At 41.0% G+C, this 144179-nt stretch overlaps 1 protein-coding gene across 4 annotated transcripts; it reads right to left on the reverse strand.

Annotated features, from left to right (window-relative positions):
* Positions 1-380: 380 nt before the first annotated feature.
* On the reverse strand, positions 381-102720 carry DAPK1 (death associated protein kinase 1). Of its 4 annotated transcripts, none has more exons than XM_074856088.1 (26): positions 102692-102720; positions 102070-102237; positions 49547-49768; positions 39683-39821; positions 37623-37752; positions 37292-37340; positions 37128-37151; positions 36558-36710; positions 36368-36413; positions 34693-34782; positions 33322-33414; positions 31628-31747; positions 30375-30473; positions 29492-29590; positions 28254-28352; positions 26544-26741; positions 25337-25534; positions 21910-22008; positions 16762-16839; positions 13764-13986; positions 11219-11407; positions 9251-9448; positions 6398-6536; positions 5114-5234; positions 3409-3597; positions 381-2790 (listed from the first exon to the last, which is right to left on the reverse strand). In XM_074856088.1, the coding sequence occupies exons 2-26, from the start codon at positions 102129-102131 to the stop codon at positions 1558-1560; spliced, it is 4290 nt and encodes a 1429-aa protein (XP_074712189.1). In that variant the 5' UTR covers positions 102132-102237; positions 102692-102720; the 3' UTR covers positions 381-1557. The 4 variants fall into 4 exon arrangements, with proteins under 4 accessions (XP_074712189.1, XP_074712187.1, XP_074712188.1 ...); XM_074856086.1 differs by having other exon boundaries at positions 37128-37154; XM_074856087.1 differs by lacking the exon at positions 102692-102720 and having other exon boundaries at positions 37128-37154; positions 102070-102247.
* Positions 102721-144179: the final 41459 nt, after the last annotated feature.

Raw genomic sequence — 144179 nt, forward strand, 5'->3', positions numbered from 1 at the left:
AGGGATCCTTAACGTAAAGAACACAGCACAGGCCCTAAAAGCAGTGTTCTCCCCCTTTGCAACACAGCATAATCTGGAGGATTCCTGATGACAGACTTGCATCTGCTGTTTTGGTTTCCATTGTGAAAAAACACAAAGGAAAAGCTATGCAGCAAACTGGCTAGCCATTTATCGACATGAATGCAAATCCCTCTGCTGCAGAGGAATCACCTCTGCAGTAAACAAATAAATAAATATTCCTCTAGCATACTGAGAAATCCCCCTGAAGTGAAACAGGAGGTTCCCAGAACTTCTGAAGCCAGGCACTGCTTCTCAAGGATTGTGACTGTAAGGAAAAAAGAAATTTTGGTCCCTTTCAGCTACAGAATATGAACAACAAGGACGCAACAAGCAACAGTTTATTTGTAAAAAAATCCTTCAAAATTTTACTACATTGCGAGATTAAGGAAAAAATAGTATTAATATATGTACATACAATATATATAAACAAACACACATCGCACCATTAAAGTTACATGCTTTTAGAACAGAGAATGGGTCATAATCCCTCATATCAATTTAAAAGTTATCACTGCAAGAAACCTTGCTTCCTTTTTGTTTTTATCCCCATGAAAGTTTTCAAGTACAGGAAGTAAGTAATGCAGGATCTAATATAGAAAACCTGTTATACACAAATTACAACTGACAACTATACAATATTATTCTGCAGTATCCAACACTTGTGTTTTTTGAACTCTGTAATGATATGAACTTTTACCTGAGGTGCATGGAAATAATGAAGCATGATAATTGGCAAGTTTAAGAGATTTTCACATTATGATTTGACTGTAATTGATGCTGATTAGGTATCACATGTCTATACCCATAGTACTGGCACAAGAATGCTCTGCGTGAGTCATCACCAATGTTTTAGAAGTGCAGGAAAAATTAAAAGGCAAGCACCACTTGCAATGATAAGCATGCAGACAATTTAAGTGAAACAGAGGTAGCATGTTCTTGTAACTCCAGCAGGGTCATTCAAATCAACTGCACCCTCCCTTCAGCAAAAGGCACTCGCTTTTTCAGCTATAAACAATGTGGTTTTAAATTCAGTCAGATTGACCACAAATGGTGGATTTCTTTCCTTACAAATAAAAAAAAAATGTTAAGCACAGGACGTGATGAAAAGAAAAAAAAAAAAAAGGATGTAAGAAACACACATTTCAGGTAATATGTGCTATTCTTCTCTCCCTACCTTTTATGGGAAGAACAAAAATATTTTATAAAACAGTTGCAGTATGTAATCCAAAAGTTAAAACTTTCCAGTTAAATGGCAGTATTAAGCAGCACATTATGTATCAGGAATAATTTTAAACCACCAGAAGTACATAAGCCTTTTTAATAAAGAGCAACAATTCACAGTTAGAAGTAGGAAGTTTATGCACAAAAAGGTGGTGCTGGAGAAGAATAAAGATCCTTTGACACAAAACCTCATAAATGAAAATGCACAGAAACTCTTGCACTGTATCTTTTATCCTTCCTGCAGTTTGAAAAGATGTCTATGCGAAACATCTGCTCTTACCGTGACACTACAGAGCTAATCGAGTTATAAGATGTGCCACTGTTGCAACTGGAAGCATAAGCCTCTTGACCATTAGCATCTAAATTTATTTTGAACACAGAAGATGCCTTTAGTAAAAAGTCTGCTGCATCTCTGCGACCTAATTCCCTCAGCTTAGACATCAGAATACCTACAGTGCTCTCAGGAGCATTACTCCACTCCTGCAGAAGGGCATGGACTGGGCTCGAAAGAAAGTCATTTTGTGTTCCATTATTTGTATTGTACTTTGCAACAAGATCAGGGAGGCCCAGATTCATGGCCAGAAGGCACCAATCTTTGCCCATAGGATCAGGTGGATCCAAAAGTCGACTTAGTTTTCTCCTGGTAAGTAGATTCAGATCAGAAACATGAATATCCATTCCTAGGCTTCCCTGGGAGTAGACATCAAGACATCCAAAACACAGTATACTGCTAAAGCTCTCTTTATAACCCCCCATAGTGTTAGTCAGTGATGTCTCCTTTTGACTCTGTGCACGGAAAAAGTCTCTAGGCTGGTAGACCATTACTGGTTCATGATGTTCCCTCAGCTGCTGAGGACTAAGGTAGTATTTCCCAGTCAGAAGGCCCGGTAAGGTTGTGGTCATTAAGTTATCAATGGTACTGCATACAGAATCCAGAAGTAAACAGCATCTGATCTTCTCTGTTTCCAGTCCTCTAACTTGAACCTCTATACCCTGACCATGGTTGACCAGCAGCACTAAAAGCTCAGCTCCACGATTCATAATCTTTGATCCGTTTACCCACAGACGTATATCAGCATCTCCCTCTGTGCTTTGCTGATGAATCCACCTGCAGAGATTCACCTGAACTTTATGAAAAATTCCACAAGGAAATGGGGTAAGATGTTCCACAGGAACGATTCTAACACCACCATAAATCAGCACCTCATCTTCCTCATCTGTCCAAGACCTGTGGAGATTGTCAGTCTTTATGAGAGCAGGAATATCCACCATTGCTCCACTGCTAAGGTCCCTTGCACAAATATCCATGGCATCCAAAATCTGTATCAGTTCTTCCACATCACTATCTGTCACCAGACGCTGGATGTCCTCTATAGTGTACCGACCTCTATAGTGATGGAGGGCTTTTGGGTTCTCCACTGACAGAATTTTTCCAAGGACATTTGAACAGAGCCAGCGAGGATCCAGAAGCACAACATCTTGGACAGTTTCACTCTGCATAATGTTAATCTGTTTATAAATATAAAAGTTACTATTTACATCTTGTGAAATACAAGATGATACCCCATGTTCTCTCCTTCCTAACTTACTGACCCAGTTATTTAATTAACACTGCTGGCAGGATAAAAACAAACAGTGCATTTTAATTTCTTGCAAGTATTCAGAACAAAGAGCAGATCTTGTTCTTGATTTCCACTAGCAGCAAAGCCATTAGAGCCCAACAGCTGTAAAGCCTAGCCATGCCCTGCAAGCTATTTATGCAAAGGTGTTATCCTACAATTCAATCCTACAATTCAATTTCTAATGGACACACATAAATTTCCCATATGCAGTGAACACATTAGGCACTACCTCATTTAAATTGATAGCATACTTACCCTTTCTGGATATTTTATATTCTTATAACTATAGCAATAAACTGTAGTTCTTCCTGTCTCAAAGAAATAATGTTGAATGAAATAGGAGCCACAAGACAATAATGATAAAAACCATTATTAACCAGTCTCTACTTATGATGTCTGAAGAGGGAGGAGAAAAAACAGACATGTGCTTAAATCTCATTAAACAATATTCTATCAGAGCAGTACCTTGCTAATAGGGAGATGCAATTTAGATAGAAACACTTACTTCTCCTATGCTGTGCAACTGCTGTGCAATATGCCGTAGGTCATCTTCACTTGCTAGGGGGTTAAGCTGTTCCTGTACATCGTACACAAACTGCTGCAAGGACATCAGCTGGTTGGGTCCATTCATTTTTCTCCATGAAGGCAGTGTGGAGATTATTTTTTCACACAGATGAGTCATAGGTGGGCAAGTCTTACAAAAGCACAGAAAATACCCATTTGTAATTCTACTCTGCTGAGAACACAGTACTATTACTGTTAGTCTTGGGTTGGTTTGTTTGTTTGTTTTTTTAAAATGGAGGTTACAAGGTCTAACGCATTCATGATGTATATTCACATCTAAAGAGTTCCCCTTGTGATGGACCCTTACTCTTCCACCTGGCATTCGCTTGCCGTAAGAGATACCTTTTCTTAATAAAGTGAATTCCAGAAACAACTTTTTTTCTGAAATAAGCAAACTTTCCAAACATCACCATTGTTACAAAGGGAACCCTGACATGTGGAACAAAGCTTGGTTTATATAGTCCTGCCCAGTCAAATGTGCTGACCACCTGACACAGTGACTTCAAAATGTATCAATTGCCTTCATAAGTCTAGAAGTTAATCTTTATTTCAGAAATTGTCAACATTAAAATCTGTACTCATCAGTATCTGTACAGGATCAATTTACTTCAACAGGTGAGACAGCAGGGTACCAGATAAGAAGATGGTACTTTTATCTACTGCTTGTCTTGGACATCACTGATGCCTTCAACCTACAGTCTCAAGCCACAGCATGCACTTATGCAGCAAAGCCCTCCAGATTTCAAGCTAGTGACCACAGCTACGATGAAGTTTTGTCAGAGAAGAAAAGCTTATATTAAGATATCATTGGGAACATAAAATAGGCTGAATTTTGCATAAAACTGAACCGATTTCCTTGGTCTACATAATGAACTCAGTAATACATTCACTTTTAATTCATTTTTTAACAAATACCTATCAGAACTAGCTGCAGAAAGTCTTACTGGCGTGTCACACAAGAGGGCCTTTGATATGAAGAAATTTAAATCCATTTAGCACAGGCTACCTAACTTGAACTTGGTCACCCTCAGTACAGAAGTCTCTGTGGATTGCTTCATGGTGGTAACATCAAACCATGGTTATTTTACCTTTAGTCTCACATACATATACAACTCCGAGCGCATCCTTTTCAGTAAAAACGTGCGCTAAAAAGTTAATGTATATTCAGTTCACACATTTATATTGGGAATTATCTTTCTAACAGCTGAAGAAACTGTTCTACTCAGGTGTTTTGTTTGTTTTTTTACAAAAAACTTATTTGCCTGAAGTATATCCTGTTTCTCTAATACTACGCTGAAAAAAAAAGAAAGATTAAAAACAAAAAAAAAAAAAGAAGGGCCAATGCTGGAATACAATCACTGTCAATTCAAAATACAAAACTATAACTCTGAACTGAAAATCTTGTCTCATGTCAAGAGAGATCATTTTGGTGACCTGTACAAAACACCTACAATTCTGAAAATGCTTACTGAATCTCTGATGTCAGGAGTTTGTTTATCACCATGTCTGTCATGCATGCTGCTAAAAAAATGGAACAGCACTTGTTGCTTTAATTTTTATAATGTAAGTACTAAGTTTTCAGTAAATTATTACAGAAGATTTTCACATTTTGGCTGGCCCAACCCAGACCATTAGACATTACTTACAGAAATTATCTGGTTTCTTATATCTTGCAAGTGATTTCGGAGAAGCTTCATATCTTTAGACCCAGATGCTCCAGCATCCAAGACAAATAACTTGTCTGAAATGTGCAGATCATTTCCAAATCTAAAAGAGAAGAAGTGAGCCATTATTTACTTAGTTCCAAATCCAGTATTATTTCTTAATCCAGTTGTACTTCAGTCTTAAATTACAAATTATTTTTCTTCAAGGAATCATGAAAAAGTTTTAAGTCCTGATTATGCTAATATTCTTTATAAGCATAGACAGCATAGCTGCTCTCTATTTTCTTGAAAATAAACAGAGATATTGAGAGAAATTTGTTGTATTTCCTACAAAAGGAGGGTGAAGATGTGTAAGAAAATTACAATTCCATCACAGGACTTGTAATTACAAAACCTTTGACAGCATGTACCTGTTTTCCTAGCTCTGGACTAATTTGCATTTAAAATGATTCCAACACCGAAGATTACACACAGGTATTTTCTGTTGGTTTATTTCAATTGATTAAGATACTGCCCTGCCACTACTGTGCTGGAATTCCTATATCTGTTTCTTGTACAGTCCAGGCAAGTGTCTATGCTCACAGGTATGGATGGTTGCTCATACCATATGCTACCCACTTATATGCTCACTGTGAATATAAATTATTGTTACTTTATACAATACTATGTTCCTGAAAAATTCCCTATTTACACCTACAATTAGCATGCTCTCCAAACATTTGCTGAAGAAGGCTAGAAGTTTCCCTAACTTCTAGTCACCTCCTGGATGACCTTGTCACCTGTATGACTCCACAATATCCAGCTCTTCACAAACAGTGTAGGGAGTACCTGTGTTTTTCCTACCCATCCTAAATCAATTCAGAGCAAAGAGTGGCTCTCCTGTAAAGCTTCCTCTTTTGCACCCAGAGTTTGTAGCTGAGAACTGCCCACTTTGCTAAGACTGTTGCAAGACCTGAGCACCAAGATGTTAGACACATGGCAGCCGTGGGCCTCTGGATGTATGCCAGTGTTTACAGGGTGAGACTTCCTAAGCCTCAATTAATTTTTGCACCACTTGGCTCACTTTAGCTCACTTAAGGCAGCTTACTCACTGTAATACTGGTAAATGTTTCAATAGCATAAGCTTCCTGAATGTACTGAAAATATCATAGTACCATAAAGCTTAAGCCACATAAAAATCTTTTACATATTCCTATGCATTTCAGTAATTTATCTTTACCATTGACATGTTTAAACACACAAAATATAAATACAGTCCCCACTTACCTGTTCCTGATTTCTCTCAATAACGACATGTCTTTGTCATACCAAAACTCTCCCCCAACAGGCCGAGGAAGATTTACTATGTCAGCATGTGTGGCGACCAAAACAACACACAGGGGACTTTTCAGCTTTCCACCAAATGCTAAAAGAGAAACAAGAGCACTCCCTCACTGTAAGACATGCCTATGGAGATGGCTTTCTTACTGCGCGGTGAATGTAGCAATACATTTTACATTCTTCACACCAATTACTTTGGCAGTGGATTTACCAACTCTAAGCGTAGCCATACTGTGCTTACACCACTGGTGCTTTGGCTATTATCTGTCTATAGGATTATCTATATAATGCCCAATTTGAATAGCTAGACTCTTTGAGTAACACCAGATACACTATTACATGACTTTATTGTTTTAACAAAAACATTAATCAATAACACTAATGATATATCTATTAACTACAAACTATGATAGCAGGAGGAAAAACAAAAAGAACAGCTTCTTGAAAGGGTTTCTCATAATCTTTTGATGGTCGTTAATACTACAGGTGCAGAGCAGAGCATTATAAGTAGAATACAAAATGTCTACAACATTCATATGCTGGTATGAATGCTATTTTGCAGTACTTACACAAACAATGACCTCTCACTTAGGTGAGAGTTAAGTAGGAAAGCCTGGCAGAAACCATGAAAAAGAATGAGAAAGAAAGATACAAATGGCATCAATGAGGTGACAGTACAGAACAGAATTTTCAGTCTTTTCTCAAACTGATCTTCCAAAAAAGAGGAGACATCATTAGACTCTTTTTTAAAATGACAGTACATGCAATCCTGCTGTTTTAGTCTGAAAAAACTTCACATGGGAGAAATATGCTTATATCATTGCTCAGTTTTTATCAACTAAGAGCTACGGAATCTTGATTCATTCATACATAGCCACATTTTTTCAAATCTCTGCATAGCACTTCAAGGGAAGTATCTTCTAACAGTAAATATTTTTTTCTTTTTTTTTTTTTTTGGCAGCTGAAGGACTTAAACAAAGTAACTGGCAAGTAATTCCAAAAGTTTAAGTTTTCTGCTAACATCAGTTACTACATAGAATCACAGAATCATTCAGGTTGGAAAAGACCCTTGGGATCATCAAGTCCAACCATCAGCCCTACTCTACAAAGTTCTCCCCTACACCATATCCACCAACATCTCATCCAAACGACCCTTAAACACATCCAGGGATGGTGACTCCACGACCTCCCTGGGCAGCCTATTCCACTGTCTGACCACTCTGTCTGTGAAAATTTTTCTCCTAATGTCCAGTCTAAACCTCCCCTGTTGCAGTTTAAAGCCATTCCCTCTTGTTCTGTCACTAATTACCTGTGAGAAGAGACCAGCACCAACCTCTCTACGATGTCCTTTCAGGTAGGTGTAGAGAGTGATGAGGTCTCCCCTCAGCCTTCTTCTCCTCAAACTAAACAGTCCCAGCTCCTTTAATCGCTCCTCATAGGATAATAGGATACATACTACTTTAGAGATTTGTAACAGTACAAAAATGCATGGGTACCCTTATTGAGCTGACCAGTATAAACACTGATTTAAGCAAAGTATCTGAATAATGCTGACAATTAGATCAGCAAAAAGAAATTATTAACTCAAATTCTAACTTGGTCAAACCAAGAACAAAGTTTCCTCGCTAGACTGAAGAGCTGTGAAAAGCTTTCAGCAATTCCAAATTAACTGTATTTTCAGCTTTGATAATTTTCTGCAAATTTCTGAGCTTTTACAGTAATTTCATGTCAGTTAGATCCAAATGCTCGTATTGTTAACCTTGTGATTTGATCTAAAATGGAATATGAAAGACATGCAGATGCCTGAACCTAAAACTGAAGGTTTGACTTGGCTCATCATTATCTGGCTGAGATAATGCATATAGAATCAAGCAGAACACAAAAAGAGAGGGGAAATACTCTTTGCACTACATAAGTATTTGATATGTTTGTCTAGTGAGTCCGTAGCAGCATTATAAGTGTCTGTGAGTGCTGAGTTAGATCCATTGGCTGGAATAACATTTCAGTCCATAGAACCAAGAGACATGTCAGAGCTTGGTTTGTCCACTAAATTGTCACAGTCTGCAGACTAATGCTCACAAACAACTTACATGGTACATATACCTATATCTACAGACCTTTTAAGAGAAAAATTATTTAAACTAATTTGCCTGCCTGCCAAGTAACTTTCAGTTCATTAGAAAGCTTGAATACTAAGTAAGCTTACTTAAAACCTGTGCAAAGTCTGAGAATATGTGAAGTGAAATTTACTAGAAATACTGGTTTCTGTACACCCTGATGCACCAAAACATTTAACATATTTGAAGTCCAAATATAACTCTAGTTAAAGCTGCACATACTGAGTGGTAACATCACTCCACAATGTTGTTCTGTTCTGTTCCTACTGACAAAGACTAATTTATGCTGGAAACACTGTTAATTGGGGCTAGATATAAGTAGAATTTAAGCAAAGTGTCTAAAACTGGTTTTACATGGTACCAACCCTTTGAAACACTTTTCCACGCAGCTTATCTGACATAAAACTTCATCTGCCATTTACAGATGTAAATCCCAGCCACAAGCAGCTGCACCGAACCTCATGACTCTTTTTAGTTAGACTAGGTGGTGTGTACAACTCTAGGCTTGTTCCACAGATAAAATTCCCTTTCTCTAAGAAACCCTGTGTAAGGTTTGTTTGAATACATGGGGATGAAGACACGTAACACCACTCAACATGGAAGATGTACAAAGTTGCAGAGAAACACAAGAAGCTTTATCCTACAGTCCCCTAATATTTAATTAACAGGCAAAAGAGCATACCTATTGGCTCCTCAACTGGGACTAAGGATTTCAGGAAACTGAGCCAAAAGGTCACTTGGTTTAATTGGATTTCATAAGGCTCCTCAAGACTAAAAAGCACTACGTGAATTGCAGTGGGATCATTTGCAGCAAAATAATCGTAACAGCAGAAATATACAGGATTCCCAGAGAATTCCCAGATACTGAAGTCACCAACTCCTGAAAAACAGACAAACAGATGAAGAGATCACACTTTGTCAGTAAGCATGAGGCATCTTTCAGCCATGGAAAGACAAACAAGAGTTAACCTGATTTAAACTTTTACAAAGATAAACTGTATGCACATGAAAAAGCAAGACTGGAAATGCAACCATGAACAAAGGAAACAGGTTTCAGTCAGTCTGAGAGGCTGAGAAGTTGAGTCCTCATAATCTGTTCCTCTCTCACATTCACTTCTCTAGGACATTCAGCTGGATGTCACATGGAAGCACCTGTGTGTCAAATGCATGCAGCCTGACACATTAAAGTGGCCTTTGTCTGGCACAACAGCAATGGATCTTGTATTTCCCTTGTAAAACAAGAATAATGGCTCCCATTCTTTTCCTGCTCACTGCAAAAAGCTCAACATTTTTATTAACTTCTCCTCTTAACATGCCACTACTGGTATTAAAAACAGCTGAACAACATTCTCAAAGAAGCCACTCTGCTTTACAGAACTGTACTATTTGCATCACATTGCTAAGTCAGGACTGAAGAATCACCATGTTAAGGATCTCAACGGCACCGTGCTTCTTTTTGCCATCTTCTTTAGCTTCAGGTGAGAGAAGTATTAGTTTGTTGTACTGTATGGCACTTCCCAGAGGCACCATCTGATTAGGGTTAAGTCCACCACACCTGTACCGCCTCTATTTAAATAAATGCTGATTAAGATGCACCTCAAACTTCTCGAAGCAGCCAGAAACCTCAAATTGCTGTTTGAGTACAGCTATTCAGAGTTCACCCATGTATGTACTTTCATTCTTTATCAAGACAGCACAGAGAAAAGAAACCCCTTCTGACAGTCTGCTGCACAACTCTGTTTCACTGCAGAATTTGACTCGCTTTCAGATTACACTGAAAGAGGAAATTAGCCTGGACAAAGAACAAGCTTTAGTTACATGGCAAACTCTTGAGCATCTAGGACAAGCGTTTTGTCACTGCACGTGTTAGTGTACATATACTGCATTCATAAATAGGTTTTTCTCTCCAAAGTAGAATCTTGATTAATCCTAACTCAGCATCAAAATGGCAGCTGCTAAGGCATGCAGAACATTTTCCTTATGAAGAAGAGATCCTACGGTGAGAGATCTTACCACCTATGTAACGATTAGTATGGCTGGTGGTGTACATGCACCATTTGTATGGTCTTCACAGTCAGAAGCCATATATGTACTTTTGACAACTTCTCTGACTGACCCCTCTAACTACTAACTGGTTTCAATTGCAGAGCAGTTTATTTCCTTTCAAAAAACCATTAAATCAGAAGCTCCACCCACCATGTTTGGTGAGCTCCAGGGCTCATCAAACATGCTCCAGCCCTGTCATGGGGTGAGAAGGTCCTTCATACAGCTGGGAACCACGTGAATGGTGAGGACACTTGGGTCTGTGGGACCAGATTAAATCTGATAAAATCCCCAAAGGACATAAGAGTGTGGGTGAAGGAACCTTCACACTAGTAGCTGGTTTGCCAATCCACTCCTATTATACCAAATCCCTTCTTCCTCTGGCCCACGCCACTTATTCACCTCAAAAACATTTCTGTGATACTATAAGGATCTGACACAGTGATTACTATGTGTATTACAGGTACAGAACTTCATGCATATTTACTTTCTCAACCACAGTCACTACCATACGAAGTCAGATTTTTTTGTTTGTTTTTATTTTTAAAAACAAGTAACATGGCATTGTCCCGCAGCATTAAGCACACCAGCCCAGGGTTCTGCTTACCGTGCAAGCAGGCATTCTGAATGTCAATGGCCTTGGTGGACTGGTCATCAGCAGAGAAGTGAGAGTGATGAGCAGGTGTAACAAAAGCTTCTAATACCCCTTTGGTCAGGCCTGGCTCAAACATCATACTACGGCTTCTCACACTGACATTCTCACAACCAGGATAAAGATTCGTAATGCTTACTGAAACTGGGTCAGGGAAAGGAAAATGAGATTACAAACCATGTGAAAATCACAACCAGAAAACTTCAAAATAAGTATGCAAGGCATAAAAGCTGATTAAAAAACCAAAATGCTCTTCAAAGAAAGGAAATGACTACCAAGCTGTGAGCATAGACAACTACATCTTTATTCTGAATGATGAAAAGGAAAATATTAGAATGATCCTATATAGCACTTACTGCACTTCAGCAGATATACCACTGTGTAGGAAGCATAGAAAAAACCTGCATGATTTAGGAATGGAAGGTTTCAATAGTTGAAGTTCTTCTACACTGCAAAGACATACTCCTTTTTTAGCCAAGGGCTACAATTTCATGGCATGGACTATTTTTATTGGTTTGGAAATGCTACACATTCATATAGTTGATTCCTGTCAGTAAGGATGAAAATACCACTGTGTAACAACTGTTTCTGGGTAGGTGGGGTTGAAAAGCAGGCCCTTGACCAAAATTATTTTCCTAATAAGCAATTTGTTTAGTTTATGCTTAATTCAGATTCCCTAAGAGTAAGTGAGAAACATAAGGGTTTTTTAATTGACTTGCACCATCTAGTGGGAAAAGTAAAGATTTCTTTCTTCCACTAGGTGCTGAGTTCTAATATTTGGGTTTTAATATAGAAAGAAACTACCTGTCAGCTGTAAAACTATACTTTCATGTTTGGTGTTCTAATGTAATATTTAAGTATTTTGGCTGTTGTAAATAAATACTAGTGAATTCACACACTTATTTTTACAGATTGTAAGCAAACCTAAGCACATGATGAAGTACAGACCAAATTGTGGTTTAAATTTTTATCTCATTATGTCACTCAACTCGTAACATTATTTTCACATTACATACTGATTTTCATCCAAAAAGAACAGATACTGAAATAAGGAAAAACTAAAACTCCAAAAATTAAACCAATGCCATAGTAGCTTTGTTTGCATAGAACTGCACACGTTTCAAGTGTGCATAGCACTGTGCAACTTTCTGGCTTTGTATCTAGGTAAGCTATTTTCAAGTACATGCTTCAAATTCACCATTATTTCTATAATAAATTGCCAATGTGACTGGCAGGCTTGTCTGATTTTATGATGGTGTGAGCACACCTATCCTCTGGTTCTGGTACCAACCAACATAAAAAAAAATTTGTCTTCAGTTAAAACCTTCCTGCACTGCCTCTAGGAACTGATACTCCTTGAGTGATTTATCTCCCCTTGTATAACACAGTAAATTAAGATAAATAAATCAAGAACTTCTGATTGATTAATTTAATCAAGTTCTTTGTTGTCATAGATGTGAGTCCCTTGTGTTAAGTAAACAGCAAATGCAGTAACAACCTCTGTGCCAGGTATCTTGTCCTGTTAAGCCACTCTGAGTACCTTATAGGTTCCTCAGGTGACTAGAGAGAAAGTAGAGATGAAAGCTACTACTAGTGCTATTCTAATATTACTTTAAAATTAATGAAACATAAACTACTTTTCTAAATATCCATCTAAACTTGAGCTCCTCAAAGTGCCTTCTTAGCTTGTATAAACTGTGCGGCCTCTCAAGTGTTAGAAAACGGACCTGGACAAATAGTTCACTACTCTGTCCAGTGTCCTTCTGCCACAACTGTGGGTTCTTCCAAAGCTGGGCACATGCTGAAGTGTAAACCTAGCCAGTTCCTCCACATCCTGCAGCTCTTCCCAACTTCACACAAGCCAACTGGTGCTACATGGGCAGAGTTTCCCTATTATTTGCACACATTTACTTCAGTTTAGAAAACCTCCATTTTCACCTTGTTCGGAGACAATTCTAGACACCTCTAACTGGCCTAATCCATTCCTGTATGTTACAGAAAAGCACTCTAAGGCATCAGAGGCAGTTCTGAACCATCTGTTATTACTTAAAGATCACATAAAGATACAGCAACATCTTTCAATTTTGCAGAGAGTTTATTGAAACTAATCAAACAAAAAGGCTGACAAAACATAACCCCCCAAAATCACAACCGTGGAATCTGGTCCTGACGCTGGCATTCATAGCCTAGGACTTTTTGTGAAAAATAAATGTCAGCGTTCACAAGTCCTCTCCTCCACTCTCCAAGTTCACTTATACAGCATGGGAGAAAACAAAAACTTAACCACTCCTGCACCCTCCACACCTGCTGCTCCTCTTCGCTCTTACTTTAGGTACGAGCCTGTGCACAAAGAAGTCAATGTCATCTCCACTTTGCTTTGGCTTCTTACACGCTTAGCCTGTCCTGTCTTTTGCAGTGCAGACAACAGCTCTTTCTTAAGAGCTACAGACTTAAGAGGAAAATGTTTTCTCATTCAAACATTACAGTTCTGAAGCCATACCTGAAGGTTTGGAAGACAAAGGAGATGGGGGGAATCTGGCTGAGTTTGCGGAGGAGAGTCTAGGCCTACGCCTTCGGAAAAAGCTTCGTATCAGGCCACACTTTAGGGACTCCACAAGTGTTGTTTTCCCAGCACCAGAGTGTCCAAACAACTTCAGTTTGATCCGGGGCTGTGGATTTTGCATGTGTCGCAGCTGCTGGATAAAAAGCCCCCGGTATGTATCCTAAAATTCAACATAAAGAAGAAATCAGAGCTTGTGGCAGGGAACTTCTGCCTCCCAACAAACTCAAAACACAGCATTTAGGTAACGCTTTCTTGCCAGGTTGGTGTTCATCTGCATCAGTTCCTCTATTTGCTTCATAGTGCAAGTGATCAGTTAATGGCAGAAGGGCAGGACAGATAGACAAGGCACAGCTGACTGCTTGCTCTCAAGAGTCACCTTGAGGCTCCCATGAAAATCACACATGACTTGAGGTTCAACATCAGTGAATGGGAGCATTTTGACATCTGATGGAGAGGACAAAGGAAGAAAAACTATTCTCTTTCAGTACCCATTCTCCTCACCTGTCAGTCTCAGTAGGATAACCAATATCCATGATCTTATATAATAGACATGCAGCATTGAAGAATTTTGCAGTGACAGCTATCAACTGAGCAATCCAAAAACTCAATGTGAACTTCCCCTCTTTACATTAACTTTTTCTGTACTTCTCATATCTGGGAGAATTCTCTTCCCTCTCCGAGAATTCTCCTCTTCCCTCTCCCTCCTCCCCTCACCCAGTTCTGTTTATTTCCACTTCAGTTCTTTTCACAGTAAATACTGCTTTTCCCAGACCACTCTTACCTCTCCTCTCCTCACACTTATTATTCTTTACCTTAAAAGACCCTCTTACATACTATTCACCTTCCATTTTTTTACCCCTCTACTGCAAGTGTACATCCTCCAGACTGGTTTCCCTTTTTAATCCCAAGCCACAATATATCTGGTTCCCTACTCAGTTCTCCTCTCACAGTTTACCCTCTGTGTGCATTCATTGTCTCTTCCACAGCTGCAATCTCATCCTCCTACACAGGCCTTCCTCAAATCCAATCACATCTCCTACAGAAGACCTTTCCACTTTGAGCTTCCCCATTACTCCTCTGTATCTTGTCTTGTAGTATGTGAGGATACTACTTCTGTTCCTGCCAAAGACAGAGTTGGGAATGAACAAATCAAATCTGTCTTTTATTTTTGCCCAGCAAGAGGCAATCAGACATGGATGTTCTATTTCCCACACAAGCAGAGCTTGAAAAATCAATTCAACGAGGGGATGCAGTGCAGGACAGCAAACTAATCAAGTGTCTCTCACCACATAAAGACCTGTTTCAAGAAAACACAGAGACAGCCGAAAGGTGGAAGGGCAAAGGAACTAGCTTCATCTTTCCTTCCTTCATTCCCCCATTTGGAGCTGAGAGAAAGGCTCTGTTGTTCTGCATTTGCACTGTTTTAATGTGTGGGATGAGTCATTAAACAAGCACCTACAGCCCCCCCCAAATTATAAGCATGCAGCAATTAAGATGAGAAATTTGACAGAAATAGGAGTGCATATAATTTAGTTCCTTCCTCGCTAAAAGGCATTTATTAAATAAGTTAGTCACAATGCAAATACTGCACCCCCTCATGGCTAATACTGAATCCTCTCCAAGAGCCACTATGGCATTCTATAGGTTCTCCATGTGTGTGCTCTTAGGGACAAAACCCTCCACAAGCACTGAAAATAAAGCAAGTGTCACGTATGATCTGTACTAGATAGTATTGACCTTTTTGAGTAGTACTAGAATATTTTCATTGTTTTCATGTAATTTATTAATTTCAATTGATCATATTCTCTGATCAAGTATATAATTATCATACATTTTCCCCATATATATAGGCGGGCCTTCAATAACTAAGTATACGCTGCTATCAAGAAGATAGAGCTACTAACATCTGTTTCAGAAGAGAGTTATCTGACCTTCTCTCTTTTGTTCTAGGTCAACTTGTATTAGTTCTATATTTACATCATGACTAAATCACAAATTTATCCACCGGCATGCAGACACAGGCAAGGGTTTGGTATGGGGATATAACCATGCAGAATGGATCCTGTTATGACAAAAGCTTACAAAAGCTATTACTGCAAAGGAAACCTGAATTTTGGCACTTTCTGACCTCTTCACTGATATATTTTATAATCCTAGCAAGTATAGACTTACTGGCAGGACTAAAGGACATGATTCTACTTTCACCTTGGCAATGCCTGGTACACACCATCTTCTGTTGCTACTCTGAAATGGTCATTTATTTCAGTTTTCCACAGATCCATCAGCGTAATTAAAACAGGATTGTTTTAATTTGTCTGGGTCTTGCCTGTAATCGCCAGGCAAGTGGTCCCTGAATCTTCACAGCATGAGTGATGCTGCCTATCCAGAATAATCAATGTGGATCAGATGTGTCAGACTTACTGCCTTACAACAAGCCCAGATCAACTTTGTGTTTAGTTGTCTGGGATTCTGAAATTGCAGAAAATTGCAGAATTAAAAGAAGACATTGAGAACATACGCAGCTATTCCAAACCCCTGATACTTCATAACCCTAATCTAGCTAAACTGGTAACAGTGGGGAAATAAGTCCTCTTGTTGGATGTGCTAATCCTTAATAGCTTATTTTCCAGTTTCTTCTGAACACCTTAGATGCGTTGCTAGGCACTGTCAGAGACAGGGTAAGACAGATCAGCGGTGCAGACTAGCGTAGCCATTTTTTTTAACATGTACATACTAGCTTTAACTGGGAGCATACTTTCAAATTAAAAATATGAAAAAAAAGAAAAAAAAAAGAGACACCATTCCAGTAAGGATTTTTGCAACAGGTTTTCAGAATGGCTTTGATGAATATCTTATCATATGATTTCCCATGGTAAGACTTTTCTTGGTATCTTATAAACATGAGAACCTCAGTTAAAATTCATGCATTCCTGACCTTTTTAAGTCTTGCAAGCAGACTGGCTACATGTTCATGCTGCTCTGCTCTGGCGAGATCTTCTGCTGTTTTCCCATCCTGTTAAAACAAAAATTATTAGCAGCAGTTCCTTCCTTTTGCTCACAATAAAAAAAAAAAAAAACCATATCACATGCAACATAGCTCAGCTGCTCAAGGCAGTAACAGAACTGCTGTCAGATGCAAATGAAATAGGGAGAAGAAAGAAAAAAAACAACAACCAGGAACAACTACTAACACCAGAATCCCTGTATCTTTAAATTGTCAAAAAAATATGGTACTATGCAGAACAATGGCATTTCTTTCACAAATTGGTATCTGGATGCCACTGTAGCAAGATACTTTGAATTCCACATCTGAGAGTGATGCCAATACTCCCCATCTGAATTCCTCTTCTCACAAATTAGAGGATGATAGCCATTTCTAGATATTACAGACCTAGAAGTTTAAACAGTTCACAAAGAGGGGACACATGAGCATATTTTTACTCACATGAATAGCAGGTGAATTTTATTAATGGATAAAGAATGACAGTGGCATATCAATCACTGGAGGTTTCCAGAAAGCAAGAACATTGTAAGGGATGTGGTTTAAATTGAATCAACAAATTTGAAAGGAGAAGCAAAGCTGCCTCCAGCATTCTGGTCTTGCCATTTAACTACCCATGTTTCACAGGTCAGCAGTTTAGTATTAAAAAAGCTGAAATAAAAATTGCTCACTACTTTCACTCTTACAACTACATTAATGTTATTGTATTGTTTTAAATTTTGGTAACAGGTAACTAACTAATCCATCAGCACTTTCTCTCTCAGGTAAGAGCTTTCAATTATTAAGAAGTAGTACTGGAAAACTAAGATCTCCTTCCTGAGTTTCTATCTTTGGTTTTAGTAGTTTTTAATGTAAAACCTGCATTGTCTTTAGTTCCTGAGCTTACTGTAATTATTATCCCTACATATGAAATAAGTATCTTTGACAACTGAGTGCCCACCTACAACAACCATTTTCACGTTTCCATAAAAGTTATTACATAGTCCAGAACTTCAGATAATTCAGACAGAACAGGAACAGAACGTAACAAGAAACAGCCAAAATTGTAGTTGATGGTGTGAACTGACTAAATCTGAAGCAGTATCTTACCCTTAAATTCCTTCCATAGTTGACATTTAACCGCAACTTTAGTAAAGAAACATCTGAATGTATTTTTAAAAATTCATTTTCCTTAGAGAAATGTATCAAAGGGAGGAACGTCTATGCTGACCCTACCCTCAAAATCCCAGTTAATCCTGCGTCCCTGCTTTAGGAGAGGAAAAGTGATATAGTGGCAGGGTAGCTAGTCTGCCATCAGAACTGCTTCAGTACTTCTAGTGCTTCACAAGTTTCCAGTCTTGGGCACATCCAGGGGAATCCAAAACCTTCAAATAAAGGGGAAACCTTGATCCCCTTCCTGAGAATCCCTGTGGTAACAGGATGTGGCCTTCACCAACCTGAAATGCGAATTCTATCTGGATCCCCAAACCTTTGGCCTTCTCTTAAGTCCAAAGCTGGACTGCTACAGCCTGACCCTGCATTCTTGCAGAGCACAGTATGTTCCTGTTGCAACTTAAGATTGGGGATGGCCTGGCAAACTCCAGCACCAAGCACATATGCAGTGACAGATTCCTGCACGGGCATTGTCCCTTTGAATCAAGAGCAGGTCCCACACTTCTCGATGGGTATGCCACAACTGCCCTGGCATTGCTTGGGTAACTTGACACCCTTGCCTGCTGTCTCTCATTACTCCATGGGGGTTTGTTTTGACTTCAGGCCTTGCTTTGGCTAAACAGCTATACTCTGACATATAGTTTATTTAGCTCAGTCACAGCTATTTGGGCACAAAAACAAAGGAAATAACCACCTGGTGAGTACTTAGCAAGGATTGCGGATCGCAGTGGCTCGGCGAGAGCCTGATCAGTGAGCATGGTTATAATGGGATGGAGGTGACTGCTCTCAAAACTGGAAAAATGGCAACAGAAATGGTTCAAATTGCTAAAAGTCTGAGCAGATGTGTACACAGAGCAAGCCTACCTGTTAACAGTCTGATACAGCTGCCTGATCTTGGTTCAGACTGCTGTGAAGGAAAAAGACCAGAAAAGAAGTCCCATCAAGGGCTTTTGCGCTACCGTTTGCTCAGGCATTGCTCTTAGGCTGAGGCTTTTGCCCTTGGCCCTCACCTAAGTAACACTGCAGTTATATGCCTCTGTATCCCACTGACCCAGCTTGTAACTTCCAGGTTTCCCCTTGAATCTATCTCTTCACTATGGACTTGCCAAGCAATCACTGAACCCTTGGTTGACCATGGTCAACGAGCCCAATTCCTAACCTTGACTTAACCTCAGACCTGCCTCATTGTCCGGCAACCTGGACTCTTTGCTAAAGCTGGTTGCCATCACTGGACCTGCGCTGCTTGCCTTGCTTGCGTACTGTGGGACTGGGCCCTTGCTGGTGAGGACACTGTCCCTACTTGCCTTGTTCTTTACTCTTGGCTCCCAGCTCACCTTCACTTATGGAGCAACACCTTAACAAGAGCGTTGCCTGAGAAGCACCCTTTTTGAAGTCCATGTTCTTCAGATCACACAGTAAACAAGACAGGCACAAAGGCCTGTAGAATAGGTGAACGGTACCCCAGATCATTGGCAAGAAGCACCAAGCATAGCAGAAAGAACTCTAGGTCCAATTTACCCCAGTAAAGCCTTTTGAGATGTTTACACTGACAGATGCTAGCAGTTCAGTTCACGTGTCTGTTGAAAATCCAGACTCGGATCTGGAAGCTCAATTTATTAACAGGTGGAAAAAGCATTTGCTTCTGTGAAAAAGAAATTAACAGAACAAAGTTCCCTTTTTTTGCCAAAATTGTGAACAAAATGAGGCATTCTCTGAATGTCCACTGCAGGATGAACTGTAGAGCACAACAGAATTAGAAAACACAAGCAAAATAGCAAACAGCTTTCAGTAAGTTATTTTCCTATTCATGTTTTATTGAACATTACAGGGTATTTATATACTGGAATAGAAATGCATAAGGAAAGCTGGCATCTGAGAAGGGCTTGGTTACAGAATGCATGAAAGCATATTTCACACCTGGTGCTATATATTTCATCACAATTGCTGACTGGCTCCTCTGTGCAAACCAGACATCTATGCCTGCCAGAGCTGGTCCTGAGTTTAACTGGCCATTTGCAAGCATCACCATACAAAATTTTTAAGTTATCTGACAATTTTAAACTTTGTGCAATTTTAGAAACTTCTGTGAGAAGCCAAGAACATGGTGCCAGCTAGTGTGTGAGCACAATTGAATTTTTTTGGCCAATATTCAACCATTGGAAATACTGTATACTCCAGGAGCATAAGGTTTCCTAAGGTCACTTAACATTCATGCCATCAAATTAAAAATCACACTAGTCCTAAAATGGGCTTTAGCCTGGAGGAGGCAGGGAAGTCATACTACAACCTAGTTACTTAGCAGTGCTAAAAAAGTTAACTCCTCAGAAGTGGCATTCTGAGAGAAGAAAAAGATAATTAATTCTACTGCACTGGCTTGGAAACAGCTGTTAATAAGACTTTTCAGAACAGAACATCCACCTAGCAAATTAATGCAAACTCAAATGCTATTAAAATCACCACACATATTTCCTCCCTTCCTGTTATCCTTTGCCCTTCTCTCTGCCACAACACTGCTGGAATAATGGATAGTTATATGCATATTCAGTCTGCTTCTCCTGCCAGATTTAGTATCAGCATGATTTCACTGTTATCACCTCCAAACTGATCAAAACTAAAGAGATAAAAAGTACGTTTATCTTGGAAGGACAGGGTCTACCCAGACAATTATACCAACACAGCCATCATGACATAAATGAAGTGATACAGCTCAAGAATTCCCCCATCACCTTCTTGTTATCTTATCTCTGCATTCTGCAGTAGTGAAAATAAAATGAAAAAAGGACAAAAACAAGTGACAAAGGAAAATCTGTAAACCACCCCACAAAATCCAGTGCATCACATGCCATTATTATGGATTAATAGGGGACATGCCCATCTACAATCTAGTATTTTAGATGTTAAACTTGTTTAAACAACAATTCCAAGCTCATTTGCATTCTCCTGCCACATAAGACACACAGTCAGAGGAAAAAGCCACAGTGCTAAATGTGCAGGAAAACAACGAAAACAATTGTATTTTCTACTGAATGGGTAAAGCAAATGAAACAGAAGTTTAATCCCTTTTCCCTCCATTCAGCTGTCTCAGGTATACTTTGTTAGGAGAATAACTTTGAGAAACATGGACTCAAAATCTAATCACAACATGATTTCAGCATACAGAACAATAGTTATTTCTGAGCAGAATGCATTGTTTAGGGTGAATGGCAATGTAAACTGATCCAATGGATCTGAAAATAAATCACGGTTAGGTTGTTCAAAACACGGTAATGGTTATGTATGATGCCTATAATGTATCATGGGCGTATGAGGTGTGCATGATGAAGGACACTTCATTCCTGCTGTGGCTATGTCAGCTAGGAGGATGTTTCTCACCTTAGCGAGAATGAAAAATACCTTCAGTGGTGCTAACTGGAAGCAGTGGTGCTGACTGATCTGACATAAATGATTTGTTTTACAAGGATACTTGCACGCTAGTTCATTCATCAATGCACCCACACATCTCCCACCATGAAAATAAAACTTTTTAATCCCCCGAAAGCAAGAAAAACATTCAAGACAAATACATTTGTACTGTAACTGTATGTGATGTGAAATGATGTACATCTTAATGACAGTGGTCCACTGTGCTTACAGAAAACACAATGCTAACAAGTAATTCTTAGGTAAAGAAGTTCTTAGGTGTAAATGACATGGTAGCTATACTGTACCTTAATCAGTTTCAAAATCAGTTATAAGTATGGAACAAGTTGATAAAAAAGAATGCTTTTCAAGCTGTGGACATACAACAGCCTAACTTTTTTTTTTTTTTCTAGTTTCAAAATGTAATTATATTAGACCATTGTACTTTTATCATCCCCCTCCAAGAGATGAATTTGTTTCCTACTATCCAACACAGAAGCAAGAAGCATAACAGTACCTCTCAATACTTACAGAGGTTAAAGCTTCTACACTGGCACCAGTAAGACACAGGAACCGGACAACATCAAGAATGCCATTGTTTGCTGCCAGATGTAAAGGTGTTCTCCCATACTAACACAGGGAAAAAAGTGTCATTATGTCAGTCAAAGAACTTCACTCCAAATTTTATGACTAATAATTAAACATATTGTACAATTGTAAATACTGAAACACAGCAAAGGTCTTGCAAAAACTAAGAAAAAGTACTTTTGACTACAGCTTAAGCATAACTGCTTAAAGCTCAATTAAAAACAAAGGCTAGACTGACTACTTTAAAAACAGGAAACAATTTTATACCTAATCCACAACTCTCCACAACTGTGGAGGAATGATTTAGAGTTTTTTGGTTATATTTGAGAATGTCTTTCTAATTCCTGATAAATTTAATCTCATTTTGCTTAATTAAATATTATCCTGTTAAGCAACACTAAGTCCTTAACCTTTAAAGCTCTGGATTCTATTTCAATCCAAGTGTTACTGAGGATTATGTATCTGCAGTCTCCTACTTCAACACAAAGGAATAAAAGGGATGAATGCAAGAAGTCAGCCTGAAGGAATCTGTGCTTTCAGTGACAGAGGGAAAGTACTGTAAGCATTGCTTCCCCAGTTTTTGCTTTTTCCTGTGAATCTCTCCACTGGCAACAGGTCCTCATGACATCCACTTCTGGGCTTTCATGTTCAGAACTACTGTTGCACCTTATCACTACCATGTCTTTTCTGCTTGTAACTCCTTTTACTATTAACTTCATGTATTTTCATGCTTTCAAATACTGTTCTTCCCTGTCTCAACCCTACACTCAGAAACAATCTCACAAAATTACTTCCCAAAAAGTATTTGAAACCAAAGCTAACTTTCTGACAAATGGAAACAGAAAAGATACACAGCTCCTCAAAACCCTACACCTCAACTCAAATAGAACCATGGCTTGTATCAGAAAGAGTGTGTCCAGCAGGACTAGGGAAGTGATTTTCCCCCTGTACTCGGCACTGGTGAGGCCGCACCTTGCATACTGTGTTCAGTTTTGGGCCCCTCACTACAAGAAAGACATTGAGGTGCTGGAGTGCATCCAAAGAAGAGCCATGAAGCTGGTGAAGGGTCTAGAGCACAAGTCCTGTGAGGAGTGGCTGAGGGAACTGGGGTTTTTTAGCCTGGAGAAAAGGAGGCTGAGGTGAGACCTCATTGCTCTCTACAACTACCTGAAAGGAGGTTGTAGCGAGGTGGGTGTTGGTCTCTTCTCCCAGGTAACAAGCAACAGGACAAGAAGAAATGGCCTCAAGTTGTGCTGGGAGAGGATTAGACTGGATATTAGGAAGGTTCCTTCACTGTAAGGGTTGTCAAGCATTGGAACAGGCTGCCCAGGGAAATGGTAAAGTCACCATCCCTGGAGGTGTAGATGTGGTAGATGTGTAGATGTGGCACTTAGAGACATGGTTTAGTGGTGGACTTGACAGTGTTAGGTTTACAGCCGGACTCAATCTTTGACTCTGTGATTCTAAATAAATGTGTATGATGTTCTACTGCAGTCTGTGGAAGAAACAAATGCTACCTTCCATCAGTATTAGGTATATGTGGGACAATGCCAGATGTGAGGACCAAGGATAAATGGTTATGTTAATGTACTCCCATTACAGGGCTGCCGAAGAGGACCAGTAGAAATAGATTTTCTATTTGATAAGACCCAAACTCACCCTTTCAAATAACAATCACTCTAAAATTCACTCTAGCATACATGACTCTAGGAAAGTAACAGGACACAAACCGTAACAACAGCTTCTGTAGCCCTGATCCCGCCCCCACTGAACACTTGAAGACTGATTATTTTTTCCACAGCATGCTTAGTCAGGCCACTGATCCCAGCTCAGCATTCTTCACTATGAAAGGAGGTGCTAATCCAGCCTTGTGCTACATTAACTCACCTTCCCCAAAATGTGTTCTCAGCTGTGGATCTGGATTTAATTGTCTAGTCAATCAGGCTTAAACTCAGAGGCAAGACCAGGGAGCTCATTATTTTAAGTTTTTTCACTTGGCAGCTGATGATTTTAATTACAGAAACCAGAAGTGATTGCACTGGACAACCCCCAAGCCAAAAGCCCCACAATTTTCTTTAGCTGGCTAATACAGAAAGGGTCAGTGCTTTGGTAATAAATGTGAGCGTTAACTAGCAAAATGTTATTCCAGAACATGTACTTTTCCAGAAAAATAAAGAAGCTACGACACCTGCATCAAACAAATTGCAGATAGCAACATAAAGATTCCTATGAGTAACTTTTAAACTTTATAGCATATATAAAATTTAAATAGGGCAGAGAAAGACATGCATAGCTAAATATCAAGCCCTTAAAGCCCCGCAGCCTGTCTGTAGAGTCCAATGGTTCTAACCTATTCAAACTAACCAACGGGAAGTTTCCTGAAAACAGCTTACTTTTCTCTTAAAAGATCTCTAGGAACAAAGCCAGAATGTTAAACCTGTAAAGCATTGCATTGAGTTATCCCATACACAGCAGCACTAGCACAACAGAATAAGCAAACAAGGCACTAGTATCTCAAAGTTTAGGGAAAGGCTATTAGACGTTCTTTTTGGAAGGTGCTTACAACAATTATGGACAGTTCACATTTTTAACTGTGAGTAATCCAGCCATATGCACTGGAATCAACATTTTCAGGGTTATAAAGTTCACCAAGTGTTTCTACAATTGTTTGTGAAACAACGAGCAATAAAAAAGCTCCCAAAAAGCACCTTACTCAGACTGCTGACTTCATTTAACATTTCAATTCTGAGACTTCCTGACCTTGCCAGTGACAACTCGTTTAATATATAAATTAATGCTGTTCTGTTCTAAGATAAATGTTTGATTAGTATTTATTTTAATAAATCAACTCAATGCAGAAAAACATAAAAAAACAGCCAATATGACACTCATTTTTCTAACCAGGAATAGAATCTACAGTTAAATCCCTTGTTAGATGACAGTGCATGTAGTTTGGAAGAATTCAAAGCATGTACTAGTCTTCTATTCTGTATATAAATTACTATTATTAAATCACATCAAGGCCAGCAGCAATGCATTTCATCTGCTCTTCAGGGCCTAGATATAATCTGCACAAAGCAAAGCTATACAGCTAGGAAAGGTTGGCATATACTTCAACTTTAGAGTTGAGTGGAAAAATACACTGTGGTAATTCACCTGGGCTCTGTCTTCATGGGTCTTTAATCATCTATTCAACAGAAACAAACAGGTAAATTTGCAAGGTGAGTCATTTAATGCTTTGCATTTGGCCACTTTAAGAGATAAAAAACTAAAAGGAAAAATATTTTCCGTATCAGAGAACTGGAAAAGGTCATCTAATGCAATGGGTGAGCTATTAAAAAAGGTAGTTCATTATCCATATTCCATTTACCTTATTAGTGACATCCATACTACAGCTTGCTTCACAGAGTGCCATCACAATAGGAACATTCCCATCTTTGCAGGCCACGTGCAAGGGAGTGTTGCCATGTCTGTCTTGGAAATCTACAAAACATCCTTGGCTGATGAGAGTTTTAACTACGTCTATTTGACATCTTCTCACAGCAAGATGTAGGGCTATATGACCATCCTGAAATCACAAGTGAGGTCGTAACTGAGATTTAATAATGCTAAAAATCAAAGCATTTTGCAGAGTCACAATAATTTCATGTAACTGGGGGCATCTCCTTGCCCCTCTTTTTGAGGGTGGAGGCAGCGAGACACACAGTACCTGTCAGAACAAAAGCTATGGAATGAAAGCAAATTTCTATTAAGCCACTGGACATTGCAGTGGAATGGATGAAACGCAAATACAAATTCTCTACTGACAACTTCCCTAGGAGGTGGGAGTGACCAACTGTAACAACCAGCTGAATATTGTAAACCACTCTAGTGTTTACTGACATAAGTCAGTGATGCAAAAGTCATGCAATCTGCTTAGTGATCAGTAACTTTACAGACAGAGCTTTCTTTGTGGAACAACTTAAGAGACAATGTGACTGGAAAAAATCAATTTAATTCTTTCAGAAGCAAAAGCATTTTTCTGAAATTGCTTTAATAGTTATTTTGTAACTATCAGCAATAAAGGTAGCTAAAAAGGACAAGCACACCAAAAGTACAAGCATTGAAATGCAAAATTTGTTTGTTGGAATTACACCATGAAAGACAAAAAACGATTCTGCATCAAATAGTTATATTTTTAAACAGTTGGAATTTAGCTTCCTGGAAATAGGTGTGATTTATCCAACCTGTAGGAATCAAAGGCAAACAGTAAATCCATCTTTTCTCCTTGTAAGTTAATAGTTTGTTGCCAATTACAGAACTCAGTGTTCCTGCCATTTTTCATAGAGTATTACTCATAAGGTGATAACTGATACAGTGATAATGAATCAGCAAAAACCCAATCATGGAAAAATAATCAGTGGGCAACTTTAAAGGCTACTGCAGTCATCAACAGTCTCTGTGTGAACTGCTCAGAAAACCCACATCATGGAAACAATGCTGGCTTACAGTATTCAAATGAAGCAATTCAGAGAGACAGCTCTGTGATACCTGTGATCTCTGGACTTAATTCCTGACCAAAAGCAACTCAAACTAACCTTGTCTGTTGCATGAAGGTCAGCCCCGTGTTCTGCCAAGCATTCCACAATATCATGGTAACCCCTAGCAGATGCTGTCAGGAGTGGAGTCTCCCCTTCTCTGTTTTTAATGTTCACATTGCAACCTGCTTCACAGAGTGCTTTAGCAACAGAGTAGTAGCCGTGCCAAGCAGCACAATGTAGTGGTGTTTCTTCTTCCTATTAACATGGAAAATAAAAAAACCCAGAGCTGAACCAAATGCCAGGAAGAACAATTCCCCAGCTTAATTCAGAAAGAGAGAAAGATGACACAAAAGAAGAAAGACAGTCTACTAAGTAAGCCCTATAAAAAAATGCTGTAATTTCTAATGCTGACATTCTCAAAGCAAGAATAACTCTTGCTGACATACCAAGTGATTATGGTAACGCACCCGATTTTCATCATTACCTGGATTCTAAGAACCCATATTTCTCACCATAAAACTATCTGCTAACACCTTGCATGTCAGCAATCTTAGTTTAGATGTGCTCCTGAAGCTAACTATCTTGGTTCTCTCACTTGAAAACTGATCCTCATTCATAAACAACTTCTACATCCTGTGTGCTGAGGGACTAATACAGTGTTTAAAACAGATCGCTTCACCAAGGAGATGCAAATCCCACTAGACTTGTGGTTTGAGGAAGATCACTCTGCTTACCATGTTCAAAAAGCACATCCTTATGATTTAGGAGTGTAGGCAGTGACTTTAGGTATTTAGAAACACAAGTTCTTTAAACGTGCATCACAACAAGCGTTTGAAACTGCAGACATTTTGAGTTCAGTTGTGACAAGTTCTAATTCGCTTTTTGCTTGAACCCTGGAAGCTTCAAAATATTCACCTTCAATCTCCTTGTACTTCCTAACAGTTACATGGAATATCATTAAGAAGCTCAAATGTTTTACAAAAATATGGTATTGAAAGTAGTCCACTAAAAAGCAGGGAGGATTACAACCCACCAAAAAAGTCATTCTATGAAATTCTAAGAAATGGGATATCCTTTATGCACCTGGCAAATATCAATGAGGAGACAACTAATGAAGACAATAGTAGACGACTTGGACTGCATTCAAGATTTCTGTGAAAATCTGAGGAAACAGTCGAGCAGCACGTCCTCTGGTCCCTTGACCTGCTGCTGCTTAAACAATATAAAGGTAGCCCTAGAGGATGCAGCACTTGGGGAGGCTTGTGGAACTCCTACACACAGTTAAATTTGGGTCAAACGGATGTTTTCTATTAAGCCTTTTCTTTCATGTTTTCTCAAAATATTTCAGAGCTTTAAACAATCCCTCCTGAGCCCTCCTCTCATTTTCAAAAATGAGTGCTTGACACTTCAGCAAAGTCCCATGATGGCTAAAAACAAGATGAAGTCAAGGCAAAAACTAATAAAAGCTTTAGCTGAAATCACAGAGCACACACTACTAGCCACACCTTTGTGATGTTGAGTTTCTCTGTCTTTAAGCTTTCAAGAGAACCTGTGTTTTGTAAGAGTGGTTGATTCATCCACACTGTATTTTGCATAGTCTTAATCTATTAAGAGGTATTGAAACCTCTGTAATTGTTTTGGGGTTTTTTGGTTGGTTTTTTTTTCAAATGCAAACATACCAGAGGCTGCAAGATAAGACTAAGAGTTTTGACCAGTCACACTAAAGCCTTATTTGTTGAAGAAAAACAGACAGTGTCCATGACTCACCTTGTCTTGAAAGTTTGGATTGGATCCAATGCTACAGAGAAACTCAACCACATCCACATGCCCGTACCGAGCTGCAACATGGAGAGCGGTCTCCCCAGACTGCAATTAAAGAAGGACATGCCAGTGTAATTTCATACGTCACCCCTGGATATATACTGCTGTGTACAGCCTGAATGCCTGTATGCTGCACGGAGTATTCCTCCCTCCCTGTAACCCAGCGGCACAGCTGTGGTCAGCAGAGATCTGCTTACAAACTGTAGTGGTATGTGACAGATACACCACCACCTGATAGGTTATTTCTTCAAAGGCCTTCCTTTGTCAGAACTAATTTTCCTACTTAGTCTGTTTCAGGTCACAGCCACAATGGGATTTCTGAGCAATATGAAGAGGCAGCTGCATATGCAATTGGTGTTGAAACAGAAATCCTACTTCTATTCATATTATTTCCATATGCCCCTCCCTCCACCCTGTATATACAAATGTAAGGAGCTGGCCTAATATGTTGGTATATCCAGGCGTATTTTGGTCATTACATGTAATTATTTGCAACCTTTTGTTGAAATTATATGAAAAAGAAATGGTATTTTTATTAAGAGAGTAACCTTTCCTAGTATCCTTATCAGGAGTTGAACACTAATTTTGCTAATGTGCCTTGCCTTGCACTAGTTTCCTCAACAAAGCAAACTGTGTTTCACAAGTATAACTGCCTCTATACTGGAGCTTTGGCTAGTATAAAAACATCACTATAATATAGGATTTTAACAGGAACTAGTTTCTAGGGCAAATGTTGCTCAAATAACACTGCTGGAGACAAGGTAAGTGCTCATCAGCTATAAACTCTTAGGCTTCATTATATTCCACTTAGTAACAGTCAAATTTACTTGTCAGGCAAAAGTGATTTTCAATCAAGAGGAATGAAAAACAGAGTCACAATTCTACCCTAAGTTTCAATGCAAAATCTTGTCTTCAAGCAAAAATTTAGATTTTGTACTCACCACATTTAACATGCACGCTTGGTTAACATTTGTCAGGAAAATAATCAGTACATCCAGCTACTTTAAAGCTGTGTTATCATAGCCCTATATGTCATCTTATAAAACCACAGTAAAAAAGCCAGTCACATTCTTGGAATTATGGCACAGTCGAAAAATCATTCCAGCTGGAAGACTTCTCTCTTTGCTAAAGTTATTAAAAAAAAAGGATCACTGCATGAAAAAGGAAAAGAACTTTTTTCTTACCTTATCCTTAACATCCAAAGGACATTTATTATGATTGAGAAATTTCAGTGTTTCTACATGACCATGTCGAGAAGCCCAATAGATTGCATTAGATCCAGCCTGTCAAAAATACTTCATTACAGATGTTACCGATCAATTTATAAGCCTAATTTTAGATCTTCAGCTGAGGTATACATGCAGTTAGATGTACACAGATATACTGAACAGCTATTCAAGCTTATATGAACATACTTTTTTTAAAAAAATTTCGAAGTGGTTCAACAATGACCACAAAAACCCCTCTGTGCAAGGACAATTAACAGGATCACTAACTGTTTGAAAGGATAATCCTCTTCCCCCTTGTAAGGGAGTTTTTTTTTGAAAAAAAAGTAATGAGAAAAACCTTTCTGCTGCGTACTTTACCATCTATTATATAGAGAAACAGACAGTGCTTCAAGTTTGCTTTAAATTTACCCCAGATTGTTACAACACATTTTGAGAAAAAGCTTGTTGCAAAGCATACCCTCTGTTACATACAAGTTCTAGTTGCACTATTCCTCAATGCTAAAATGTGCATTTATCATTCCATATTAAATAAAGTTCACCATTGAGTTGTAGGGCAATCACTAACTTGAACTAATTGGGGCAATTCTGTAAGCATGAACTACATTTTAAGATCAGTATCATTCAAATTACTTCAACTAATAAAGTGACCAAAATCAGAGGATGTGCACTAGTAATAAAAGATGTTACTGAAGATTTGCTTTTATCTTTTTGCTGTGGAAGAGAGAAAACAGGCTCTACAACCCAGACTTTTTCATTTCCAATACAACTTGGTCTGAACTGCTTGTCCTCTGCTATACTAAAAATCTTACACAAAACAGTGACAAAGCAGAACCCTGACCTTATCTTGAACATCAATACGGGATCCACGCTTTAAAAGCAACTGAAGCATCTGAATGTTTCCACAGCCAGCAGCAATCAGTAGTGGAGGTGTTCCATGCTAACAGTGAGACAGAAGCAAGAACAATATATTTAATTTTTGAAGGATTAAGGAAAGAGTGGAATAGAAGGCAGCCACTGAATGGCATCTCTGGGTTTCCAGATTCAAATTAAGTCTTCAGGGAATGCTGTATAGAAAATAATTTGTCCCTTTGTCCAAAGAAATTTATTCACAACCATCTTCCATATTTTTGTGATGAATTCACATCTACTAAATGATACACTACATACTAAAGGCATGCTTTTCAAATTAGGAATATTAGTATTAAATCCTCATCAGCCCAGTTTGGCAAGGATGTTCCCCTTTGCAAATTCTTTATATCTACATTTTAAGCCAGATTTCCCAAGTGTTTGTCACACCACCTCAAAGACACAAGCCTCCAGGAACATACGGGAAAGTTAAATGGGACCAAACCATTAAAACAAAAAATACAGTGATTTCTTGAAAGGTTCAAGGCCCCATCACAGTAAAATAACAGACACTTTACTTCTATAGTGCTCTTCATGAATATTTCTTGAAGTACTTTATAATGAAGGTCAGTATAACATTCAAAAAAGTGAAAATTAGAGCAGAGATGATTTATCCAAGGTTAAACAGCAGAGCCAGCAACAGAACTTTTGTCTCTTGGTCTCAATTCCAATACTCCTGTTAGTACGGCAACAGCACACTGAAATACTGCAGTAGGAAAGTAATTTCATTTCTGAAAATGAATGACATCATTTAACATTATGTTCAAATAACTAGTTTCTGCAGTATGGGACTTCTGTTTTTAACAGTGTTTTGCAAAGTCAGTTTTGGCAGTCTGGTTATTCCTACGTATTCTGCCATCTTCATCTGCCACAAAAAAAACAACTGCAAAGAAAACCAAAGACTGATATCTTGATATATCACAGCTCTTGACAATAGGTTTCATTAATACTTTCTCTCTCAAAGGCCTAGGCTAAAATAAACCAACACATTTTTGGCTCCATTTTCAGGTAGTTTGAGAAGACTGAACACAGAACACATTAAAATCTCTCCTAAAGAAAGCAGAATTATTTCCCATCCACTTGTCTTTTCATTTCAGGTGTTACATTTCTATTTTACAACCATGTTGCTCTATTCAACAGGGTGATAGCTAGTCCCCCACACACCTCATCACAGACCCACACTACCTTGTTGGGTTGATTGACATCGTAATTTGTCAGAGATCCCAGAAGGTGCTGTAATCCAGGAACATTGTCATCATTGATGGCATGAATAATAGCTTTCATCACAAAAGAATCTTCCTCATCCTTGTAATTAAATGAGAAAGAAGAAAAATTGTAAGCTTCAAGGAAAAGAAATCCCTCTCAACAGCTGCCACAACATCTAAAAAAAAGATTAAAAAGTAAAATTTTCAAAGTCTTTTAGAGCTTCAGCTGCAAGTTGTAATCCTTTGTGAAGCATATGGCTAACATGTACACGTTATTTGAAAACCCACACCAAAAAACCCCCACACATTTTCTAGTACAATATGCTTTCCTCTTCTTCATACATGAACTCATTACTCAGATCCCAAATACACTTCTTTTATTAGGTACTCTCTTTTTCCTCCTAGGACTTTCAATAGATGCAATACTTGCATGAAATGAAACTAATTTCAGGCATATATGTGAACATTAAAAAACCCAAGAAGTACACAAATACAAACTGGAGTATTATGTTTCAGCCATCTAGGAATATGACACAAGAGAGGTACTCTGGACGAAGCTTTCATCTATACAAACGGACAAGTTAAAAATCTAGAACATAAGTAATGAGCCTAGATAACTCTACAGGTATAACTTTATTTTTCTCCCATGCACTAAAATGTCAAAGAACTGAAATTCACTGAGCGCAATATTTGGATCACTCTTAACTCCTCTCTCCTGAGGTTTCAGATTTTTTAGAACACTAACATTAGGCTACAATCCTTCCTGCTGCAACACAGGTGTGAAATGCTGAGCCAGTGTTAAAAAGCATACTGATGGCTGAGGTGGGGGAGGCAGGGAAAGAAGGGCAACACTGAGCAAACAAAGAGCTTGGAAGCAGAAAGGCAGGAGGAGGAAGAGTGGAAACAAGAGGGCAGAGTTGCACAGGAGAGACACAGGGAAGATAGTAAGGATAAAGAGGACTTTGCAGAATTTTTTGAAGCTTGATCCTATTTACGCACAGAAAAGATGAGGTTACCCAGCTATAAACATATTAACATACATACTTTGCTGATCACAGGGAATTTGTGAAGTGTGTAGTAAAACCTGGAGAGTAAGCTAAACAAGAATGCTTTTGGATTTACAAGCATTTGTAATTACAACAAAGCATACAGCAATTGCTCCTGACTAAACCTAGTAGACATATGTAATACCACAAACTGAATACTGGCCCACTTTAAAATTTCCTCCTTACATAACTGCTTGTTGTGATACTGTTGTCTAGCACTCACTGGATCTAAGAGGGTCTCAATGATTTTGAATATTCTGTTAAAAAAAATGCAGTATTATTTTACTCTACACAGTGTCATGAAAAATTCAGATGCAACTTTTTCAAATAATTGCTACAGTACAAAAAATCCTTCTGAATCAAACTTCAAAACCAAGATAGATGAATTTCTGGCATAGCTACCAGCCTCACCACAGTAATTAATAAATTAAATTTCAAGGTTTGTGTCATGCAGAAGATCAGGCTATGGATAACTGACATCTGTAGCCTTAGAATCTATTTCTTCCTACATACAAGATTAATTAATTATGCGCATTTTCAATAGCCCAGCATTTCTGTTAAAGTAATGTCACAAAATGTTAACATTTCAGATGTAGAAAGCATTCTAAGCATATAAGAACATACTTACCAGAGTATCATCACTCCTAGCGACACTCATGTTACTTCTGGACAAGAAAGATCTTGATAATCTTTGGCACAAGGATATTAAGCGCACTGATTGCTTTTTAAAAATAAAAAGAAAAAAGCTATATGTAAAAAAAATCAAAACAGAATACTTGTGATAAGATGCTATTGCAGAGATTTTAAAGGAATACTGTTGCATTAGCAAAACAAACTGGAGTTTGACTTCAACACCCCCATCTCTTTTTTACATTGCATTTGAACCGTCAATTTCCTCTTTTGACATTTATAATCCAAATAAGCTATTCATACGCACTAAGCAAAGCTACACAATATTTTTGGATTGTTACAATTTCACCAAGCTGTGAAATACAAAACAAAACAGATTTGTATTACATCCTCCTGTTCACATTGAAAACATTTAAATGTACATATTTTAAAGTATGTACACACAGAAAACCCGACTGTTAATTAGCTGACAGCATTCCTTTAAATGCCATATTACAAAACAGTTTAAGATATTCCTAGACCCACCATTTCATTCTAGGGCATCAGGCTAGTACTTAAATTTTCTAAATACCATAGATGTTCACCTATCACAGAGATCAAACTGCAGCAAAAAAAATTGTACTGCAGAGCTGGATATTTTGTGCTTTTGGTCCATAGCTTAGCAAAATAATCTTATTTCTTGGCCTCTGTGACAACAAATAAAACTCCTTTTCTAATAATAGTGACCTCTGTTGTCTTATGTTTCATCTCTTCTCATGATAAACAGATACAACAGTCCTGCCCTTGCTTAGTATCAGTGTGGATTCCCCAATGCGCATGCAGAAGGTGGGTAACTGTCTTGATGAACTGCTCCTTGCACAGATCAACGCTTTCAGCTAATACCTTACCCCACTTCTGGAAAGATGAAGAGATGCCAACCTTCTAAACAGGTTGACAGTCTCAGACCAAAAACCCTTTGCAAAAGAGACTAGTTTTTTCTTCCTACTCTGTTGAGTGTTGGCAGAACTACTAGCATAATTAATTCTGTGAGGCCTGTTTAAGGATGTTTGATTTACAGGGATTACTGTCACGAAAACACGCACCTACACTTAGAAGTGCCCTTCTCTGAAAACATTACCGAGACAGACGATGACAGCATACAGCTAGATGCATAAAACAATCCACACACAAGCATTTGCATGTAGATCACTAACAAAGAAGTCTTCTCCCATACCACCATACTCAAGCACCTAATTTATTCCAAATGACAGAGGAATGGGTGTCTTCTTCCTTATTCTCCACTCTTAAAAGCACTGATGTGTCCCTGGAGCAGGTAATGCTACTGCATTTGTATGTCGTCAACATTTTGAAGATTTACTGAATGACTTACTTTCCATTTTCGTCGTGCTGCAAACTTTTTGAATTTCTCCATATTCACTGCAGATGCTTTTCTACTAAGTGCTTGCTGGGTGTCTTTAGGCTATGCGCAGAAGGAAAATAAAGGTGTTGTAAAATATTCCACAATTACACCCAGAACTTTCATAAAGTACCTTCCTGTAAGACACTGTCCTTCAGTGATGACTTCCACTTATACGATAATGATATTGTAATAATAAAGCAATTGTAAGCACATCATTTTAACATCCACAGCCTAGTGGGGCATGCAGATGGAATTTCTTGAGAAAATGCCCTAAAGGAAATCCAGATCTAAGTGTATTTCATGCAATACTAAAATTTGTTTTTTCATTTTAAACAAAAAAAGCCAACAGCCAACGGAAAGATCAGTTTTATCCTTCCACCTTCCTCTGACAGAAGTATTGGATATCATCTCCTACATAAGTCTTGTCTCCTGGGAAGATTTCCTGGCTGACTTTGAATGCAGTTAAACTTTGTACCAGTCTCAGTGTAATCAGCTGGATACTTCCGGGACCCAAAAAAATCATATCCCACCTGCTTGTGCAGCAAGCTCTAAGGCTGCACCTTCTGAACTTTCTCACAGGTTAATACTAAGCAACAGTTACCAGTGGAGTATACCAAATTTTGCATTATATGATCCCATACTTGAAGTCACTTTTATGGAGAAATGAAGGTAAATGTAGTGATGGGAAGGGGGAAAAGAGGATATGACCAGTGGGGTGGGGGGAGAATGCCCAGAAAGTTAAGATATAAAGGAACGTTAACAGGGTACAAAACAACATGTGCAGATCTTGGTCCCTGAGAGACAAACTTGGACAACGCTTGCTTCAGCAGTTTGAAAAATCATTTCAACAATCCAACATATTTCAACTGTTTAAGATTACCCCAACAAAAAGTCAGAAAAGCACAGTCAAATCTGTATTTGGTGTACTGGTGTAGAAATGTCTGCCCTAGGATGCTAAACTATGAACTGAAGCAGCTGTGGCACAGATGAATATTCTGCTAACAGGTTCTCTGGGAAGTGGAAGGGGGTGAAATACCCACTGTGCATCCCCAAGACCTCGGAAATCAATGGCACTCAAGAGGTTTACTACTCAGATCAGAATGTGATACGGAATTTAAAAAATTAAGTGGCAAGTATTACTACACGCATTAAGAAGAATGATAGGTCCCCTTTTCTCCCTCTCAATCTAGCAGCACCACAACAGCTTGATCCAAATCAAACACGGTGGAACACTGCAAGAAGAAGTGGACCACCACCCCACATCGACTGCTTTCTTCAGTCTAAAGAGGAAGGACAGAATAGAGATGACTCTTTTTTGCCCGATCTAAATAAGATTACAAAATGAAAAATGTGAAAGAAAATTGGACTGGATTCAGAGAATGTATCTTTGCCAGCACAATGCTCCCTGAAGACTAGCTTCTCTGCCTGAGCATGACTTTAATCTCAATAGTGGGCTACTTCGCTACTGATAACTTACACAGCAGATATGTTAATGGAAGTCCACATTCTGTACGTGTTAGTTTTCAGTAAGTCATATTAAAAAATTATGCCCATTTTCCTTGTTAAGGAACTTGAAAAGTGAAAAGGAAGTATGAAATGAATAATGATTAAAAACAGGACAACAGAGAATGAATTACATGCTAACCTTGATCCAAGGATGCAGCAAACTATCTTCAATAGTCATTCTCTTCCTTTAATAGAATAAGACAGAACTGTTTCAGATAGTAAAAAATGCATACTGCTATATGTTTATTAAACTAACATCTCAGAATACCATGTAATTTGAAATACTAGAGACAGGGTGCAACAGTGCATACACAAGAGGAACAGCTCACTTTGGATCCTTGACTAGAAGTCTTCGTATGAAATCTTTAGCTAGGGCACTGGTATTACTGAAGAACTCTTCTTCAAATTCGTAATTCACAGCAGACACATTTGCTAATGTTTCCTGTTTGGTTTCTCCAAGAAATGGTGATGCACCACTTAAACTGCAAGAAAGAGAACACTCCTCTCATGACATGCTGTAACATCGTTGTTTCAATCCTCTGAGATCAAACAACAGCAGAAAGTGAACATTTTTCTTTTGTGGCTTAAGACTGCAAATGTGCTTTTGAAAAGATGCGATCTAGGAGGGCAAAAATCTTTGCTGTAATTTCAGAGAATATTGATTAAGATAGAGCTGCTGTGGAAAATGACCTACAGATGACAGCCTCTCATGCTATCTCAATGCTGATTAATGGCCAGTCTTTCAGTAATTATACTATTGAGTTTATGATCATTCAATTTGAATTATGATGTGCAATCAAAATGGTTTGACTTGTACAGACACCACCAAAAACCCAGAGGACAGAATCAGAATTAAAAAACAGCATTTGCAAGAACCACCCATAGATTTTGGTACTTACAGAATATAAGTTATTACACCAATGCTCCTAGAGTGAAGGGGGAGGGGAGGGATGAAGGAGAGGAGAGAGAAACAGATGGAGGGAGAGAGAGGAGAGAAAAAAAAAAGGTTAGAACATAAGAATAATCATGAGAGATTTATTTCAAGTAAGATCCAATAACTTACCACATATCTGCTTCAAGACCAAGAGGCTCATAATTTACTATTTCAGGAGCTAAAGGAAAAAGCAGGAAGATCAGTACCTAGTCAAAGAATACATCTATGTCACTCTGAGCCTATACATGGCAGAGATAATAAACTAAGATGCTGATAGATAACAACACCTTAATGCGAGTCTAAGTTGGAACTGAATGCTACAAATTACTTATTTAAATTTCAAAATGCCATGAATTACACACAAATTACATAATCTGTAACTCAGCCAAACCAGGCTAAGCCACAGATATTGTTTCACAGACTGAGAAAGAATAGTTTGAAGAAATAACTGTTTTCTCACCAACAAACTCTGGCGTTCCGAAGATATTTTTGAATTCATTTCCAAAGTCAATTTTGTGTGCTAAACCAAAGTCAATAATCTTGATTCGAGGCTTTGGTACATTCCTGTCCAACAACATTATGTTTTCAGGCTTTGAGAAGGAGGAAGGGGAGAGAAAGACAGATCATACACAGGTACAAAATGTCTGACACACACCTGCATTCTTCAGCATTGAACACTTCTCTTTACCTCCCTCAGCCTCTTGAATTGTGCCTTCAGTGGAAAAATCCCATCTTTTCCTATTACAATCTAACATACACTACAAATTAACTACAGAAAATTAGCATTTAATGTTGATGACAGAGTGCTACGATTTCCACAGGGCCAAGATTTTACCTCTTGTAGACGCAACACAGTTGCAGTTTCCATGTGGACTGACACTAAGTGAAACACACTGTCTTCAGTAAAGAAGCCCCTACACTACAGCCATCTGAGCACTGCTGGGAGCTTGCAAGAAACAAAGCCCTATAAACTACTATTTTGGCTTGGTTAACATTACTCCCTGAAAGAGGTTTCTTTCACACTGCACAAGCAATCAGGAAGATATATCTTGTTGCCTTTAGACCTCCAAGAAAAACTTTTGGAGTGGTCCAGTTCCCAGATTTTAATGTTCAACATATAAGTTACGAAAAAGGATAACGAGCAGGTTCTCATGTGTTTTCTAGCTGCATTTTAAAATATGGGCTTTGAATTATTTTACAACAAAGACTTGCAAAGCCAGAACAAAGTTGGAAGATAAAATGTCAAGATTATCATCAAAGGACCCTGCTTCTACACTGTATCACTTTAACTAGCATACAGAACCAGCTACTTAGTCTCCATATCCTGTCACCTCCACAAGCTGGCATGCTCTGAAGAGTTCCTGGAGCTACATCCATCCTGCTCACATTGTTAAGGACTTTTGGAGTCATTAAGGACAGCTCTTCATCATAATCCTTCTTTTACCTCTCTTCCCCAATTACAGGGGCTGATATGCACAAATGTAATTTTATTCCTTCCCTTCGTACATTTCTATTTCATACTTTTAATTTCTGCATTCTTTAATCCTTGCTGTACACTTTAATTCACATATTCTTAGTATCTGGTGTAAGGATACTTTGTTTTATTACAAGCACACAGGCAAAAATTCACATTTCATATTGTAAGAAACGTATTTCTTACTAGATTCACATTTTTTTTCCTCATGCTGACTGTCATACAAAGGCCAAATACATTACTGTAAGTAATGAAGATGAGACTGAAAAAGGTATGCTTACCCTTAAAATCATTCTCTTCCCTACCTCATCCCCAGAACACAGCACCCCTTTCAGAACTGCACTGCAATCTAATAACTGTGCCTCCTTTTGCTATTATAGACATAGCTGCCGACTTCAGCAGACTTAGAGAACGTTCAACTGCCTACCTCTGGAAAAAAAAAATCTTACAGAGGAAAACATTCTGAAATTGAAACATTAAAAAAGCAGTAACTAGTTTAGGTACAAAAGCTCTCTTTTCATTACCAAAAGGATGCAATTAACAGTTTTTCTAAAAAGAAACAAAAATGCCCCAAAAGCAAAAAAAGGAGGAAATTATCTGCTCTGTCTGCTCCACAAGATTCTTTATACTTAACTCTGTACTGTTTCAATTTAGTACCCATAAATAATGTTCATGTGAACATAAAATGTATACAACAGAAAAAACAAAGTTGGAAAAAAGGCATCCTGGTCAGAATGTTTCATCCAGTTCCCATACGCATTCCATAAAATCATAATCATCATTTTTATTTCAAGATTGCTTCCTCAGAATGGTTTAATTTCATTGGAAGTTGCCATCTTCCATGAAGAATCTTATATTGAAAACAGATGGGAACTATTTACAGTTCAGTAATTTCTTTTCAATGGCTGAGCTTTCCCTTGTCTACATAAGCTAGCAAAACAAAACTACGGTCAAGATCTGCACGATGGCAGATTTGTGGCTGGTGTTACAAAGGACTTTAACAGATGTTGCTTACAGTTGTTGTTGTTTTTATCTGTTCAACACACCTTAAGATCAAAGTGGGCAATTTGCAGAGAGTGGAGATACTGAACACCATTAAGTATCTGTTTGAGAAATTCTGTGGCTTCCTCCTCCGTGAGAGATTCTTTCTCAGCTAAGAAGTCGAAGAGCTCTCCACCTGCAACACTTGGAGAGCAGAAGCAGAGTTATTGACAAGTTTGTGTTAACCAACAGGTTCCTTTCAGCATCGCTATTCTCAAACCAGCCTTGAAAAGGGTCCAGATGCTTTAAAGGTTGTCAGTATCAAAAAAGATGAAAATTACTTTATTCAATACCTGAAATAGTTAGCAACTACCCTTCTTCATCCTGAAAACAACACAGTAAAGAGAGTCTTATTTACAAACAAAAAAAAAAGTTTAAAAAACACAGTTGGATTTATCTAAATTTAAATGAAATAAAACCCACCTACTCTCTGTATGCACATTTAAAGCACTAAAATTAAGTGTGAAGTAAGTATACGGAAAACATACGAATGTAACAGGACATCTAGAAAATAAGACATGAATTGGTTTATACTACCAGTAAAACATCACTTTTCCACCACACCCCCCCACTGAAAAATACAAAATTTAAAACTTACTTTGAAATAGTTACTGGTAGCTGTCCTGCCATACAACTCTGAAAGTATAATCTATTCTTTGATATCTTGTATTACATTCAGCATATGTGTTTTATTTGTACTATAACATCACCACATCTTTCCTACAAGGGAAAGACACTACTGCTCTTAAGACTATTTCCAGCTAGTGTTTTAGCTGCACTGGCAGAAAGAAGAGACATAAGAAGTGAGGGGAATACATAAGCACATCCAGATTTTTGTATCTGAGCAAAAGGAATAAACTGAAGATGACCCTCTTCTCAGCTCAGTCAGCAGTCTGGCAGTAGTGATGATAACTGTCAACAGAAAAAGAGATACTGAAGTGAATGGGAAACATGAACTACAACTACTCTTAAAAAAATAACCAATGTCCTTTTTAGTTTAAGGACATATACTGAGATGACTGTCTGTGCTGGTTTTGGCTGGGATAGAAATAATTTTCTTCACAGTCGCTAGAATGGAGCTATGTTCTGGATTTGTGCTGAAAACAGTGTTGATAACACAGGGGTGTTTTGTTAATGCTGAGCAGTGCTTGCACAGAGTCAAGGCCTGTTCTGCTCGTCTCACCACCCCACCAGCGAGTAGGCTGGGGGTGCACAAGAAGCTGGGAGGGGACACAGGTGGACAGCTGACCCCAGCTGACCCAAGGGATATCCCAGCCCATATGACATCATGCTCAGCATATAAAGTTGGGGGAAGAAGGAGGAAGTGGGGAGACATTCAGAGTGATGGTGTTTGTCTTCCCAAGTAACCGTTACGTGTGATGGAGCCCTGCTTTCCTGGAGATGGCTGAACACCTGCCTGCCAGTGGGAAGTGGTGAATGAATTCCTTGTTTTGCTTTGCTTGCATGTGCAGCTTTTGCTTTACTTATTAAACTGTCTTTATCTCAACCCCTGAGTTCTCATTTTTACCCTTCTGATTTTCCCCCACCAGGGGAAGGAATGAGCAAGTGGTTATGTGGTGCTTAGTTGCCAGCTGAGGTTAAATCACAACACTGTGCACTGTCGCAAATTGTTTTTCCTGCTTATAAAAGAAGCATTATTAACTAAAAATTTCTTAGAGACCGCAAAGATGGTCATATTATCCCCTATATTTTGCATTGTATTAAGAAAATTCAGAAAGTACGCCCTAATTTATGTTGCCTTTCTGTAGGGAAAAAGAATCTGTTTATGATTTAAACTTCTGATTATGAAAAATAATGGGATTAACATATAACAATAGCTAAACAGTCTGAGCAAATTTCTGGAAATACATTTGACTTCTTTATCAAGTCTACTTTTCAAGAGACTTAATCTGCATTATTGTAATGCAAATTGCATGAAAAGTGTATTTTAATGAGTTCTTGGAGCTTTCACTGAGCTGCCTAGACAATAATGAGAGTATTGTTTTGGGTATTTGTGTTGTAATATTTTCTGCATGAAAGCAATTATTGAAACTAAGTGCCATTAAATAGAAGAACTACAGACTGGAAGAGAGGTCCTTTCAATAATCTTTTTCTGTTGCGTAGACATTAAAATGGAATTCCTAAAGGTTAAATACAGTTCATTATTTTGCAGAGACTGGTCAGAAACATCTTACAAATAGATACACTGCATATTCTCTTACTCTTTGCTTCTGACTGAAAAAACAGCAACAGGTTTTCGGTCTAAGGTTTCAGCAGAGGTACCTCTGCAGCACTTTTTGATGATGAACAGAAACCTGGATGGTGACACAGTGCTGGCATTACTCTTCAGTTCCACGTACTGGGCTAAGGGACTTAGACATCACATGGAACTTATTTCCACGTGGATGTTTGCTGCAGTTGCTGGGAGGCTGTTAACCGGAGCACAGCCATGCCACACTGAGCAGGCAGACTCACTGTGGCTACTTCCCCAGCTGTTGGCAGCTGTGTCAGCAGTCACAGCACAAAACCCAGCACCTTTATGCACAAAGCACAGTTTGGCACTGGGCTAACCATCACACAGTCATCTGGTCTGCTCTTCATGTAGATCACTCACCCTGTGAAATAGTGAAACCGCCTGCTGATGCTTAAAGCATTCATCGGCCATCACAAATGCAACAGCAGTGCTCAGAGCATGCATTTTAGGCAATGCCAACTTGCAACACTGCTGCTCGCTATGCAGTCTAAAACAGACTGTGACAATGTCACACAGGTATGGGTATGCTTTATGGCTGTTACAGCTCGCTCTTATTCCTGTTGGCATTTTAAAGATACACAGTCTCTGTGAAACTTACTAGTCATCTATGCACAGCAGCATTGATTACACACATTCCTTTTAGATCCAAAAGAAGGACTTAATTTGCAAAGTTTAGTTATTTTTGAGATATCTAACAAAGAAACATAACTATTTGTGTAAAATGGCAAAAGCCTCATCTTCAGCTTATCTGCTATCATTCCATTTTGCGCAATTTCATACCCTCAAAGTTTAGACTGCATGAAATTACAATTTGATGTACATGCGTTTTTATGCATCTCAAATATGTCACATTTGTGAAGAGTTAATTGCATGATATTGCCTATAGCTTTTCTCTAACACTACTGAGTACTATCCTCCTGTCTTTGCCCCAGGTTAGCTGTAGTGACATTTCTTTTATGATTATATCATAGGCCTTATAATAGTGTGTAATAAACCGTTACCTGTACTTCACAGGTAATACACTTAGTGCTTGCAAATCTTGAAACTGAGGTCCAGAGAAGCTAACAGGTTAAAAAAATTTACTTTTTCTTTCTTAAAATTGGAATTTAATTATTAAAAGTGATAGATTTTTCCAAAGTGGTGTGTGCTTCTTCAGATGCTTAAATACTGTCACTCTAAGTGACTTGGCAGCCCTTGCTTAAGGAGTAGGTGAGTGAAGAGGGACTGGATGTAACACACTCAGAGCTTTGTTCCAGAAGCAGCTGTACCTCTGGTCTACAGGATTTTAGTGTGCCCCTTCATGTTACGCACCTCACCCTTAATGCCTAGGATGAGCTCCCACGTGGGTTCACCTCAAAGAGCAGGCCACTGCAACTTCTGTTGGTAACTCCTCAGCTGCAAGGGGAGAGCTCAGTACCCTGTGATCTCTCTTTAGGCGCTGCTATCGCTGGCAAGCACAGTGCCCAGCCACCTTCTCCTGCTGCTTACTTTTACTGTCGCAGACATAAGGCATGAGAAAAATGGGGTTTTATAGCAACGATGAGTAAAATGTTAAACCAACACACACAAGATGACCTGGAAGCTCAGAGAAACCTTGCTTCCAGGAAAGGTCCCTCTCCTTCAAGCGGCCTCCAGGGGCCCTTCCTGTATGTGAAAAGCTGCAACCCATGTCCCCACGAGAGCTCAGTAACTCAGGTCGTGTTTTTTAGCTCTTCACACTTGCCCGAAGGCTGCTTATTCCCTACCTTCCTGCTGACTCTGGCAGGCCTGATATTAAGCTGTACCACCACAGGTATACAGAAAACCATGCTATCGCTGCAAGGCAATTACTTCAAGGATTAATACAGGTCCACACTTCCACAATTAATTCACTGGATTACCGTACCCCCAGGTCTATCAGCAGAGTCTTCTTTCACAGATTTCATAACCAGCTTATACATCTAGAAACACTAGATAATCCTGATTGTGCTTCCAGATATCACAGATGAAAAAATGGGTTAGAACAAGCCAGTAAAGATATTGGCTACGTAAGCTATTGCAGTTTTCACAAACCTCCTAAAATCCTGCTGGGTTTTCAAGGCTAGCCCTGTGCATCATCCAGGATAACACAGTCTCACAGTAAATAAACACTGAACTTTTTACTATTCCATAGTCACCTTCAGAGACGAAGCCACAAGCCAAGCAGAAAGTCCCATTTCACCAATGTATCTGTGCATATCCCATCTCACACACTCAGAGGCAGTCTTAATCTAAATGAGAAGGGGCAGACAACTCCATACATCGGCCCCTATGACAGATCTTTTTGAATGTCATCTTCTCCCAGGAAGTACACTGCTTCCACCTCCATTACAGTGCCCCAGCCTTGTTTTTAAGTGAGCTTCGGGGTTTCTGGAAACACCCTGTTGAAATTTGGCTGAAACCAGGTCATTATGTGGGTTTCCAGAGCCATGCAAACGCACTCCCTGCCTGCCCTCGGGGCTCTGCAGAGGGGCCCAGGCAGCCAGTGTCTAACAGACTGCTGCCAACCACTGGCTAGATAAAGATTGCTTCCTGAAGGGAGAAAAGGCAACAGGTTCACCAAGCACTAGTGCTTCTTCCTGTAGACCACTTTGGAATATCTGTACTTAGTATCCTCTGGAAGCACGGAGCTTCTCTCCATTCAATTTCTCTGTTTGCTGGTAGGAATTATGAGACCACTTTCTGAGTGGTTCACCTGTGCGGTCACACAACTCTGATCTCCAAAGTGCTAGCAAGTTACTGATGGGCAACAATTTATACCCCTTCAGATTAACAGAGGAACTTGAGTACAGTCAAGTCACAGCTAAATTCCTTTACAGCTGCAAAGCCTCTATGTTCACCTTGACATACTGTTTTCCTTTAAAGCATTAATTCTTTAGTGTTCCTATATAAAACCTTTCTGTTTACCTTTAAACTGAGTTACAATTTTGTAGTCATAATAGGTTGTTCAATATCTTGCTCAATAAAATAAGAATTTGTGATTGATGGACATCACATCTTAATCCTAAAGGACACATTATATTACTGACCACATTGTTAACACAGAAAGCCATAAGGGCTGAGTAAATCTATTTTCACTGCTATAACATGACTATATTTTACATTGTTTTCAAGTAGCAGATCATACGTTTTTACAAATATTTTGTATTTTCACTAAGAGCAAAGCCAGTATGTGTTGCTTCCCTTTCTTCTCACCTGTCTACATGCCCTCTGTGCACCTATCTGTGGGCCTGCAATTCATGATTTTGAAGTCAAAAGGTGGCACAACACCAACAAGTTAGCATTGCAGAGCTTGTTTACCTGCTGTTATATTCCAGTAAGCACCAAAGATTCAATCCTCCTCTCAAAATTCCGTACAAGGCCACTCCAGAACAAGTTTCTTATGACTTGCAGGGAAAATTAACAAAAACCTCAGAGCTATTTCTGTCAAAAGACAACTGAAAATTAAAGAAGCTCTGTGCAGACTTCAAGCTTCTCCAAAAGCCAAGCTATTATAAATTAAAAAGTTAAATTAACTCCCCATAAAATAGAGGAATAAGATTGGAGAGGAATTTAAAGAGTTCATTGTTATTTACCTCTTATTCAATGAGAAACTCATGAGATCATCAGAATTTTTATACATGGATCTATTATCCTCTCCTTGCTCTGTTCTGTTTTGGTAAATATTATGAAGGTAGCACTGAAGTGGCAACTCTGTGAGACACTGAGATGCAAAGGACTAAATTTTAAAGAAAGTATACAGGAACTAGCTTTTAAAAGAAGTATAAAACTTAGTGTTTAATGGACAATCATGTGTAAGTTAATGTCATTCCTCTCCTTCTGAGCTGAGACTTTCAACGCTTTATTCTTATTATTTTTAAAAAATTTTAAAACCAGATATTCACTCAGAACTATACTACCAGAGCTAATGGTCTTAAATTAAGATTTTAATTTCAGAAATGAAGATATATTTTTTGCAGAGAAAAGCATGAATACCTAACTCCATCCATAATTCCCAGTGAAAAGAGTCAGCTATTGCCATCAAGCTATTTTAAAAGGCAAGACCATCTGCATTACTTTTGAGCATTCTAAGGAGCTACTATATAATTTAGGATAAGGGTATTTATACTTTGCAGTTCCACTGCGAAACTATAGCCAAGGCTCTACAAAGCACAGTGAGTCTATTTTGCACGTCTGCAGTCTAAATTAAAACATAATAAAATAGAAGGAAAAACAAGAGAAGAGACAGATCATGCATCTAAGACCAGCAAAACGGGAACTAAGTAGGTGCAAAACATGCTTGAGGAAAGAAAACAATTACCACTGAACAGAGGCCTTTGTGTTTTCTAGTCTGAAGTCTGATAAAATGATGGCTTCAGCAGAGCTCACTGAAAATAGCTCAGTACTGCTAACATAGATTAGTTGCTGTAGCTGGATAGAAAAAAATTCTAATTCAATCATTTGTGTGGTGGGAGAAAAAAGAAAACTATTACAGTTTTAAGTTAGATAAGGAAGAGGCAGTGTCCTCCAGTTCATATGTAACATGCATAGCATTCCTTGCAAGATGATAAGAGTCCAGAGAGTGGGAATTTCAAATGTTATTTCCAAATCAAGGAGACACCTGCTATTAAGTAAGATCTAGAAATATGAAAGTATGCCTGATTTCTCTAAATATACCAAAAGACTGTAATAAATTAAGGCTCTTCAAGGATCTCATGCTTGTGTGACTGCTGAATCTTTTATGGAAACATTTGATTTTAAAAGTTTCAGAAATTACATGTTTTGTAACTTTCTTTTTTTGGAGGTCAGTTTCCTGACATAAGGTAGTTGAGAGAAAAACCTTCAAATACCTATGTGGATAAATTTTTGATATGCAGCTCTGTTCTGCATTCAGTGTTGTGAGGACCTTACCACTTCACTAATTAACTAACCACCCACATATTTCTGCACACAAATCACCATCTTGAATACTTTGCTGATGTAGTATTTGCTGCGAGTGAATGAAGTGAAAACTTCTACAGTCAGTCACTCAACTCTGAAAAACGGCTGATTGATACCGCAAAAAAATGTTTAGGAGGCTGCACGCAATACTGCAAACCTCTTGCTGAACCAGGAGATAAAAATCAATAGTGAACAGGAAACAGATGCTGTTGCCCTGAGACTGTGAATGTTAACATTTAGCAGCCACCAAAAGGGCAGCTGCGGTGGTTTGACATCTGTGGGCTGCAGCTTCTACCAAGAACAGAAACCAAAGATACTTTTCCTCACCCCAACTCGCATTACTACGCTTGCTTACTAATAAAAATCAGTGTTTCTTCTCAATTTTTGTTTTGTTATGAATTTCTCATACATAGCTGGAATGTTGATTTTTAGTTTCTCTCTAAATTCTAGAAAAATTAAGTTACACAAAATCCTGTCTGTATGTAGTATACTGTCTCATCTTGCAGTAATAAAGGAACGTAAGTCCCAGGAAAAATGCTATGTTCTAACCAGAAGGTAAAATGGCCACTTAGGATGGATTCTGAGGACAGCAAAACAGGTTATTTAATGAGCTTTCAGCTTTATTTGTATTTGTTTGAAATTGTTCTGTAAGAACAAGGAATGTCAGTGAAGTAGGTCCCTAGGCAAAATGGAGTATTAGAACATTAGACGAAAGGGATTACATATTCAAGTGTCTAAGCATGCTATTAAAATGACCATCTTTTGCCTTTTCAATAGCTTTACATAATAACATGGTGATTTTGAGAATTACAAAACCTTACAGCAATTAGCATATTCAGTTTACAAAGGGATTGTCATCTTTTCCTCTTCAACCCTCTAACTAAATAAATGCAATACCTTTTTTATACCCCAAATAACACTGCTTCAACTTGAAAGACTCACGTAGTTTAGAAAAGTGGGAAAAAAAAAATCTCTAACTGAAACTATATAGGGATTAACTAGGCAAAACAATTAACTAAACTGTAATGCAAACAGTTTGCTGAGCTGCACAATACCAAGCTTACAAAATATTAACACACATTATCTGCTTCTATTATTCAGTGAATGTTAGTGGGTACACAGACACACACAGCAACCTTGCTGCCAAAAAAGTTCCCCTATCCCATGTAGAAGGAGGGGGTAGAATGGCCTCATTCCTCCGACACTGTCCATGATTACTGAGTTTTCCTCAGAGCTTTCAAGTTGAGACATTGGCCTGATTTCATCTAGACAGATTACAGAGCAGAAAGCACTGCAGAAATAGGAATACACTGATAGTAAGGTTATAGACAGAAAGAATGTGAGAGCTAGTATAAAGTGGGGAGAGGAAGAAGCATCACACTAATTTTGCTGTGTATTCACAATACATTTAAAGAGTTCTGAACAAAAAACAGGAGTAGTAGATATTCTGACAGGAATATAATGAAGTTTTACTTCATACAGGATGTTAACTTAGCTTTTTAAAAAAATACTTGCTTACATTATCCAAAGTTGACAAACATGCAAGTGTATACTTCTGGAACTAAAAAAACCAACCCAGGCTACAAGTATTACACTAAAGCAACACATGCTGGACTAGAAGTGTAAAAGCACGTTCTAACATAACAAAGCACTATCATGCATGTATATACCATAGAAAAGATGAAACTCCAAAAGCTTCTTCCCAGTTTTCTTTTTAAATCTATACTGTAAATCTACACGTTACTGAAAGCATGCAACACTTAAAATATCCTTATAAGGCAAGGGGAAATATCATTTACCAAAGCTAGTAAACAGGAAGACATAATCCTACGTAAGAAAAACCACACCAACAGCCAAGGAAAAAACACAAGTGCTGCCCAAGATTCTGGTAAGAAAATTATTTGCTTGCATGAAATACTTATTCTAAAGCACGTTTAACTGATACAGAGCAAGTATGAAAATAATACAGTGTCAGGCATGCAAACTGTGTAAAGACATGCATGTCCCACCAAGCAGACACTGCCTAACTGTAACACGAGTAATGCTAACTTCTAAACTTGCAGTCTTTGAGGAACTTGAAGCCAGACTTGAAACAATGCAGAAGTATTCTCTGCTGACATATTTATATCAATCCATTAGCAATAACCTTGGATGAAAAATGAGAACTAAAACAAGGATATGAAAGTTCAGTTTACATTTCAACAGGACAGAACTGGGAAAATTCTATTCTCTGTTATGCAGGTTGAAAAAAAAAAAAGAAAAAGCATTCACTGATGCTCCTTTACACCAATATAAAACACAGTAAAATCTGCTAAACTAACCTGCACTCAGAATCTCTATTTCCCTCTGCTCTTAACTTTAAATCAATTTATTTAGCTCCACGCTATTCTTCTAGATCCATAAGGTGATTAAAATAACAAGCAGAAAAAATTCATAGATATGCTGGATTTTTTTTAATCTTTGTAGTGCATTTACAGTGAAAAATATGGATAGAAATCAAGAAGCTAAACTCTGACTTAAAAATAAAAATTTCTCATGCTATTATCTAGTTTCCTTTTGGGATGGTAAGGAACATCCATTAGATCACTATCATTCTCAGAGAAAGTGTCTGGTTTTTTAAAACAAAGAAATTAACAAAGATTCTGTTACTCCTCCCCAGGTCTCTAGAGCTACTTACAGTTCCAGAATAAGAATGACATCTGTTTTGTTCTCATAAACATCATGCAGCGTGATCACATTAGGATGTCGAATCTCTTTTAGTATGCCAACTTCTCTCTCGATGTCTTCGCGGCTCACTCCGCGCCGGCTGGATTTCGTTCTCCGTTTCTTGATAAATTTTGCTGCAAACTGCTGACCAGTGCTCTTCTCACGGCATTTTTTCACTACAGCAAACTGTCCACTAAAAAAAAGAAAAAAAAGAGGGAAAGAATGAAGATGAGTGGTTCAAGGAAGTTTAGAGTAGCCTTGATTTACTATGGTGGGGGAAAACAACTGTACCTCTGAATTACCAACTCGACTACAGCACATTACTGCTTTTTAGGCAATCTAGAATAATGCCTGAAAAAACCCATAGAGGGGGCAGAAAAGGTAAGTCAAGGTATTCTTACATTACACAAACGTACATACAGACACATTTCAGCATACCCATAAGTAAAAGAGAATATCTGTGTAGACCACTGGATTTTTGACAAATATGTGCATCAGAGATTACTGGGGAAAAGTAATGGTTTCTGGATTTCCCCTTCCATATGCATGTTATTTTTTTTTGTTCTGCAAGAGGAACAAAAACCTGTGATTGTGTTACAAATCAGAGGAAACTCCAGGAAGCTGCTGACTCCTGCTATCACTGACATATAAACCTGTTGGGGCTAGATGTACATACTGGTTCAGATCAGAAGTCTCCAGGAATCTAATGCGCAGTTAAAGCATGAACAGGATTTCTAATATCACTGTTTTCCTTTTAAGTTTTCTCAATCTCTGGCTGAGGATTCTGTAACAATCCTGGTTTTGGTTTATTTCACCATACAAAGAATTCACATAACTACAGAATGATAGCAAGGCAAAAATTTTCTGAAGTTAGCCTACTCTGAAAAAGTGGTGTCCCCTAAAGTAGACTTAAAACAGCAGTTAAATCAATGCTATGCCTAGTAGGCTTGACTATCTACAGAGTGATGTAACATGCAAGCACGTATAATTCCACCCTGTACCTGGAAGAGGAACTAACCTGTGTTAGTGCTTAATTAATTAAAACTGACAGAGATCTCTAGGAAGACACATCACCCACAAAAAGGGCATCATGTAATGACAAAGTGCCAAGTGAAAATCACTCAAAACTACACATCTCATGCATGAACTCAGTGCACAACACTACTTTATTATTGGAGAACAAGCATGCGCCAAATATGTCGACAAAGTAATTAAGCAATTAAGGAATGCATGACAGAAAATAGAAGATGGTAACTGATCAGCACAGTGTTATGCAATAAATGAAGATATTAACATGCTGTAAGGAAAAAAAAAAATCACACTCATTACTTTTTGAATTTAGAGGGCTGATCAGCCAAGAGTAAGTTATGCTGCTGGGTCACCACTGCCATCAATACTTTGCTGTCCCCATGCAGAACCCTAAGTGACAAATCATCTTGAACTGGGATATGCAGTTGGGCAAGGCTAAATAACTGTCACCTGCAGAAGACAGGGCAGAGATGGATCCTCTCCTATGAACTCCTAGAAACGGGCTCTAGAGTAGCCACCACCAGCTGGGCAGCCTTTGCATGCAGCCATGGGGGGTGAGAAAAGTAAACTCTGAGAGAAGCAGTCAGTCAACAGTCTTAAGTTTGAGGTTTGGTTTTACTTCAACGTTATGATCACCATTCAAGTTTCATTCTTCATTATTTCAAGAAAGTATTTTATGAACTGGTGAGATAACTTAATGCTGCATAAAAAAAATTCTTGCCTTAAATTCCCACCCACATCCACACCACCCCCAATTTTGTACAAAGTTGTGAATGGCCAGGTTCAACAGACAGGGTCCAACACATTATTGCTACAAACTGCAGTGGACAGAGCAGTGCTTTAGACCACACCACATCCTCTTCCCCATTACACATAGGCTGGAAGACCTGCTTCACTTGCCTAGACTCAGTCAGCTAGTGCTATCTGAGATGCTCTTGGACACCTAAGACGTTCATGTGGGGCTGGCCCATAACACACAGGACCTCTGGAAGATGTGTCATTTTAAACTGGCAGCAGAGGGCTAGACAAGGTACATTAACACTTTCTGCTTGCTTCAGTTCAACTCCACAACAACTCTTCCTGCAACAGCAGCTCTGGGTTTGATCTCCAAGGTTTGAGCAATTTTGCACTGTGGGACAGCCAGCCAGAGTGGAGTGTGCACTTAGCTATTCGCACTGCTGCCAAGAAGTAGAGAGTCTACTGGCCCATGCTTACAGCAGGGAAAAGCAGTGATTCTCTCACTCTCTCCCCCCACAACATGCACGTCTCACCAGAGATATTCAGCTTTATTTAAAAAACAATTGGCTTTTCAGAAAGTTCACAGTTCCAGCAAAACTACAAAGTCGGGCAGTAGAGAGATGTAGGTATTACCACAACTCTGAACAGCTACTCAAGCTCACGGACCAGAAGGAAGTAAAAAGCCATTGCTTTTTGACCACGTGGCTGGCTGTCAATCTAGCAATCTAAACTGCCTGATAGAGGAAGGAAAAGTATTTCTGCTTATGATTCATCCATAGCCTTGAATGCTACAGGGCTAACCACTTCCTTATCAATGCTCACCTTGTAGGTTTGGCAAAAGCTATTGCTTCATTTTAAAACAAAGTCCAAAAAAGCCCACAACACAAACCAAACAAATGCAACAACAACAAAATCCAAAAGACTAAAACCCAAAATTACTGCTAACATCAGCTCTGGAGAGGTTGGGACTGAAAAGTAAATCTGAAGTATACAGACATAAAATATACTTTGTTATCCAAGAAGACTTAATTATAAAAGTTGACTGGGATTAAGAGTTACCTAAAATAAAAAACCATCCTGCAAGTCTTTTTAAACATGCACCACCAGTGGACCTGTAAGCTGAAAAAATTATTTTTCTACAGTATTATTCATATTTGAATTATACCACTCCCTAAAGCCATTTTATGCTTCCAATGCCTTTAAGGCTAAGCCTATTTAATCTTATTTTGGCAATGGGTCAACTGTGACATTACCGCATGAGCTGTACTGACCTACTGATACAAAGGGGACCAGGTAAGACCAGCAGAGCTCCTCTCTCCTCCTCTTCTGAGCTATGCAGCTTTAGTTTTTCAGTCTTTTACCTTTTTCTCCAGCTACGACCACCTGTTTGAAGGATGCCCTGATCTATCACAATTCAATATAAAAGCGTTATCAAAAGACCAATATATTGTTTAAAACCACATGACTTTATAGATTGGTCCTGTCCATGGTTTATTCGGATGGCAGGCTCTTTGACACTGCTCAAGACTGCAAGAAAGTTACCAACGGGTATCTAGATTAGTAACCTTATTATTGTTGCTGTTGTGGTATTCAGCACATAACCCCACAATTAGTTGTTATTAAATGCTGCACATGCAGATCCACTTAAGCTGCAATCAAAGGGGCTCTTTTATGTCTGGGATCCCTAAACCACACCATTTTACAACTCTCTCTGAACTCCTCTTTTAAAAGCAGAGAAGAGGTGTAAATCAAAGGGCATTTATTGGGCTTTAACCTGTAAAACTGCAGCAACAAGCTGTTGTAAGTCAGCTCTGTATGGGCTAACACATCTATATGCAGTAATATTCTCCCATAGATGCTACAGTTTCAGATCCAGCATTCATTCACACAGTGCCTTCAAAGCCAGAAAAGCCCTTTAGTTTTTCAAATTCCCTTGCTTTTGTAGGTTTGATTTAAAATGGGTAGGGTCAAAAATTAACTGCCATTTTAGGAAACAATTACACTGAAAAAAATACAGAAGAAAATCACAAAGGCACACTTTATAAAGTATCTGACAGTTTTTTTTCCACATAGCAGAACCAGGTTAAATAGTGAAGCAGGATGACAGCTTGACATGAGAACAAATACTTCTGCTAATAACAGTAATTTATTTTGTGATCTTGTAATTCTTATGCAACCAGTAGTTAATTACTATCCTAAATCCACTCTTTTTGGGACACTTGGCATGGTATTTCCACATCCAGTGATTTTTCAGACTCGCTTCAGAACACGTACTTATCCCATTGTCTAATCATTACATTTCTCCATCTTTTTTACATCATAAGACAGACGCCCAGTGCCCTTTACAATACATACATATATATATATGCAAAAGTTATACATAGAGGTGATGAAGTCACCAATAAAGCACCTATACTTCACTCTTTATTGGTCCTGGCTTAGCAGGATCACAGAACAACTACTCATTAGCATGGATAGTTTTAACTAGAGACAGACATTTTAGAATAAAAGAGAAAAAACAAAAAAGTCCCTACATTTCTTCCAGAAGGATGATCACAGGGGTGACAGACACCCTGTATTCCTACCCACTACCAGCTCTTCTGCAAGGATTGAAACTCTTGCCTCAAGAACCCTCTGAAAGAGGTCCAAGCTGGGCACAGGGATCCTACAGTAACCCTGATGGACCAATTTTCTAGTATTTATTGCCACAGTAGGGCAAGCATGGGGGACTTCTCCATGCTATCTTCTGAGGACTGCATTCAAATGACAAAGATTAATGGAAGCAGGGGATAGGAATAAGGGAAAGGCATTATGTTGACATCAGAGCAGTAAGATGCCTTGGTACATTTCTGACACTTCGGCACTTTTCTTTTGATTTTACAAAAATTGGTATTCACTAGTCAACTCTGAAAATTCAATGTATTAAGATCCAACTGGTTTTACTATTTGTTTGACTGCCTTTTTAAAATTATACTAATCAAACAGCAAGAGGCTTACATAATACTATTAGATTAGCCCATTAAATGAACTGAAACTGAACTACAGAGCCATTTGTCTTCCCCAGTGAAAGTTACTAGCAGACTGTGGACACCCCTGTCTTTCTTTAGAGATCTGTATCAGGGCAGGCCAACTGAGCAGGTGATTTCCACCCCCAGCAGTGTCTCAGCATCAGTCAGCTCCATCAGTCACCACTGGCACCCACATACCACTGTCTGTCATCAAGGGCATCTGAGCTGCTTCTGCTAATAAGGTTAACTCTCACAAAACTTCCCAGTGAGGCAGCAGTACCTAGCTGAGTCTTTTCCAAAGGAAAGGAAGACTTATCCACAAACTGTGAAGGATTATAGCTACATTTAGTCCCCTCTCCACCTTCTAATCAAGCAAAACAACATTTTCAGTTCAGCTGCAATGTCAAATTGGAGGCAATCACTTTCCCCTCCTTCCTCTCTCCCTCTCTGTAGTCATGCAAAAGATGATAAACTTTATAAGGCACTTGAGAGCCTCTCTTGGGTGTATAAGGCTTACAGTACCTCAGCTGAGAGTCACCAGTATAAAGTGTCACACTTACCCCATTGAGAAGACAAGCTATTATCAGCATAAGCAGGGTGGGGTAAGGCATGGCTAACAGGTTAAAGCAGATGCAACTGGAAAGCAGTGGTGTTTCATGTGTACCACACTCAAAAGACAACCTATTTCACAGAATAGTAGCTTTACTGCTAGCTACCAGTGTTAACGCCTGCAAGGAAAAAAATCTTCATTGATCTTGACAAATAAACTGGGATACTCTAAAGCAAAGTATCTTGCCAGGTAGAGTTTCTCTAAGTGCGCAGGCACATCTTTTCTTTTCCCTGCAGAGGGCACGTTAGGGAACATAAGTGTGGGAGACTGCAGCCTGTCAGCTTCGCACAGCCTCTGAGAAACAGCCAGGCTTTGATGAAAAACAGGCCTTGGGAGAAAGATAAGAAACTGCTGAGCGGTGCTAAGGTGGCGGGGAAAAACAACGGACAGCTGCAACACTAAAACTGTGGAAAAGTACTGAACTGTGAAAAGTTACTGCCGCGTGAACAAGAAGTTGATTGGTCTGCATAGCGCGTGTTAGAAATGTTCTTATGCTGATAGGAGAAAAAGTTGGTAACTGTCTTAATTGCTGATTTGTTAATTAGGAAGCAAGAGCTTTGGCAAGAGCATAAGTATGGACTATTTGGAAAAATAAACGGCTTTGCTTGCTATAACTCTCATAGAGTTGTGCAGGTCCGATATCCTCTCGTGACACATAAGGGCCCTTTCCCTAAGTCACGTTTTTAATTTTGCAGCCAACCAAAGAGTACAGGCAGGAATGAATGCAAGAGTAATAAGCTCATTCCATAGTTGTTCCGGCTGTGAAAGTCAGAAACACTTGTACAGTGCTTACAATTTTTGTGCTCCTTCCCTTGCCCTGCAGTGTTTAATTCTCTAGCACAGACTCTGAAAGCATGCAACACGTATTGTTTAGCTGCAAGTCCTCCGAGTACTGAAGAGCTTTGAAAATAAGTGGCAAACAACATGAAGACAAGAGCATCACAGAACAGCTGCATCTGAAGGATACATGGATCCTAGACAGATGATTAGGCTATTTTTTTTTTTTTTTTTAATTTAAACAGCTCTGGCAAAACCGTTTTCAACATAAGTAACAAGTTTACACTTCAAGTGCTGACACAGACACACATCTCTCAGTTGACAGTGGAGCTGTCTGCTTTGCATCCATGGCAGAGAAATGCATTTTCACAGTCCATAGTGAGTCTAAGGGGCAGCACTCAAAGTACCTGACCACTCCATAAGGTGAGGGAACAGCACTTAATTACTCAGTAGAAGAAAAAGCTGCAAGCACCTGAAGGCTACCCATTGCTGTAAACATGTTTCAGCCGCACATAAACACTTGTTACAGGAAAGGACACAATAGAAGCAGTAACTTTGGAGACAGAGGAAAAAAGCAGTACTGAACAGGTGAAAGAGGAGTTAAACATGATACAGCATTTAAGCTAAAGAGAAAATACTCCTCAACTGCTGTATGAGTGACTAAGCAGCTGAAATTGGATGGTGCACCACAGAGATTGTTGTTAGGACTGGTCTTTTCCAACTACTGCTAATACAGAAAAGCAAACACAAGAACTTAAACTTGACCATGAAACTATAAATAGTACAAAGCTGCAAGTACAAAGGCTAAAGAGTAACACGTTATGCAATTGCGCAGTATATCTCCAACATATACAGAGTTTAAATCAAGTTGTAATTTATAACCATCAGTAAAATGCATGATGGTATACTTTCCTTAGAAATATTTTGGAAAAGCATCAAAGACAAAAAGAGCAAGGACAGCAAGGAAGGGGAAAATCATACATGTTTATAAAGCAAACAAATGTACTCACAACTGGTATTTCCTAACTTCTGAGTTTCTTGTTACACATAGATGTGTTTATACACTTAGAAACTCTGTGTCTCTTAAATTCCCTTTCCTAATTTCTGATTTAGAGTATCTTTTGGTGTAAAATTACCAAGTTTCAGAAATACCCTGATCTCTATATAGGGACTCAATGTATGTGATGACAAAATTGTTTCATTATCTTTCAGTATGAATGCACAAAATATTTCATTAAAAGTTATTTTACCAAAACATCCAGAGTATAAAAATGACTTCTTCCCTTATGTAATATTTTAAGCAAAAAAATTTAACAACTTTCAAAATAATCTGTATTATTACTCCATGAAATATTTTGTTAGCAAAAACACTGCTTTATCAGATACTATTTTTTGTCTGAAACCTCCAATGTACTACCTATTCAAATATAGTTCAAACAGTGTAACTAAACTTATTAATGAAATTAACAGAAACACTCTGATAGTATCTGTAAGACATGCTATCACAATATGAAGCAGTCAGAACTCAAGGTTTCAAACACCAAGAAGCAGGTGGGCTAAGTTAACTTTTTCAGCACATCCACAGACTAAACTACCTACCGTAACTTCGTATAACTGAAGTCAGGTTGCAGGATGGACCAGAAAGTGAAGAATCACAGAAGCAGGGAATTTTTCCAATCTGTTTTTTTCTTCAGCATTTTATAAGCTCATGCCTCCTATTTTTGTGGTTTGGTTATTTTAAAAAGCAACTTATCACGCATTTCAGGTATGTATTCATCATTACATTATGATGATGAAACTGGAAGTCTCTGTTGCTCTGCCGCTTTCTGCAATTTCATTAGACTGCTAACAGACTTCTCTAGATGTTTACTAAGCTTACAGAAAAGTGATTTTTCAGTCTCTTCATTGTTTTCTTAGAAACCCAGAGGAGCCCCTAGTCCTAAGGGAGGACATAACAGCATGATAAAGAACTTTGCCTATAACAGAGCATAAGAAAGACACTACACTATTACCATTTCACATGCTTTATATTGCTCTGAGTTATGTATGAAAAATTTTAGAGGAGTAATTACATGGGACGATGGACTAAAAGAGATGAAAACACAGAAGACGACCTCTTGCCTGAGTACATGTATGCATGTGCATCCAGTACTGAAAGGGAAGCCTATGCTACAAAGTGTCTTCATGATACCGGTTTATCATAGTACTACATCAATTTCTGGGCCACACATTTTAAAAAGGCCAAATGATCAAAGGTATGACTGGCATTTCCAAGGCTTACTACACAGACTACTATCCATGTACAGATTTGGTCAAGATCGCATCTCACTGAACACAGCTCCCCAGAACAGTAATTACTGTGTAAGCGGGAGCAAATTAATCACACAGCTCTAGGTGGCTCAGAAAAAAGGGGAACAAGAAAGAGAGCTAGATTTGGAACACTGTTAGTGTATTGTACCCACACGTTGAAAGTAAGACCAAGCACACCTTCCCATGGCCCTTCCCCAACACTCTCACCTAAAGCAAAGGGGCTGATCTGCTTGGGATTTTTGCATTCTACTCAGAGACCTATTAAGTTTTTCCAATATAGTTAATGCTAGTCAAGTTGGAACTGTTGGGAGCACTCATGCATGCACACACCTGTGCATACAATTGCTGAGCTGAAAAGCACTTATTAACTAGTACAGTCCATCACACAGAGATGACGGAAAGTGGATCCTGCATATCAGCAATTTGACAGTAAATTTCAACTGCAGATGACTGAAGAATTGTTCACATTTAGAAACAAGAGGTTTAGAAAAAAATGTAATCTTGTGATGATCAAGCTTGATTTTGTGAAGTGGAACAAAAATCCACCTTTCCTTCCTGTTTACATGCAATATATGTAAATGCTTTCACTCGCTCTTTGTGTATGTATAAATATGTCAGTATCTCTCTATACATCACAACAGCATTGTAAAAACAGGATACAAAAATAAAATTGCACGGTATTTTCTTTATAGTTTATTTTATACACACTATACTGTGAAGTGAATAGATATTTGATATACTCTATATTTGTAAGAAGTAACTGAATTACTGTCCTGGAGAAGGGTTTTTAATTAGAAACATGGCACCTTGGAAAATAAATAAAGAATCAAAAGGTCTGCAACATCTGCATCCTGCTGATGTACTTTGCCTGAAGGCTAAGCATAGCCCTTGCCAAGTATGGCTGCTACCTAACCAAATGAGAGCACCTTTGCATTTTTTCCCTTTAAGGGAGGCTTTGTTTCAAGTCAGGGCTCTAAACTTAACAGGATTTCAGTGTGCAAAATGTGTTCTCACTGGGTAATGCCAGATCTCCCAGCGAAGTTGCAAATGTATCTGCTCTGTGCAATCCCTGAGTGTTGGCATAGGACCATGGAGGGGAAAGAATGGAAGGAATTATGAAAAGCAGTGTTAAGGGATGGTTTATTGTGTGATTCCATGTGAAAACAGCTATGAAAACACTTGAAAAAATATCAGTGTAGGTTCTGTTTGAAACAGAATCCATTTGTATTTTCCTTATGTAGTCCACCTCCTTGATACTTAACTAGATGTGACTGAAGTGTGGTTTACTTCACCACTTTAAAGGGATGTTTAGATAAGTACTTGACTCATGATGCATCACACATTACAGCACAGGAAAAAGTAAATGGTGCTTAAGAACATTTTAATTAGGCAAAATAAAGGCAAAGATATTGAATAATAAACAAGCATTATAACAGAAACATGTATAGCAAATTTAATATAAACAAATCACATGAAGAATATCACCCCTGAAGATTTATCTGCATTGAACACAAATTTGTGTCTATTTAAATATACCATTGGTCTTCGTTCAAAATAGCAAAGAAGAATATGGGAGTTATATAAGAACAGAAAGTTCTATACAAACCAAGTGTTTTTGTATATACAATACTTCAACAGATATTATCTAAACAGAACTACCAAGCAGAGCATGTAATTGTGAGACACAGTCAAGGCTTACCAAGGCAACAAAGTTTAACCTAGGACTTTAAATAAGAATTAACATCCATAAACTCAAATTGGCAGATAACTCAGTAGTATAACAGAGACTTCACTAAGTTCATCAAAAGCCACTTGCTCAGAAGAAAATGCTTTACAATAAAGACTGCCTCTGCACAGTCCTTAAGCTTAACCTCTGAAGATGCCTAAGTTGTGCGTGTCTGTATACTACATAGTCTTAAATTCAGCTTAACATTTATTGATTTTTCATCTTTTTAAGGGAAAGAAAAATTTCCTATGACTATTTCCCTCAATTTAGATAACTGTAAAATGAATTTAAGTTCTATTTTCCCAGGTTGTCTTCAAATTTCTTATGGTATTAAAAATAACCCTTATAACTTTTTCATTGCCAATAAGAGGGATTTATACAATTCAGATGCAAAATAAGTGAAAAAAACATACATGAAATCATTACTTTGATTGAGAGATGACACAGAACAACCTCATCCAAAATGTTATGTAAATGTGTAAGACTTAATACTGATGGATACTTTAGAAGACTTAAGCATTCACATGGAAGTCTTCAAACTATTTCTCTGTGTAGTATTTTTCTTTTCATCACTAGTACAATGGACTAATTTTGGTAAGCACTTGAAGATTCCTGGAAATTGCTTCCATCTGCTAAATGTAATATAGCATCTGCTTTTCAGTGAAGACCTCTGAATAAATGTTTTATTACGTACAGCTGCAACTGTCTCACAACTTTACTCCACTTCCTGATTGGAAATAATGTGAAGGGCAACAAAACTGACAAGTCGAAGACTTAAGACCGTTTGGAGCATGGCACCTCCTACTACTCATCTTCCTTTCCTTTCTTCCACACCAATCATGAATTGATGGGCTCCAAAGAGGAGGATAGCAGCAGGGGACCCTTCTGAAAGCATCAAAAACCCCCAGTAACACCACAAGATGAGAAGGCAGAAGCCCAGGGAAGAGGGAGAGCCTCAAGTCGCGTCCCCCCTGAGCGGGAAGAGCGAGCTGTGACCGAGGGCAGCGGGGACTCAGAGCGGGCAGAGACTGGAGTAACGCCGCCCAACGCCCTCACGTACAAGAGCAGCCCCCAGGGCCGCTGCGAACAGGGCATGGCGCGGCAGAAGGGTGAGGCACGGCAGTTCCACGAAAACCACCACCAGAAAGGACGTGGCGACCCAGACAGAGCTGCCAGGCAAACATGCAGCGGTCCGGGTCCCGGGCTGCAGGGAGTGCCTGAGCCCGTCAGTCCTGCCGGAGGGCAGCAGTGACAGCACCCGTGTGTGCTGCGATCAGCTGGGTGACCTACTCAGCCTGGTGGTGGAACTCAGAGAAAAGGTTGAAAGATTAAGATGTATTAGGGAGTGTGAAAGGGAAAGAGATTGGTGGAGTAGCACCTTAGCACCCCTGAAGCAACAGGAGCAAATGGAGGCTCCAAAATCAGCAGGTGATCACCAGGCAGAAGGAGGGGACCTAAGAGATGGGGAGATTGGAAACAGGTCCCTGCTCAGGGAGGCAGGAAAATCGTCTCCCAACCTCCCTCACCTTCCATGGTGTCCCTTCACAACAGATACAGGGCCCTGGAACTTTTGAATGAAACAGAGAAGGATAAAGAAAATGAGTCACACAAGGAGGAAGACCAAGGTCCACCAAGGCCGGGTCACTCTAGACCAGTGTCCTGGTTTAGCCAGGATAGGGTTAAGTTTCCCCACCAGTAGGGGGGGAACTCTAGCTGGGTTATTCAGATACCATGCGGACATCACATCCTGGCACCGAGGCGGGACAGTTGTTACTGCGTGTACTGTGGGATTTGCTCTGTTCTCGCTGCTGTATTGGTAGATACCTTGCTCTGTTTGTTGTTATTACTGTTATTGTTATTGTTGCTGTTTGTTGTGTTGTTGTCACACTGTTGTATTAAACCTCTCCTTATCTCAGCCCAGGGCTTTGTATTTCACTCCCTTTGTAGGGGAGGGGCAGCAGCCGCGTGGTCTCAGACCCCGGCAGGGACTAAACCACCACAACCAGGTATTAAAACCAGTTCTAAAAAGAACCCCAGAAGAGTCATTGTAGTGGGTGACTCCATTCTGAGGGGTGCCGAAGGCCCAATATGCAGACCAGACCTGCTTCATAGGGAAGTCTGCTGCCTCCCTGGGGCCCGGGTGAAGGACCTCACAGCAAAACTCCCCACTCTAGTGAGACCCAAGGACAACTATCCCCTCTTGGTTTTTCAGGTAGGTAACGACGATATTACCAGAAGTCCAAAACCAATGAAGAGAGATTTCAGTGCCTTGTGGAAACTGGTTAAGGGGTCAGGGGTACAAATAGCGTTCTCGCTCATCCCTTCAGTTGCGGGGATGGATGAGGAAGATTACAGGAGAACTCCACAGATGAGCCTCTGGCTCCAAGACTGGTGTTATAGGCAGGGCTTTGGATTTTTCAGTCATGGGTTAGTATACAGGACGCCAGACCTTTTGTCATCAGATGGGATGCACCTGTCCCAGAGGGGGAAAAGGATCTTGGGGCTGGAGTTAGATGGGCTCATTGAGAGAGCTTTAAACTAGATTTGAAGGGGGAGGGGGACAAAACTGGAACTCCCAGACATAAGCCCCACAGTAGATTACCAGAGCTTGTGGGGTGTTGTGCCAGCAACAACCCTCGCCCTGCCACCTCAATGGAGACAAGGGATGGAGACATGCAGCACAACAAAGATGCAAGGGATATTGATGGATCAGTAACTGTAGTAACACCTGTGAAAGCTCAAGCCAGACTTAGGACCTCTAAATGCAAAAAGGTGCAGGGGACATCAGCCCATCTGAAGTGTGTGTATACCAACGCACACAGCATGGGTAACAAACAGGAGGAGCTTAAAGCCATGACGAAACAGGAAAATTATGATGTAGTGGCTATCACAGAAACATGGTGGGATGTCTCCCATGACTGGAGTGCGCCAGTTGATGGCTACAACCTCTTTAGGAGGGATAGACAAGGAAGGAGAGGCGGTGGGGTGGCGCTGTATGTTAGGGACTGTTATGATTGCTTTGAGCACAAGTGTAGTGAAGACAGGGTGGAGTGTCTTTGCGTTAGAATCAGGGGGAAGGCCAACAGGGCAGATGTTGTAGTAGGAGTCTACTGTAGGCCACCCAACCAGGACAGAGAGGTGGATGAAATATTCTATAGGCACTTAGGAGAAATCTCATGATCGCTTGCCCTTGTTCTTGTGGGAGAGTTCAACTTCCCAGACATCTGCTGGGAATGGAACACAGCAGAGCAGGACCAGCCCTGGAGATTTCTGGAATGTCTGGGAGATAATTTCCTGACGCAGCTGGTGAGTGAACCAACCAGAGAAGGTGCCCTGCTGGATCTCCTCTTTGTGAACAGAGAAGGACTGGTGGATGATGTGGCAGTTGGAGGCTGACTTGGGCACAATGATCATGAAATAATACAGTTCTCTATTCTTAGAGAGGCCAGGAGAGAGCTAAGCAGAACTGACATCCTGGACTTCAGAAGGGCTGACTTTGTCTTGTTTAAGCACCTGCTTGACAGAAACCCTTGGGAGACAGTCCTGAAGGGTATAGGGGTCCAGGAAGGCCAGACACTCTCTAAGAAGAAAGCCTTAATGGCTCAGGAGCAGGCTGTCCCCAGGTGCTGTAAGAGAAGCCGGCAACAGAGAAGACCACCCTGGCTAAACAGGGAGCTTTGGCTGCAACTCAGGGAGAAAAGAAGAGTTTATGGCCAGTGACTCACAATGATTACAAAGATGCTGTGAGGTTATGCAGAGTGGAAATCAGGAGGTCTAAAGCCCAGCTAGAAATTAATCTGGCTTCAGCAGTCAAGGATAACAAGAAATGTTTCTATAAGTATGTCAGCAGCAAAAGAAAGACCAGGAAAAGCCTCCATCCCCTGCTAGACGCGGGAGGAAACATGGTAACAAGTGATGAGGAGAAGGCTGAGGTGTTTAATGCCTTCTTTGCCTCAGTCTTTAATAACAAAACTAGTTGTACTGAGGGAATCCAGCTCCTCAGGCAGAAGACAGAGACTGGGAGAACAACCCTCCCACAATCCAGGAGGAGATAGTGACCTACTGCATTGCATAGACATACACAAGTCTATGGGACCGGATGGGATACACCCGAGGGTGCTGAAGGAGCTGGCTGGGGTGCTCGCCAAGCTGCTTTCCATCATTTACCAGCAGTCCTGACTGACCAGGGAGGTCCCAACAGATTGGAAATCGGCCAGTGTGACGCCCATGTATAAGAAGGGTTGGAAGGATGAGCCGGGAAATTACAGGCCTGTCAGCTTGACTTCTGTGCCTGGGAAGCTGATGGTGCAGCTCATCCTAAGTACCATCATACAACACATGTGGGACAACTGGATGATCAGGGCCAGTCAGCATGGGTTTATGAAAGGCAGGTCCTGCTTGACAAGCCTGATCTCCTACGACAGGGCGACCTGCTTATTGGATGAGGGAAAGGCTGTGGACGTTGTCTACCTTGACTTCAGTAAGGCCTTTGACATCATTTCCCACAGCATTCTCCTGGAAAAACTGGCTGCTCGTGGCTTGGAGGGGCACACGCTTTTCTGGGTAAAAAACTGGCTGGATGGCCGGGCCCAAAGAGTTGTGGTGAATGGAGTTAAATCCAGTTGGTGGCCGGTCACAAGTGGTGTCCCCCAGGGCTCGGTTTTGGGGCCACTCCTGTATAACATCTTTATTGATGATCTAGATGAGGGGATCGAGTGCACCCTCAGTAAGTTTGCAGATGACACCAAGTTGGGTGGGAGTGTTGATGTGCTCGAGGGTAGGGAGGCTCTGCAGAGAGACCTGGACAGGCTGGAGCGATGGTCTAAGGCCAACTGTAGGAGTTTCAATAAGGCCAAATGCCGGGTGCTGCACTTGGGCCACAACAACCCCCAGCAGCGCTACAGGCTTGGGGAGGAGTGGCTGGAGAGCTGCCAGTCAGAGAGGGACCTGGGGGTGCTGATTGACAGCCGGCTGAACAGGAGCCAGCAGTGTGCCCAGGTGGCCAAGAAGGCCAATGGCATCCTGGCTTGTATCAGAAATAGCGTGGCCAGCAGGGACAGGGAAGTGATCTTGCCCCTGTACTCGGCACTGGTGAGGCCGCACCTCGACGACTGTGTTCAGTTTTGGGCCCCTCACTACAAAAAGGACATTGAATTACTCGAGCGTGTCCAGAGAAGGGCAATGAAGCTGGTGAAGGGTCTGGAGCACAGGTCTTACAAGGAGTGGCTGAGGGAACTGGGGTTGTTCAGTCTAGAGAAGAGGAGGCTGAGGGGAGACCTCATCGCCATCTACAACTACCTGAAAGGAGGTTGCAGAGAGCTGGGGATGAGTCTCTTTAACCAAGTAACAAGCGATAGGACAAGAGGGAATGGCCTCAAGTTGTGGCAGGGAAGGTTTAGACTGGATATTAGGAAGCATTTCTTTACAGAACAGGTTGTTAGGTGTTGGAATGGTCTGCCCAGGGAGGTGGTGGAACCCCCATCCCTGGAGGTGTTTAAGAGTCAGGTTGATATAGTGTGGAGGTTTGAACTCAGCTGGCAGCCAGGCGCAACGTGGCCAGCTGTTCACCTCCCCCTCCCTCCTCTGGTAAGATAGGGGAGGAACAAAAGAAAAGAATTTGTGGGTTGAGTAAAAAGAAAGAATTTACTAAATATAACAAGAGAACAACAGTAACAATAGTGAGTTCAAAAAAGAAAATGGGTAAAATGCAGAAGTGGCTTACCGAACGCAGCAAACGCCCCCCACAGCACCAATACCGCCCGACGAGCGGACAGCGAGCTCTGCAAGCTCAAGCCCTAGAGCAAGAGCCCCGCCCCTGGGCATGACATCACATGGTATGAAATACTCCAATGAAAATTAGCTTCATCCTGGTCGAAACCAGGACAGTCTCCACCCCTTATTCCATACTATTGATGTTATGCTCAGGTTTCCAAATACATCTTAAGGAATCACCACCTGCTTTTTTGGTGGTTTGGTTTTGTTTTTTTTTTTTTCTCTCTTTCCAGGTCTCACAGGTATCATTCCCTTAGTCTATGGGCCATCCTTCCACAATGTTTGCTGAGTTCATTTAGACCATAACTTTGGGTTCCATCTGTTATGACAGTCTGTAAGGCTGAAGAATGATGCGGAGTTGGCTCAGTCAGTGGAGCAGGAGGCTTTGGATTTGGCATGGGGATGTTGCAAGGCACTAAATACAATAACAGGGTTGACAGTCCGGTTCATTGGCTACTTTCACCTAAAATCAAATCTCCCTTAGGCACACATCAGACCTCTCCATCCTTCTGCATCACCCACGAAGTACACCCAGGTCCTTGGGCAATAGTAATCCCACAGATGGGTTTACCTTTACCCAATGCAGGAGTAACCCAGATGGCCTTTCCCAACATATTCCTAATGCACACTATGGGGGTTTTATCCCCATTCACGGTATGTAGGAGGTTTGATTGAGCAGGGCCAGCTTGCTTGGCAGATCCTCTAATATTGACTAACCAGGTGGCCTTTGCTAAATGCATGTCCCAGTGTTTGGAAGTTCCACCACCCGTTGCCCTCAGTGTAGTTTTCAGCAATCCATTGTTTCGCTCAAATTTTCCAGAGCCTGGTGCATGGTAGAGGATGTGATATATCCAGTCAATGCCATGTTCTTTGGCCCATGCATCTATGAGGTTGTTTCGGAAATGTGTCCCATATCTGACTCTGTTCTTTCTGGTGTGCCATGCCACCATAAGACTTTCTCCTCAAGGCCTACAATGGTGTTCTGGGCAGTGGCACGGGTCACAGCATGAGTTTCCAACCAACACGTGGCTGCTTCTACCATTGTAAGCACATAGGGTTTGCCGAGTTTGTGGGAGCGTCATATAATCAATCTGCCAGGCCTCCCCATATTTATACTTTGACCATCATCCTCCATACCAAATGGGCTTTAACCGTTTGTCTTGCTTGATTGTAGCACGTGTCTCACATTCATGGATTACCTGTGCAATGGCATCCATGGTTAAGTCCACCCCTCGGTCACGAGCCCATCTATACGTTGCATCTATACAATGGCCTGAGGAGTCATGGGCCCAGCGAGCCATAAATTGTTCACCCTGATGTTGCCTGTCCAGATCTACTTGAGACACCTTAATCTTAGCAGCTTGATCCGTCTGTTGGTTGTTCTGATGCTCTTCAGTGGCCCGGCTCTTGGGTACGTGAGCGTCTACATGGCGTACTTTCACAACCAGATTCTCTACCTGAGCAGCAATATCTTGCCATAATTCAGCAGTCCAGATGGGTTTGCCTCTGCACTGCCAGTTCCTCTGTTTCCACTGCTGTAACCACCCCCACAGAGCATTTGCCACCATCCATGAGTCAGTATAGAGGTAGAGCACTGGCCACTTTTCTCGCTCAGTGATATCCAAGGCCAGCTGGATGGCTTTCACCTCTGCGAACTGACTTTGATTCACCTTCTCCTTCAGCAGCTTCAGAAACCCGTCGTGTGGGGCTACACACAGCTGCTTTCCACCTTCGATGTTATCCCACAATGCGACAGGACCCGCCGGTAAACAGGGCATATCGCTTCTCATTATCTGGTATCTCAGTATATGGTGGGGCCTCTTCAGCACGTGCTACCTCTTCCTCTGGCGCCATTCCAAAATCTTTGCCTTCTGGCCAATTTGTGATCACTTCCAATATTCCCGGATAGCTGGGGCTCCCTATTTGAGCCTGTTGTGTGATTAATGTGACCCATTTACTCCATGTGGCATCAGCTGCATGGTGTGTAGAGGGGACACTCCTTTGAACACCCAGCCCAGCACCGGCAGTCAGGGAGCCAGGAGGAGCTGTGCTTCAGTCCCGATCACCTCTGATGCAGCTCGGACCCCTTCACATGCTGCCAGTATCTCCTTTTCGGTCAGAGTATAGCAGTTTCTGATCCTCTGTATCCCCAACTCCAAAACCCCAGGGGACAGTCCCGAGTCTCCCTTGGTGCTCTCTGCCAGAGACTCCAGGTAGGGCCATTCTCCCCGGCTGCAGTGTAGAGCACGTTTTTAACATCTTGTCCTGCCCGAACTGGCCCGAGGGCTACTGCATGAACTATTTCTTGTTTTATTTGTTCAAAAGCCTGTCGCTGCTCCAGGCCCCATACAAAATCATTCTTTTTCTGAGTCACTTGATAGAGAGGGCTGACAATCTGACTGTAATTTGGAATGTGCAGTCTCCAGAAACCCACAACACCCAAGGAAGCTTGTGTTTCCTTTCTGTTAGTCAGTGGGGACATCACTGTTATTTTATTAATCACCTCCATTGGAATCTGATGACGTCCATCTTGCCATTTTACTCCTAAAAACTGGATCTCTTGTGCAGGTCCCTTGACTTTACTATGCTTTATGGCAAAACCAGCTCTCAGAAGGATTTGGACTATTTTCTCCCCTTTCTCAAAAACTTCTTCTGCTGTATTACCCCATATAATGTCATCAATGTACTGTAGGTGTTCTGGGGCTTCACCCTGTTCCAGTGCAGCCTGGATCAGTCCATGGCAAATGGTGGGGCTGTGTCTTCAACCCCGGGACAGCTGATTCGAGGTGTATTGGACACCCCTCCAGGTAAAAGCAAACTGTGGCCTGCATTCTGCTGCCAGAGGGATGGAGAAAAATGCGTTGGCAATATCAATCATGGCATACCACTTGGCTGCCTTCAACCCTAGTTCATACTGAAGTTCTAGCATGTCTGGCACAGCAGCACTCAGCGGTGACATGACTTCATTCAGACCACGATAGTCCACTGTCAGTCTCCACTCTCCATTAGACTTTCACACTGGCCATATGGGGCTGTTAAAGGGGGAGCGCGTCTTGCTGATGACTCCTTGGCTCTCTAGCTGACAAATCAGTTTACGGATAGGGATGACAGCATCTCGATTGGTGTGGTATTGCCGTCGGTGCACTGTTGTAGTGGCAACTGGCACCTGTTGTTCTTCAACCCTCAGCAATCCCACAACAGAAGGATCCTCTGAGAGACCAGGTAACACAGACAGCTGTTTAATTCCTTCTGTTTCCAAGGCAGCTATACCAAAAGCCCACCGATACCCTTTTGGGTCCTTAAAATACCTCTTCTGAGATAAGCTATGCCAAGAATGCATGGAGTGTCTGGGCCAGTCACAATGGGGTGTTTTCACCAACTCTCTTCTACTTAGGCTCACCTCGGCCTCCAATACAGTCAGCTGTTGAGACCCCCCTGTCACTCCTGAAATACAAATGGGTTCTGCTCCTTTAAAATTCGATGGCATTAGGGTGCATTGAGCACCAGTGTCCACTAGAGCCTTATACTGCTGGGGGTCAGAAGTGCCAGGCCATCAAATCCACACAGTCTAGTAAACTCCGTTGTCCCTGTCCTCCCCCTGGCTGGAGGCAGGGCCCCTCTAATGTTGATCATAATACTCGGTAACAACAAATGGGTTAGTGTGGTGTGCACGGGTTTCAGCCTCATCTTGATAACTGGAAACTAGAGCAGCATTTCTCCTGAAAGGACGACGTTCTGTACTTGTTCTTCCTTCCAGCTCACATACCCGCTTTTCTAGGAGATAGGTAGGTTTTCCATCCCATTTCTTCATTTCTTCTCCATAGTCATGCAGGCAATGCCACAGCTTCCCCCGTGGTGTGTACCAGTTCTCTCGAGTAGAGAAACGATTGCTCCTAACAGCCGAGATTCTGGTCCGTGCAGGTGGGGAGTAGGACATGTTCTCCTTAAGTTGCTGGACATCTTGAGATAATTTGTTCACAGCCACAATGATGGGGGAAGAGACACTTTCTTCATATTGTCATAGTCGGTAAGCCAGTTCATTCACTGTTGGTCCCTCTTTGTCTCTCCAGTCCATTAGTGCTAATGCACTGGCATATGGTGATGGTGTGCTCCGTACAAAAGCCCTCCACATGGGCCGGGTGCATTGGACTTCATCTGGATCTGTGGGTAGCTGTGCATTATCTGAGTCATAGTAAACTACCTCCCGCACAGCTAGCTCCCTCAAGTATTAAATGCCTCTGTCCATAGTGGTCCACTTACTTGGTCAACATGTCAAGTCGTCCTTGAAGGGTTACCTCTCCCTCACACTTGACAGAAGTCGCTTCCAGAGACTGAGACTTTGTGTCTCCTTTCCAATGGCTTTGTCACTGCCCCCTTCCTTAGACAGGGATCCCAGCTGCCTGGCCTCCCTGCCCTCTAATTCCACGCTGCTGGCCCCGCTATCCCAGCATCGGAGCAGCCAGGTAACGAGTTGCCCACCTGGATGGCAGCTGAAATCTTTTCTTATGTCTCGCAACTCACTCAAGGACAAGGATTGGGTGACTATCACTGGCTCTGCCTCCTCCTGTTCTCATGATGGGCCTGGTTCATCATCACCCTGTACACTGCGAGGGGATTTTTTTGTGTATTTCTTCTTCTGTATGGGAGCAACTGACACTGTCATGGGTTGGTTCTCTGGTTCAGCTGCAGCGCTGTCCTCAGGCTTGTAGTGGCTGCAGTTTTCTGTTACTTGGTTAATCTGAAATAGTAGCTTAACCATAAACAAAACCTGAACCACATGCAGGTAAACACTAGCTCCTAACATCACAGCAACCATGTTTTTGTCAACATTCCAAAGATATTTGAGTGCCCCAAATTTCTCAAACACAGCTGTAAATAGCCCCAGGACTGATGACTGCACGCTATCATAGATGAGCATCACATAGTACAACAGAAATAAAACCTTAACCCGCCTCTCACTGAAGGTGAGCAACAGCATGGGAAACACATATTGCAAATGAGGTGATAAGATCTTAAGGAGCCAAGCAATCCAGATTTTACCCATTTTGTTGTTATCTCAAACAAAAGAAAAGCCTCCACGCCCCACTTTGGGCATCAAAAAGCGTGGAGGTTTGAACTCAGCCGGCAGCCAGGCGCCACATGGCCAGCCGTTCACCTCCCCCTTCCCCCTCTGGTGAAATAGGGGAGGGACAAAAAGAAGAAATTTGTGGGTTGAGTAAAAAGAAAGAATTTACTAAATATAACATGAGAACAACAGTAACAATAGTGAGTTCAAAAAAGAAAACGGGTAAAATGCAACAGTGGCTTACCGAACGCAGCAAACACCCCCCACAGCATCAATACGGCAGACAGCGAGCTTGCAGAGCTCCCCCGCCCCTGGGCATTACATCACATGGCATGAAATACCCCAATGAAAAATAACTCCATCCTGGTCGAAACCAGGACACATAGCACTTAGGGATATGGCATAGTTGGGAACTGTTAATGTTAGGTTACAATACATCTGATATACAAGGCTTGCTGTCACCAGGTTGCCTGCTGGGGCAACATGAGACACATGCACCACTCATTTTCCTGTATTGCTAGTAGTCTTCCGTGGTCAAAGTTTTGCACTACAAATTGAACGCTTCTTGTTTGCCTTTCTCCTTTTTTGAAACACTATTTTTTGAATAAGCTGCATGGTTTCACAGGCTGTTTATTTCTGGTGTTTACCACTTTCAGCCCCCTTCGTTCCATTCACTGTACTTTTAATATGATTGACAGGTTTCCTTCTCATTATTTTCACAAGTCAGTCCACAGTATTTATTTTCCTTGCTAAATTCTCTTAATTTCGGATTTTTAAGATCTCCACCTTCGCCTCCAACATCAGCACTCTTGAGTCTACCTCTCCTGTACCTCACTAGATTTAGGCATTTAAGCCATGGTGTCCAAAACTTGGAAAAACAGTATACTAATTTCTCCTCACTCTTTCTAACTCTGTTCACTTTTTTATTAGTTTTCCCTGTGTTTACACATTCACCTGACTCCAGTGGTATGGCCAGATACTCAGGTCTCTTCCTGAGGCACAATTAAATGAATCAGTACTCCCCACAAAGTCTCTCCTAGGAGAGATGCCCTTTTCCAAATCACCCTCTTGCTGCATATGCTATGTCCTGGGCACAACACTTTAAGTTTCTTTCCAACTTGCCTAGCTACCTTCACAGTAAAATGGCAAAGCACACCAAAGCAATATACTCAGAAAAAAAAAAAAAAACAACCAAACAACCAACAAACTAAACCCAATCCTGGCAATTATGCTTCCTTTCTGGAATAAACAGAGTGCTGCACCCTAAACGTGGCATTCAGACTTTCCCAGCATCTTTAACACTCAGCAGAGCTTATTTATTACATAGAGAGAAACAATCAGAACCTGTTCTCAACTACGGATGTATGAAATGGGTGGACTCATTGCACATTCAAGTTAAAACACACAGCCTTAAACAAATTCTTTACTGTAGTCTAAATAAAGGAATAAACACTAAACTGTAAGTTAATAATTTAAAGCAACGTACCTCAAAAAACCACAAATCTACTACTGTCAAAGTTATTTACTCTTTTATTTAGATAGCTGAATAACACTTGTAACAAGTGTTTTAAGGAATAAAAAAGTAAACATATATGCACAAAGTCTAAATTTAACTTAACATCTAAGTGGCAGATGGCACATCATGTGGTTACCCATCAATCTGCAGCACTGGCAAAAGGATTAATCTGCATAACCAGCATCAATATAGAAAGTATCTACTTCCTGTGCACATCTTCCCGCCCCTCCTGCCCTGTCCCCTCCTCCCCATATCACATCCACAAAAAAATTTCTGTTCCTTAGCCAATGGTGTTTCAGTAGGAAATTCTTGGACATCTACCCATTCATTTGCTTTTGGGCCCAGGCCAGTCCATTTTTAAGTACTGCCCTATTTAAAGTACGAACCACCTGAAGTTCCTGTATTTGCCAAGGTGTTCCACTTCAAGGAGTTCTGCTATGTATGAAGTTTCACATCTCTTTTCTAATCCCAATCCACTTTTCTTTCAAAGGTGTAAACATAATTTCTACTGGTTTGCTTTAGGTTTTTTACCTCCTTTCTCTCCCACTCCCAATTATTCTAAGTATTGGTATCAACAGTCTCACCATAAGTGAACTAAATGAAACAACTATCCAAAACCACAGCAAATTAATTCTTCTTTGGCTTACTTCATACAGCTCTAAGTTACAGCATATAAATATTTTTTAAAAGTTACTCCAAAAGACAGAAAGGGTTGGGGCATTCATATGCTCTCCAATCTGCATGCACAGTGGAGATTTAACAGCTGGAGGGAGAGGAGGGAGAAGACAGTGACAAGCAATTTTTTTTTTTTTAACCATTTCTACCCAACCCCCCATAACTCTCTAACATAACATGTAACTCTCCAACCCCCTTCCTTCCAGGTAAAACAGAGTCTATGACCTAGCAATTCAGTCTATACATTTTTATGTTGAAACATGCCGAACTGAAGATCGCTGCTCTTTGTTACTTTGGTACTGGGTTTTTTTTTTTTAACATGGAATTATTTCAGTTTAGGACTTTGTGCTACAACAACAATCAGTGTACTTGTGAAAGTAATGGATGAAAACCACTGGTGTCAGAACCAGCCACATTGCTGCCTTCACTAAAACCAGTGTTCGCTTCCTTTGGTAGGATTTGAAAGTGCTGTTGTGCAGCACTAGAGAGGTGGCAAATTTGGAGCACAACTACTGAGTAATTACACAGGTTCAGATTAAGCATGCATTTTATTTGCATGAGTGCTCCTTGTGGAACAAGGATGAGGTTTCCAGTTAAGGCTTCTACATGGAATTTGAGAAGAAGCAAAATGTCATGTCTTTGGAAGGCTGACTGGCTAACTTTTTTAGAACCTAAAAATGAGAAATAACAGCAGATTGCTGAAAATTAAAGAGCTTATATCAAATTAATAACAAATAGATGCATCATCATTTCATTCATCTATTGGCTCTCTTTAATTGTCTGAAATAAAATAGTAACATCACCACCATCCTTTGGGATTGTATCCCTTTGTGTTCCAGATTCTTAATGGTATCCACTTCTTCTCAAAACACATCTAATTCTCCCTGCATAGTTTCTAACATGCTTTCTGCCTATAAGCACTTACTTTGATCCATCATGAAAAAGCCAGGAATATGCATTTAGTTAAGAAAAGAGCATTAAAAGCTTCATTCTTCAGTGTCTTCTACGCAGAAAATACCACAGACATTTATTCTACAATTATAGGCAACTGAGTTGATCATCTTCTGAAGCAGAGAAATGGATTAAGTGATTTCTAGAGATGCCATCATGTCTAGCTTTATACTTTATATAAACCAGATCATTATTAAAAATGCATGTTCTACCAAATGCTCTAAGTCTGTATTTCACTCAATGTAGGTAGAAAAATTACTGTGCCTTAAGAAAGATTAGGGAGCATGTAGTGATCCAGACTTAAAAGTCATTTGAAGTATCTCTGGAGACAGTAGCATTCTGCAGCATCAGAACTTACCTGAACCCCATGATCTGGGATTCAGACTTTCATACTTCCAATATTAATACAACCTACTTTAAGGCTAAGTGACTTGAGTGGCAAGGGGTGTCTTATTTTCACTCTAAGTTGTACTTGCTGAAGAAAATAACTTGCTTATGCACAGCAGGACTAGGACTATGCTGCAAGGCAGCATGTGTGCAGGCAGCCGTCTGTCCAAACCAACAGTTGCGTCTCGGTGATCTTCTGTGGGCATGGAATGCCTCCTCTACTCAAGCCATGCTTCTGCAAGAGGATGTTGTGCACAGAAACTCTCTCCTGTAAGCTCTGACTTAAGAGCACCTTGATTTCTTACTTCAAGAGTCAGTATTTTGAAGCAGTCCAAAGTCCACAACTACTTCCATTACCTTTACAAAAGCTATGAAAATCATTACATTGAAGAAAAGGTTGGAGACTGTTGTATGCATATACTTCTGTTAATACAAGCAGTATGCTCAATGAATATCAACTGTGATAATAAATACAACTAAAAAAGGAAAGCAAAAAAAAGAAAAAATAAGAAAGAAATAAAAAGAAAACAAAGGTGCAAGTCCAGCATTACTAAGAAGAGTTGTTTCCTAAAATTCAACTTCTGTGACAAAACAGAGAGCCTTTTTCTAAGTTTGGTTTTGACTAACAGGATGCTAGGAGATGTGTCATTCAAAACAGTTAAGTATTTATAATCACTAACGTTGCACTGGAGAAGTTTCACTTTCTACAGTAATTCAGGCATTCTACAAAAGACTCAAAAGCACCAATTCCAGTGTTCAGCGCTGCAGCTCTTTCCACTCAGATGAAGAGTTATACATCAGAATAAAAACACAGTCACATGGACATCAGCATAACATTCACTGCAAGCTGCAGTTGAAATCCTTTCTCAAAGCCCTGTTACAAGGGCTGAGAGCAAAGCAGTGCAAAACCTACAGGAAACATTTTAGAAATTATGGTCTTAATCAAGGGGCGCTTCCGTAGACTTCTGCACTGCAGAACTGGAAACTGTCCTACATAACCTGGCCTTGCCACCCTCCAACCTCTTGCTTATGGATATGCAATACTACACCAGAGAAAAAATAAGTGGAATAACGTGGGGACAGCTGGAGAAGGGATGAAGCATGTCTCAACACAGCTCCAAAATAAAGCAACGATTTTTGAATTCACAGATGACTTTGTAAACAGAGCTTTAACAAAAGCATGCTTCTAGACAGCTGGTATTGTCCAGTTAGAGCTGGTGAATGAGAAAGAAGGTCCTATCCCTACAGAGAGCAGTATCCAAGTCCATCCTTCAGCCATGCTCTGCTCCAGAGAGTTACAAACCAGCAGGGGATTTGTGCTTATTCCCTGGTTGCTACTACCAGCAGTGCACTCCCTGTATTCAGTTTCTCATCTTGCCTCTACTCGGGAACTCCCTGCATCCCAACTGAAGATGAGCAGGGCCCTGGAAAAAAGGAGAACCAGTCACCCAGTGGCATTTCAGTATTTCCAATAAACTTTCTCTGCACACCACTTCCCCCTCCATCCTTCAAGAGGTGTTGTACTGCACCCCCTTTGCTGTCATGACTTCCTCAAAAATAACGTAAGAAATTTGTTTACTAAAAGTGTTAACTCTTTATGTAATAGACTTCAGAGGCTTAGGTATGAGTACTCTAGCCATGCTGGAAGGGCACAAAGGGCTTCTGGTTATTTTTAACTCTGAATCAAAGCTCTCTCTTGAAAGTTCTGGTCAGATGTTTCTATATTACATGGTATTTTAATAAAAAAAAGTTGCCCACAAGTGACAGTCTGCCTTATGGAAGATATATTTGTTCTAGTTACTACATATTTTTGCACAAGGAAACAAATGACAACCCTGAAGTATCTCACTTCACAAGCCAGAGCTTACTTGGATGATTTTTCTAGATAAAGACTTTTCACATAAAGACTTTAAATATTAAGCTGCACTAATCCACGAAATTTTCTTGTATCTATTGCCTTCTTGTCAAAGGTGTATTGCCCCCAAACACAGACAGAAATGACTCAAGCTCCAGTAGCGTAAACAAAGCTGTAACTAATTTTTGCTGCATTTTTTGTTATAAATCCAGTTCACAGAGCCATTCTATTTTGGTCTCAAGAACACAAATTCCATTTATGCATTTCCTTCCTTTTTCTGTCATAAAGCAGCATTCATCTGCATGAGTTGCATCTACTTGAACCATCACTTGCAGCAAAGTTTCTCTTAGAAGGGACTGCTATTGTTTCTTTCACAGAAGCATGAACCTCTAATAAAAACTGTTAGATGACCATGTGCATTCTTGACAGCTTGCCCCACACACCCCCTGTGACAGTGAAACAGTAAGCAGCCTGCCTTTCCTGCAGCCAGCCACCAGCTTTTCAGCTCAATACAAATTGTCTCAGAGAGGCCAGCACAATGTGCTCTCCCCCCCAGTGTCATGCTTCATTTTGTTCTTTTTCATGTTAAAGTGTCAGACAAAGAAAAATCGCTCTGATAGGGGGTTTTCTCAGCTCTTTACATGGGGAAAAAATGTCAGTGAGGAACTACAACACAGCAAGAGATCAGCATGGTAGTGCATTTGCCACAACTGACCTCACAGAATAGTTTGACGAAGAAAAACAAATTTTAATTGTCGTTCTTCATGCTGGGAAAAAGGGTCTGTTAAGAAGGACTTACTGTACTCAGGAAGAAAACCTGTGCTGCCAGAGGCAGTCTGGCAAGCAGCATTTTTTTGTTTCACCTCCCATAAAGGTCTCACGCCCAGCCAGCGAAGGCAGCAGTGGCTGCTCCTTAGGAGGTCAGCACTCAAATGCAGCTCTGTGAAGCTTGGGGACAGCCCAGCATTTCATAGGATGGCTCTCTCCCTGCCCATGGCATCTCAGTAACCTGCCTCAAGGCCACTTCATGTTTTTGTTTCTCAGTTGCTCAGTGTGCAAAACTCTCAAATCACAGTCCTGCTATTCCTCTACCCCATGGTGTTTCTGAAACTTTTTGGGCTGCTCAGTCAATTTCACCAAGTACTGAAACAAATACTGCTGTTTTTCCATGCTTATCAGGAGCTGGTGGACCCACTGTTGCCCTTGGCAGAGCTGGGGGTCCTGAGGCAGGCCCCTGCACCAGCAGGAGGGAGACAACATGCAGGTGGGGTCGGTACCACCTCCAAATCACTCCCTCCTGCTGGGGCAACCAGAGAGCCCAGCACACACAGAGGAACACAACCAAGTGTTTGGCCAACAAGTGTCCAGTGGGCAGCCCTTGGCAGGCACTGCCACCCAGTGAGACCACAGCTCTCAGCGCCAGGGCAACACACACCTCCCAGAACAGGGGGAACATCTCTATAGCTATGCAGTTGAAGCATATGGGGCCAAAAACCAAACCCCATTTGCCCAAAGAGAGCAAGCCTGGGTCCCCAAAACGCCTTGGTTTCTTGCACTGCCCTCGTGTCCTGGTTCAGCTAGGATAGGGTTAAGTTTCCCCAGCAGTGGGGGGGAAGCTCTAGCCGGGTTATTCAATACCATGCTGACGTCACCTCCTGGCGCCCAAGCGCGGGAGCGTGGGAGAGATTCGGTGAACGCTTGTGTTATGCGATCTCTCTGCTCTCACTGCTGTACCGGTAGATATCTTGCTCTGTTCATTGTTGTTACTGTTATTGTTGTTATTTGTTGTGTTGCTGTTGCACTGTTGTATTAAACCTTTCCTTAGCTCAGCCTGGGGCTTTGTATTTCACTCCCTTTGTGGGGGAGGGGCAGCGGCCGCGTGGTCTCAGACCCCGGCAGGGACTAAACCACCACACCTCATCTGCCCCACACTTGGGGGCAAGGTGCCTCACAACACATCAGGAAGCCAGGTGTGCTGTTGTGCAAACAGCATTCTGGATAGACTATCTACCACTGCAGGGAAGACTTTTCTTATGGCAACCTGTATGGTACCTCTACTGTAACCAGATGTGAGCAACCAGACATCTAACTTCTCACACACTCAGCAGTCTCACTCCCACACTCCTCAGCAGTCACAAAAAAAATTAATGAAAGCCACCTGAGGTCTTGGTAGCCTGTCCAGAAAACATGATGGTACCTGAGTTTGCATCTGCAGAGAAACAGTTACATGTCAGAGTCCTCCTTCCCCTCACAGGTCAGTTGTTTCTCATATTCACAAGAGCCACTTTGGCATCACAGCTTCATCATGGCTGAACGTTGATAATGTGCCAGAAGAAAAATGAGTCGGGATTTTTGTTGGTTTTTTTTTTTTCTTGGGGGGGGGGGGGGGGGGAGGGGGGCAAACCAAAAAAGCATTGCTGGAAGTGGAAAAGCAATAGGTCACCAAATAAAGACAGCTCCCTTCCTATTTCCTAGAGTGACAACACTGAAATTTCTCTAGCAATTAACGAGTTTGCACAGGTGTTACTCCAAGTTTAACTAAGACTGTCTAGCTGGCAGAAACATTGCTGAAGTGATAGCATGTTGGTGGCAACACAGAAAGAGAGCAGAGCTCAGCTGCCACAGAGCATGGTAACAACTGCGGGGTTGGCAGTCAAAAATCAACTTGTAGGCTTGACATGGAAATCTGCCAAATGGAACAGGGAATCCCCAAACACCTTCCTGTCTGAAACTGTACAATTGCACCTGAAGAGTCAGAAAATCATCTGAATTACTTTTCATTATTTTGGCAACAACAACAGACACACCAGTGAGCCTTAGCTCTTTTGTAACACCTCTTAGGCTTAAATTCACTGTCATTCTCAATGCACAACTTAAGATATTTATTGCTCTTTTTGAAAGCTTCCTCAAAGCATGAAAATAAGAACCCTTCAGCATCACAGAAAGTTCACCTCAAACTTTGTCTCAAAGAATATTTGGGGAAACAAGCTGAAATTCTGATAGGTGTGTGGGTTCAAACTTCCACTAGGTAGTGAACAGGGTAAATACAGGCATTGGTGCAAGCAGCCAGACACAACCTTTGTCAGGGACGCAGATATAAAGTGTCTTCACAGTGAGTACAAACTCCTCTCAACAAAGGTTCCTCAAAAATCTACATCCTTTTGGAAGTCATAACAGGGAAAAAGAAGTTACCATGCAGTTGTGAACAACCCTGCACACAACCATTTCACCATGGTGCTCAAAGATGACTGTTTATCAGAGATGGGAACGTGATGCTAAGATGAAACTAGATGACAGAATGGCTTGAAGTGGCACCCACATGAAAGATAATGTGATCTCTGCTGAGGGGGCTGTAGACGCTACTGCTAGCACTAGCTAAGCTCAAACACAGTCTTCTCATGACCACGAGTACAGGGGGTACTTGAATTAGTGACCACAACGGACACTGTCCTCTTCCAAAGACGTTACAGAAAACCCACAGTCACATGGAAATCAGATCGCCACCAAGAAACAGTCATTCTTTCCGGCCTCACATTATTTTTTCATGCCATAATGCTTTTCCCCATCTGCCACATCACCAGCAGAAGAAATAACCTTCAGTCAACACCACCAGGGTAGCACAAAAATGGCCAACACTGGAAGTCTAAAAATAAAAGCAGGGAATGTAGTAGCTGTTTTGAATTCTAAAGCTCTGCTCCAAAGTTAAAGCCTATGCAGGCCACACATTAAACAAACATCTTAAGTAAATCAGGAGAGTGCATAAAATCAGTTTAAAAAGCAGTACTACAAAGAAGAACAGGAGACCTGTCAATGCAATTTATTATCAATTTATAATTTTCTCCAGAGTCTTCCCCATAATTCAGTTTAGTTAATTTTCACATTAACATCATATACTTTACATGTTTGTTGGGCTGGATTGCTATCATGGTGGCAATTCTGTAGCATATGCCACTGCAAAAAGGGTCTCTAACACGCTCCTCTGTCTCAAAGTGAAGCTGGTTCAAAGATGTCTGTGTACAGCCTACCTATGCTCCTGCAGGCCCAACTACGTGTTCTTGTCACACCTCTTCTACAACAGACTTCACAAAATCAAAATTTACTTCTAACCATTAATGCTCAATGATCCAGTTTAAAAGATAACTTTAAAAAAAGTGTTCACACAAGTCATGAAGGAAAGTGCTACCACATGTCCTAGGATGAAATGGCAATGAGCTGAAATTCTTCAAGCCAACGTTGCCCTGTATCCTGCAACTAGACTTCGAACAACAGTACTCTAAAAGAGGCAGGAGAGACCTTCAAAAAGTAGGCATACTAGAACATATCAGGGACTGTTTCAACTTCTTTGATACTACTTTTTTTTTTGAATGAGAAAGGTTGTTTGCAAATCCTTATGGAGTTCTTGTTTTTTTACTCCCTCAGTTTTAATTTATGATAGCAAAACCTCTCACACAAGTCTTCTGCTTGGCCATCCCAACCATTAACATTAAGCCAGAGAAGTCAGAGGAAATAAATTCGGGGGGAGACTTTTTTCTTCCTTCTCAGCAAATAATTATTCAGCATAATTTTCTGAAATTTCAATTCCAAAAGCTCCAGTACTTTTTCACAGTGCTGTTTCTTCCAGCTACAGAAAATCAATTACTATGAGATTAAGAAACAAACTGAAATAAATTGTAGCTAGTTCACCATATTTGTGATACTATTCTGGAAACATCTTTTTTTTTTTTTTTATAGGGCAGTTAGAGAGATGGATTACCTAAAACAAAATATAAGCTCACTGTTTTGAATTAATACAGACAAAAAGAGCAAAACCCATCAGAAAATTTTCCTTGTAGATGATTTCCTCCTTGAATCGTAAAGTTGAGAGGACAGAATTGAAAATATTACAGTTTGTTACACCAACTTTCCAACAGTAGCACCAAACCACCTATGTTAAGAAGTGCAGTTAGTGCCAAACATTTTTAGCAGCTTTCACTGCTAGCAAGCTACACCCAAATTCCACAGAAAAACAAAAGGGCCACCTTGCAATGGTTGTGGAGGCCACTTCCAAGGAAGCAGAATGGTCAAAACCCCCAGTTGTCCCTGTAACCTAAATAAAATCCAATAGAAACACATAATACAATAAAGATACTCCTTTACTATGTAGTCTTCTTATCCCAGAAAAGTATTGGTGTGCAGTTTGGGTGCTTGGGAATTTCAGCAAGGTTTGTATGGACAACCGTGAGGTTGTATGCAAGACCAACTTTGGTGTCTCCAAAGAAAGAAGTGATTAATTCAACTGCTGCTTCATTATGAGCAGATAAAAAGGCCACAATATACTAAAACAGTTCTTCCGGGTTCAGCATAACCACCTCTAACCTAAAATGCAGAAGACTGCACATCCTAAACACCTGAAAAAGACCTGAAACAGACCTTAAAAGCAATGCAGCTACTGCAGCTGGCAAGGAAGAGACAGTAATTTGACATTTAGAAGCCTCTCAAAAGCACCTGAAGGTGATAAACATTAAGACATTTACACTAATTCTTTTCTCAACATATTCCTACCCTATGTAAAAACAGTTACAATTTTCAGAATAAAAACTCTAAACAGCTACAAAGAAATGAAACTTTCCATCACAGTTACATATGCATAAGCAAGATAAGTATTAATAATTAGTAATGTTAATTAAGATGGATGCAAGACTTCACTGTAAGATGTCTTCTGATATTAATGATCACATTCACTGATGCTTTGTGAATGACTTAAGCTGAACAGTATTCCAGTAATGATTAAAAGAGCTATGACTGCATTAAAAAACATCCACAAAAATCAACTGATGAGACTTCACTGTTTATCAAGGTAAGCTTGCTGCCACACAAGAAAACTCTGAGGCAGATGATACAGCCAGGATGCTGGACAAAGATAGGCTAAGAGCACATCACAGGTGAAGGAGGTGCTTTCAGACTAAAACTAAAGATGTTTCCATACTTTCATGACTGACAACCTGAAAAATCCCAACTCTGGGTGTTTATTAAGGACAGCATGCTGCATTTTGACACTCAAGAGATAAAGTCAAGAAAAAAATCCAGCAGGCAGCAGGAAGCGAGTATCATGTTGAGATTGAATAGCTGACAAAGTGCAAAGGACAAAAAACAAATGTAAACAAAGGTTAACACCCAAGACATAGACCAGAATGCAGTGATGTGTTGTTTCTGATGGCATACAGGAACAACTGAACCTTGACACAAGAAGGAAGAAAGAGAAGGGAGAAGAAAGGTTAGAAAAGAATTGATCTAAACAAAGCTACACATATAAACAAGCTCTCAGATGTACTTAACCACCTGGTCTGAGGTGTACCAAGATTAACCAGCTTCTCTCTGTGAAATCTTGAAACATGGGGAAGCTACTGGAAAGGTAATGTAAGCAGCAGTACTCCAGGCAGCACCTGACATTTGCAGCTCTGCTTCACTTCTGTTGGAGTAAGTGCCCTGTTCTACATTGCACAAGGACACAGCCTTTACATATATACCCATTGTAAAACTAGAGTAAACCTGCTCTCACTCCAGCATAAAGCTACATGGTGTATCTGATAAATGTGCATTATCTACTACCTCCATGCAGGCACCTGCCACCCAAACACACACACACATTTTATAACCACCAACAGGGTGATATTAACCATATCCATAAAGCTCATTCTTTTCCCTAAAGGATAGATTAAATTCTCCATTCAAGAATCATCATATTACATTATCTTACTTCTTCCTATGTTTCAGCTCTAACTGTAGCTGAGAAACTATTTTGCAAGATACCACTTCTTCTCAATGTCACCAGTTTGTCATTCTTGAGAACGTATGAAAAACCACCAGCACACAAATATTATTAAATATAACATTACTTAGTAGATGTAAGAAAACCTTGTTCAAATGAGACAGCTTAAAAGGCTTTTAAAAATTCATAATCCCCCAAAATGAACAAGATAATTAGGTGAGGGAACAGCACTTCATTAAGTCATTTTATGCAGCTGACTAAACGCAGGACCTCTCAAAACTTGCCAATTACAATACAATCTATGTGTGGGGTTAAAATGGAAGAAAACACAAGCACAGAAACCCAAATACCATACATCCTGTACGTCCCCACAAACAGGCACAAAGTCTTTTTCCTCTTCCCCTCCACCCTTGTTTGTTTTTTTTTTTTTTTTTTAAAAAAAAGCAAGTAAGCTCCCTCACAACATATTCTCATTTGCCTTTACCTCTCATTACTTTAAGTCCTACTACAAGAGGACTTAAAGTTGTACGGTCAAGGCCCTTGAGCCGTAAAACTTTACAGTATAAATTACAGACTAAGAGAACTGCATAAAAAGAATAATAGTCATTTGAAAAGACACCCTTGACAACACATGGCATGCAGCACACGCATGACATGTGAAAGGGCAGTCACCTTTTTTTCCCCCTAACTTTCTTTTAAAAGAAGTTATGAATAAAGACAGAAAAAATGAGATAACTAATGCTGGAACACGTAACCAAAAAGATCAGAGTAGTTTGCATTCTAATTTTCAGCTGAAAGTGAGAGTCTGAAGAGCTCTGCCACCTCAGCTTTCTTCACTCAAAAAGCAGGCACATAACAACAGCATGAAGGATACTACTATGTGCGACAACAGACAAGCTTTGAATTCAGCAGGAGCTGCACAATGACTGAGAGGTCTCCTACAGAGGCACAACCAGCCCTCCAGGAAAAGATAAAAATTAATAGCTCACAATTAATTTATTTAGCTAATGAATCCAACAGCAGCTAGGAAACACTCATGTTTTTCCTTGCACCATACTTTGCAGACCACTAACTTCAGTAATCCTTAAAAACTTCACACTTGACAATAAAGGTCTTATTAGCAAGTGGATCTTCCTGTCACTAGGCTATTCCATAGACCAGAAAAACTACCGCACTCCCACTTAATTTGGGACTTATTTTAGTACAGATAGATATCCACAAGGAACTCAGAAATAATTTCCATCTGCCTTATAAAGGAGCCGGAAAAAACATTTATTCACTTGACTCTCATTTATGTTACCATTATGCACAGCTTAAACCAGAAGTGTGTTTAGAGAGTCTTCACAGTAGCCCCGCATTCATCACTGTAACAAACAGCAGGAAACACACATTACAACAGATGGAGGGTTTGCTCTGCAGCAGCCTAGAGCTTCAGGTTTTTTAGAGATGGCCCTGATCAGCTAGATAGAAGTACCACCAGTATTGAAAAGAAGGCCGAAGGTTTGCAGCGAGGTGCAGGTAAGGAAGGCACTACGGACTCCCTGGGTGTGAGCACACAGACAGGAGCCAGCTGCGCTCCCTCTCTTCCCACCACATTTACTTGCTGCTGTGCTTCGAAGGTTTCCAGAACAAGGGGGCTAATAGCTATCATCACATCTCCTGCTTTACTTGGTCTTGCAGTCCTTTATTATTTATCCGTTTCCAAATCAGAGCATTTCAAATTTACGCTATGCCTGCACATAAGCCTTCTAAGGAACAACACGTAGGAACACATGTCCAAGTTTTTTTTCATTCAGGGAAAGTACAGATTCATGATTCAATCAGGCACAGATGCAAGAATTTCTGTCTTAAGTGCCATGCAGCATGAAGGATAAGGGTTTTCAAGAAGAAAAGGTGGCACTGACAGTGGTATTTCAGACAATGAAAGAAAAACAAAGGAGAGATCTTGCAGCTGCTAAATCCTCCACAGCCAGCCAGTGCACAGCCCTCCCTCCCATCAACGTGGTCTTCTTTCAAAGGAGCACATGACTTTAAAGAAGTTATGACCACAGGATTAACAGACAATATATGGGATTTCTCCATGATCATACTCTGCTAAGCAATTACGTCAAACCATGCTCTTGAAAACTAGTTTAGTGCAGCTGAGGGTCAAGGAGTGAAAGCATGTTGGGGAGGAGATGAAGCAGAAAAGGAGTAGAAAGATTTATTTTAACTCTCAAGCATGTACAAAGCCCTTGCCAGAAAGAGGAGTTGCACTGTTGCTAGAACTTTACAGTGTATGAAAGGAACATTCTTGTCACTGAAAAACTGGCATCTGTGTACAAATAGAAAAACTGTTGTTTTGATTTACAAGCTGTACACAGAAACAAGAAGGAACTCCTTTACATCAATGTGCTCCCCAGTACTGTCTTGTTCATTCTAAGTTACACTTTTGTCAATAGATTGATGTGGCTTAATAGTCAAGTAAATAAGCAGATTTTTGTTGCTGTTAACCTGAACAGAGAGATATTACATGCTTCTATGGAGTTCTGTAATTTTATTTTTTTAAACAGATTCTCTTGCATGAACAGGAATTCTGATGTCAGATTTTTTTTCTATTCACATTTGGGTTTTGGAATGCAAATTTGAATGAATAAAGTACTCTGCATCTACGCTGGCAGCAGATGTTCAGAAGAGAAGGTACACTGAAAAAGCTGGAAGCATTACTGAAGGTCTGATAATTCTGTCCCCCTGGAAAATCATAAATTACTGCACATACAAAACAAAGACATACCAACAATTTTAAGATTGCTATGAGAACCTCACTGAATTATTTAAGTCTGAAAGTAGCCAAAGATTAAAATTACCTTTCCTGCTTTTTTAGAGTGCTTTGAAAGGTCAGAATAGGTGGGTGAGAAGCAAACACCAGACAGGCACAGACAAAACCTTTCCTGCTTCCTGTATGTGTATGAACAATTCAGCTCTGTCTTCAGTTTCATATTATCTATGCAGCATTCACTTGTACAATCTGGGTAACACCAGACATGTGTGCTTGTCACTGTGCCAGTAGACCAGACAAGAAATGCAAGTTATCAACATCACTGAAACTTTATACAACAGGCTGAGCAATGGTCAGACACTATTTTTTTTTCCTGTTGTCTGATCCAGTTATTGCCTAGGCAGGAACAGCAATTACAACATTATCAGGAAAAAAAATTAAGAGTCAAGTTGTTGGCTATTCCTTTGTAAGCAAAAGCATAATATCTAAATGCTGTGACTTCATCTATTTAAGAGCTGTGGTTTCTTGTTGAGAATTTGTTTTACCATACGATTACTTTTCACTTTTAAATTTCATCTAATACAGTTCAATGTGAGATGGCCTAAGCACAGAGGTATTATATATAGAGTTTGAAAACTTAACGAGTTAGTTTTTAAATAGTTTTCTCCATGGTATGTTCAATCCCCCCTTTTATTTTTATTTTTAGTATGAGACTAAGCCATACTGCAAAGCTCAAGAGCTCTTAGCTTCCTAGTATACAGGCAAGAGCAGTGCTATACCACACTTTCACATTCTCTCTCATTTGTGCTCTACAGTTCACAAAACACAAGTGTAGTGTCAGATTGACCGAGCCCCGGTATTCTGTGGTTCTCTCTCAATGAACACTTCCAAGTCACTGATCTTTGATATGTGCACTGACAACATTGTAACAAAACGAAGAAAGTACTGACCTGTTCTGCAGGACTTTGGAGCTGGTCCTTTGTCAATATGCAGTGGAAAAAAAAATTCACTAAATGTGGTGTCAGGTAAATCACATGGCAAATATAAGATGTATGCAACCAGCATGAAAGTGAACTCAGTCTAAACACACATGCATCATTCTTGTAAAACTGGGAAGATGGTAGTAACAAAAAGTGAAAATGTGAGGAGGTCCCATGCCTGAAGTCCCTTAACACAAGCATTTATACTTAAGTGATTATCAAACTACAGAATGCAAAGAACTAGGTATTATCTTATTTGCCCAAGGAAGTACTTGAGAAAATGCTTCAGACAGTCTACTCATAGACACAGCAGTTTAAAATACCAAAGTGAAGTCTATGCTGCGATGTAGTGGTATTTCGTGTATAAGCTGGGGGAATATGTATGGCTGTAGAACTTCCAAGGCAGCTGGATGTCAGCTATTTCATATCAATGATGCTTGGACTAGAGCTTGCTGAAACCCATTTGGTCTGAATACATGTGAATATATCTGAATAAGCTTTTTCAGAAATCATATGAAAAGCAGCATACTCACACTTGTAAACAGTTCAAGTAGAAACTGCATCTGTGACGGAAAGGAAGAAGCCAGAATGAAGGTGGGATAACACCAAGAAATGCACAGATTTTTCTGCTACCCTTACTGTCATTCACAGTATCAAAAAGGAGCTTGTACATACAGGAACTTTAAAGGATCAATGCCTAAGTACATACCCATATAAATAAAGAACAGAATCACAGAATCATCTAGGTTGGAAAAGACCTTGAAGATCATCCAGTCCAACCGTTAACCTAACACTGACAGTTCCCAACTACACCATATCCCTCAGCACTCTGTCGACCCGACTCTTAAACACCTCCAGGGATGGGGACTCCACCACCTCCCTGGGCAGCCCATTCCAACACCTAACAACCCGTTCTGTAAAGAAAGGCTTCCTAATATCCAGTCTAAACCTTCCCGGCCACAACTTGAGGCCATTCCCTCTTGTCCTATCGCTTGTTACTTGGTTAAAGAGACTCATCCCCAGCTCTCTGCAACCTCCTTTCAGGTAGTTGTAGAGGGCGATGAGGTCTCCCCTCAGCCTCCTCTTGTCCAGACTAAACAACCCCAGTTCCCTCAGCCACTCCTCATAAGACCTGTGCTCCAGACCCTTCACCAGCTTCATTGCCCTTCTTTGGACACGCTCGAGTAATTCAATGTCCTTTTTGGAGTGAGGGGCCCAAAACTGAACAGTCGTCGAGGTGCGGCCTCACCAGTGCCGAGTACAGGGGTAAGATCACTTCCCTGTCCCTGCTGGCCACGCTATTTCTGATACAAGCCAGGATGCCATTGGCCTTCTTGGCCACCTGGGCACACTGCTGGCTCCTGTTCAGCCAGCTGTCAATCAGCACCCCCAGGTCCCTCTCTGACTGGCAGCTCTCCAGCCACTCCTCCCCAAGCCTGTAGCGCTGCTGGGGGTTGTTGTGGCCCAAGTGCAGCACCCGGCATTTGGCCTTATTGAAACTCCTACAGTTGGCCTTAGCCCATCGCTCCAGCCTGTCCAGGTCTCTCTGCAGAGCCTCCCTACCCTCGAGCACATCAACACTCCCACCCAACTTGGTGTCATCTGCAAACTTACTGAGGGTGCACTCGATCCCCTCGTCTAGATCATCAATAAAGATGTTAAACAGGAGTGGCCCCAAAACTGAGCCCTGGGGGACACCACTCGTGACCAGCTGCCAACTGGATTTAACTCCATTCACCACAACTCTTTGGGCCCGGCCATCCAGCCAGTTTTTTACCCAGAAAAGTGTGTGCCCATCCAAGTCACGAGCAGCCAGTTTCGCCAGGAGAATGCTGTGGGAAATGGTGTTAAAGGCCTTACTGAAGTCAAGGTAGACAACGTCCACAGCCTTTCCCTCATCCAATAAGCAGGTCGCCCTGTCGTAGAAGGAGATCAGGCTTGTCAAGCAGGACCTGCCTTTCATAAACCCAAGCTGACTGGCCCTGATCATCCGGTTGTCCCACATGTGTTTATGATGGTACTTAGGATGAGCTGCACCATCAGCTTCCCAGGCACAGAAGTCAAGCTGACAGGCCTGTAATTTCCCGGCTCATCCTTCCGACCCTTCTTATACATGGGCGTCACACTGGCCAATTTCCAATCTGTTGGGACCTCCCTGGTCAGCCAGGACTGCCGGTAAATGATGGAAAGCAGCTTGGTGAGCACCCCAGCCAGCTCCTTCAGCACCCTCGGGTGTATCCCATCCGGTCCCATAGACTTGTGTATGTCTATGCAATGCAGTAGGTCACCGACTATCTCCTCCTGTATTGTGGGGGGGTCATTCTCCCAGTGTCTGTCTTCTGGCTGAGTGTAAGGAACTGCGTTAGACTTTGCTTGTCTCAACATTGCTGTTGCACCACCACTATTTCCTGGCCTCGGCACCCTGTTGCCATGGAGGAGTATGTTCTGAAGGAGATGAAGGGTCCCAGACAAAACCACGACATCCGCCCGAAGCTAAATCGGGGTGCGGGAGACATGCGGGTGGGCATGACCAGCGCCTGGGCATCTGTGCATGGAGGACCATGGGACCAGGAGCCCCATGATCGGGATGAGACGTGCAGGCTGGCACGAAATGGGCGGACACTTTTGGAAAAGGTCGAGGGGACTGGGACAATAAAGGGACTGCGTACTCCTCCCTCGTTGGCACCTTCTTCAACACCTGTTGGAGCCGGGACCTCAGCGGAGCTTGGAGCACCATCACCTGCACCGAGCCCGAGCCAACGGAACATCGCTGGATCCCTGGTGGTGGTGGTAATTAGCTGCATACCTACTGTCTTTCTTGCTTAAGGTTTCTGACTTTCCCCTTCTTTTCCTCTCTGTCCTATCGCTAGTACTAATTGTTATAGCAAATAAAGTTCACAAGGTTATACAGCATCTGACCTCGTTTGTGTCTTAATCTCGCTCTTGGGATCATTTAAGAACCCGCCCCGATATTGGATCGGGACACTGAGGAGCTGGATTCCCTCAGTACAACTAGTTTTGTTATTAAAGACTGAGGCAAAGAAGGCATTAAACACCTCAGCCTTTTCCTCGTCACTTGTTACCATGTTTCCTCCCATGTCTAGCAGGGAATAGAGGCTCTCCTTGGTCTTTCTTTTGCTGCTGACATACTTATAGAAACATTTCTTGTTGTCCTTGATTGCTGAAACCAGTATAGTATACTGAACATACTATACTGTGCCAGCATTTAACACCAACCAGAGTTTGAGTCTTAAAGCTTCTATTGTTCTTTAGTACTTCATTTTCCCCCTTCATTTGGACTTTTCATGAAATTTCTAAATCAGCTCAATTAACATTAAATCTTAAGTTAGTCTTGCTAAAAGACGTACGTGACATACATCTGACTAAGAACTGAACATGAAAGCTCAGGCATCACTTGCTTAAACCAGGAGTCCGGGCTGAATATTAAGACATATGAGCAGGACAAACATTTGATTTTTGTGATGCTAAATACTGTCGTTGCTGCTTTCATAAATAAAATGGTTTGAGTTTCCTGCTTCTCTCTGTAGCAACAGGTTCTGAAGTGGGTGTGTGTCCTTCAGCTTGGGAAGGAAGAGTCTAGTGATAATAGTCATCAGATCTCAGTTATGCCATCCACTCTTACATCACAATGAGCAGCTTCCCTTCATTTCACCTTTTCAGAACCTCCTTCTTTTATAGTGTATGACCTATGATATTAATGAGCAGTAACAATGTGCCTCTAGGCAGCATTTCTATGCAGATTCTGACTCTGGAAGATATCACATTGTATGGCCACAAACAAAAATACACAAATGCATGACATTCACAGCACAGCAGCACCTGTTAAATACATGAAACAAAGCTAAGGTAAGAAAATGCTGCTTTTTCAGTATGTTTGAAAAATCATTTAGTGCAGTGACAGGGTATGGATCATTCACCAAACGCTTGCTAGAAAAAGGGTAAAATCTAATCACTGAAAGCAAAAGTGAGGACGGACTGCAAAGCTCCAAACAGGTTATGTATGACTCAGCTTTCCAAAGAAATGACAGAGTTAAAGGTGTGGAATGGATTTCACCACATTTCATTACTTCCCATCAGGTATGAAAAATCACTGTAAAATCCACACATATCTTACTAACCTTTACCAGAGCACAAGGAGAAACGTACAACCTCAAGCTTATACTCCACAGAAGATGGCAGTCATTTTTTGTGTGGGAAGATTTCTGGTGTTTCTCCTCCAATTATTAATTTGATGTTAGCTAAATATGTAAGAAACTCACCAAGCAATACAATCTATAAACAAATAATTTAAGCCAAAAAATATAAGCCAGTGATGAAAATACTGCTTTTCCTTAACTGAAGACAGATTTTTAAGAAGACATGGCATTACAAACAAAGCACAGTTTGTGTTACATACAGAAATCTCATACCAAATGCCTTAGTAACTGTCCATATACACGATGGTTCTATGAGCTGCTATTTACAGCCAAATAATTGTCTGCTTCCCCAGCTCTTCAGCCTTTATTCACAACTACTCATACAAACAAGCTTGGGCCCTTAGGAATTCAGAACATTTAAAAAAATATTCCAAGTTGCCCCCTCTGACCTCCATGTAAAGGAGGGTTTGTCTGGCTACAGCTGCTGCCACAGGAAAACAGACTGTGCAGTCACTGATCTTATCGTCCAGGGTTAATCGACAGTCAGGTTTCACTTCCCAGTTCAGAGAAGCTCTTCCACACAGTCTTCATCAGCCACACCTGCATGGCACTGATGCAGAGCACACCAGGTGCCGACTTTAGAGCATGGGGTAGTAGCTTTAGCCAGCATCCATCACAGAGGCTTCCCCATTCCTCTGGCTGTGCATTTCTATGCTGTGCTGGCAGCTGGCATTGATACTTGCCTGACGTGCCCACGGTGACCCAGTTCAGGGAGCTCAATCTGTAATCCCCTCCTGCTTCTAGGCTGCCCTTGGGACTGTGCCAGTGTCAGCACAGGAGAAGCAGCAGGAGAATGAAGCTCAGCAGGTAAGGAACAGGATTGTCCCATTCACCATCCCTCTCATTAGGCTGGTTTAGCCACCCTGTAACAGCACATGGGGAGGCCAGCAGGTATGTAGGACAGCGCTGACCAGGAACTAACATACCCTTAAGAGGGACAGCAACGTAAAGGTTTCTTTTAAAGGAACACAAGCGACAGCAGAAGTAGACCAGCTTTATAAGATACAATCTGGAATGGTTTGCTCTCCAGTTAACGTTATAACTGGCAAGAAAAGCAGGGAAAGTGATCCTCCTTTTAGGCAGGAATGTGAAGTAAATAGTATCAGAAGGCCGTTTCAAATAAAAAGCAATGAGAAAAGATGAGACATAAGGATCTAAGCCGCTCCCTGATGTGCTTTCCTTTCGCAAAGAATCAACTGCAATCTTGCACAGATGGCCCTGCTCATGGAGATAAGAAAATACTGCCAGATAGGTAATATACCAAAAGAGTCCTAACTCCCATACCAAAATGTTTGAAGTTTATGCTTGCAGAAAAAAAACCCCGAATAACCCAAACACAAAAACCCAAATGAAACAAACCCAAAAGATAAAGGAAGCAGAAGAGGACAAGTTGAAATATCTACCTCTGGGATTATGTCTGCACCATCTTCACATTAGAGGTACAGGAATCAAATGTCTCAATAAAGGAATCAGTCTCAGCAAGAACAATAAGTATCAAAAGAAAGCTAAAATTTATTACCATCCAAGACTCCAATGTAGGTTTTTCTTAGTAAATAATAAACTGCTAGTTTTGTTGATGAAGCTGTTGAAAGTGCTGAGTTCTTGACCACAAAGTTGTTAGACACAAGTAAAAAACCCACTAATATTATTTTCCTCTGTGGATAAAGGGGAAAAACCCCACACCTCAATCTCCATTAAACTTGGCAGAATAATTTAGTTGTAAACCATGCCAGAAGAGAATACAATATTAAGAGTTAGCTCCACCTAGTTATACTTATGTAACTAGGTAAAGTAAGCGCAGTACCAAGTAACACACACCACAGAGTACATACAATTCTAAGTTTTAAGCATTGGCTTTTTTAGTCTCATTCAGAAATACAGGATTACAAAAGACCATCTCAGCGATAAAGTACAATCCACTTAAGCTGAAGACAACCCTGCAATAGTCAAGACTAAAAATTTCAGAAAACAGAGAGAGAATAGATAAGAGGCCCCATACTGCTTCTCTATAATCACAAGACAGTTAAAAATCACCAAAGAGTACAGCAAACGAACACCCCTTCTCTGTCCCTTAAGAGTAACAACTTAAAACCACCACAGCTTCAACAGACTATGTGACCTGGGGAAAATGTCCCTCTGCTATCTATCAGTTCCCATGGCATATGAGCAGGTACTCTTAAGTGAACACTTCTACAGGCACACTCACCCTAGTACCTCAAGTCTTACAGTGACTACTTACAGATACTTGAGAGAAAATGAAAGAAAGGGACAAGAGCCCAGGAGCCAATTTACATACCAGACAGAAAGTAGGGCTCCTCAAGGAACTTGTGAAGACTTAGAAACAGTATTAATTGTTCGCAAATAAAGCTACAGTGGAAATCAAGTATTTCCAGTACACCAGTTCAGTTAACAGGATAACTTAGCATCCTGTTTAAGAAGTGCACAGACAGAATACTACTGCCCAAAGCAAATTTTTTCCTTCCCAAAGGCTCACTCCTCTGCATAGTTCAGCAAAGACTCAGAACTATACCTTTAAATCAGGTTGTATGCACAGTTATCATTCACACTGACTGTGAACTCTTCCAAGCTTTGGATATGTCCCCTATCTCTTACCACCTGGTAAGAGATATTTTTCCTTAGGTTAAGTACAGGCAATACCATCTAAGCTTCCTAATAAAGTCTTGCACCTGCAGGCAGACAACACCAGGGAAAACTTGCTCTAGGTAAAGAGTGGTACTCCATCGCACTGCAAGGTCCCTGATGCTGGTGGTCAATGCACACACATTGTCTGGGCAGTCATGCAATGATACTTCCTCCTCAATAGTATTGCCTCTTGAAGCAGAAACTGTCTGTCACATTTGCTTGCATAACCAGGAGGGAATAAGGGGAAGGAAATAAAATATCAAACCAAGAGAATAAGGTTGCAGACCATCATGTAGATTACTCAGTGTGGTGTTTTACAACAATCCTAAACCATGTGAACTATTCTGGACTTGGGTAAAAAGCACCTGTTAGAAGACATTCTCCCCAACGTCAGTGTGTGCCACAACCAAAAAAATCCACCAAACCATAACATACTACAAATATAACACCTTTAGTACAAAAGAACAACATCCTCAAGGTCTACAGTATGTCTGGAAACTTTGAAAGAGAGAGTTAAACTGATCTAAGATACCCACAATGACAGTATCTTTATCAGCTTCCTTCTTCCCCAGTACAGTATCATGCAATCCTTTCCTTTAATTTTACAAGCTCAATCTTGATACAAGGTTCCCTGTTCACATTGGCTTCATTTCAAGGACAAGTCCCAAAGCTCACTCTCCTGTAGGCAAGCAGCCTTTCAATTTCTAGCTTGCAGATTCATCTATAAACACCGTAAATGCAAATCTAGTTTCTAAAGTTTGCTTCCCCAAGCATTTTCATTCTTTCAATGCATTTAAAAATCATACTGCTCCAAGCTTTGTGGTGCAAGGCTAAATGTACCAAAGTCTTAAGTCTCCTCTCTTAAGAAGCTTCTTCCCACAGCTTCACCATCTTAGCGTCTCTTCTTCACTTTAGAACAGAAGAGTAGCAATCTCTTTGAAATGGAAGGACAAGAGCTGCAAGTATCATGACGTAGCAGGGCACTGCACAAGAATATGGGGAGATACCTGGCTCTATAATTCACTTCTGGTGTTAGCCCATTCCATAACAGCACCAAAACCAATAAGAATGTCACCCAACAACTGACCAAAACATGTAAGCTTCACTCATTCTGTATCACCCCCTAGGTGATGATACCTCAGAGTTTAATAACATTACTGTAAGGGAAAGAATGTTGTTTTCGCATAATAAGCCTGATGGGAAGGGCAGGAGCGATTCACCAAAGCAATCAACAATAGCAATTCACAACCATTGAAATCCCTGGCCTAGGGCTAGAAGGCAAGTGGTCTTTTTGTCAACTGTGATGACCCAGTACTTGGAACTGGCTTTAGATGGATGCAGATACCGAAAGACTTGGGGAACCTGAATTTCGAACTTTTCCTTCTTAGTATGCTTGTGTGATGAGCTCATGCATATCAACTTCTCCGCCCTGGAGAAAGCCAAGGTTCATTTCCATGAACATGCGATGTATGAACACATACATGAAGGGGCGTATCGGTAGGTGGTTCGGGAAGTCTGTACACCCTGTAGTACTCAGCCAGTGAGGAATCAGGGGAGGGAACTCGCGGTTGGGAGAAAGGGATATAAACCATTGCATCATGGCTGTTAGGTGCGTCCACTTGATGGGGGCACCTGGTCTTGCAAAGAACGTAATAAAGAGTGCTTCACACCGCATCCTGTCTGAACCGTTGATAATTGGCAACTGAGCGTTTCTCACAATTACCTATATTAGACTCCTTGGCACAGGCCTTTGTACCCTGTCTACTAAATTTCACACCATTTATGCTACTCCAAAATTCACTGCATAATGAAGGCATGCAATAAAACACTTTAGGCTTGAATATCTTTAGGCTTTCACACTTCTCTCAGCTTCTACCTAGCTCAGCTGAGATCTAATGATGGTTAAGCAGGATCTACTACACCGCATGGTAAGTCAATAAACACTTTCCTGGTTCATTGGACAATCCTCCTTTGTGTCACCTATCTTCCTGCAATGGGGTCAAAATACAGTTTGAGAAACAACAGTCTTATTTGAGACAGATCCTATGCAAGCCACTACCATCCAGGAAACCAAAGCTACTGAGGTGCTGCTTCAACTGGAACCTTTTCTTCAGAATATAAAATTGTACCAACATTGTAGCTGTAGCACAGGTTTGCTAACCAAACGGGTTAAAAACAGAAGGACACCTGGCCACTAATGCCAGCTGAGGGTCTCCCAGGAAACATGCAATTTCCTCCAAGAACTGATACACCTTTGAATACCTCTGACCAACTGCAACAAACATCACAGTTCCTCCAGAATCACTATACCATCCATTGTTCTCATAATTTCCAGTTTAACTTCCTTGTTGTCAGTTCACGTTCTTCTGCCTTTGTACTAAAGTGACTCTCCATCTCTGTCCCTCCTACATATTTAACTTGAGGTAGATTTATGGAGGCAATCACAACTCCACACAGGCTGAGATTTCACAGTGTTTTCAGCTGATCTGAGTGTGCACTGCTGCCATAAATTAGATATAAGGTGGGTTTTTCCCCTCCTTGACAGCACTGCTGCATCAAAAAAACCCCACCCAGAAACACACAGCAGAGGAAAACAATACCACTCCTTTCAGCCACCGACAGCATGGACTGAGCTTGGCACACAGCTCTCATGAAAACACGGCCTCAGCCTCTCTCTTCCTAAGCTAAAGGGGCCAATTTCTGTTCAGTTTGCACAGCTTCAGCAGAGGAAGTGGCATACCGAACATCTGGAGATAATGGGGAGGAAAAAAAGGAAATACCAAAAAACTCCCACAAACGCAGAAGGGCAAAAAAGCAAAGCTTGGAAAGACAGAATGAAAGTTTCAGCACACCCCTAACATACTAGCTCCGGTACTGATCATGCCTTACTGAGCATGGCTAGAACAGAAATCCAAGACGAGCATTTTTATCTGCTTCCTGATGAGTTTAGATTTACAAAGATTTGTGCATTTAAACTGCAGGCACAGAACAATCAGCAAGCTCTAGTTTTAATTACACTTAGTTTTAAAAGACCTACAAAGCAGGCATTATTCTCCCCCAGAGTGAGAAATAAACCAAGCAGGGCTGAGCAATTACACCCAAAAAGCATCTTCATCTCTTGTGCTTTTCATACAGCAGATCTCTCGGCACATTTTGTAAGGCAGTAATTGTCACCAGTAGCATTGTATGGTGACAGTCTCTTGCAGCTTGTGCAATCCGCAGCGCTCAGGTTATTATGTGTTTGCGAAAAGGAGGCATTTCGAGGCATGGCTGGGAGGTAAAGTGACTTGAGATGCAGAAGAATAATTCCTTCCACCGCACTTTCCGGTTAAGAGACCACCTTTTTCAGTACCCACACAACCACCAGGGCCAGGCCTTGGAGACAAGCATGGAATAACCAACTTCTCCTCTGAAAGCTGACAAGGCTGATACAACATTTACACTGTTCACAACAGCACAGAAAGGGTTCTTTGCTGTAATCCAAATTTCACAATTTTTAACCCTTAAGACAAGCAAACCACCACACAAAGACACCAACCAACCAACCGGGTTTCCAGCAGCTTTGTGGCCAACATTTTCAAGTCCACTCAGTGTAATTAATTATCATGTTCTACTGGAATTTGTGTACATGTAGTTATAGAAGCAGTGAATTCTACACTTGCAGTATTTATCGTTGTGCCTGTACAAGTAACACAGGAAACGGTACCACAGACGTTTGTACCTTCTGCATCTTTAGTACTTAACCATTTTACCTCTGTACAATAAGAAAGGTTAACACATGCTTTTTAATGCAGCAATGGAGATGAGGTTACAACAAGAAAATCCAAGAAAACAGAAACTGGAAATTTCAATATATCACAGTTAAAAATTTGATACCTGCATGCAATACTTCTAGTCTTACAGGACCATCTTCCATATTGCTCCTCCCCCTCCCAAATGACTTCCTAATCTGATAATTCATTGGAAAAAAAATGTTACACTATAACATTATTAAAGACATTCAGCATGGGTTTTGAATTTGAAAGAAGTATCACCTGAAAGGAATTTCACATCCTATACATCTCACAATGGAACTTGACAATACTCACACAATTTTAATACACTGGCTAGTTACCAAGATTAGTTTAGGTTGTCAAGCCTGAAAAGAGCCATGAAGGTCAAATTCTAGGTGCCATCCAAGTATTTTTTGTTTGGTATTTTTTACCTTCCTCCCAACACAGGACTGCAGTATAGTTACAGTAATGATATGTGGATAGATGGTGGACAGGCTTTGCAGTTCTAAAAAGCAGTGTTTCTGAAAACTGATATGTGAATAACCAAAAATACATACATGCACACATATATATATGTTCTGTCTACATACTCCCTGCTTACTACAGAAATCAGTTTCCAGCATCCATGAAAAAACAAACAAAAGCAAAACCAAACCTCTTTCCACTCAACACTCAAAGGTAAAAGAATGTTTTTTGGATTGTAAATACACATTTGCACAACTCCCTGCTCTCTCTTATTGGCACCTTCAGCATGTTACTCTATGAGTTTTTCTCTCATAACTGATAAAGCAATTAGATACCTTAGATAGCAGGGTTAGCTTACTGATTTTTATTGTTAGAATCTCTGCTTAGTGAGCCATGAAGCAGAAACAGACTGGTTTCCCAAACTTCTGAGATTCATCACAGCTTTTATTCAAGAACAAGTTGCAAGTGTTTCCCTAGCAAGTCCAACAGGTCCTATACAAGCTTGAAGTTTAAAACTGTTAGATAGCTCTTCCTACTTTTTGCATCAAAAAGAATCCAAAAATTGCAAATCATAGCACAATGAAAATACCATTCTTCAGTTCCAAAACTTTATTTCAACAATCTACATCTCTTTTAGGAAGCACATGAAAGTTTAAAGCAAAAAAAAACCAACAAACAGGGGACTAGGGGGTAAAAAAAGGGGGAGCTGTTTGTAAAACCAGGAACTAAATCACTTCACACAGACACAGTATGTATCTACATTATAGATTTGTTTGGGTACCTCTCCCTGTCATTATTTAAGGAATGCCGCATTTCTCAGAGTAATGTAGCAACTCCAAAGTAAGGCCAGTCACAGAAGGGTAGAAAAACCCATTTCTATTAGTTTGACCTGGTTTCAAGGTTTTTACTTGCCTGCTCACTGTGGTGAGGTTTTTAATACCCATGACTTGAATTCTTGTCTTTTGGACGGACTGAAGTAAAAGCACTGCACCAGTGTATTTAAAATGCACGGTCACACTGCCTGCAAGTGCAGGCAGAATTAAAATTAACAAAATAGCTTCAGTAAATCTGTGGCTCTTTCATGATAATCTCTACCACTCCTTGAAGTATCATGGTTGGATGACTACTTCGCATATTTGTAGGCAGCCTGCATCTGAATAACGCAAATAATATCTATCACTTCAAATTTGTAAGATGGGAAAAAAGTGTATGCAATGCAACATACACAATGATCAAGAGCAAGCACAATCTTCTCATACGTTCTGTGCTAAAGACAAGATTGGATCCACAAGTCTCACAAAATTGTTTTGGTACAAAAGCTTAAGATAAACCAACTGGAACAGCCACAAATGTGTTGGAAGAAATCACATACAGGCAAGACAAATAAGGGTGATCCTGTCAGTATCCACAATCCCAAATTCCTTTTTTCTTATTCTCCCCAGGCATAAATCAAAACACACCAAAGAATGGAATAAAATTCAAACATTTTGGCAAAACAATGAGGACTGTGCATGACTTTTTTGCAAAGGCACAGTGAAAAGGCACCAGAAAACTAGAAAAGTGCATTTTTTTGCAGCCCAGGCACACCAGTATCCCTTCTCGTTTCCAACAACTCTAGGTTTTGTGTTAAGCAATATTTAAACCTCCTTTATTAGTTTCAATCAAAAATTTCATTTACACAACCCATTTACTTTCTTCAAGACACCTTTCTTAGATCACTTTCTTATCCAAATGATTTTTTAATTCTTGTTACTGTCAGAAGTATTATGAGGTAATAAAGACTGCTCTAAATAATTTACAAGGGAAAACAGTGAAGATTATTAAAATTTCTGAGTATTTGCATCTTCGCTGAGCTTTCTCAAAAGGCAGGTTGGCCTAGGAACTTCAGGATCCATTCATTCAAATACATCTCTGTCAATAAACACTCATCTGTTCATTTATTCACCTTGTTTGCTGCATGACTGCAGCTAAGTAAGATGAAATAAAGGAATTTTCTTAAGAAGGGGGGGGGGGGGGGAAGGGGGGGGAAGGTCGATTTTGCAATACGGAACCTTTCATCATTGCTTAGCTCACACACTAAATCACATTTGGGTTCCCAAATGAACACAAGAAATTTTAAAGTCAAAGGTGTCTTTCAAATTCACTGCTTTGAGCCTCAGGGTTGAATTTGCAACTATATTTATATGCAAACGTTAACGGTGAGAAACCTACCTAAGGGGTAGAGGAAGAATAAGAATGGAAAGCGATGAAGGATTTACAAGGGAGTATTTCAAGCAACCCTAGAAGTTTTAAGTTTAAAAAGAAGTTAAAACCACCACTGAACTATTCAACAACTATCCTGACATTTGCTTACTGTTATGGTTTTACTTAACACTTAGAAGTGGAATAATTCTAGCTTCTTAAGTGATGCTTAAGTGAAAGCTTTAGCCCTTTCAAATAACTGCATTCCATTTTTAAAGCAAAATCCATGTCAAAATCTTCACAATGATTCACATCCACTGGTATCTTCTCACAAAAGTAAATAAAATCGATGAGATGCTTAATTTTCTTTACTTTTTTCAATGAAAAACTAGAACAGAGTCTAACATTGTTTTCAGTTCTTAAATTATAGGTTTACACTACAGGCCAAGCTGATATAGCATTAAGATGAATAAAACCAACCTCAGTATTGTAATACCTTGTCTGTAATGGATCACGTTAATATACCAGTTTTGTACTAAACTCCATTGCCTAATATTGTGCCAGTTTGAAAAACTCAATTTGTTTGGTCTTTTTTACTATTTAACATTATTCAGTGTTTGCACTTCCCTGTACTGTAAAAATGAAACTCTTGGTCTTCACTGCTGTGTTCTAGAGCTAGCATGTGACTTCTAAAGCATGTTTGTTTGGGAATATCCCCATTTATTTAAACATTTCTTATGTAATTGGCCTAAGGGCAATTGTTCTATTTCATAAATATGCATCAGGGACCAAACACTGTGTTGACTCTTTAAAATAAGAACAAGAGATGTTACATAAACCTTAACGCTTTCTAAACTAGCATGCTGATGTTGTCTTCTCCCTGAAGAACCTTAAGAAAACATGTTAGATAATTTCTAGATTTGTGCCTTTATTTTCTTCTATAAAGTAAATCATGTATCAGTGTCCGTAAGCACAAACATAGCTCTATTTTTAAGAGTCCAGAAACCTAACCCTGGATTTCAAAACACTTTATGCGTTCTTGCCAAAAAGAATGGAAATCAAATCAGTTTTACATGTCCAAACAAAACAGTTAGACCACACAACCTAGACTTATGATTTACCATGATAATGTGTCTAACAAGATACTTAGTAAGTTAATACTACTCCGCTGTCCAACACAGCCCGTCATTTTAGATATATGAAAAAGCCAACCCAGAACACTACGTGAAAATAGAAGTATACATTCATCACGTACCTGTACAAGTCATGGCAACAAGCTGGCACATGAGGTGAAGTTTATTTTAAATACAGTCCAATGAACCTTCTGAGAACGTGGGGGCTTTTTGTTTGCTTTTTGGTGTTTTGTTTTTGGTTTTTTTTAAGTAGTGTTGTATTTTTGTTTTCCTGCCTATGCCAGTACCTTATTTGCAACGTTACCTATCAGTGATCGTTCACTGGAAAGGTACAGACAAGCAGACACAGGATCATCTGCCCCACATACACTACCCTGTGGTAATTAAACACTGATCCTAAGCTTTGAAATCGCCGAGAAGAACACTAGAAAAAGATTCTGCCATACTGGTGTGCTAAAACGCCATCGGATTCCCGCTTAAAGAAGGGGGAAGATGAAAAGAACTCGCACATAACGCAATGCAATGTTAAACTAACAGTTTTAAAACACGAAAAGCAGTGAAAAAACAAGGCGTGACTAATAGCTTGAGCTCGGAGGCGATTACTACACAGCACTCCATAACCAAGGTTGAAGCAGGCAGCGTTTCATCTGCAGCGCTCTGCTGACATACACTGATCTGACTTCCAGCTCCAACCGTGATGCCCAGAAAGTGATCTTCACCGCAGTACTATTTATTGATCAAATACAAGAACAGAGTTTCTCTTGCTTCTTCAACCGTGTTATTAAAGCAAAACCAACACGGAATATGTACGCCGTCCTTCACTATTAACACAACACAAGCTTCTGTCCTACAAACCCCCCACGTTTCCAGCTACCCGCCTGGCTACCAGCAGCAAGCCTCACGTACGCGCCTCACGACACCCAGGTGGGCACCAAACCGAGAAGGTACCAACGAGGAACTGCCCAAGTCTCAGATCCCATCAGACCCGCATTAAAAAAGCAAACACGCCGTAGCTGGAAGTCCAACTCCCTTTCCCGTCTTCGGGCACCTGGGAAGGGGTGGAAAGGCAGCGAGAGGACATTCCAAGCGGCAGGAACTGGGCCTGCCCTCGCCCCCTGCCCCGCCGCGCTCAGCGGCATGGCCCCCGCCGCCCAGACCCGCCGTCGCCCGCACCCACCTGCCGAGGTCCTCGCCCGTCTCGTAATGCTCCTCCAGGTTCTCCTGCCTGAACACCGTCATGGTCGCCGCCGCCCCGCCGCCGTCTCGCCGTCTTCAGCCCCTGCTCGGCGCCTTCATCACCAGCGCCCCGGAGCTGCCGGTGCCGGCTCGCGTTCGGCTGCGCGCCCTGCGGAGGAGCGCGGAGGTGAACGCCCCTGCCCTCGGCCGGGCGGCGTCCCTCCCAGCGCCGGGGCCGCCCCCCGCCCGCCCCGCCCGCGAAGGAAGGGCCAGACCCGCGGGCCAGAGGGCGCCTCCGCTGCCCCTGCCCTAGCGGCGGGAGAAGAAAGCGGCACCCCCCGCCCCCGCCCCTTCCCCTTCCCCTTCCCCTTCCCCGGCAGCCGCACCGCCGCCCAGCCGTCGTGGCGGCCGTCGGCGCCCAGCCACCCGCCCGCCGCATTCCTCCGTAGCTCCGTTGCCCGGTCAACCGGGACGTGCCGCCGAGCCTGCGGCGGGAGCCCCCGGGCATCCCCGCACCTGACCCCGGGCGAGGACGGGAGAGCGAGGACGGGCGTCCCCTCCCCGCCGCCGGGCAGTGTCTCGCGGGCCGGTGCCCCCGCCAGACCGCCGGCTCCCTCGCTCACCCGCCGCCGCGGCGCCCCGGCCACTCCGCGACCTCTGAGGCGGCGCTGCCGCGGCCGCTCCCGGCCGCCGCGCAGGCACGGCGCGACGCCGCCGCGCGGGGCTCCGCCGCCCGGCCAATGGGAAGCCGCTCCCCCCGCCCCTCGCAGCGGCCCGCCCACCTCTGCCCCGCCGCTGCCGCCGCCGCCGCCGGGCGCCACGGCCAGGTGCGCCCCGCCCCGGCCCGGCCCGGCCCGGCCCGGCCCGGCGGGAGCCCGCGGCTGCGTGCCCCCTTCCCGCACCCCCGCCCGGCGCGGGCTTGCGGGCGGCTCCCGGCGCCGCCATTGTGTGCGCTCCCGCCGGCCGCGCCCGCCGGCAGCCCGCGCCTCCCCCCGCCCCGCCCCGCCCCGGGCAGGGGGAAGGGGGCTGGCGGCAGCCGAGGGGCTGGCGGCCGCCGCCCGCCTCCCAGCCCCCGCCGGCATCCTGCTCTGTCAGAAGAACGGATCCCGCGGGGCGGTGCCGCGGAGGGCACCGTCCTGCCCGCCCGCGGGAGCGCCGAGCGCCGTGGCCTCGCCGCCCCGCGGCGGCATCCGCCCCAGGCGCCGCGCCCGCTGCGGCAGCACCGCCGCGGGGCCCTGCCGGCAGCGGCGAGGGCGGGAGGCCGCGAACGGCCCGGCCCCGCGCGAGGCGGGCCCGCCGCGGCACCTGCCGTGCTCTTGAGCACCTCACGAGGTAAGCATTTAAGTACGGTCTGCAGGTTCCTTTTATCACCAGGCAACAACAATGAGCTTTTTTGGTACAGAATACATTAAATGGTCTCTGCAGAGTGTTGCACCTTCTATTTGGCGTTTGTTAAAACACATCTTCTACCTTCGCGTGTGCTGCTGCTGCTTAGGTTCAGCTTTCCCAGCGCATGATGTTTTCTGTAGTGTATTGGTCCCGTGCCGACTTGGAACTTGGACTACTGCTCACATTTTGGAGGAGCGTTTTTTCCTAGTTGCTCTATTTTCCTCCCATCTGTGGTGTTCAGCCTCGAGTGAGTACATGATGTCACGTAACTGAACAGCTTTCAACTTCCATCTGAACTCTTGAGATCTCTCAGAAAGAGAATTGCTCATCAAAGGTGAAAAAAAAACTTCAGGGCAGTCATACAATTTTACACTTGATTTAGCACTTAAGAGAGCCTGACCTTCTTCAGGTACAGGGGCAACAAGTACAGAAGCCCTGAAATTTTCTGAGTGAGCCACGGCATGAGCTTGGGAAAGCATCAGAAATTTTTGTGCCTCTGCTGATGTCATCTGTAAAATGAAGGGAGGGTGTTTGAATGGATCACTGGATGTGAAGTTACATAAAGCCATCTTCAAAGCGGGCAGCATGGTGGTGTCTCCTCTGACTGAGATACATTGAGAACTCTGCACCACTCACTATTTGATATATAGCCAGACATACAGGAGTATGATGCTGTGCCTTGTCTTCAGCCCATCTTCTACGTATTTAACAGGTTTTCAAAGTCATGACTCACAGTAGACTGTCATATTTTCAACACAGCTGAAGGTTTTTGACAAACACTGAATACAGGCTTAAAAGTTCATTTTGATTTTAGAGATATTTCCTTTGCTGGAAATGAGGACAATCACTGAATCCAACCTGTGAAGTCTGAAGCACTCAATTGCTTGATCTTCAGAAGTTTTTCACTTCTTTGTTTTGGGATTTTTTATGATGGTTCTGAGTTCATAGAAGAGTAACATTCATTGTAGCTTGTATGTATTTTGCATTGCAAGCGCTACTCAAACATGCAATTCAGTATTTTACTTAGGACCCACCCTGCTTTAACTGAAGCAACTGAAATTTCACTATTGATTCAAGAGCAGGCACGCATTGGAATCAATACACCGTAACTGAGATAATTACCAAGATACATAGGATCAACAAACAAATGCCTTAAAAAGTTTCTCTTTTCCCTTTCATTTAATAACTACATCTGAAAGGGGAAATCTTGCTCTGTTACCTGTCTGGGATGCCTGAATTTTGTTGTTCAGCCCCCACAGTGGACCTGAGAGTTGTGTTTGAATACTCTTGTGGCAGCAGCAACAGCACATCTCACCATGTTGTGTGCTGGAGGAGGAGTCATGCTCCACTCGAGTGAAGGCAGCCACAGCAGCACGTCCGTGACATGGTATACACTGGTACGAAAGAAGACATTTGCCAGCTGAAGCACCATTCTGGTTTCTTCTGAGAAATACTCAGATGGTTGCGTTTGATGCGGTCCACTTTGAAAAGGCTTGCCTATTACTGGTGACACTCGTCTTGCCATCTGGGAACACTTAATCTAGGTGAAAACCCAGCCCTGTTTATATACTTTCAAAATGCTCATCGACTTCCATAAGAATGATATTGGATTGCACATGTAGTAAATGTGAAAAATAATTTAGAATTGCTGTCAAATGTAATCCAGCAATTGTGATTGTGGTTTACACTTACAGGTTTAATAGCACATTGGATAAAATCCAACCCTAATAAACTTGGTAGCAAAATATCCATGATTTCATGGCTCTGTGATTTCAAGCCAATGTGTATTTTTTGTTTATTGTAATGTAACAAACAATAAAGTGAGATTAACTCCTTACACTGTTGTAAATCAAGGAGTGATACTGATGTTGGTAAGATTATTTCAGTGTGAAAGAGGACCAAGATTAATAACAACAAATGTGTTTTCAAAGGAGTGATTTGTGCCTTCCAGCGTCCTATGTCAGGTGGTTCATGTATATTTTGCTATGTAGAAAAACAAGTGTTCTGTTTTTCAATATTACAAAGAATTCAAATTTGCAGAAATCATCTGTATCCCCAAGCAGTGTTAAGTGAAAGGAAAGCTACGTTATTTCTGTAAATCAAATGATTTATAGCACTCTTCAGCCAGTTTGCTACTGAATCTACACAGCCTTTTCTACATGAAGTTAACAGACGAGGAGCCATATTAAGGGTATTGTTTCAGGCTAAATCTTTTCAAGATCACTGTCTGATTTGTTTCTCTCATACAGGTAAGATGTCTCTCCTAATAATGTAAGATACTAATTATGTCAAAGAACATAAATTACTTAGGCTGGCTATTACTTCTTCTGTGTATAGTTTTTTTTTAAGAGATCAACATTTATTTTTGACATGACTATAAAAGCAATTTCCTGGGTTATGTGTGATGTTCTCTGTGCTGATTCATAGGTTTTTCATATCTATTTTAATCTCTCACAAGGCAATCGAGTTAGTGCCCCTGAAAGTAGCTCTTCCGTATCCATCGGAGACACCAGGAATGACACCAGAATGGGAGAATGACCAGCGGTGTCACAGAACCACTCAGTTTTGGTAAAGCCAAAGCATTTTTCCTACAAAAGGACCTCCAGATACACCAATGTCTTTTGTGATTAAGGCTCACATCCCTCAGAAAGTAGACCGAATCCTTCAATTCCTTTTAGAAAGGCCTGAAGCTCCTGACAAAGGTGACAGGATCTGTGGCTTCACAAGGCAATACTTTTAGCACTGTAATTAAACTAAGTGGTGCAGAGTAAATTTTACAGGATGGAAAAATCATTCCTTAGCATTTCAGTCAATAAACAAAAAGCTGTTTTGTTAAAAATTGCTAAAAATCATTTAATTCCTGTGTTTTGGAAGCGACATAGAAGTCAAGTTCATAGAAAATGATCAGTATCACTCTTCTGAGAGCACCACAGAAAGATTAGTGCCTCATATTCTCTAGATATTTGTGTCAGTTCCTCATTAAAAAAAAAAAGTGTTTCATCTCCCAGGAGAGTTGCAGCTAATCTGGGATCTCCTAATCCATGTATTTATTCATCAGGGACCCATATCATGTACGTCCCCTGATGAGACCTCTATTTGGCAATGCAGTTAATTGAAAGACTGACTCAGACCAGCAAAACAGCAGATTATCTGAACTACTTGAGGTCTTAAATGCATATGTTTGAGCATCTCCCTGAATCAAAGCCCAAATGCAGAGTCATGGGCAAAAAGCACTTTTGGAGTTTGGGTTACAAAGCTGTATGCCATTCGTTCTGTGACAGTGCCCTCAGAGGGCGGCTCTTCTCCACTGGAAGAGTCAAGCTGTCGATGGAAAAGGAAGACAGGTCTTTCCTTGTAGCTGGATTACAGTTATGAAAGCCTCTGACAAATGACCTAAGAATAACCACTAACCATAATCATAACTAAATAGCAATTACATCTCTTTGACTTAGACTTGCTGTAACTATTCTCCCATGTAGGTTTGGTCTCTGCATTATTGTATATATTTATTTAATAGAAACCAAACTGCAGATGATTACATTTTTGGCAGAAATGTTTCTTTCTGAAAAGAAGGTTTACTCCAAGTCAAAACATTTTGACAAAGATTTTGTTAATGTGTAACTTCAGTAAGGTAAATGTGTGATTTGTAACATTTGGTTAAAATATTACTTTTGATAGTATAAGATATTATGTTGCATGTAGGATTAGATATTCCATGAGACAAAATATATATTCTAAAGTAGCATGAGAAAGTCCTTTGGATTTTTGGCTTTTTAGTTCCGAGCCCAAAGAGTTTGATTTCCTACGAAAACAAAACCAATCAAATACGTAACAGCATGTTTGACAAATTTTCTTCAGTCAGGCTGAAGAATACACCAAACCCACATTTGAAAGAAGAAATCAAGAAAGCACTTATTGGAAGTCCTTGGTAATTCTCAAACTACTTAAAGAATTTTACAGGGTAATTGAAGGCCTTATTTGTACAGTATATTGTGCTATAAACCTTGAACTTGACTGACATCTCAGATTTGTGATATGCATATAATAATAATTTATAACATTTACTATCATAAAACGATGAGCTTTGCATCAACTTCTTGCACAATATGCGCTAGAATTCCTGCCGCTCAGCTTTGAAATGTGAAAGTTCAGCAGACCTATCAGTAATATATGATACTGTGAAAACATATTTACTTAGATCAGTAAGCTTCCAGAGGTAATGGATGACAGGATGAGGTAGCACTTGCTGTCATGTCTTTATGTCTACTTCTCTTTTCTTTTTCTAAGGGAAGCTCTACAGTCCAAGTCACGAGACAAACAAAAAAATCAATGTATAAAAGTTAGATTTATATAATGACTTTACTTCAGCACTCCCCAAATGCTTTGCAAACATCGGTTGCTTTAATTATCTTTTGCTACACCTCTGTAGCAGCCAGTGTTATTAGGTAATTATCCTTGTAGATGCTGAACAGGAACCGACTGCACTTGTTATGGGTGAGAACCAGTTTTAGAGAAAGCCACGTGGAGGGCAGAAGAGATTGGTGGGGTAGTGCCTGTGGCAGTATCTTTTGGTGCTGTAGCCAGACAAATCTCTCACACCACTTTCCTGCTGATGTCAGCTGTTAGAGGGGAAATGTGCTTGCTGACACTTGGCCTTGGCTCGCTGCCTGGCAAAGTCACTTGTGGGTTCAAGTTCCTTTGGCATAGTACCGTAATACAGCAGTCATAGCCTTATCCTTAGAAATAAATGCTGAGTAGTATTTAACGTAATCATTTTACAGATAAGGCGTTGGAAGTGCATTTGGATACGAGGTTTACCCCAAACCCATGGATGTGTATTTAATTGCTGGAAGTAATTTTTCTTTTTTTCTTTTTAGCTAAATGTGACTAAACTGTACATGCAGATTGTTTGTAGGATCAGTCTGACTTGCACAATATCACACTTGAAGTGAGTGATGATGACTGAAAAAAGATGCTATCCTAACGCTTAGCTCCTTATTCCTGTTAGTCCCTAACACTGCCTCTGTCAGCTCCCGTGAGCCAAGACACCTACGTGATGGTGTTTCCTTTGAGGATGCACTGTGAAAATCTAGATGTGAAGTCATTAATGCTTCTAACTGCTGCCCCAGATTTTTCCTGTCTCAGTAGGTCTGACATGACAGATAAACTGCTGTGGAGTCCACATTAAATACCTAGTTACTACAGCTAGCATTATTGTCTTTTGTTCTGAAAGAACATGTACCAAGGCAATCTCAAAATCTGTACTGTGCTGATCCAAAACTCTGTCTTCATGCTGGTGCTTGCATGTGCCTATCACAATTTTTGTAAAATAGCACATAACACAAGACTTGACTGCTAAAGCAGAACACATACAGCAGGTGATATTTAAAGGTAAAAGTGTGGGAGATTTCTTTTTTTGGATTAGCACATGATACAGGTTCCTCAAAATACTGGGGAACCAAGGGCAGGGCTTTGAAAATGACGGAATAGGATGAACTTACCAGCTTCCTGGCACCCTGACTAGGTACAGCAGGAGTGTTAAGACAGTAGTATTCTCCAGCTATTGGTGAAATGCCTATGTGTGAAATCATTAGCATATAAAAAAATGTCTGACTGTTTTGCAGCATTTGCTCAGTGTATTTGGGCATTTCCAAAGGTAAAACATCCCCAAGCATGAATCTACAACAAATATGTCTGCATGGAGTTGACATCTAGATGTTTGAGAGACAGAGTAATGTCTCATCCCCATACATTCCATCTGCCTATTTTGCCTAGACGTACAGCAGGCAATTAAACATTTGTGCTATATTTTCTGAAGGGGGAAATTTGAAGTTTGTGCTCAGTCTCCCTTTCATGTAATTCCTTTTCCCAGGTACTGCCAGAGACCCACTGTGATCCTGCAGAGTGCTTTTGTGTGTGTGTGCCATGCAGAGAGCTAAGTAAGAGCATAACTAAGCTTTTGCAAACTGACGGATTCACCAGTCAAAAGGATATGGAAAAAAGTACAAGAGGCTTCTGTTGCATAAGTGACACTTAATCTTGGCTGGCTGATTAATAGATACTGTATATTGTCCAAGTACTGTAATCCGGTCAGATGAAGTTCCTATCATCAATGGTATAGAATGGTATAGAAAAAATCTGCCCTGATGAAATACCAGTTTCTAGGTTGATCTCTAACTTCACCTGGTGTAAATAGTAATGGTTGGGATGCCCAGCCACTGCCTGCTGAATTTTGGTTCCCTGGCCCTCCACATCCCTTTTATTTCCTCTAGTTGTGTTGTTAGCTTAAGGTAACACAACCTAAGTATGTTCCACCTCGCTACGGATGGTTCTGATGGCCTGCTGAGGATCAGGGAGTCATGACAGTTTCCCTGATAGCACTTCTTTGCTGGGAATAAGCTGAGAGTAAACATGGTAGAGGAATGGCTCTGGGCCAGAATAATAATTTCCAAAGCAAGGAAGAATGCAACTGTGGTGTGGAGGGCCAGTGAGCACTTCCCATGTCCTGTGATGGAGAGTGTGTTAAAAGGAGAGTGGAATCCTTTTTCCCCAGCTGAATTAATCCCTCACAGTATGCCTCTAATTCATTTAGTATTGTATCCCTTTAATTGATTTATTATTGTATTACAAATAAAGCTGAACAAGTTACTAAATGAGTTCAGCTGCTAGGATGAATGGATTATTTGTTCTGTGTTTTGGTGATTATTTTCTTTCCGTGCAATTTTCAAAGGAAAAGCAGCTGCTGTATACCTACATACTCAACTGTCCTAGTAGGATTTTACATGCTGAGTGAAGGACCTTCCTTCTCCAAATACTCTAGAGGCTTGTCAGCTACAAATAGAACAGGTGTGACAAGTGGTGTTACTGCTGTCATTGCCAAAAACAATATATTTTTTATTAGCGATTGTCACAGTTGCTCATTAGGATGGAAAATTTGACATCTGTAACCAAGATTTGGCAAAGCAGGTCTGGAGGTCTGGATGCTAGACATAGCATTGTGAACTCTGAATCTGGTGGAGTAAACCACTGCTCACACAGGTACAGTTTGTAATCACTCTGCTGGGTGAGCACCCTGCAGAACGAAGGGTGAAATTCTTACTTATGTGCTTAAATAAAGGAACTGCTTTTCAAATTCAGAGTCTTTTCCTGACTTCAAGACATAGGGAGTAGCATGGGTTTGTCCACCATTAAAATACAGAATGTTATTTTAGTATTCTCAGCATAAAAGCAGCATCATGATTCATTCATAATCACATTACAGAAATGATAAATTATTTATATGCATATTGCTTAAATAGATACTACTGTATCCATAAATAACTACTAAATGGGAAGTAAGCATTCAAAATATCTTGTTCCTGAATTAACAAAGGCATGCATTAACAATGATGTGTCTTGTACCTGAAACCATATTTAGCAGCTAATTTAACTGACAGGCAAGGAAGAGTTCTGTCATGCAGCTCTTCTCTTCTTTTGACTTTCAGCTGTGATGCTCTTGCAAAGACTTAATACGTAATACTGTGCAAAGCACTTATTTTTTTTACAGTACATTCTATTTAGCCAAGTAGAAACTTTTATTTTTATTAGAAAAACAAATTTTATTCTGCAAAAGGATACCAATAGTTAGAAAACAAAAATATTTTACAAGCTGGCCGATGAGAGAAAAATCAAGTCAGGATGCATGAAAAAACAACAAAGACATACTAAGAAATTCAGATTAAACACTAGAAACTACTATTGAAAACCTGGTGAATGTTGCTCAAGGGGAGAGGCAGCCCTGAATCTGAGTGAGGGAGGTGGGTGGGTTGGTGGCTTAGCTCTATGACCAGGACTTCTGATTCTGGAGCAAAAGCAGTGCTAATGGTAAAGGACTGGGACTGGAGCAGGAGGAAGGAGGAAGCTTCAATGCTCTTGGTAAATCTGTAGTTGCATTGCTTTTTGTAAGTAGTGACAACACTACAAACACAGAGAACTCTAGCCTCTACTTCAAATAAAGTGAAAAATGTCCAGTAATATTAAACGTCAGAAAGTTACCCAGGGCTAGTTCTTCAGCTGGTGTAAATCAATATAACAAATCGTTTTGGTCCTCTATAGTAATGGAACCAAGATAACTCTGTTGGGTTTGTATGGCAGGGTTTTTTGGTAGTGGGGGAGAGGGCTACAGGAGTGGCCCCTGTGAGAAGCTTCTTGAAACCTCCCCTGGCTCCAGGTCGGACCCACCTCTGGCCAAGGCAGAGACAATTAGCGATGATGGCTACACCTCTGCGATAACATATTTAAGATGGGCAACCTGGGAGGAGGAGAGGGGACTTCGAGGATGAGTTACGAAGAGGATACCTATGTGAATATGGAGGTCAGTGGAAGGAAGGCGGAGGAAGGGGGGATGATGCGCCAGAGTGGAGAGCTCCTCTGTATTCTGTGGTGAGACAGCAGGGTCGCCCCCCTGCAGCCCTTGGAGGTTATGGAAGGAGCAGAGATTCGCCTGTGGAGGACCCCACACCGGAGCAGGCAGCTGTGCTAGGCTGGGACTCTATGCGAAGAGCCAGCCCTCGCTGTTGTAGTTCAGCGCTGGGAGGACTGCAACACGTGGAGGTGACCCACACTTGGGCATCTCAAGAAGAACACATCCCATGGGGAGGACTCACAAGAGAGAAAGTTTGTGGAGCACTGTCTCCTGTGAGAGGGGCAGCACGTGGAGCAGGGGGGAGAATGCAGAAGAGTGCTTCCCCCACCCTTGCAGGAAGAAGCGTGGGGCTGACTGCACCCCCCAGCCCCTGCCCCTGTGCTGCTGGGGGATGGGGTAGAGATATCCGGAACAAAACTGAGCCTGGGAAGCAGGGAGGGGTGGGGGAGGTGTTTTAAAGATATGGTAACACTTCTCACTGTCCCATTCTGTCTGTTAAGTGTTGGTTTTGTTAGTGTTTGAATTAAAATGATGTTCTTGCTTTTTTACTTCCCTTAATGAGCCTGTTTTTTGCCTGTGACTGATAATGGGTGAGCAACCCCTCCCTGTCCTTATCTCGATTCCTGAGCCAGCACTGAGGGGGAAGGAGTGATGCTCAGATGCTGAGTGGTGCTCAGTTGCCCTCTGGGCTCAAACCATACACGATAACTTAAACAAGGTCAGTGTTGAACATGCACTAACTCTTTAACTTAACCACTTGCTTTGATTTGGGGGATTTAGTGTTAAAAAGCATGTGTGAATCCAACCTTGGAGAAATAGCCATAAAGCTAAATGCAGGGCTAGATACTCAGGGAGATACTCAGGGAGAGAGTGGTAACTGTACATTGTTTCAGAATAATTACATGGAGCCCAGGATTTTAATTTTTTTTTCCTGGTACAAGACTGTTAAATTACATTACATTGTGTTCTAATCCTCAGACTGCGGTACATATTCTGCAACCTCTGCTCAGCCTGTCGACCTGCTACAGATACTTTCATTTTGAAGTTACTGTGTGAATATAGTGTGACACACTGAGTTAATGCAATAGCATTTTACCTCAGGAAATCAGGGTTCTACTTCAAACTTGACATTGCTTTTGCAATGCCAGGCTAGCGTAGGTGCTCGCTCCCACCCCTCCCAGCAGATCACAGCACAATGTTGTAGAGCTGACACCAGCAGTTAGCACCCGTGCAGAAGAGGGGTGCGGGACTGTGGATGGACGGGCGCTCACAGGCGGCGTCAGAGGGGACCAGAGACGTTTCAGACAGCACGCCCCGTGCTTCCTCAACACACTGAGAATTCACTTGGCTTCTCTGCACCTGTCAAAACAATAACTTACATACTCCAACCCAAAACATGCAGATGAATAGAGGCTGGGGTGGGGAGGGTTTGCTGATTATTGATGGTAATGAAGGAGAGTGGGTGGTGATTGCACATTGCAGAAGCCTAGAAGAAAGGCAGTATGATATAATTTCGCCCTGGGAATCTATTGCTATGGCAACAAAGAACAGAATTTTTTTTTTTTTTTTTTTTTTGAAAAATAGGGTTTAATACAAAAGTATCACAAAAGCAGAAATAAGATTTTTAACAAACCTTTTATCCTCTTTGCTTGTATCTTATTCATTTGTACTATTACTGAAATGTTTGTAAGCATGAAAAATAGGTGTTTGTGGCCCACAGACATTTCCCCTAAATGAGATAAAGTATTGTGTTAGCTTTATTGACTTGCTGTGAAGTCGCAGCAAAAATCCTTGTGGTGTTCCTGATGTTCAGTCTACAGACCACTTACAGTTTACATTCCATTTACAGCTATTAAGCTGTTGCTCCAGATTTAATGAGATGTCACTGAGGTCAGGATTCGGCCCACACCATTTTCTATTCCATATAGATAAAGAATTAATGAAAACAATTAGTTAAAGCCACTGAAGTAGGCTTTGATGGTCATTAGAAGACTCTCTGCTAGCAGTGTTTCACTTCAGGAACTGCAGTGGCTTGGTGCTCCGGGAGGCAATCTTCCACATTTTCTGGGAGAGAAAGGTTTAAGCTTTGCAGTAACGTTAAATGAAGGAGCAGTGCTAATCACCCCTCTACAGGAAGAAGTAGGGCCTTTTGTCAGAAGGCCAAAAAAAACATCCAGGAGCCAGATGAATACTGCCTGGCTCAGTGCCAGTGTCGCCTGCCAAACCCCTGGGATCACTAGTTTGACTGGACATACGCTGCTGGTACAAGGAATAGTGACCAGTTCTGAGTTTCTTTCCCTCTTCAGGGTTTAAATAAGAATTAGGAGTTACTAGCTAGAGGAGACAAGGATTAGCCTGTACCCAAGATCTGATCCGCTGTTTCCCCGCGAGATAGCTTATTTTTGTTCTTTCAGGCTTCATCCCACCCCGTTTTCCTAACGCTTGCACTATGGTAATCACATTTGCTGTTTCTCTGCTCAGACATGATGTTAATTTCAATTACACACTCATGTTTACACTATTCTAGTTCTACACCAGGCATAACTACATTTTTTCATTATATTTACCGTGTATTTTACAATAACTGCAGGCTTTTCATACGATATTAAAATGAACTTTTTTGTACCTTGTTTCTGACATAGAACTTGCCAAAGAGATCTCTGCTGCTGTGAGATCTATGCACAAAAACCTCTGGGAACATCAATAACATCAATAGTCAAATTACAAATTTAGTGAAGAAAGGCAGAATGCCTACAGCAAGAAGCAGTGAATCAAACAAAGCAATTTCTCTCTGTATGACTAGTTTCTCCAAAACACAAACAAAACAAACTCAAAACAAGAAACAGAGAAGAAACAAAAGAGAACCAGGGACTCATTTTGACAGAAGACAAGGGTAAACACAGAGGTGGGATCCTAAGGGCTTTTCCCTCCAATGTGCAGTTAGGACAAGAGAAGGATGCTGATCTGTTTAAAAGTCAGTTTAAAGCACCTACCAGGCTGGTAGGTGATGAAATAATTATGTCCCATACTTTCACTATATTTAGCATACATGTGTAGGAAATTAGATTGTCAGGCATTGCTCACCTCTTGACCATTTTGGGAAGTTAGTTGGGGACCTCTGTTGCCTATACGAATCTGTGGTTGGCATTGACCTTACTCAGATAGCTCAGAGCTCTGCAGCACCCACTTCCTCATCTCTGCTGCCAAACAAGGCTGCAAACAAACCCTAGGGCATATTGAGATGTGGCAGTCTTTGGCTGGCAGTGGTGCTGAGAAATTTTCTGAGACCAATTTTTGCTTCTCTCCTCAAGTGTCTTGCCTATAAATTATGAATTTGCAATCAAAGGACTCTGTCCAGGAGACAAAGCTTCCACCACATAATTACTGCTCACAGAAACCGCAACACTTGTATCTGGATGGAGAGTGACTGAATTATATTTCCATGACACCAAAGAAGTGAAAACTGGTTTCAGAGCTGAGCTCTTGCTGCATAAAGAACAGGGACGGTCTCATGCACCCTTTTGGCCTGGCATCTGCTTTTAATATTTATTTTCTTTTCCTGTTCCACACTACCAGTTTTCCTGCTGGCAGGCCCTTTGGACAGGAGCCCTGGCCCCTCTGAATTGAGCTGGAGCCTTGGCACTGCAGCAGCAGCAGAGTTTAGCTTCTTCTATCCTTTTGTGTTGCTAATGGAGCTTAAAATGAACATGGCTCTTCTATGTGTTTGGATGGTAACTTCACACTGTTTTTTCAGAGTTTGTTTGGTTTTGTTTGGTTTTTTTTTTTTTAATACTAATCACCAAAAGCTAAATTCACCTGTCCTATTACTCTACCCTAAGCAATAATTTTATGGCAGGCATAAATCCACCCTCTGTGTTCTTCTAAGGCTGATAGTTATGGGAGAGACTTCTGTGAATACTGGGAAGTACTTTTAGTTTGCTGTGAATTAAGCTTAACTTACAATGATACTTTTTTGAAACAAGCTGTGTTTAGTATGAACTGATTTTTGTTGCGTATCAAAGGCTTGGAATTTGTGCAGCAGAGACTTCCCACCATGTATATACAGAAAAGTAGCAATTTTACCTCCTGTTAAACAATACAGGTTTACTCTGCCTTGTATCTGTGTGGGCTGCAGTAAAGGTGCAGGTTTTTTCTATGGAAACGCCTATTGAATTGAACAGGGAAGAAATCAGTAAGATTCCATAGAAATTTAGCAGCTAATAGGTTTGAATGGACAATTACATCACTGTTGCAGCACTCTCTGTGTTGTTCTAAGCATTCTGTAGAAAGCTTGTCATTCCTGATTAAACTCTATAGGAATTTCTCATAAATGCTGGTTTTCGAGCTATTGGGACCAGAAGTAGACCCTAAGGGTCATGAAGCACTATCCATTTCTTGGACTACTAAATGTTATCGTTTAGTCTGCCTTACATAGCTGTCATTCCTCTGGGACCACAAGGCAATCCAAAATGTGAATTCCATTATGGTGGTGCACTTACCAGCATCGCCACTGTACTGGGGGGGATTTGTTGCAGATTTACCCTGGTAGAAAGGAGACATGGGATCCTCATTTTTATTTTTAACTCCAAATCAGGAATACAATCCACACTATATGGCATAACTACTCAACTGCAGCTTTGGGTACTCTTTAGGGGTCTGCAGCTTTGGGTACTCTTTAGGGGTCTGCAAATGAACATATTATTAGATTGGTGGGTTTTAACACATACTGCAGTGTAAGTGCTGGAATTGTGTCTGCCTGTAGGCTGCAGAAGGAAATCCTACTGTACATTCAGGGATTGCACTCCCATGAATGACACTGAGTCTATGCAATTCAGGTATCATAGCAACCTCCATGAATCATGATCTTTGTTTCTCTGTGACTTGTTTATATAAAAAACACTGCTAGCGTGGGGCCTGCCCTTCCACTTTTCACCACAGTGAAGAGAAGGACTGCAGAAGTGGTCCCACCAGCTCCAGTGTGAGTCACAGGGGAAGGATCATCTCCTTTTGTACTGAGTTCTCTGTGGTGGGAACTGGCTTTGTGCTAGGTGCCTGTACAGGCATTAGCACCCACTGAGTTTTCTGACAATTATACAGTTTTAATAATGAAAAGGCTTAGTTTTGCAATAGCACAGAAAATAAGAAAATATCACTTAAAACAATCCTTCTCAAATGTGCTTTTCTAAGAAAAAGAAAGAATTTATGGAGTTACTGTGCTCATACAGAGTAATGCTGCGTGGCTGGCCTTCCTCTTTGTGCTCACCAGGTCACGCTGAATGCACTGCTGAGAAGGAGGTGGCTCAGGAGAAAGTAAATCTCTTCAGTGCCTGACAGTAAGTGATTTGCTTTGCTTATGCTCACTGCTGTCCTCTCAGGCTGGGGAAGGGAACCTCAAGTCTACACGCTTCTCACCAGGCTCCACTTCCTCCCTCCCTCCCATTTGCAGTAGGATTAGGGAACAGAGACTTGGCTCCAAACCAGGCCCACCAAGCAAGCAAAGGGCTGAGATCGACGTAGTGAGGCTTTTTTACCCTCTGCTTTGGCAGGTAAACACAAAGAAAGTGGTGCTGGAATTTGCTCTTATGTAGACAGAAAGACAATGCCATGTAGAGGACTAACTGCAGTGTGAGTCCTTGGACTTACAACTTTTGGTCAAGCTATTGTTTCCATTTGGCCCTGAAACTTCTGAGCAAAAGAAAATGCTTTCATTAACATTCTTCCTATGAAAAGATAATCTACCACAATGTCAAGCATTGCACGGAGAGAACAAGGAAAGAAAGAGTGAATCATCACTATGACAAAGCAGAACAACACTGGCTAGCCATAAATTTCTACTTATTTCATTTTCTCTGCTGTCACTGGTATTAGTTCATGCATTTATTCAAAATGGAAAATAACCAGTTCTTAAAGCCACTGCACTTAGATGCTATGGCCTGAAAAGGAAGAACATCCATTAAACTCTTCAAGTTCTGTATAGGGCAATAAAAACATACTGACTTTTGTAAAATAAAACAGAGGAGCTGAATGACTATCTTGAGTATTACATTAAATATCTTACAAGATTTCATAAGTCAGTAGAGCTTTTTAAAACTTAAGTTACTGATTCTGATATATGGCTAGATAGATACTTATTGCAAAGAGAAAGCTAGTGCTAACTTAAAAGCTCATAACCTTACCAGGCAAAAAATGCTATAGATATCAGAAAGCCTCAGAGAGACTTGTACATCCTCCTCTGGATGAAGCGTATTTTGCAGTTGCTGGGAACTTGAATACTTGTAATCTTGATTCAAAATTTAGCCTTTTGACAATAACCTAAATTTGATACTGCAGACAGTAGAGGTAAATCACAGGAGTTCAGAAATTAACTGTAAAGATGAAGATCAGACATAAAACATCATACCAGATGAAAAAAATTATTTCAGATCACACCTACAGAACCCGAAAAGAAATGTAAATGTTCTTGTCAGTGCTACAAGAAAGATTCCCCTATGCATTCTTGTGCAGAGATAGGTGGTGTCTCCATACATGCATGCATTAACCTCAATTTCAGGATTTCAGGCCAGCTGGTCTATGGGAAGTTAAAACATTAGTCCTGGCATTATACAGCATGCAAACCACCTCCACATTTCACACTTTTATTTGTGGTGTTAACAGAGAGGCCAGAGATGTGAGTAATGCGTTGATTGTGCCTGAACCAAATGTTTTGCTTCCAGGGAAATACTAGCATACCTCACTGCTGAGCATTCTGGTGGTGTCACAGCTCTGTTTTTTTAGCAGTCCTTTCCCCCTCATCCCACTGTGAAACCAGTAAAAGAAACATTTTTCTCAGGCAATTTTATCTACATGAGGGTGTCTGTTATATCTGCTGCATCAGTTATTTTTATTAAATATTGTAGATAGCTGTGGCAGGTAAACTGTAGTTCCTTACAGTCTGAACTATCTTGTTTCTCAACAAGGTAGGGGCATCCTGAGGAAATGGTAGAGGTGACATAAGTTTTCCAGGGAGGAATGTGTGCCCTTCCTGACGCCACTAGGATTTCTTCGCTCTGGAATTACAGGTGCACTATCTAGGGCAGCCTAATGCTGTGTAACTCTCCTTTATGTAACTTTCCTTCATTTTAAAATTTGTTCTTTTATTTCTATAGTATGTTTGTACTTATCTCCCTTTCACCCCTTTTGGCTGATCCCCCTCATATCTCTTCATCTTGCTTGGTTCCCCATACCCTCCTATTTTTGGTTGCTAGGGGCTCTTTCTGCCTCGGCTGCTTCCCAGCACCTGGGCTCTGTCCAGGCAGCTGAGACCCAGTGAACTGCTTGATCCCACAGACTAGGGGCAGAGCTGCAGCCTGGTACGGCCCTGTGCTTCCTTCCTCTGACCTTAGACCACCAGCTATAAACTGCCTTCTGTCTATCCAATCTGTGATCAATGAACTTGGAGCCTTGATCCGTGATCCTCTTCCTCTTTTCAGTGATCCCAGAAATGAAAAAGAACACTGAGGGTCTCTGTCTGGATTTTCTTTGAAAATCCTAATACAAAGCATGTTGTGCCCTTCCTTATTTTAATTCTGCTGTTCCAGTCATTATTTCCAGAAGACAATGATGAATTCCTGATCTCTGATTTCCTCTGTTAACAGGGCTCATTAGAGTGACCTTGCAGTGCTTGGCAGTACCAGATACCTGACCTTTTTTATCCCTGACATTTAACAGTCACTGGAGGTATAATCTGTTTAGAGCTCTTGAAAACCTATTTGCCGCATATGAAGCTGGTGTCCTTGGCCACAAATTGAGGGCACACTCTAGCAGCTGGGTCTTTATTAATCTAAAGGGAAACACAGGAGCAGTACCACTGACAGATAAATGGAAATCAGACAAACAGGTGCTTATAATGGTGATGTTCAGCAAGCTGGGACCATGGAAAAAATGTTACCTCATGAACAAAATAAATGGTATCCAGGAAGCCGGTAACAAAAAAAAAATCCATCAAATGAGGCAGATTTCCGTAGTGGTTATATATGATTTGACAGCAACAGAGTTCTTGGGGAATCTCTTGCCTCAGATGCAGTTGTAAAGGACACAAAGAGCTATCTCAGTTCACCATTTGCAGATCAATCAGAACATGGAACCTCATGTTTTCATGTGACCATTCATGTAAGAATGAAGTTGGTGCCTCCAACATAAGAAGAGAAAAGAAAAACGGCTAACACCATGTTCTTGACATAAGAGGTTACTTCTGGTGTTTCCACAACATGGTCCCAGTTTGCAGACCATAAAAGAGACAGCGCCATAAAGATTCTGGATAAAAAACCCCATGATAACAGAGGTAATACCCATGGTTGCAGTAGTTCAACTCTGGGCTCCTCTAGACATCGTGCTCCTCAGCAGAGCCTCCTACATAGGTCTTAGAAGGCCCCAGTGGGCCTTCTTTCTAATTCAGACATTTGCCTTTGTGATTGTTGTGAGTGGTTGCTAGTGGAGAGTGTAGCTAATGGCTGCAGTAACAGAAATAATTAATCTTGTTCCAACACTTAGGAAAAGAGCTGACAAGTCTGGCCTCACCAAGGCAGGTATCTGCTTGCATTCATTAGGTAGGGTGAGGGAGCAGAAAGAATGGAGCTGGAAGGAAATTTTCCGGGATGAGACTGTGGTTGTTGCCTGTTTCCAGACCTGGAAGTCCATGAGTTTTTTCTGATCTGTAGGAAAAGGTTTGCTGGTAACAGACCCCTGACGTCTGTTCACAGAGGTGTTGCAACCAAGCACTTCTCCTTGTAGTTAGGCTTGATAATTTTTCATCATTTGATTCAGGGTACTTTGAAGTCAGGGGGAACCACCATCACAGGTAGCTCAGTTATACCGCTTAGAACCTTTAGTCCAACACACAGCTCCTGCTTCCTTCTCCCTTCAGGTAGACTACACATTTTACATTGTATTTTCTTCTACTTTCTGTACAGTTCAGACTAGGAGATGTTGTTTACTTCCAAATGAGGTAGATTATGTTAGGCTCTATACATTTTCTTTTCCAGCATAAGAGAACATCATTCACTGAGGAAGCTGCATTTCAGGACTGCTAATGTTGCTTTTGACTAGTACTTTCGCCTTTCAGCAGTGAGTCACCCTGTTCTTTCCTCCTGTGAAAGCTAATCTTAGTTGTTTTGGGACAAACACTTTACAACTGCAGAGTTATTCACTAGCAGTGAACTCAGTGCCTTTCTATTTACAGCAAACTTCCCACGCTCTGTTGTCTTGTGATAGATCTGAACTTCACAGAATGACAGGGGATAGCACTGTACCCTTCTGTGCTAAAAAGAGCTTGGGAAGAAAACTATGTGATACAAGAAGCAGAGAAGTGGGAAAGGGCAATGGAACAGTCTTCTATGGAGATGCTTTGAGACATACATATTTTCTTCTGAGGAGGTGGAAAGGAAGCTGAAGCCCTAAGAAACTGTGGGCCATTCATTAGCTTCTCACTATCTAAGTTCAGGAAGTCTTGTGTCCCAGGTTGGTAGAAGCGCTCTTAATACACAGCATAACACCATGCTGCTGAAGAACGGGAATCCATGTAAGAAAGTTAATCACTTGAAAGAAATGCTGTTGTGGTCAATAATGAAGTTGAGTGACTGTGTAAACACAGATACCTCTGTATGCCACAAAGATTTTGCTTCCTGCTGGGGAAATTATCAGTGACCGAGGGGTGCCTACACCCCTGCTACATGGAAGCATAAGAACTATTTAAACGCATGCAAAGGAAGACAAGACATGGAATGAGAACACAATTGGCTGTCCAGGCTGTATTGACTGGGATCTATCAACTTCATTTAGAGGTTTGTTCAAACCCCTGCATACGTCTGAGTATTGCTAAATGCTACTTTGTTCTATGTCTGAGTTATTGACATATTTTTCCAGATTAAATGCAGCAAGTTGGCAATACAGTCTGAAGACCTAATAGCAAGGGAAGAAGAGATCTCCAATGAAAGTGTTTGTGCATGGTGTCAGACTCCAGGCTAACAAAGGTTTGCTGGTGCTGGTTTGGGGCACATGACTCCCATGCTGCCTGTGACTATCATGAGCAGTAATTGGTTTGACTTTCAAGAAAATATACCCCAGATGTGTCTTGATGAGACTGTGCAATATGAAGAGAGTGGTTGTTTCTCCAGAAACTGGGTCATCTTGCTTTCATCTATTGCTTCTGAGTCAATCCTCGTGTTACACCATCAGATTAATTTACTCGGTTCAGGTTAACAGCCTTTTAAAGAAAATATTTAGCATATTCTGTCTTCACTGTTAGCTACTGACACAAGATGCAACCCTGCAGTTGCATTGTATTTTATAGAAAAGAGATGCAAGTGGTAGCTATGGGGAAAGGCACAGCATGGTTTTCAAACTTGTTCATGCTACGTTACTGAGAGATTTTACTTTCTGAACCTAAGGATCTCTTACTTTCATTCACCATTGTATACCATCCCTGTGGCAACACCAGAGATTACTTACAAGGAAACATAATGCTACAAAAGAGTGAAACATATTTCTAGCACTCTTTAATCCACCTTGGTGGGGTAAGAAATAAGGAGAAGAGCCATTCCCATGATCTCAGCCTGTTGTCCTCTGATAGAGTGTAAGATTCTAAAGGGGAAAGTTTTGGTGGTGGGTAGATGGCTAAAAATTGCTCATTGTTGCATTTTTTCTTCCCTCTAAACTTTCCATCAAATACCATTTACTCCCTACCAAACAGCATTTACTCCTTATCAGAACTATTCTGCTCCTGTGGGTTCCAGATTCCCATTCCAATGTATTTCAGGTGCTGAAATCAGCTGAGAGACGGGAACCTGAAAAGGTTTGAATATTGTGCCTAATAGTTATGTGTATGTTCTCAAGTTCAGATCTTTCCAGAACATGAAACAAAAAGTCAAATAAATTGTAGAATGCAGAATCTAGCAGCTTTTTTCTCTTATCTTTTTTAAATGCTACAGCCACTTATGAAGCAGCTCACATACAGTTTGATGCACACATAGCTTCTGGTTGGCCAGACAGTTCTAATCCTGTAGTTTGCCCAGGACGTAAGGAATCAAAGCAAAGCACTGATGCTCTCATGCAAACTGCTAACAAGTTTGTTTTAGTGTCCAGATGCAGAAAGGTCCCATGACTTCATGTCTGCAGTAGTTAAATGCTATCAGGCAGAACCTGAAAGGAAGTTCTCTATAATTTCTATAATCCAAAACAATTTGCAGTATTTGCTGTCAGCACAGATTGTTCAGATTCGGATGCTGACTGAAAGATTAAGAAATACAATGTATGTGAAATTAATTATTCACTGGTGAAAAGGACTAAATATTTACTACGGAAAGCACAGAACAAGTAATTACCTTCTACATCCCTCTCACTGTACCTCTACCCTCCTTGCCCACTTACTTTCCCTTCCCCAGGGCATTTCACTGCAGCTGCATCCTGCCTTTTACAAACTGCCATTCTTTTCTGGCATTTGGTCCCTTTAATGGAAGTTGCAAGTCATGCTGGTTTGCAGCAGCTCTGTGATGTATGCAAAAGAGGAAAAACAGGATCAGAGCCCCATGATCATGTTTGCTTGTAACCTAGGGAAAGATCTGTACTCAGGTTTGCAGGAGGAAAAGGCATCATCTTTTTTTTTTGTTGTTACAATTCACAGTATGTCTCAAAAATTGTCATGGTTTAAAGCCCATAGCCTAAACCTGGTGTTGAATTTGTGCTTCCTTTGATAAGAACAAAAACCCACTGTGCTTGTATGGGTCTGAAAGAATGTAAAGCAAAGCACCAAGTGCAGGTCTTTTATGTAGGCAGGCAGAAATAAACTGCTCACTTACAGTTTTCTAAGATTTTCTGACACTGAGGCACACCTTTTCTGAAAAACTGTTCTCTGTTTCTAAAAGAACTCTGCAGGAGTTCTTGTTCGGTAGCTCAGGGCACAAATGAAGGTGGAACAAGTCTTGCTCTTTGCAAATCATTATACATTTGATCATCTAGGGTTAACATTGACTAGCAGAGCTGCATTGCTAGGTCAGTGAGGCCTCCTGTGAAAAGTTTGGCCTGTGCATTTTCTTGACACTTGCAAACAGGCACTCCTGAGCCTCCCTGGAGGGAAGCCTCAAACAGCAAGCCTCCTGCCCTGCACATCCAGTCAGTTGTGTGATAGGAGGCATTTGTTACCCCAAAACTGTCCAAGAAGCAAAGCACAGCAGTGTAACTAATGCTCCCCTTCCTCAAAGGTCCTGCCAATGACAAGAGAGAAAATCTTTTACAAGTCCAAACCTGGTAGTTGGTTTAAGGCTGACTATCTGAGCAGGTCTCAGAAAGTGTTAGCTTTCTTAGCAAATGATCCCTGTGATGCAAGGTTAACTATGGATCCCACTGTAGACTTACAGGCAGAAAAAGCATAGTTGGATAGCTAAGTACATGGACAAACTATCCAGGACGAGTCCCAGGTGTTCTTGACTGAGGGTTTATCTTGGCAGATTCAGAGCTGTTATTTTCTTCTCTGGCTTGTTGTGCAGGGTACATGTTAATGGTGTCTGGTTGTTCTCAAAGTACAAGAAATACACCAAAATGTTAAATCCAGAACATTTCCTACAGCACCGTCAATGCAAAGGTTAGAACACAGTGGTTGGACTATTATGAAGTGGCAACTTTTGTGTGATTATTTCATGATATAATTTCATGCTGAATATTAATTTCCAAAATCTAAAGCAAGGGTTGGCAAATATGACAGAAATAGATCACAATGAAACAGCATTCAATTCAGGTATGATTTCAGTCATACTTACATATTGAAAATAAATGGATACAATAGTGTACTGGGTCTGGCCGAGCTGGAATTGGTTTTCCCCTGTAGCAGCCCTCATGGTGCTGTGTTTTATGTTGGGAGCTGCAGGGTGTTGATAGCACACTGGTGGTGTGGCTACTGCTGAGTGGTGCTTACACAGCACTAAGGCTCTTTCCGACATTTCCCCCCACAGTGGGACAGGGTGGGCAAGATCTTGGGAGGGGACACAACCAGGACAGCTGACCCGAACTGACCAAAGGGATATTCCAGACCATATGACGTCTGCTCAGTATAAAGCTGGGAGAAAGGAGGAAGGGGGTGGGGTCACCCTTGGTCCTCCGAGGCAACCACTACACGTATTGGAGCCCTGCTTCCTGAGAAGGCCCGACATCGCCTGTTCATGGGAAGAAGAGAATAAATCTGTTTTCTTTTTGCTTCCGCGCGCGGACCTTTGCTTTGCTTTGCTTATATTAAAACTGCTTTTGTTTTACCCACAAGGGTTGTTCTTTTTTCCTGTCTTATTTTCTTTCCCCTTTTTGCCCTGTTGAGAAAAAAAGGAGGAAGGGGGGGGAAGTGATAGAGCGACTTGGTGGGTACCTGGCATTTAGCCAAGGTCAAACCACCACAAATAGTCTGCCTACTGTCAGGATAGAATGATTATTTAGTAGATTAATATAACAATCTAGACAGTTATTATGTGCTTACCTGGATCTTCCTAAAGATACTGTTATTTACAAGTAACTAAGTTTTCAAATACTGTATTTCTATGCATTTCATTACATAAATAATTTGAAGAAAGTAGGTACCTGCAATAAAAAGTGTTTACACATTTTCCTGAGTGGAAGTCAGAGCAAATGAATAGAAAGGAAACTTAAGGACAAAGGCAGACTGATCTCTAGGAAGTGGTGGATTATTGCCCTGTAATTGCTGCATTTGGTAAATATGACATTTCATTAATAAACCTAATGTAAAACTGGAAAACTCTTATGTATGTACAGTTTCATTTCATACTGTTTGAATTTAGAAAATCCTTTTAGTAGTAAGATTATCAGATTTTGCCTGAATCAGAGCTCACTGGAGAGGGAGGATTTGCTTTTATAAAAATGGTGTTCTGACCTCCATGCATTAAAATGTGAGAAAGATGCAAAAGACTAGGGAGTCTGCAGTATTCCTCATCCCATGCTTTAAAGTGCTTCTTCAACCGAGGAAGTGCTATTTCTATCTAGACCTACTGTATTTTCTACTCATTCTGCCTCCTGTCTCCTCCCAATAAGCAGTTCTTGCTGCCTCCTTCCAGTATGATGAATGGAGAGAATGAGCTCTTTGGTCCTTCAGTCCCTACCTGTCTTATGGGCACTGTTTGTTAGAGAGAATAAAATAATGTAGAGCATCAACTCTCTGTACATTTTCTTTTGGGGTCCAAAGAGTCTGTGCAACCATCAGCCTTAAGACTTCTCTTTGAAAGCATGGTTACTAGAAAGACACAAGGTAGCTTTTTACTTTTCTTCACTTTTGGGCCTCTCTGCTGGCAATGGACGTTATCTGATCCCCTACCATTCAGCTTGGCTGTTATTATAAGGTACCACCTGTGCAATTCTGTCTCTGTATATAACCCTGCCATTAAAGATGGTAGGATTATCAGTTTCTGTCAGAGAAAATACTTTGAATTCCATTAGTGTTCATTGACATGCATTCCTTCAACTCTCCTCACAAGCCCTTGCTTTGGAGTGTGAATATTTAATTAATTGTGTCAAACTGGCTTCTAAAACTAAAAGAGGCTGAGGCTGAGTTAATTTACTGTTAAACAATTGATATTCTCTTCTGAGCTATTGATTAATCCTTTTTTCAGAAGGATATTTGAGTAAGAATGAGTTACACAGCCAAGTGCTGCTTCTGTTTCCTATGTTGTGCACTCAACACTGACAGAAAAAATAGTATCCCTCAACTAAAATGATGGTGAATTTCCTACATAGTTGCTTTTTTAAAAAATGTAATAGTGCATTAGGGCTCACTTAGAGCTGTTTGCATTTCCTAATTATCACAGATCTCCAGTTTTAAAATAGGCAAGGTATTTTATTTTCTTCCTCCCAGAAACAATATCCTGTGCCATAATCAAAGGCATCATCTTATTTTAAGATACAATTAATGCAGACAGAGATGTTTTCCTTACTCTCACAGAAGTTCAAGAACCAGGTTTGTTCTCTGTGCAAGCTCAAGAAGAGAAGTATGTCAGCAGCTGTGCAGCACTGCTGGTCCAGCAATGTATGCTGTGAAATGTAGCGTGCTATTGCATATGACAGGACCAGCACTCTTGCCAGTGCCATCTTTCTCTTCCAAGAATTCTTGCTGTATTCATCACTGTCCCATGTCCTCCTTCCTCAACCACTGTCCTCCAGCCTCCAGAGTTACCGAAGGATACCAAGTAACGTATTCATTTACTCATTTTCCTTGTCTTTAAGAGAGGAGATGGTGACCATTGTAACCACCATATTGGGAACAGTATTTGTAGCAATAAAAATGTAGAGAAACACTTCCTTTCTGGATCTCATTTTATAATGGAGTATCTGTTTTGTCACCCAAGGTGCTGGGGAAATTTATTTTGCCTCCAGGATGCTGTTTGCTTATACTGAGCAAAACAAGACTGGAAGATTGTAAGTGAGCATGTTGTGATTAAAAAAAAAAATAAATTTGTCTTGCAATGAACCTATTCAACCTTACATGCTAATACCACAAGAGAAGAGGATCCCCTGTTTCCTGGCATGCCTTAGAAATAGCCATGAAAGAGGACCTGCAGCTCCCCCCCACCTATTTCTAGAGATGCAGCAGCATTACGGATCTGACTGGGTCAACTCCATACACCTACCCATTTGAATTCTCCTCAAACTTCTCAGCCTTTTACTTGCATCCAAAGAAGCATTTACATGTAGCTTGCTAATGAACATTTTCATTGAAGTATACCATTAAATAAAAGGTGCCATACTATAAATTAATTCTGTTATGTGGTGCCTATGCTGCATAGTATCCAGGAAGCAGTCCTACATGAATCGAAGTCTGGGAACCCTGGCTCTAAAAACTGGTCTGATTCCCATTGCTGTAACTTGCAGCTTGCATTCTGGAAGGCATCTGCTTGTAGCAAGGTATTTTGAAGCCAGACCTTGGTAAGATGTGGGAAGTGAAGTTTATTCACTTTATTAATATTGCCAGAGACTGCTGACTTGAAAAAAAAAAAACAAAAAAACAACAAAAAACCCAAAAAAACCCAACCAAAAAACAGCAGGTAAGAATAATCTTCTCTTAAAAACTCAAAGGGACTGAATAACTTTGCAACATCTCAAACCTTCCAGTCTCTTTTCTGGAAGGCCAGAAAGCTGAAATTACAAATAGACAAATCTAGGAGTCAGCCCAACAAAAAAGTCTGTGCACAGGGGAGCACCACAGAGGAGCCACGACCTGCTCCCACCTCCCTGAGTCGTGGGAAGGGCAGTGCAGAGAGATCTGAGTGGGCTGCCCTACAAAACAGGCTGGCTGCCTGCCTTCCCATGTGCCACACTGGAAGCACGGGCACACAAGCCAGCTTTTGCAACGCACTTCTCAAGCCTGTTAAAACTGCTTGGCTGGGCGGATGTCCCTCCGTGGGTTTCTGATAGCACAGGGAACCCTCACTGGGCTCTGTTGTCACTCACCCAGATCACAAAGCAGGGGTTAAGCTTTACATTAGTAATTAAACCTCAGTCTGTGTTTTTTTATCCTAGAAGCTTTGCTCTCATTTTTTAATCCTGTCCTTCCTTTGGAGGCTGTTGTACAGTGGCACCAGTTACTGCAAAGTGCTGTAGGAACCATTTAGCTCTACTTTGTAAAGCACAGAAGATGCACACAAAACAATGACAGAAGGCAAACCACATTGTCAACCATCACGTGGCACTTCTGAGGATGGTGGTTCTTCTGCCGTAATGATATCAACACCAGCAGCAGGCCTTATGGAAATGTGTCATTTCACAAGATGGGAGACACAAGGTGGCAGAGGCTTCCGGCTGGCAGCGTTCCAAGAGTTGTAGCAGTTCCCGGACAGTCCTGACACAGCATGCCTGGAGCTGTGAAAGCCTTGCCAGCGCTTGCCATGAGAGCTGAGCAGAAACCATGGCAACAGTAACTACAGCTGTGCCTTATCACCATTTAACTTTTCATTCCGGCCCAGTTTTAACTTTTCCACTTTTAGAGTGACCATTTGGCTCAGGCACACATTTGTCTGTCTCTTGGCTAGGTATTTTGGCCTGACTGCTTAAAAAAATTATTTATGAAGTTACAGATTCCTGTATGTTACCTGGATGTTTCTGTGCAATATTCTACAAGAGGTTTTCTTCTACATATAATTGCAACCATAAGCTATTACTCATGTTGTAAATCATTGTTTACTAGATAGATGCAAGGACTAAGATTTTCACTGGGTTAGTGATTTCTCCCTTAAAGATCTACCAGTCTCATAATTCCAGAATTTTATTCATTACTAAAAAATCCAGGCAAATGGAAAAAACCCAGCACTGTGTGTGCTTTGCCTTGAAGAGATATTATCACACAAATTAAATTCTTTGTACATGTCAATACAAAATGTTATCATGGTAGATCTGCTCTGGAAAAACCCTGCTGGACAGAAAGTAACTCAGAAGTGTAAGGTGATATAAGTGCAAGAAAGGTTTGATGTTGCAGAGAGATGAAAGCCATACAAATACTTTGCTTTCATCACAAGTGCTTTTGCTTTATGTGGTACAAATTGCTTTTTTTGCTGAACATGTAGCTTGAGCATGAAGTCATATCCAGACAGATGAAAGGACATGGCTTTGCTTTCTACTTGTACTGTCACTGTTCTATTTTTGCATTTTGTAAACTTTTTTCTCATCAAATAGCTGTGATTTTACAGGGCTTCATGCTACAGTGTTCATCATCTCTCCTCCTGATTTGGGTCATTGGCAACAACAATGGGAGAAAGGTGAGACAAAACCTCATGGGAGCAAAATCTTTCAAAGGGCTACTTCCTTGCTGACAAGCAAGCCTTGCTGCTAAGCCGTGTAACTAGGACAGAAATTTGTGAAAAAAAGCAAACACTATCTATCAGCCCTAGCTACATATGCTGCATCTTCCCTAACAAAGGCTTTGGTCTCAGACCCCATACCCTTACCCACAGTCTCCTGCCTTGCTCTAAACCATGACCCTGAGACCATGCATGCTTCTCTTTCTCCATGTCCTGTATTTCCTGTTCCATATTCTGTACTTCTGAAGCTGGACACATCATACATGCTGTCTCCATTTCCATTGCCTTTTTTTGATTTACAAGGTTCCCTGTACACCACACAGATTCCAGCTAATTTCTTGAAATCTGCAGATAGATAGAAATATCACCCAGAGTCATTCTGGTACTTGCAGGGTCACCTTCTCTTTCCTGTTCTGTGGATGCTGCCAAATGCAGTAGACCATCAGTAGGGCAGCCTGGCTACCCAGGGCAACAGAGAACTGCAACACACTCTGCCTTGCAGCCATGCAAAGCCTAGCAGGAGCTATGCTCACATGGATCCCACACGAAAGTGCCGGGCCAGGGCTGCTATGCAGCTCTTCCTCTCAAGGCACGTGGCATATCTCATGACAGAGGTCCCAAATATCAGAATAACTTAGGTTAAAATGAGAAGGCTGTAGAGAAATTAGAAAAAGAGCAATACTTCAAACATTCAGAAGCTTCTGTTAGACCGGTCCTAGCAAAGAGGGAAAACACGTCAGCAATAGACCAAAATTAGGAAATGCCTTGTTTTAACTGCACGCATAGTTTCTTGGATCACTGATACAGGGTTGCCATTATCTTCTGTATCAACACTGAGCCAATCTTGCGTTCTCTTTCTCAGGGTTTTACTGGGCCTATTTAGCATAATCCTTGCAATGGGACTCTGGAGCAGACCCCAAAGGCATTGAAAAATGCCTTGAACTTCTTTTCTGAAACTGCCTGCTTCACTATGGAGAATGATGGCTCTTTGAAATATAATGGAATATAGCAGGTGCTATGTATTGAAATTCATATTGCCAGAAGCTTCTAGTATGTTGGTCAGTGACATAACAAAAGCTGCTATTTATGCTTTTAAGCCCTTCTTTCATCAATAGTTTAATCATCTCCTACCTTCAATCAGGGAATTTGTTTTGCAGATGAGGAGTATGTAGGAGAACAGGAACCTTACTCTGGAGAGAAAATATTAAGGAATTCTGCTGGTTTCTGTCAGCTTGATCAGAAATGCAGAGGAAGCATAGAGAACAGTGCTGATGAAGGAAGTTCACTGCTAATGCTGAAAAGCCACTTCTGTTATGTCACAGGTGAAGACTTTTTATGTCCTACAGAGAGGTGTTCTGGAATCCTGCATTTCAGCAGTTCTCACAGTGTCTTAGTTAATGTCTGAGATCAAATCAACCCCCGTCCATTCTTGAAGTATACAGATATACACCATCTCCCCTCTCAGCATGAATGCCAACAAAAAATCTTTCTGTGAGTGTTAAGATCGGCTGAGATCATCTGTTTGGTCGGTAATATAGGTGGAAACTAAGAAAGGACAGTCAGATATTAAATAGCTCCTTGAGAGAAAAGCCCATCAAAGCTAAGCACCTTGCAAAAATATTGTCAGACCCTCCTCCCAGCACATCATCAGGAAAAGCCTAACAAAACATGATGGGTGATGAATTCAGGAGGATTTCTTTGTTTTGCTAATTCAAATGTGTTTGAAAAGCCAGTCCAGTGTGGTCACATATTCCTAACGTTTGCAGATGACACCAAGTTGGGTGGGAGTGTTGATCTGCTCAAGGGTAGGGAGGCTCTGCAGAGAGACCTGGACAGGCTGGAGCGATGGGCTAAGGCCAACTGTAGGAGTTTCAATAAGGCCAAATGCCGGGTGCTGCACTTGGGCCACAACAACCCCCAGCAGCGCTACAGGCTTGGGGAGGAGTGGCTGGAGAGCTGCCAGTCAGAGAGGGACCTGGGGGTGCTGATTGACAGCCGGCTGAACAGGAGCCAGCAGTGTGCCCAGGTGGCCAAGAAGGCCAATGGCATCCTGGCTTGTATCAGAAATAGCGTGGCCAGCAGGGACAGGGAAGTGATCTTACCCCTGTACTCTGCACTGGGGAGGCTGCACCTCGATGACTGTGTTCAGTTTTGGGCCCCTCACTCCAAAAAGGACATTGAATTACTTGAGCGTGTCCAGAGAAGGGCAATGAAGCTGGTGAAGGGTCTGGAGCACAGGTATTATGAGGAGCGGCTGAGGGAACTGGGGTTGTTTAGTCTGGAGAAGAGGAGGCTGAGGGGAGACCTCATCACCCTCTACAACTACCTGAAAGGAGGTTGCAGAGAGCTGGGGATGAGTCTCTTTAACCAAGTGTCAAGCAATAGGACAAGGGGTAATGGCCTCAAGTTGTGGCAGGGAAGGTTTAGACTGGATATTAGGAAGCATTTCTTTACAGAACGGGTTGTTAGGTGTTGGAATGGTCTGCCCAGGGAGGTGGTGGAGTCCCCATCCCTGGAGGTGTTTAAGAGTTGGGTTGACATAGCGCTGAGGGATATAGTGTAGTTGGGAACTGTCAGTGTTAGGTTAATGGTTGGACTGGATGATCTTCAAGGTCTTTTCCAACCTAGATAATTCTGTGATTATAAGTGTTTGATCATAATTGGTGGATGTAGTTTTTCTTGGGTTTAGTAAGTCTTTTGGTACTGTCCCTCACAGCATCTTTCTGGACAAGTTGTCCAGCTGTGAGATGAGCAGGTACACAGTGTGCTGGGTGAAGAACTGGCTGAAGAGCATGGCTCCATGGGGTGTAGTGAATGGGGCTACATCTGGCCGGTGACTGGTCACCAGTGTTGTTCCTCAAGGTTCAATTCTCAGGCCAGTTCTGTTCAACATGTTTATCAACGATCTGGATGCAGGAGTTGAATGCACCATTAGCAAGCTTGCTGATGGTACCAGACTGGGAGGTGCTGTTGACTCTCTTGAGGGACAAGAAGCCTTGCAGAAGGATCTAGATAGATTGGAGCATTGGGCAATCATCAGTTGCATGAAATTTAACAAGAACAGATGCCAGATCCTGCATCTGGGATGGAGTAATGCTGGACACAAGTACAATTGGGAGAGGAGTGTCTGGAGAGCCGGCCTGCAGAAAGGGATCTGGGAGTGCTGGTCGACAGCAGGCTCAGTGTGAGCCAGCAGTATGCCCTGGCAGCCAGGAGAGCAAACCGCATCCTGGGGCGCATCAAACACAGCATAACCAGCCGGGCAAAAGAGGTGACTGTCCCGCTGTACTCAGCGTTGGTGCAGCCTCACCTTGAGTGCTGTGTGCTGTTCTGGGCCTACAATTTAAGAACGGTGTGAAGGTCCTTGAATGCATCCAGAGGAGGGCAACAAAGCTGGTGGAACAGCTGGAAGGCATGTCCTGTGAGGAGTGGCTGAGGACTCTGGGTTTGTCTAGTTTGGAGAGAAGGAGGCTGAGGGGTGACCTCATTGCCCTCTACAGCTTCCTGAGGAGGTGAGGTGGAGAGGGAGGTGCTGATCTCTTCTTCTTGGGAACCAGTGATAGGATGCGTGGTTCAAAGCTGCACCAGGGGAGGTTTAGACTGGACATTAGGAAGCATTTTTTTACTGAGAGGTGGTCAAACACTGGAACAGGCTTCCCAGACGTGGTTGATGTCCCATGAGTCAGTGCCTTAAAAACAGGCATTTGGACATTGCCCTAATAACATGCTTTAACTTTTAGTCAGCCCTGATGTGGTCAGGCAGTTGGACTACATCACTGTTGTGGATCCCTTCCAGTTGAACTATTCTATTCTATTCTATTCTATTCTATTCTATTCTATTCTATTCTATTCTATTCTATTCTATTCTATTCTATTCTATTCTATTCTATTCTATTCTATTCTATTCTATTCTATTCTATTCTATTCTATTCTATTCTATTCCTATTCTATTCTATTCTATTCTACTATTGACTATTTTAACCTTGAAGATCTAGGGACTCTTTCTAAGGATCTGCAAAAGGTGAGAGAAATATGTCCATTGTCAGAGGGCTGGTATTTATTACACAGGAACCCATATCCCCCATCTGAAAACTGGTATATGTCCACAAGATTCTGGTTTAATACATCAAAATTTTGCAAGATTGCCTTGAGGTTTTTTAACAAGAAAAGTTATCCACTTTTGCTCTTTAAAGCCAAATAGCTCCTACCCTGGGGAAATATTTTGAAAAGTTCTCATTGCCAGTTTTATGACATTCAGTCTGACTATAAAGGTTACAAATGGAAAGATTAGTAGGTGTTGCTCCTTCTTCGGTGTAGTTTACATTTAAAAAATATTTTAAAACCACATATGGATTAAAAAAACCCCTATATATTATATTCAGTATATATACTGCATCCACTCTATATACTATATTCACCTATAGAGTGGGATCTGGGTCAAAAAGGTTACCCCAAATTTAGTACACAGAACAATGCTGGGGCATGCGTGTCTGGACACTGTCATGAGATCCAGAGCATGGTTCTGGCCACCACCAGCTAGCCCTCTCTCAGGCAATATCCTGGCATGTCCTGGAATAACCATAGGACATTAACTGTGCTCAAGGGGCTGTACAGATGAAGATAAACTGCTCCGGAGAATAAGAGGGCTCAGCTGTAAGGATTTAAACCAAGACATGTCTGTTGTCCTCAAGGCCAGAAAATGGTCCCTTGCCAAATTTAAGTACCACTATAGACGTAAACAAGGCTTGGTTTGACAAAGTAAAACCCAACTCAGGTTCGAAACAGCTACCAAAATGGTAAACAGCTCTCCCAGGGTTGTTCCTCTTTTAATCCTGCTGCCCAGCTCCAAGGAAAAACTTTCTGCCAGTCCTTCAACAGGATCTCTGCAGTAGACTTCAGTCACAGCCTGTTCCACAGTTAACAAAAGCTATTGAATCTGTTCTGTGTGTCACATGGCGGTTTCTTCTTAATATTCCAGACTGGCTAGCCAACAGCCTTGGGGAACCTTACTGCAAATTTCCTGAAACATAATATAAAGGCGCTTTTGTTTATCCTATTCACTTCACGTGACAAAGCACAGGGAAGGTTAAAAGAAGAGCTGTATGTGCTGATTATAAGGGTTACAATTGCAGGTGAAGAGCATTTTAGAGTATTTATAGCTGATATTTTTCCCTTTTTAGAAATACTGCTAGTAATTGTTGTTTATTGGAGAGACAGAACTCTTTTTTTCAGTTTGCAAAATACAGGTTAAAATGCTTCTCAGCTCAGAAAGATAATGAAATACAAGAATGCTATTGGAATGGTGGGGTTCATATCTTGACTTTCATAATCTAGACTTAAATCAAGTCACAGGCAGCCTTGCACACTCATTTGGTGCTTTACATGCAAAATTTCTTAAGTTTCTGATATTTAATGTTCAGAATTCTTGTGTGAGCATCTTTAGCCTTGATAAATTGGATATACAACTATGAATCTGCAAACTGGAGACCAAAGTCCTCAGCTAGGAATTAAAATGTCCTGCTTAGATTCTACACATTCTTGAATAGCAAATGCAACAAGCAATTACTCGCCTCTGAAGTCTGCTGTATGGGTTAATCAAAGAATATTTGTGCAATATTTACAAAGTGCAGTGTGCTATTATATGGACCAGAGCTCGGTTTTGTTTAATTTTATATTGAAGGCTCCTTAGATGACCAAAAGGCAATAAGAGAATAAAAAAGGACAACTGAAATGTCATGGCAACATATCTTTGCCATTGGCAATGGTGGCTGATGATATGCAAATAATTTTTAAGCCACAAGATTACTGAAGGGACACGCTTCTATTATGTCCGTCTTTTCAATGGGCTTGCACTCCTCAATAAATGCATATTTTTAGACAGCATTCTTGTTTTCACTGGCTTGATGTTATAGTTTTTATGTGCTTCATTGTAAGGTATGCTAATTGTGATGTTACATTGTGAAAGTGGTGGCATAAAGTTCCTCAGCTGAACTGCAAATCAAACCATGTAGGTTTTTAACCAATAAATTGTGCCTCCCTCCTCATAGGACTTTGAGGAATCTTTAATGTAAGTGGAATATCAAAGGTCAGAGCCTTGCTTCATTAATTGCAACTTCTTTAAAGTGAAAAGCATGGCAATTCTGGCAAGGTCCATGTTACTGGATTAATTAGCTGTCTTCAGCTGTAGCTACATAAACTTGGGAATTCTTAGTTTCGAAATACAAACTTTGCTGCAGATCTCTAAGACTGCATCCTTCCCCTGGAAATGAGACAGCCATGTCTTAGTGCATTTGATTTGTTAGTAAGAGTGACAGTGAGACTTCTGCCAGGCAAGAATATCAAAGTATGTTTTCTAAACTGTTCACTTTTTAGTCAATATGTATTACTCTGTATGGGATCTCCATAATGATTCTGCTCTGAGAGTGATCACTGAGTTGAGTCATTGCATCTCTAACTGTGGGCAGCTGGCAAGGTCATTGTCGCGGATGAAAGTATTAACAAGGTAATGATTTAATAGGAATTTTAGATTTATTCATAAATAACAGCAATTGATCAATTACAAAATAATTTAGAAGATGTTATAAAATAGCAACTTATTTACAGATTCTAGGATGACAAGATTCACACTAACTTACTTCATGGTATCTTAATTTATACATAGGTACATGCGCATACACAAACACAAAACGTACAAACACACATACAGAAACAAAGGTATTTGGATCCAGTAGAATGAACACAAAACATACAAACCCACACAGAGATAAAAGTATTTGGATCCAGTAGAATGAAGTATGTACCCACACACCAGTAAACAGAGAAAGAGCAGGGGAAAGAGAAGCTAGCTCAAAGTAAAATTTCCCTCGAGTTTAGAGCAAATACTCACAATGCCTTGGCATTCCTCAACGGGCGATAACTGAGACTCGAGCGGGTGGACTTCGCCCTGGCCTTCCGTCAGCTCTGGCAGCAGACGACACCTTAAGGGTTTGGTACCTGAGAGGCATCCCAGCTCAGGGGAGATGCTGGTCACAGGCCCACTGCGATCCACAAGAGCTCAAAGGGTCTCCCTGGTGGTCGCCATTTATAGGGTCCAAGATAATTGACTTTTGTCAGATAGCTTTTGCTCACACCCAGCTCAAACAACGAAGTATTCTGGTGCCTTCCAGCAGTTGCACAAGAACTTGATGAATGTGCAACTCTGTTATTGTTCCCATTTGACCACATCCCAGCCACAGGTGTGCCAGGTCATTAGGAGAGGATGGGCCGTTATAGCCGTTTCCGAGCAATTGGGAGGGGCAGGAGCCAGGCTCGTTAATGTTATCAGTCCTTATCTCCACAGATTGGTGTATAGCTCGGGGGATGTGGGTGGAATCGCACATAGCACCAAGCAGCCCAACAAGGAGGGGCGGGAGGGGTAAGAATTGCACCACCACAGTCATATGGTCCAAAGTTTGCTTTCAGATAATTAATATAATATTATATTATATCAATATTAATTATGTATATAAATATTAAGATGATACAATAATAATATATTAACATTGTATTCATATTAATTATGTGTATATAAGCATAATAACATGACATTAATATGATAGGATATGTGATGTGATATATGCACATATATGCAGATTTTTTCTATTATCTCTAGGGGTTTTACAATATTTTCCTTGCTATTTTGGTGATTCCTTTCTGATATATAATTTTTGTTTATATCAAACCAGGGAAATCTGTTTCCAAATTTCATGATGATTCTTTGGAAGAACTTCAGTGAAACTGGAAATTCCTATTACAGTTTGACCTAAATATATAGCACAGATACTTGCATGGCACAGTTGCTTTCCAAGAACACTTGTGTATTTTGCTCCTAATGATCTCTGTAAGTGGATTTCTTAATGCATGGATTACTGGAAATTTACACATTCCAGCACTGCAAGAGAAAAAAACAGCATCCTTGTTAAATGCCTTCTGAAACAACCTTGAGAAGTGAACCTTAGGTAAAAGTCACTTAGCATTACTGAAATTGTTTTACTAAGACATGTTTTCGCTGATGATTTATGTTGACAAATGGAATTTCTGTAGCATTTTCCACTTGCACCTGGGCAGTCTTGCTTTGAGGGCCGCAGCCTGTGTACTGCAATTGTCTACAGGGCTAGTGTGAGGTAAAGAAACTGTTCTTCGTGGGCATTTTTGCACAGAAACATCTTGTGAAGGCATTTTTGAAGAGTACAGGGCAATATCAGAGTTCCCCCTGCAGAAATGTGGCTCTGTTTCTTCTTTAAATACTGATTTCCCTTCAAAACAGAATAAACTTCTCAGTTAAATGATCTTTTCTATCTGTGGTAATACAAGGTGCTTTTTCTCATGCCCTTAAAAAGCATTCTAGACTGCTACATGCATCCAGTTCAGTCTTTCTACTGAACTTCTCTGTTACTAAAGCACCCTGCCAGGTACCACTTATTCCAGGACAAAGAAGAATAGCAAGAACAACTAAAAAGTCTTTAAGCAAGAGAAGGAAAGAAAAGGACAGAGACTATGACTCTATTTTCCATAGAAATTGGAAGGTGCAGAAAGTCAGCTGCCTGTGGCAAAAATATGAAAGAAACTCTTATATTTTAAGGTTCAAAGCTAGAGCAGGGTTTGTTTTTTTTTTTTTCTACCAGTGAAAAATGTGGATTTCTACTAAAAGTATTCCTCCTGCAGTTATACACATGAGAGTGTCTAAAAACTAGTATTTTCAGTGTTTAACACAAAACTTGAATTTATTTTAGGGAAATCAGTGCTTAATTTAATATCTAATGCTCCAGTGACAGAAAACATCTGTGAAAACCTTCAATCTGCTCTGCTCAGCACACAAAAACCAAGACTAGTTACACAGTCTCCCAGTCAGAGGGCTTCATGCTACACCATATACAACACCTCCTCAGAAGATATAGCCTGAAGAGTATCTCGCAGTATTTCTCTGCCTTAGATTCTCAGGAAACCTACTACTATGCCTATCTTTTTGTCTTATTAAGCAGGTAAGACATGGAAGGAAGAAATTATTTTAAAATCACAAGTCATGTTTAAAAAACTTTGATTTGCTTAAAATCAAGGCAGCCAGTTCAGAATAATGATGATACAAACTGGATGCTCAGTGCAAAGTAGCATTTTCTCTGAATCCCGAACACACAGATACATTTAAGAATCATGTTTCCCGTGGGACTTTCTGCCTCAGCCTGAGCTTGCCTGTTCCTCGCCGTGCTGCTTGATTCCTGCCCTGCGATGTGCTGCTCTGCCACCCACAGGCCTCTTCATTCCTGACAGAGACTGCCTAGCGGAAGAACAAAACGATTTTCTATGTGCATCAATATGGTTATTTGAAACAGGCCCACCTGAAATATCTTCAGCAAATCAAGCATAATTTCAGTATGATATCTGTACTTCTACAAAATGAAGAAGTCTGTCTGAACAAAGCATTGCTCAGGGAGTGGGACAGAGGCCATCCAGTGCGCAGCCTACCTGGATCACATCTATCCTGGGTAGCACTGGGCTGCTGAACTTCCCATACATTTGGACTCATATTTAGAGGATGAACGTCTTCCACTGGCATTAAAAGGGACCTGTGAATGACCTGTGCCTTGGAAAGTTAAGATCATTGTTTAGGTATTTAAATGTGGATTGACCTCACAGCTATCTAAGGTGAGGCTGCATATGCTAAAATCAAAACTTAGAGGTGAGAGAGGCCTTGGGTTCTACTTAAGTGCCTCTACGAGCTAATAAATGTCACATCAAATGTGTGAAGAGGAATTTCAACAGACTAGAAAGATCTCTCTTGCCTTTGCAATCTCTGTGTTAATGTCTTACGGACAGGAGTTTTGCATATTGCAGACTATGTTTTCTTGCCCATGGGAGCACTAGCATTAAGTAGCAAAGTCCATTTTTACACTTCCAACTCTTCAAAAGTTATTTTTATGTTTTGAAAATTAAAATGATACTACTGAAACAGAACCATTATGCACTTAAAATGTTTTGGAGAGCTCTTACAGTTTTACATAAAAATGTAAAACCTTTCCCCAGTATTACAAGCAATTAACAGATTCACAGTTTCTATTTTAACCTGGGAAAGAACATGATCATCATTGATTTTGATTTACGATAAGGCATAAATACGTTACCCCATATTTCCATGCTCACATGAAAGCATAGCTTTTTATGAATTACATCCAATATTCTGCTATGATTAATGAGAGCCCTTTCTGTGCCACACATCTAAATAACTTGTGGACATCAGGTGCTCATCCTCCCTTACCTTTTAAGCAAGAGTGTTCATTCCTGGATTCGTGTTCTGATTATTGTATGACCAGTACTATCAAATAGCACCAAAAGTATTGCTGCTCTTGTCTTATTAGATAACCTGTCCTTTGAAGACACTCTTCCAAAGTACATCCCCCACATATGGCTTACACTTCTGTTCTGCTTTCATTAATGAAGTATGTTAAGTCTTAGCATGCAGTCATCCAGCCAATTCAACAGCCGGGTATATCCATTTTTATTAGAGGGTAGAATAATTATAGTTTCCATAGCCACCAAATTGACCCCTATTTTAAGTGGTTTAAATTCTCCAGGGCTAACAGATAGCTCTGTGTTTCCCTCTTGGAATAATGAAGAGCACGTTCCTTTTAATGATGGTCATATTAGACATTCTCTCATTCATTGTGTTACTTGGAAGCAATTACATTAAATCAGTTTCCATTAGTTAAAGGGAAAGAGAAGAAAAAGATCAAGATGTTACCACACTGATACTATGAACAGACTATTCATGAACATAGAAAAAGGAGGTGGAAAAAAAAGAAAGTCACACTTTCAGCTAAAATGTATTAGTGGTGATTGGATCAACTACCACCAGCTGAGGGACTTTTGTGAATAGAGTATCCTTCCACATTAGCAACTGAGGGACCCACCCGAGTGTCAGGACCTGCAGCTGTGAACTGTCACATCACAGGAGAGGGAAGAGGAGACCTGTACACCCTCCTATCATCCAGTGTCACTGATTAGAGCAGACAATGATTCAGAAATGAGATTATCTTAGTCTCTCAAGTATTATTCAGTATGGAGGTCCTGCAGATAATGTCTACCAAAGCCTGATACATATAATAGGGCACGATTGATATTCAATATGCCAAAGGCAGATTTCTGTTAACATATCTGAGGTAAAGGTAAGACACTGAAACACTGAAAAGCCCAGGGATTTTACCACAACAAACCAAAATGGAGGAGAAAATATTGTATCATGACATTACCAGAAACAGATCAGCATAGATTTGTGAAGTTTATCTTCACTGACATCTGCTCCCAAGCAGCACCCTGATTAGCAAATTTGCATTCAGTAATTATCTTATTGTTCCTGAGCTAGACTTATAATTTATGCAAATCAGGGTAGAGAAGATATGACATTTCATCAGGTGCTAATTAAGTCACCTTCATGTGAATTCTGCCATCAGTGCAGGAGGAACAGAATCAGACTTACTGGTGTTGGTGCTGACACTTGTGCTGGACTGCTTGAGCCAAAGACTCGCACTCAATACAAATACCCAGTATTCTAGATGATCTTTTTGGATCAAGCATTCATGAGAATAAAATATTGTATTCTGTTTCATTATTATATTTTTAATATAGGATAGAATACTATACTAGTTAATACTTTTGTTTGAGACAATGTTCTAGCTGTATCAACACTGAGAGAAGCCTAGCCTCAACTAGGGTTCCTGATCCCTGTTTTGCCCTGCCTGGCCTCTGAGACAGGTCAGGAACTGAAGCTGGCAGACTGAGCTCGCACACAGTTACCCACAAGCATTTTCTCTTCAGGTCTGAAGTAAAAGCATCCTTCTGGCCAGTGTTAACCATGACCTATGTCTGATCATAATCAGAGATGTGGTTATAATATATGTTAAGCATTCATATTTCCAGTTCAGGACAGAGAACAATTATGGGACTTTACACAGAGACAGGGGCAGAGCTGAAACAATAGGACCACCATCTAAGGCAACAGGCAGAAGGGCTTTCTCATTGCAAACAGGCATTAGAGGATTATTTGGCAAGCTGTGTATGTGCAGCAAAAAATCGAGGGGAAGAAGCCATCAGGCAGAAGTTTGGTCCAAGAAGAAGGAAAGAGTAAGTGTGCTCCCCAGGGAACAAAATCATGTGGGTGTATTGAATCACCTACTCATGTTTGTTCCTCCTGTGTTGGAGGGAATTGGAACTTTTGTTTCATCTAGGCACTGGATTTATAGCTGTTCCCCTGTCTCCACCTATGACTGATTACACTTCTGTAGACATTGAGCTCCAAAGAGTCTGTAGAAGAGGAAAGGAACTAACTTTCAGCATTTCTGTGCTCTCCAGACTGAATCCACTCCTGCCATCACTTGTCTATATTTGCACAATCAATTTGTCTTTATAGTTCAGATTATCAGCATCTTGGGGAAGAAGCTCTCAGAGGTAATTTTTTAACAAGTACTATGCCTGCCCATATCACCATGCCAATAATTATAGTTCTGGATTGCTTTCTGTGGATTGTGTGTCTCAGGCAAAAGTGAAAAGAAATAAATTAGAGGTATTATAGTAGCCAAGATCACAGATTTTGAATGAAGCTGTTGGACGCAGTAATTTAGATTTACATTTGTTAAAAATAGCTGTCAAAGTTATATGTCAATCTGTTAGCACAATGTTTAATTTATCTTTCTCTTCAGCAAGGTTGCCTGGAAACAGGGAAATAGTCTGAGAAATCCCTTTGTGAAAGTGTGGTATCACTTGAGAAATCAATATGGTCACTTTATGACTGCTATTTTTAATCAAAGATTTAGAACCTCTGAGATAAAAAAAAAAAAAAAAACAAACCAGCTTGTAGTAGTTCTAAGTACACCTGGTACAACTAGCAACTTGGAGGTAGGACTTTGTTCAGCACTCAGCAATCTGTCACTTTCACAATTACAGTGTGCACTGGTATCTCTCCTGGTGCAAACAACAATCACATTCAAAGCAGTTTCTCTTCCACTATGCAAACTTAGGACTGAGGACTGACTGGCTTCACAGACAGAAAGGAAAGCAAATTATTTTTAACCATAGGCCATGAAATTGCAGCATGAAGTGCAGTAAGAGCGTGGATCTATACTTACAGTGTTTGTCCCTGGCAGACAAACAGAAGACTCACGGCCAGAGTAGCTCATTCAAATGATGCTACTGAAGAGACATCCATCTAGGTTTGCTATCAGCTCATATACATTCCACATCATGCATGGCTGAGAAGAGCAAGCAGGCAAGGACAGACAGCAATAGATTGATGACTGGATCAGTTATATTAACTGGTCATTGGGAGAAATGATCATGCAAGATTTTTCAGAAATACAGCTCCATGCTGTGAGTCTCTCATCTGCCTGTGCTGAACTCTCTGCTGATGAATAATGGCCTTCAGGGAACACTTATGAAACATGAGCATCAGTCACTGCAGAGCTTTTTGAGCAGACAGCTAGATTGCAGGACTTCTAATGCAGGGGATTTATCAAAGCTTTTGATTTTTTTCTTTATTGGATTATACAGAGGTTTAAGAATCCAATACACCCTTAACTGTGTGAAAAATTATCATCACACAGGTTATTCCCCTGAAGTTCTTGGGACACATGTATGGGTTTAAATGGACTACTTGATCCAGCTCCATGACTCTTTGCCAGCTGCATCTTGCTACAGGTGGCACTATTCCTTGTGTCTCCCTCCCCACCCAACCCTGCAGTTGTGCTCTTTCATTTTCTACATTTCTCAGCATCTTGCCTTGGTAGACACCAGATAAGCACAAAAATTGCTGAACTGTGAGGGTGCTGAATATTAAGCCGTTAGTGCAGTAAGCAGAGGTGGCTGGAAAAACTTTCAGTGGAGCCAGCTGCACCATTGTGCAGGCAGGACTTGGGGTAGCTGCAGGCCTCAGAGCAAAAATGGAGTAGAAGACAGTGCCTGCTGGAAGAGCAGAGTGAATAGTTTATATTGAATAATTAATACGATGCACTTCACCATTCTCATCCTTCACAGATTGTCTGTCAGCAGGCTTATGATCTTCCCGTTAATTTTCTGCAGGAAAAAAAAATCCAGGTTGATTTCTGCCACTGATTTTGTTTATTATCAGTGGGAATAGAGTGAGCATTGAGTATGCAGGCTCATGGCTTGCACTGGTTGCTTTTGGCCATATAAGCTTGCCTTTTTCCTGTTGCTGTACCTGGAGAGTGACATTCTTCAAAGCCTGGTCCTGCTACAACAATTTACTCCAGGAACCCTGTTGACTTGAATGATATGAAACAATATCCTGCAGACATATGTACAAATCAAATCATTGCAGCACAGGTACTCACACTGAAACTAAAAACAAAGCCCCAGAGGAGTTTATACTCCACATGCACGAATTTTCCTGTCCAAAAGGTTACTTATATATGGAAGACATGACAATAAAATGCATAAGTCAATTCCTGTTCTTTGTTAGAT

The sequence above is a fragment of the Strix uralensis genome, chromosome Z (assembly GCF_047716275.1).
Source record: "Strix uralensis isolate ZFMK-TIS-50842 chromosome Z, bStrUra1, whole genome shotgun sequence".
Classification (NCBI taxonomy): Eukaryota; Metazoa; Chordata; class Aves; order Strigiformes; family Strigidae; genus Strix; species Strix uralensis.

What these genes read in the sequence shown, in the direction of transcription:
- DAPK1 (XM_074856086.1), bottom strand. Translation starts at nt 102,131, where the DNA reads ATGACGGTGTTCAGGCAGGAGAACCTGGAGGAGCATTACGAGACGGGC. An exon ending in GTCATTCTTATTCTGGAACT is followed by an intron (nt 39,822 to 49,546) that starts GTAAGTAGCTCT and finishes CTGCTCTCCAAG; the next exon opens with TGTTGCAGGTGGAGAGCTCT. An exon ending in TTTGTCTTCCAAACCTTCAG is followed by an intron (nt 11,408 to 13,763) that starts GTATGGCTTCAG and finishes TCCCTGACCCAG; the next exon opens with TTTCAGTAAGCATTACGAAT.